The 114,067-nt window shown below is 41.8% G+C and overlaps 2 protein-coding genes and 1 non-coding gene across 3 annotated transcripts; 1 reads left to right on the top strand and 2 right to left on the bottom strand.

Moving 5' to 3' along the window:
• Window positions 1-5,451: 5,451 nt before the first annotated feature.
• Window positions 5,452-5,533, bottom strand: trnas-cga (transfer RNA serine (anticodon CGA)). The gene has a single exon. It is a non-coding gene; the product is annotated as a tRNA-Ser (tRNA).
• Window positions 5,534-26,699: 21,166 nt separating this feature from the next.
• Window positions 26,700-43,248, top strand: smox (spermine oxidase). The gene is made up of 7 exons (XM_004549456.5): window positions 26,700-26,859; window positions 33,783-34,017; window positions 35,878-36,104; window positions 38,359-38,532; window positions 39,710-40,430; window positions 41,761-41,921; window positions 42,706-43,248. The coding sequence occupies exons 2-7, from the start codon at window positions 33,810-33,812 to the stop codon at window positions 42,856-42,858; spliced, it is 1,644 nt and encodes a 547-aa protein (XP_004549513.3). The 5' UTR covers window positions 26,700-26,859; window positions 33,783-33,809; the 3' UTR covers window positions 42,859-43,248.
• Window positions 43,249-49,216: 5,968 nt separating this feature from the next.
• fbxo41 (F-box protein 41) lies at window positions 49,217-106,282 on the bottom strand. The gene is made up of 13 exons (XM_076884863.1): window positions 105,734-106,282; window positions 104,593-104,822; window positions 84,602-84,809; window positions 77,818-77,891; window positions 61,199-61,575; window positions 58,185-58,423; window positions 57,957-58,072; window positions 56,893-57,045; window positions 56,628-56,723; window positions 56,416-56,534; window positions 56,005-56,163; window positions 55,721-55,836; window positions 49,217-53,829 (listed from the first exon to the last, which is right to left on the bottom strand). The coding sequence occupies exons 1-13, from the start codon at window positions 106,280-106,282 to the stop codon at window positions 53,767-53,769; spliced, it is 2,499 nt and encodes an 832-aa protein (XP_076740978.1). The 3' UTR covers window positions 49,217-53,766.
• Between the last annotated feature and the right edge of the window lie 7,785 nt (window positions 106,283-114,067).

The following is a 114,067-nucleotide window of genomic DNA, read 5'->3' as shown; positions in this document are numbered from 1 at the left end:
AGGTTTTCATCCTGTTTTATTTCTTGAGGTTACAGGAATCTATCACAATCCACAAGTCCAGTCCAGGGCAGAGAAACATACCTTTGCTTGGTGTAACTTGTGACTGGTCCTCATGGCAGTCTTATTAATGCATATTTGCTTCCCTCCAGTGGAGATGATGGTGAATTACACAGGACCCAACATATTTCACATGTGAAGACGCTGTACATCCACTGCACAGAAAGACTGTCATGCTGACTGTACGTGAGAAAAATACAAACAGGAAAACACCAATTATTATCTGACATAATACCACCTTTCAGAAAGGGATCAAGACAAACTGTAAAAACACAGGCTAATTAAATTTCAAGGGTTTATCATATAGCATATATGATATATGATAAAAAAAAGACCGTTTAAAGTAAGGCAGCACTGGTTGATAGCGGATTAAAAGCAACAGTAAACAGATAAGCCGTAAGGCCCAGTTGTATCCCAGATACAGTGCATTAAAAACTTAATGTGTAGTTTTGACTCTTAGAGAAAGTAAGCAGACCCGTCCACATGTTATGCTTCATAACAGATCAGCACGATTGGTGCTGTGCTTTACTGTATAAACCAAAAACATTTAAGACATTTAAAGTCAATGTGAGAAAAGAATGGGGCAAACTAACTGTGTTAAATTAATAAAAAGCCAAAGTTCAGTATGATGTCACTTCATTGTGCTTTTATTCTTACCAGCAATTACAGTGCCAGTGACACTTTAACACAAGGGAAGCTGGGACTTTTACACAGAGAAAGTCATCTCAAACATACCAGAAGGAAGGTTAGAAAACATCAGTAGGAAACATGAAAGAAATGTTAAAGTTATTGGACGGATTTATCCACAGCAATGCTGAACTTTGCCTGTAGAGGGCAGAGTTGTGGTTTTTAGGCTGTGCTGCACTCAAAAAATGGGAAACCTGAAGGATTTAGTTTATGTTGGATCTAAAATATTTTTGAGAACATTAATGCAGTATTTCTATATTTCTGTGTTTGAGGACAGACCATATTTTCTGTCCTCAAACTGAAATACTAATAAAAAAAATATAATTTTTGTGTCCTAAAATGCTTCAGTTAAAACAGCCACGTGTTATATGTTACATACTGTTGCCCTTGCCCTCTGACATTATAACTTGCTGCATGTATCCTTTTAGAGGATGAAAGTGGGTGTGATGTATTCATTCAAAGGTGCTGCTGTCACTCCATGTTTACATTTCAGAGACAAGTTGTTCTTGTACTTGTGCAAGTACAGTTGCCCTGCCCGCTTGGGTGTGTTAGCACTATACAGTCTTGTCGTTTACATGCGTAGATATTAAAATGCAAAACTTAGAGCAGCAATAAAATAGTTAATTTATACATGCAGTTTAAAAAATGTGCAGAATATAAACAGATGCCTGTATTTATGTAGCATATTGTCCATGGTAGCAACAGGAAAATGAATGTTGCTGTATTTTAATCGGATATAGTCTCAAGATGTTAATAATAATACTTTGGTATTTCTTAAGCAAAACAAACATAATTCATTTGAACTCAGAATTTCACCAAAAAAAATTGCATTCCTGCTACTTTGATGTAAATAAATATGGTAAAAATTTGATATCTTCTTTCCATAAATGATTTATCTAGTGAAAATAGACGGTTTGTAGTTGTATTAAAGGTTTTCAGCAGTGTCAGTTGTGCTTTACCATCACTGGCATCATTGATAGTATACTGTATGTTAGTTGCTGGGCTGTCAGCTACCTCACAAAACAAGTGAATCGAGTCTCACCAGCTGTCATTAAGGATGCCTGAGGCTAGGGTGGGGGGATTCCCATTCCTGCCACTCCCCACTGGCCGTAAATAAATAAAATAGAAAAGATTAACAAGAGGAGCCCACAGAGAGTGTATAGTGCTCCTATTGGGAAAACCAATGTGTTTGGCACAGCAACGCATTTTGCTGTGCCAGCAAGCAGGACGGTGTTTAAAAAAATGAAATAAAATAAAGGATGCCTGGGGAGCAACTGAACTTAAACTATGATAGGATGAAAACTGTGCCTTCTTTTTCAGCATCCCAAACTTGCCCTAATGGACTGTGATTTGGTGACAGTGGAGGACATCTGAGTACTTATCATACTGGAAGCAGCCAGCAGAAGATGGGTAAACTGTGGTCCTGAAGGGATGGACGTGATCAGCTCCAAGCAGTTGACCATTCACATTTGACCTCTGGCATCGATGAGGCATTTTTACCCATTAGAACTGCGGCTCACTGGATAATTTCTATTTTTTTCCAGGCTATTCCGTGTAAACCATAGAGATGGTTGTGTGGGAAAATCCTAGTAGACCAGCAGTTTCTGAAATGGTGTGTTTACACCATACACCATGCCACATTCAAAGTCACTTAAATCACCTTTGTTTCTCATTCTCATGCTCAGTTTGAACATCAGCAGGTTGCCTTGACTACGTCTACATGGTCAAATGCATTGAGATGCCGCTATATAATCCTATTTTATATGAGGTTTTAAAATGTGTTGTGGCTCTTTAATAACGCTGTTATTGTCCAACTTTAACCTCTTAGGAGTCCACCTTCTTTTCATTAAAAGTTTGTGCTGCTGTGCAGATCACCCATGTTCAAGACTTTGTTTACAAAGCCGACGAGCTGTGATTAAAAACTTGAAGAACATGCAGCATGTGAGAGAGTCAGCATCTCCTGCAGTTTCTGTGACATTTAGAATCAGCAAGGTTGTTCAGCTGCAGTGCGTGTTTTGTAACAAGAGAGGCCTACAGTCAAATAACTCCCCCAGTGCTCCCAGTGGGATACACATAGCAGAGTGGCTTGTAACGAGGCAGCATATCCAGTGACAAACACAGCAAACACAGCCCAGATGAAAACAACAGTGTGTTTGTTGACCTCACGTGGATCAAAGAATGAAGGAGGGCGAGTACTAGCGATGCACAACTGTAGCTGTAATCCTTCTGTCCATTTTCTCTTGCTTAACCAATTCAGGCTCGGGAGGGGGGCTGAAGACTATCCCAGCTGTCATAGGACGAAAGACAGGGTACAGAACAGCCTGTAGCAGGGCTAACAGATAGAGACAGGCAATCATTCACACCTACGGCCAATTTAGAATTGCCAGTTAACTCATGCATGGATTGTGGGAGGGAGCCAGAAAGCCCAGAGAGAGCCCACACAGGCATGGAGAGAACATGCAGCCTCCACACAGAAAAGCCCCAGCTGGCCATGGATTCAAACGCAGCACCTTCTTGCTGTGAGGCGACAATGCTAACCGGCATTTGTAGCTATGAGTTAAATCTAATTCAGAGCCTGCAATCTATTTTTTGCATGGCTTCATTTTGAACATGTTAAAATACAATAACAACAACAATAATTACAATAATAAATTTAATAAGTTCAAAAAGGAGTAGGAAGCAACATGTGCTTATTTAATCCCACCAACTTTCTACAATTCAGTAACTACTAATCATTACATTTGTTTCCTTGTTTATGCCCTATCCTATCACAAATCCTTCTTTTCAATTTGTTACATTTATTTGGCTTTAATTCCAAGTAACATGCCAAGAGATAAACAAATATATAATCACATACAAAAGTATGCACACACATATACATACACATACATGTCCATACACACACATATGTCAGAACACTCAGTTTCCTCACTGAGCCTGTTCCTTGGCTTCATTTAACTTTTGAGTGTGGTAAATTTAATTCCCCCCTTAAATTGTATCCACCATCTCTTTTGGACAACAAAAGGATGACATTATGAGGAAGTAGGTTGTTTACTGTTCCATAAATAATTTGTGTCATAATTTTAGATGCAGCACATCATACCACTTTTTTAGGCTTTATAGCAATTGTTCTGTTTCACTGGATTCCAAATGCAGCAGGTCACTGCTTCTTCAGATAAACTCTACATTTAATCACTTCCAGTCAGAGACATGCTGGCAGGATGGAAAATGAAGACATTATTCTTCTAGACATTGTCGTAAGTTGAGCTGCAAAAAAGAAAAAATGAGTTAGTTAATTAGCTCTATACACTCTTGTCTTTTACATGGGTAGAGATATAGATATATTCAAAAGGTTAAACATGGAAGTTTTCCCCGCTACTGAGCATTGTAGGTTCACATATAGTTTATTACCTCGGTATTTTTCCATGACAGAGCACCAAAAATAACTGCTTTAAGGGGAAAAATACAGTAATTATATTTTAAATCCTTCTTATTTGTAATATACTGCCCTCCCAAACTTTTTGTCTGAGGTGTTGCTTCTGTTCTTAGCTGATTGGAAATGGGTTCACAGCTGCACTTCAGTGAAACACTGCATCTGGGTGTTGGTCACTCATCCTTTTCCTGGACTTCTAAAATAACCTCAACATGTGTACATGCCAGGTCAGCAGGTTACCGCTAGCTTCCCCCTGCCCTGTAGGAGCACCGGATGACTGACTGCAAAGAGCCTGGATGCTAATGTGATTATCATGCGTCATTTTTTTGTTCTTCAGGCTAAAGATAAAGCAGGAAATTGTATTCACTATCATTCCCATCACTCTACATGTCTATCTTTGTCTACTTCCTACCTCCTGAAACTCAACATCCATCTTAGTGCTTATTTTATCTTTATGTAGCGACCCATTGAAGTGATTGTATCAGGAACCGCTTTTTTCACCTTGATTTATGCTGTTTTTTTCTACTGATTAAGTAAACAAGAGCTATTGTTTTAATAAATTAATTTATAGAGGTGTTAGCAGAAGGATGCAGCAATAATCTTTGGACTACCTAGTGCCAGTTGCTTTATATTTAGAGTACAAATAAATTTGTACAACGTTACTCAAAAAGCAAGCCTTATAGCACGATCTTAGTTTCTTCAGTTTGCTGTATTTGCTATAATGTAGATGTTTTGATTTTATAAGCCATGCCAACTTCATAGGCTGCAAGCCCTGTTGTTTGACAACAGGGGTGTCAAACATAAAGCCCAGGGGCTAGAATCGGCCCAGCAAAAAGTCCAATCTGCCCCGCTGGGTGTCTTTGGAAATTGTGAAGGTACAGATTTTTTTACTTTTAACTGTATTTTGATAAATTTTACAGCTTTTCCTACTATTAAAGACCTCTCCTGTTATTCATACCACACCAAAGAAATTAGAAGTCTTTCTAGCATCTCTTCATTGGCACCCTGTTTAATTTAAATGTTGGGAGGAATTATTATATAGCATTTTTCTACTCTCCCAGAGGATTCAAAACATCATGTATATATTAACATTTTTCTATGCTTAAGAGCTTTTATCTAACAGTCACACCTGTTCATATTCCAATGGGTGTCAGTATCTTGCCCAAGGCATCCATACTGGAGCCAGGAATCAATCCACTACCTGATTAGTAGATGCTTTAGGTTAGGCTGACTGGTTTGTGAGAGCAATATGACAGCTGTGAAGTTGAGAACGACGCTGTGAGCAGGATTTGAACCTGCGCAGGGAACCCCCATTGGATTTCGAGTCCAACGCCTTAACCACTCGGCCATCACAGCTGCAAGCCAGCACCCTTCCCCTCACATACAAGGTCTTAAATAATGAGGTTTTAAATAATAAGGCCAAATCTTGTCTTGAAGCGCTCATAGTGCCATATCACTACAATAAAGTACTGTTGGGGCTTCCCATGATGCACCGAGTGTTTCCTGTTCACTCACCTTTTTTCATTCACTATGCGCTTACAAACCTCTTCATTTAATCAGTAGTTTTTATTTCTATCTGGCTCTCTTCCACAACATGTTTTTTGCCCTGTCTTTGCTCCCATCATCCCCATCTGCTTGCAGGTGGCTGCCCTGCCCCGAGCCTGGTTCTGATGGAGGTTTCTTCCTGTTAAGAGGGAGTTTTTCCTTTCCACGGCCGCCAAAGCTGTTTCTCAAAGGGGGTAATTTCATTGTTCAATTTATGTAGACTGTCTGGGTAATTTACAATACAAAATGTTGCAGAACATTTTCTGTAACTTTACATGTGTTTATTCGTAGATACAGCACCTGCTTTTCTTTTACTTTTTTTTTTTTTTCCCCCTGTCCCATACCCAATGGATTTACTTTGCCAAATGGATCATCGTGGCATTGCCGTATTGGTCCATTTGGTCGATCTTTGTTTTTATTATTTATTATATTTTATTTTCAGATGTTACAGACGGGACAGACATGAGTGAGGGATAGGAAAGGGAGAAAGAAAGAGGAAAGAAAGGAAAAACAGAAGGGGAGAGGGACAGTGAGAAAGTGGGGGAGAAAAAAAAATCTCCTGGATCACCTGTTGAGAGAAGAATAGAAAACAAGCAAAAAAAGACAAAAAAAAAACAAAGCAACATACTAAACACAACACCATCGCATTAATCTAGCTAAGTGTAAACAGCAGTAAATACTAAATATTCAATGTTGTTGTGCAGCACGCAGGACAGATGTGCTTCGAAGTAGCAGCCAAGAAAGGTGTAATTTGGGTCTGCGAGCAGTGAACACCCGTGTGCATACCTGTGTGGATCAGCGCGCTTGTATTCCAAAGGTTTCTCCATGTAACGATCTGCTAGGGAGTGTGGGGGGGCCACAGCCCCGTCCTCCAGGGTGTGAAGTGGGTATGGAGGAGATCAAAACTCCAGACATCCAGAGGCCCCCAGAACACAAGAGACCAAGGAAGACCAACAGAGGGGCAGCCGCGCCACTGTCCCAGTAAGAGCTGAGGAGAGTCCCAGATGAGGGCTCACTCAGCAGCCGCGGAGCAGAAGCCAGGGGGAGTTGCAGTGACGCGCCCATGAGCTCCGCCGGCAGCCAGCTGTGCCTGAGTGACCGAGCCCCAGGCCGAGAGGCCGGGGGCACCCCACCCCCGAAGGGGCCCGAGCGAGCCCCAGGCTCCAGGCCCCGATAAGCGGCCCCCAAGGAGTGAGCCGGTGTGTACCTGGACGCCCACCCCCAGACACAAAGAACCACCAACGCACCGACACCTGAGGGAGTCCGCCACCGGCAGGGGAAGTGGTGGTGGGTGGAGATAGGCCTCCAAACCTTGGAGGGCCTGAGGTGTCCCCAGAGAGGTGGCGTCTGATACCCAGCCTGACATATAGACACAGACATACAGGCACACACAGACACAAACATCCATTCCCACCCTCATGCTCTCATATGCACTTACTCCACACTCAACCAACGTGGAGACAGACATAAAGAGACGCTGTACACACGATCACACTCCCCAAGCGTACTCTACAAACCGGGTCTAGGTACCCTTGCCCCTGGAAGGGGGAACTGCACCCAGACCCAGGTGGTGTTACCCTTTTCCCTGCGGTGGGGAGAGGCAGACCACCCCGACTCCGTAGCAGCAGGGAAGCCCCAGACCGCAGTCGGACGGCCAACTCCACCCAGCCCTCCCACTCCAGCAGGCCGCAGAGAATGGGGGTGGGAGAAGACTCCAAACCTCCCTCCACCCGCTCATTGTAGTGTTGATGCATGTGTGTTCTAAGGTGCAATTAAAACCCAGGAGGGCTTGGAGCTACCTGCCAGAGAGCAGCAGGTAAGCGCATGGTCCCTCCTGCTAGCCCTCAATGTCTAAGTGTATTTAAAATTGAGAGGTGGGCAACGACGCCAGGGGTGAGGTGTACACCCTGATGGTAATTTGGACTCCGTGATTGTGCCCACCCCCAAGATCCTATATGTATGTGTAATGAGAGTGTGAATAATGTGAATGTCTAAGTTGTGGGATAAAATTGAGGCAGAGGCAGCCAGAAGGGGACAGAGGGGGGGGTAGCCTCCTCTGCACCCTGGTGACATACCCCTACTCCAAGGCCCTGCATGTGTGGGTGGTTGTGGTGGCTCCCCCGCTGACCCCAGTAGGCACTCCCACACTCCGCGACCCGCCAGGGAAAGGGGGCCCAGGCCCATCCAGACCGGGGCCCAGTGCAGCAGCGCCTTCCGGCCCCACAGAGCCCGGGACAGTCCACCCAACCCCACCACAGAGAAAACTGCACCCACCCCACCATCCACTCATCTTCCAGACTACATAAGACAGTAAACGCCCAGGCTGAGATCTTCCTCCACCTCTCCTGTATCTCCCCCTCCTGCTTTTCTTTTACTAACTGCAATTGAATGTGTAATTAAACATCTTTACACCACAGAAAGGGAGTTTCGCTGGTTGCGCCCACTTAGGTTTAGACGGGGTTTAATATGGCCCTCGATGTAAAATGAGTTTGACATCTCTGCTCTAGAATTTCTTTTTCAGAGATTCAAAGAGATAAAGAGTTACAGAAAGTTGTGGTTATAAGGTTAAGAAGCACAAAATAATAATTTTGTTCTTCACACTTCAGCAATTGCACCACCGGAACTCTTAAGGGATTTTACCTGCCAATACGTTGAGTAAGCTGCAGACATTTGAGTCCTTGCTGCCTAAAGGAGGGACTGGTCACCCTTATCATTCTGTCAAGCTGCTACGTGGGATCCCATAAAATCCTGCATAGACAGTCCAGTTGACTGAATAGTTCTTGCGTGGTTTAGATGTTTGCTTTGGGTCATTGGGTCAGTTATCAGGCTTTACTTTTGTCTCAAATCTTCTTTTTAGACAAATGCACCAAACTGTGACTGTTGTGAAAGCAACCCTGTTTTACCCTTCTTGTAAAGAAGACTTTTACAGCTCTGCAAAGAAGCAGCATCGTCTTTATTTCTAACATTGTCACCGGTGTGCTGCTATGGCTGTTATTAGGCTAATATTTGAGGAGCTCCAGAGTATTTGTTTCTCTATAGACTCTGACATATTGTCTCTGTTCTCAGATTTGTGCAGCACCTCCCACTTTACTTTCTATTCTGGTTCGAGCCAGTTTGTGCTGTCCTGTGAAGAGAGTAGTACAAACTGTTCAATGAAGTGGAAATTCCTGGGAAGTTTTATCTTCTTTTTTTTCCATTTCGTGATCACATTCAAGCACACACCGTCTCTGAAAGCTATATCTTCCTTAATCAGTACAGCAGCTTTTAGCTGGGTTAACATAAATGGAAAAGTGCCTTTTGATTGCTTAGTTGGAGTAAAAATGTGACAAAATCATCCTCCAGAATACAGGAGTGATGCTAAAAACGGTCCCATTCATTAGATGTTTTATTTTTTTAAATAATTAGGAATTTATGATAAATGTTCTGTTTTGGTTTTGGCTTTTTTCCATTCCTAAAGCTAAAAGGAAGACACAAAGAAAGAAATGAATTACATGACAGCAGTTGGAATAATGGGAATGTAAAGAGAAAAGATTTCCACTCACAAACAATCCATTATAGGCACAAACCGAATGAACCATTCTGTTGTTTCAGATGAATAAAAAACAAAAAGCTAGGCTGGATGTGTTCCTCTTCCCTCAGCATTTTCCTTTATCCTGTTTGCTTTTTAGTTTGGGTCAACAGACATCTTTAGCTTAAAAAATGCATCATTGCAGCATGTTCCGCTGATTCAGCTGGAGAAGTAAAAATGGGCCAAGGAATTGAATATGCTGAGTAGAAACAAACATCCAAGTGAACAGACACTGACAAAGTGAGCAGCTCAGTGTTACCACAGTGCACGATGTATTTAGAGAAATCCATCCATGCTTCTATGCTTGATTTTCTGGAGCGCAAAAACAGAAGCCTTTAAAAAAGCCACCAGCTGTTAGACTGGAACTACCAGATTAGACCAAAGAGAAACAAACAAACAAAAAATAGAGTGAGACAAACCACATACAACACTGTATAAGAGATTGCAGCTGTTCATTTGGTGCAAATCTCTGCTGGCATTATATCAAAAATGTCAAAAATATCCTTATGTAGATGTAGATTTTTTTCACTATGCAATTTTTAAAAAAACGAGTGGTATTGTTATTATTTTATTGTAGGGGTGCATATAAATACTAAAGTATTGTTGGTAAGAAACACAAAGTAGCCATAATATCTGATATAGATAAAAACCTTCAGGGATTTTGTTTGCTAAACTCCTGATCATGTAGGATGAAGTTTGAAATTTCCCCTCATAAGAGCCATTTAGTTTTGTCTCTTATATTTTTGTTACATGTGTGTTCCCTCACATGTAATATGACATTGTCACTTTTCAACAATGCTTTCCTCCAAAACTCCTTTTGTTTTAATTGCAGGGGAGATCATTACTGGTTCAGTGTAGACTCCTTCAATCCTGCAGCTTCATAGATTCATAGGCTCTTTGTAAATGTATAGTTTTTAGTATTGTCGCATATACTGTCTTTATTCTATAATCAAACCTGCAATAACCTGAAGCTGTGATTCAGAGATGTTCATGGCTGCCATGCCTTTGTTTGTTTTTGGCCATGGTTTTCTTTGCTTGACAGCGACTTAAAATGGGAACACCGTGGCCTCTAAAGCTAAATTAAATTAGCACATCGAGATCATGCGGAGAAAATAATCTTAGCACAGACGTAGTTCAGAAAAGCAAAGCGGTACATCTAATGGGAAGTCTTTATTTCCAAAAGCATGGATCTGGAGACAGCCACAAACCTGATGAAAACAGGTTAACTGTAGAAGAAATAAAAAGAAATAAAAGAAACTGAGAAATAACAAATAAGAATCTCCCACCCTTTCACTCATAGTTTAGCTGATGTTTAGAAGCCCTGATGTGCATTTATTGAAAACACAGTTCTAAATTGGGTAATTTAATCACCCCTTTCGGATTCATGTTCACTATAAAGACTTCTTTTAGTAACACGTCTTTCACTTCCTATATCCTACTAAGCACATGTCCTTGCTTTATGTTTTTCTTATGAAATAAAAAGTAAGAGGGAGGGAGGCCAGGATAGATTTTTACAGCTCTGGTATAATAGTCTAAACTGAGCTGTGTTATTCTTTTGGACCTTCTCAACAGGCAGTTTAATAGTTAACATGTTTGATATAAGGCAACTTGAGACTAGAGAGAGCTGAGGAGGAGGGAAGCATCAGTTTCAGCGAGCAGGGAAAGATTTGGCCGAAACACTTCGTCACAGGGCTCCTTGTTACACTACAACAACAGAAAACTCAGACCTCTGGCCAAGACCTGTTGCATAACCGGTGGTGTGATAGTATACACAAAAGGGAGAGTAAGGGGAAGCAGGGATGAAAGGATACAAAGGAAAATGGAGCTGACAGTGAAGTCTCTGGAGAATTAACGCCTGCCGTGATTAGCACTTAAAACTTATACATTCCCATAGATGCTTTAACATGCTGTGGTGTGATTATACGATATTACTTAACTCAGCCTAGTCATGACATGAAAAATATCTATCTAAAATCTTCAGATGTCACTTTAAGTTGTGTAAATGTATGCAAAGAGGGTCATTCATTGTGTGAACGTGTCTAATTTTATACTGTGGTAAGACACAGCGGATGCTCTGCTTTGTTCTTGGACCACTCGTAAATGCAGCGGAAGCATAATCTGTGCAGGCAGCGGTCCAGGTGGGAAATGTTGCTGAATGCTTCCAAACAGATGGGGCTACTTGGAGTCAGGTCACACCTCTGCAGATGTCATTTCAACTGATTTTTTCTGCCATTCTTGGCTCGGATGCAGGCCGATCTTGAATGCTGATATGATCTGACGCGATAACACAAATGAAATATCAATTAATTAGTAATTTGGAAATACTTACATTTACCAAAAAAAGGCACTTTATTGAGTGGCTCACATTAAATTACACCCTAATGTTCTGTGACATTCATATTGTTATATATCATGCAACATAACGTTACAAAACTACACCATGCTAAGTGCTCTTTCAGAGAGAAGAGGTTTTCTCCTGGCAGTCCTTCCAAATAATCTACACTTGTTCCATTCTTTTCTAATTGTACTTGAACTTTAATGTTTGACACGCTAACTGAGGTCTGTAGAGTCTGAGATGTAGCTTATGGGGTTTTTACAGTTTCTCTGAGCATTGCTCAGTCTGATCTTGGGGTGAATTTGCTGGGACCTCCACTGTCAGGAAGACTGTGGCAATGTGATGACACACACCTGAATGCTCCAGACCAGCAAACTGACCATTCTTGGTCTTTTACAGACACACACTTGCTGATGATTTGTTAATAAAGTCTATTTTAGTAAGATCAGCTGTTATTTAGCTTCTTAACTCCTAATGGAAGCAATGAGAATCAGAATACTTCATTAATCCCTAAGGAAAATATGTAAGCATTTTCTTGCAAGAAATGTGTTGTCAGAAGGGGGTTTTGAAGCCACACCTCTAGGGGAGACTGCAGGCTAAACGCAGCGCCTTAGACCTTGCAGCCAGAACTCTTTTAGGGGGCTTTAATAGCAAATGTGAGCTGGATATAGTGTCTTCAAGCTTATCTTACATATCTAATAAAAGCAACAGTAGTTGAGGTGGGTAGGGCTTGTGACAAGGTAAATTACAATTGGACCCGGAGAATCCTCAGCTACTGTCGTTATTACACTGTTGCCTATTAATGATCAATCTGAATGTTGAATTAAGTCTCCCAATGCTAATAAATGTGCTAATAAATAAAATACAGCTTTTATAAAGGCCGACTTTTCATTTATTCCAGAAAACATTCGGGCCTCTTACATAAGTAAGGAAACTTGCTTTTCAAAATGTTCTGCACTGAATGCCCCGAGACTCAGTAGCGAATGCTCGTTTGAACTCAAAGTAGACCTTGAAGTCTGACCAAAGAAAAGTTACACTACAGCAATAAAGCCTGCTAGTAAAGATTGCACTCTGATTGGTCTTTTGCACCCTGGTCACTGCTTCCTGGAGTCACTCTGTAGTGTTCATGCAAGTTGCTTGTTGCTGGGAAATGGCTCAAGATCATAAAAGGCAGTTGTAGCCAGCTGACTGGCTCCCCTCTTCATTGAGTTCCTGTGCATGCTCCAAGTTACCCATGAATGAAAAGCCACTTTCTTCCTCTTCTCTGGTGCGTGGCTACGCAGGAGAGAGAAAGGGAGGTGGAAAAGCAACGGACAATACAGTAACCCAGCGCTGGCCTGACACACAATGTGAGGTCTCTGTGCCCTGGTGGACCAACACACAGAGAGGCCTTTCTCGTGATCCAACTGCTTCTCCAATCCCACGCCAGCATTTCTGTGCACTTTAATTACGCAGCAAGCACATGCATATTCACGTGCTAATCACGTCACCTCAGCAGAGACACCCTGTAAAGTAATTAAGACAGCAGAGGAACATGTGATCAAAGTGGATCAGCACAAAGAAAGGACATTAATTGTTTGGCGCTTATATAATACTGTCAGTCAAAGCAGGCTGATTGTTCTGTGTTGATATGTTTTGCTGTGACCAAAGGGTTTCCTGCTGTGTCCTTCAATGAGCTAAAATAGCAAAACAGTGATCTCATCAGCCCCCGTATTCAAGAAAGTGTGCAACATAACGTCCATTTACCTAAACTGCTGTTTATTAAACTACAAATTATTTGCACTTTGCATTTATACTGTGAGTTTTGTGCGAAAAACCTAAATTTCAATAACGCTGGAAGATGCTGTACAGACAAATTAAGCAAAGGCTGCTTAGTATATTACACAGGAACATATGTATGCATGATACACACAGGGCATCCTTCCATATAATATTCCACTAGACTGATTTTCTTGCACAGGCTGCTATTTTCAGTAAAGTTAGAGGACAATTCAGTGAGATGCTTCTATTCTCCTTTCATACAATAGAATATAAAGCACCTTACTTTATAACTTAATGGTAAAACAGCTCATCATTGGTGTGGCATCTGTTAAGGTACTGCTTTTGAAGTTACTTGTGCCTGTGTGATCAGTGTAAGGATTTTTACAACAAATTAACCATTTAAAAACTTGGGCACCCATGAAACTTAAGACATACGTATGATCATTCTTCACTGTAACATAGAAATATGTTAAAATGATATAAATAAAAATTGAAGCACCGGTTTTGAAGTTTTGTTTGCCTTGATGTACAATAATTAGCCACAGAGAATAGATTATTGTCTGTAGGAACAGAAATTAACTTTTACTGCATCCCTCTGTCCAAGATGTTTGCTACATGACTGAAATAAATAATAACATAATAAAAATAAACGAACCCTTAGATTTGCTCATGCTCAAAAAACCCTGCTGGAACCCCAGCACACAGCAGCACAGAAAGGCTTGTTCAGCAGAAAAAGCAGAGTAGTGTTGTGGCTGATACTTGATCTTTTATTGGATTTTATTTTCTGGGCTCGCACCCAGTTAGAAAAACAAAGACAAAATGTTTTGTTAGCTTGATATTCTGCAGGATGACAGCATGAAGTAGCAACACTTTGCCCTGAAATTTAATAGTACCATTTATATGCAAAGCCTCTTAAATTGAAGGCATTCACACAGTGGAGCTCTTGAAGCTTTCTGCTTCACAAGTTTCTGAAGACTCAGCTGAGTTGCAGTGCTTTGTGGGAATATAGCTTTGATGGCACAAGCTGCATCATTCCAGTAGACTTCTAGTGGAAGAAATTGTTGCACAAGTTTTAATTTTGTAAAACTTCGGGGGGGGGGGGGGGGGGGGTTTCTCTTATCAACACAGGGTAAAAAAATATATGCCTATAATCCTATCTGCAAATATAAACATCCCCATTATTATTTGTTTTAATGTCCCTCAGAAAGTTGCACCTGAACCAGATGCTTCCTATAGGCATCAATGAGACTCCAGTATAATCGTGACTGGATATTTGAACACGCTTCTTGAAAGAATTTGTAAAGTTTCATTAAACTTGGTTGGCACAAACTCAGTCCTTAAGCATAGTCCACAAATTTTCAGTATTTTCAGGTCGGCGCTTTGGGAAGGCCATTCCAGAAGTTTGACGTTAGCCTGCTTTATCTTTCAAAAAGCAGTTTTGATTTTTTGTTTGGGATCATTTTGACCATCTGACCATTAAACCTTTCTCCAGAAGGCATTTGGCCTGTCCATGTGGACAACTCCGATTTTCAGTTGAGCTTGAAGATGTCGACTTTGGAGCAGGGGCTTCATTTTTGGGGCAGCTCTTGGTGGTTCCTGGGTCGTTCCTAACTCATGCCTTCTCAGGTGTCAGTCCGTTAGTACAATAACTTGTACTTATGTACATTTTTTGGAATCTGCAGTTGTTTAGAAATAGCTCCAAAAGACCTGAATTATAAATCTACACTTCTCCTTCTTAGATCTTCACTGAGTTCCTTGGACTTTCCCATTGCTCTGAGTATCGGTCAATCCAATGAGTGCTGGCACGAAAATTATTTTAATGCTATGAAAGAGAAAATACCAATTTCTACTAGTCAATCATGATCACCAATGAAATAAACAGGCCTCGACCTGGTTTAAAGATACTGTAAAACCTTCATCAGCGCTTATTTAAAGATTTAAGTCAGTGTATGCTTACACAATAACATTCATGCCCATGATGAGTGCATGTATATTTCCTTTATGACTTCACACTGTGACTGGTGAGCTATGCAGAGTTTTCTGAACTCTAACAGTTAAAGAGAGCACAGGTCATATACTCACACATTTAACACAGAACATTGTTTGAAATATGTGAACAACAGCAGAGTTTTATCAATTTTAGGTGTACAAGAGGGAACACACACAAACAGTTTTGTCATTGCTGCTTCAATGTAAACCTTCAGTGAAAGGCTAGGCTGGGGTCGGGTGGTTTCTGGCATGATTCAGTCATTTCAGTTCTTCAGAAAAAGGAAATACCTAAAAGAAACTAAGGCAAGACTGTTGGAGGTGCCTGCTGATAATTCCACAAAGCATCTAAACTGAAGGTTTCAAGGTGAGATTCAGGGAACAAAGTAAAGTAAAGCCTTAAACCTCAACAGGAAAGAGCAAGTAAACCAATTTAATGATTAGCGCACAACTCCAGTCAGACTAGTTACACTTTCACCAAACTGTCATTGTTTCACTGGCACAAAAAATATTGCTGGAAACATTTCTGAGTCTGTGTAATCCATTTCAGACTTGGTAACTTGGAGCATTGTTAAGAGAAATACCTCGCTGTCATGCACAGAGAAGCAGTTTCCATTTTTTCAGCAGCATGATCATGCTTTATAGTTTATTTATTGAGGTTCTACTGAGCCATTTACTAATGGTGATTTACACACAGGAATTAGTCATGTGGTGTTAAACTATGTCAGATTTATTTACCAACATATTTTTGAATTATATCTCCACTTGTTTCAATAATGTCCTAAGAGTCAGCTGATATTTTTTTGGACTGGGACAATGTGCCTGAAATACTAAATCAGCACATTATGAATAATCTGCTGATTATTCAAAAGATTCAAACTTCCGTCTTTCGACTAAGCACCGAAAAAGCACAGCACAGGAAGGGTGGCATCGTGCAAGATCAACGTCTAAAATTATCAGCCTGAGAACAAACGCCGAAGACATCCGAGAGGTGCACAACTGAATCATCAGGATAACTTCCTGTTGACTTTTGGGTTTGGACTTGTGGACAAAACAGTCAGGGGTAGTCTAGAAGTTAAACTAAGGGTCAATCCATTAAACAAACAGCTCCTGCTTCCCATGGAATTTCCTCCTCCACATGAAACAAGTCCACTGCGGGGACATTGATTTATATACTGTGTCTTGTCACGGAGAAGACAGTCTCCACTGTGTTTAACGGATGTCTGTAAACCTCTCTCTTCTCCCCCTTGTGTACGTACTGATAACAATTTGAGCGAAATTTTGGATTTATCACTCCATAACAAGTGTTTCTACTGATTTTCCACCCAGTTCTAGTGTAATTTGCTATACCTCAGCCTTTTCTCCCTGTTTCCTGTCCTTAAGAATGGCTTCTTGACAGCCAACCTTCCACTGAGACCATTTCTGATGAGGCTTCAGTGAACAGTAAATGGATCATCTGAAGGTTCAGATGCATCATCCAGGTCGTGTGTCAGGTCTTTGTTTGGATTTTTCCTATTTCTGAAGGACAGGACTTTCAGATACTGTTCATCTGCTGGATATAATTTTCTAGGCCTGCCACTTCTTTTTTTGTCCTGCACTTGTCCAGTTTCCTCAAATGTTTCTAAGGCCACGCTGTACACCACACACTGAGATATGCCAAATTTTGGTTATAGCTTATATTTCCACATCACTCTGATTGATACAAATACTTACTGACCTTGTATTGATTATTGACAAATACTACCCTGCTGCCCTTCAGTTCCTAAATTCTTTTTTGATCTCATCATTGTTTTATCACTGGTTCAATATTTCACCTCCCTACAAACAAGACGAACTGGTCCCTCTGTGGTATTTAAACCTCTGATATCTTTTAGTATTTACTCGTGGTAACTACAGTAAACTTCCCAGTTGTTATATAAACTTTGATTTTCTTTATGCAACTCAAACCCTGACCAAAATGGTTTTAGGTTCATTAAATCTTTCTTATGAAATGTAAGATGCTGTAGACTAGACTCAACCTGTGGGCATTGTGTAGATTTTTTAAAGGTTACATTAACCCCTTAACTGTGTTAAATCTGTTTGTTGTTTGATACTTTTTTCTTATTTTTAATGTTTTACATGCTCCTATTCACACCTTAAGAGGGAGTGCAATGGAAAAATGATGTTAAAGGGTAATAATGCACCTCTACTCTGCAGTTGTTTGTTTTGACTATTTTTATGACCAGTTCTTTGTGCACCACACATTATTGTGTACTTAATGATCCTGGTCCTATCAAAACAAATTAATCTATTTTAATTATAAAACCATGCTGGATAAACACCCTATTTATCTGTCTAATCTCCTATCATGTACCAACAGATGTTATAATTCACCCTCCTTAATAGCCACTTACCCTGGATTTACTCAGAACTATACAACATCTTTTTGTTTGCACACAGGTCAGGCAATAATCTTTAAAACACACACACACTGTAATGGAGGAGGTCACTGTAAGTGGGATGGACTTGACCTCCTGACTATGACTGATGTAGATGATAAGGTGCTGACTCTAAGAATCCACAATCTCAACAGGGTTGTCCGATAAGAACAGATGGCATATCCACAAAATCCACTGCCACTCAGGTATCTGTCGTTCACTCATTTATTTAGCAAGAATCCGAAGCACACATCCATAATGTGAGTGAGGGGATTTAACAGACTGTAAAATGCTATATGCCGTGTGATGAGTGATGGTGTGGTTTAGTCTCATGGACGCACACCGCTAACAGCATTAGAAGGAATGAAAATCCACACGGTGAGTAAACTCTGCTGACTCTTCCCACCTGCAGCTCCGACCGAACTCTCTGCGTCGACGTGTGCGTAGTGATGAGGTAGAATTGTGTCTTCTGATTGGCGAAGAGAATGGGTTGCCTCACCGCTCATTGGCTAAACGGCAGCAGTATGCTGATATCTTACTCCGCAGATGTGGCTCCGTTCATGAGTTCTGCGAACTGGCTGGCCTTTTGTACAGCCGCCCCCAACTTTGCGGAGCAAAGGTGCACTTCACTAGGAAGGTCAGGCAGTAGACTCCGGTGGAAGAGCTGGAAGTCTGATAAGTCGTGCCACTGATCGTGTATATGTCTTGTCTCCAACCTTTATCTGAACGGTTCGAACCCTGCCATCTGCTCCAGGGATTACTTGGCTGACCTTACCAACTGGCCATAGGGCACGAGGGAGCTGCTGGTCCACAATGAGAACGATAGTGCCAACAGTCAACTCATCTCTTTCCTGCTGCCATTTGTGCCGCATCTGGAGTGAAGGTAGATAATTCCGGATGTAGTGGATCCAGAATTGATCCGCCAAGGCTTGACATTGTCTCCACCTACGACGGCTCAGGAGTTCTGCTTCTGGGTAGACGACCTGTGGCATACCGGAATCAGGCCGCCCCATCAACAACATGTTGGGAGTGATCGGATCAATGTCTGCTACGTCTGAGGAGACATAACCTAGCGGCTTAGAGTTGATGATGCTCTCTACCTCGCTGAGTATCGTCTTAAAGACTTCCTCGGTGACATGCTGCGAGCCGAGAATAGTATGCAGCGCAGACTTGATGGAACGAATCTCCCGTTCCCAGGAACCACCGAAATGTGGAGCCTTTGGAGGGTTGAAACGAAAATGAATCTGCTGGCTGGCCAACTGTGACTTCAGAGCTGGGCCGAGTGCGTTGAAAGCCTCCTGGAGTTCAGAGCTACCACCTCTGAAGTTGGTACCTTGATCCGACAGCAGTTCGAAGGGCTTCCCATGTCTCGAGATGAAACGACGCAGTCCCATCAGGAATGAGTCAGTGTCCATGCTGGCAAGCAGATCAAGGTAGACTGCGTGGGTCGTTAGGCATTTGAAGATGATCCCCCACCTTTTCTCTGTACGCCGCCCCATCTTGACAAGGTATGGGCCAAAGCAATCCACCCCAGTTGAATAGAAGGCTGGGCGATGAAGTCTTAAACTGGATAATGGAAGGTCAGCCATCTTGGGAATGACCGGCTGGCTGCGCCACCTCCTGCATTCAGGACAGTTGTACTGGTGCTTCCGGACGGCCTCTCGTCCTCGAAGTATCCAGAATCTGCGCCGGAGCTCAGCAAAGACCCTCTCGGAGCCCGGGTGAGCAAGCTGGCGATCGCAATCCTGGACGATGAGCTTTGTGATAGGATGCTGAGGGTCAAGAACGACAGGATGCAAGATGTCTTGACTGAGGGTTTCACATCTGCGAAGCCGCCCCCCTACCCGAATCAGTTGAGCCTCTGGGTCATACTCAGGAGCTAAGGCAAGTAGGCGACTGCTGGCAGCTACCGGTTTGTGAGATGACAGCCGAACAAAATCTTCAGGGAAACTGTCTTCCTGTACCTTCCGGAGGAGTGCTAACTCCGCTTGCCTGTAATCCTCTGCCGTGGGTGTCGAGTCAGCAGCTGTCCCATGGACAGCTCGAACGTAAGCTTCCAGCAAGGTCTGGTAGCCACTGAAAGAACCAACATCAGGTAGATGTGGATCAGGTATTCTGGTGATGTTCCAACAGAAGCTCTCCTTCCGCAGCTCTGATGAATCATTAAGGGAAACGTGGTTCGGGAGCTCCGGGCAGTATGATGCCGCCTGCCAGAGAAAAGGTGGGCCCCGGCGCCACCGATGATGAGAGGTGAGCTGTGAGAGCCGTAATCCTCGAGTGATGTCGTCGGCAGGATTGTCGCCTGATCTGACATATCTCCACAGGCTCCCTTCAGTTAGCTCTTGAATATCTGCAACTCTAGAGCCCACAAAGATCTTGTAGCGGCAGGATTGGGACTGGAGCCAGTTCAGGACTGTAGTGGAGTCGGTCCAATAGACAATGCTTGAGATATGAAGGGTGAGTTCCCTCTTGAGGACGGCAGCAAGCTGGGCTCCCACATGAGCAGCACAGAGCTCCAACCTCGGAATGGACTGTTGACGGACGGGAGCAACTCGAGATCGGGCAGCTAGGAAGGCTACCTGGATTCCCCCCATATGATCTTCTGTCTGAAGGTAGGCTACAGCTCCATATGCCTTCTCAGATGCATCGGAGAAGATGTGGATGCTCTGCTTGCAAAGGGATGGGTCTGTCTCTGGCTGCACGTAACAACGTGGCAGGGAGACATCAGGGAGCTGAATCAATTCACTTTCCCATGCATGCCACAGCTGCAGCAGGTCGATTGGCAGATTTGGATCATCCCAGTCTCTCCTTTTCCTCCAGAGATGCTGCACCAGGATTTTGGCCCGAGTGGTGTAAGGAATGAGAAGGCCAAGCGGATCATACTGCTTGGCCAGAACCCGATAGATGTTGCGCATTGTGGGCTCCACCAACTGCTCAGTGTGCTGAATCTGATATCTGAGCTCGTCAGACTGACAGTGCCATTGCAGGCCCAGAGTCCGCTCTGGTACATCAGTCCCATCGGGGGAAAACCACAGTTCACTGCTCTGTGAGACTGATCCAGGTGGCATATGACTGATGAGTTCTGGGTAGTTGGAAGCCCACTGTCGTAATTCGAAGCCACCGGTGAGCAGCAACTGCTGGATTTTGTTAACCAGTTGCTGGGCTTCGGGAAATGATGCGAAGCTCTGGAGGAGATTGTCAACATAGAAACATTTCTCCACTGTGTGACGGGTATCCTCGCTGGGGCTGCTGTGATCCAGAACGTGCCGCTGCAGAGCATAGGTGGCACAGCAGGGACTGCATGTCGTCCCGAAAGGCAACACTTGCCATTCGTAAACCTCTGGTTGCCTCGTGCGATCCATATCTCTCCAGAGGAACCGGAGGAAGGGCTTGTCCTGAGTCAAGAGGCGGACCTGATGAAACATCCCCTTGATGTCACTGCTCACTGCAATGGGATACTCCCGGAAGCGAAGTAACACACCCAGGAGCGTCGAGCCCAGGGTAGGACCAGGTAGGAGATGCTGATTCAGGCTGTTACCATTGTGCACGAAAGAACAGTTGAAGACAACGCGATCCTTGCCATTATGCTGAACCATGTGGTGTGGTATGTACCAGGTGCTACCATCCATCTCCATGTCTGCGATGGTCAGTTTACTCACATAGCTTGCATCCACCAGCTTCTGAATTTCCTGGTTATAGGTGGCTGCTTGTACAGGCGTCTTCAGGAGGCGCTTCTCCGTAGCTCGCAGGTGACCCAAGACAGAGTCCTTAGTGGAATGAAGTGGGACTGGTTCCTCTTTCCACAGCAACGGAGTGGCATACCGGTTGATACCATCCACCTCCACTCTAATGGTCTTCTCCTCTAGCATCTTGACAGCCATGGTATCCTGTTTTGAACGTGTGGCCACCTTCTCATTCTGGTATGGGAGAACATCCATCTGCCAGAGCTTGGCTACATTACTGAGAAGTTCAGCACTGGGAGTCAGGGTGCTTGTGAGTAGACACTGAGGAGTGGAGGCTTGATGTAGAAGAACCTTGGCTGGACCCTGCAGAGTCCAACCCAGCCGTGTCTTGAGTGCAGCTGGTCCTCCCCGTGGACCCAGATGGACAGGCTCTATTGGAGTCAGGAGATGTGGGTAGTCAGAGCCAATCAGCAATAATGGTTGAGCTTGGTGGAACGAATGAAGTGGAAGACTTCGCAGGTGGCGGTAGGACCTTTGCAGTGCATCAGCTGGATGTGAGTGTTTGGCAAGCCCAAGCTCAGTGGCAGTGAATGCTCTTTGGATCCGGAACCGTCTCCGAGGGTCAGTGGCGGAGGCTATAGAGAAGGAAACGGAATGTCCTTCCACCGTTCTAATATCTTGTCGGATGGTTCGGAGCGCCAACTCCTCCCTCTTTCCCTGAAGGCCCAGCTCTTGGGCAGCACTGTGAAGAAGGATTGTGCGCTCTGACCCATCATCTAGGATGGCATATGTCTCTAGCTTCATTTTGCCATTATAGAGGCACACCCTGACCATTTTCAGTAGCACACAGCTGGTCCCCCATGTTGGATCAACGTAGTACGTGACGGGTTGGACAGCTTCCTCCGCCGGTCTGTCAGAACTAGTGGATCGCGATGCATTAATCTCATGGAGTGTCTCCAAATGCACCTGATTGCATTGCTGGCATCTAGCTTTCAGGTAGCATTGCGCCTCTGGATGGTCCCTTCCACATCTCCAGCACCGCTTGCCTGTCTGAATCCAAGACAACTTCTGCTCTATATTGAGCTTCTTGAAATCTGTGCACTGATTGAAATAGTGCTGAAGATTATTACAGAAGGGGCAGAATTTCTTTGGCTTCCCCAATTTGGAAACTGGACGTGATGCCTGTTTTGGAGGCTCTGGGCCTTTAGCAGGAGGGTCGTAGCCCAATAAGACGGTTGTGGTTGCCGCTGCAGATCTCTGCTTGGGTCTGGCACCCTTCCCACGATCCACACGTGGCTCTCGAGGTTGCTGATGATGATGGAAATACACATCATCATCTTGGATGCGGACTTCATATTCAAGCCACTCTGCCAAATCTGCTAAGGTTGGGATGGGTGTCTGAAGAGGATTGATGAACCGCTTAAACTGCGCTCGAAGACTGTGTGGCAGTTTGGACAGCAGTCTGGTGACGTGTGACCCACACTCTAGTTCTGCTCTCCCCTCTTTCCCAAGCTGTTCTAACATTCCCACAAGAGCCCTCACTTTCAGGGCGAAAAGACGGAACGCTCGGCTGTCACCACTTCGCACCGGAGACTCTGACAACACGTCAGTGATCCGCTGCAGGGCAAGTTTGTGAGGTTGACCATACAGCTCTATCAGGGATGACATGGTCTGGCTGTATGGATAGCGACTATTGCTGTAGGAATCGGCAATAAGGAGGGCGTCTTCCAACTTGAGGTGATCGACTAGGATCTGGTACTTGAAACGTTCAGTTGCATCGTGAGGCAGGATATTGTCAAGGGCCATTCGCAAACGAGCGAACTGGCTGGGGTCATCAGACGTGAAGTATGGAATGTGTGGTGTTGGTCCCCGGTACACGGTCTCTGTACTTGGTAGAGGTTCGTGCTGACCATATTTCCTCCAGGCTTTGGAATCAGTTGGCGGCCAGCGAGGCGGGTCCCCAGTCATCTCCCAGAAGCTTTCTGGTTGTTGGCGCTGAAAGGTGTATGGCTCTGCATATTCAGGGGTGACCTGCCTCTTCACACATGCTCCAGGCCCATACTCGTCCTTCACGTTAATTTTCCCGACCTGTTCAGTCACAGGAAGTTGACTGTACTGATAAGGTGACGTACATCTGAAAGGACCTGAGGCTGCTGCACTAGCAGGAATTTCTGATACCGGAGGTGGTGGAACAGGGAATGGCTCAGCACTCTGAGGATCAAGTGGAAGTGATGCCTCTGGCCAAGGTAAATCCTGTATGTCATCCTCTGGTATGTGAAAGGAACGTACCGTGTGTGGGTAGTGTCTGGAGGCATGGTCAGGATGAGGAGACTGAGGCATGGAATCAGTCCACAAGGACTGCCTCTGGTCCTGGGTACGGGGGCCTAATGCAGAAGGTTGGGGAGCTGGTGACGTCTGGAGGGCTGAGGACCGGAGAGAGAGGGCACCAAGCAGAGTCTGAACCTCTCGTCTGAGCTGATTATTATCTTCCTGCATTTCTCTCAGTACTGATAATACCACGTCTGAGGTGCCATGCTGAGAAGTCTGGTCAGCTGGAGTGGCTGAGGTGTTGGGATGTGCCCCATGGTCATCAGGGGACTGGTTGTGCGACACATGCACCTGTGGTAGTGATCTCCTCGGCAACTGCACCAAGAAGTCATCGAGGTAACGAGGCCGATGACCATCGCGACGAGGACGAGGAGTGGATGAGAAAGCCATCTTGCCTGTGAAACTGTAAATCCGGCTCGAAGGACCATGTAATGGAGGAGGTCACTGTAAGTGGGATGGACTTGACCTCCTGACTATGACTGATGTAGATGATAAGGTGCTGACTCTAAGAATCCACAATCTCAACAGGGTTGTCCGATAAGAACAGATGGCATATCCACAAAATCCACTGCCACTCAGGTATCTGTCGTTCACTCATTTATTTAGCAAGAATCCGAAGCACACATCCATAATGTGAGTGAGGGGATTTAACAGACTGTAAAATGCTATATGCCGTGTGGTGAGTGATGGTGTGGTTTAGTCTCATGGACGCACACCGCTAACAGCATTAGAAGGAACGAAAATCCACACGGTGAGTAAACTCTGCTGACTCTTCCCACCTGCAGCTCCGACCGAACTCTCTGCGTCGACGTGTGCGTAGTGATGAGGTAGAATTGTGTCTTCTGATTGGCGAAGAGAATGGGTTGCCTCACCGCTCATTGGCTAAACGGCAGCAGTATGCTGATATCTTACTCCGCAGATGTGGCTCCGTTCATGAGTTCTGCGAACTGGCTGGCCTATTGTACACACACGGTGCAAAATCTCAAATAAATTTTAAACTGCTATTCCTACTCTGGATTGTTCATTATGTACAATGAATCCAGCTCTGTGAAAAATATACAATATATTTAAAAAAAAAAGCCAAAGTTATGAACACTTACAGATAACAGTAAATTTTTACACTGAACCTTCAGGCCTGGTTCAACTAAAGGCCCAGACCTGAATACAAATTGAAAATTTGTACTGATGCTCTCAGCATTTTATTACATGGAGGGCACAAAATTAGTCTCAATAAACACATCCATCAAAGCCTCATCAGCCAAGCTGTGATTAAAACTACAAAAATAAAATAATTTTTCTATGAGTTAAAACTACAACAGCCTGGTTATGTCGATGGGCACATCCTTAAACTAATACTGTTGAAGTACTATTTCATTTTAATAGAGCATTCAGACTGTCTTCATTTAGCCACACTTGCCCACTCTCCCGTGTTAAAAGCGCTCCAGATCTGTCAGACTGTGAGGGCATCTCCTGTGCACAGCCCTCTTCTCACAGCCTCACAGATATTTCTACTGGATCCAGGTCTTGGTGTTAGCCTTGTTCTGGTGACGCCATTCTTTTCATGATTTGAAAGCATGCTTTGGATTGTTGTGCTGAAGGTCATTCAGCATCCTTTATGTAAGACTTCCCTCTTTACGAATAACTTTTTTAAAATTGCAGTTCAGCCAACATTTAAAAGATTTAGATAAAAAAAAAAATCACATGTAACACAGGTCATCAGACACATGGCGAAAGAAATCACATGTAACACAGCTGACGCGAGACAGACAATTGATCAGACACATGTGGATAAATACCACTGTTATGGTAGCTGTGTGGTGGCCTATGTCACTGTGTTCAGTCTCATGCCCCTCCAAAGTCCAACACACTGTGACTTGGTGCTCTGACCCCCATGAAGTTAACTCATATGTTTATGACAAAATTTCATCAACAGCAAAATGCAACAAATCTTGGTGTAGAACACCAAAACCAATTTTGGCTCAAATTTTCTCTGTCAGATTTGGATAGCCATCGGTTGTAACATCTACCCATTTGTCCCTGTCTGTTCAAGCATGCAGTTATCTCCAGGAACCTTTCAGTGAGTGCATTGGTGCCAACTCCATAATCTCAAACTCATTTGTTAACCCACATACAAATATGAGTAACTAAGGTGTCTAGGGTACAATAACCAAAGGGCTGGATGTGACCCAGGGGCCGTGCAAAGCCCAGGTCTGATTATGTGACTCTGGGGCAAACTGTTCATGTTTTAATGATTATTTTCACTGTTACACCATATTTTCTCCACTTTTAGACGACTGTCTTCACTATCTCACACAGTATACCGTATCTAATGCCTTAGAATATCATTTGCACCCTTCTCCTGACTGATACCATATCTTTCAGCAATGCTTTGTAAGCTCTTTGTAAGATGCAACCAAGTAAAGTCAGAAAAGTCTCAGGACAGCTGATCTTTGACTTTAATCAGCCACACTGGTGGCAGGTGTGTTCTGACTACTATTTAACATGAATTTGAATCTGATTGTTTATTTTGAACACAGTCATATCCTGACAGTATAGATAGATATTGGTGTCTTTTTTTACATCACAAAAAAACTTCCATTATAACAGGGCTGTGCAGATCCTGATGATTGAAATCATACACTATCCATCAGATGCATGTAAGTAAAATCTATTTATATAGCTCTCTTTAAGACAAGAAACCAATCACAACGTGATTTACGGAGGTCTTAGTAAAAAAGACGACTACTACACGGTCAAAAATAACACACATGAACCAAGTAAAATGACGCGGAACGCAACGTTACCCGAATGTCTGTCTGAATAGATGAGCATGTGTGTGCTGTCTGTACAGCCCACAGCTCTATGGGCACAGGCGGAGCGGGGGGCAGGTCTGTCGTCATCGCTCCTGCTGCATTATTAATGAGGAGGCAGCGCCACGGAAAAACTGGCTCCTTCTGGTTTCCAGGCATAAATACAAAGCGCAGCCGGTCTGAGGAAAAAACGGCACAAAGGAAAACGGAGCGCTCTGAGGTTTTACAGCTAAAGACCAAGAGAGTCAGGTAACCAGCTCTTCTACTAAAGGGAAAAAACTGACATATTTGACAAGTTATTATTCAGCAGTGGGACGGTAAAGAGGACCGCCGTGATTTTAATTGTTAACGTAAGGGGGTGGAAAGAGGCTCTGTTATCTGTGGAAACACTGTGACAGCTCAGGGGGTCCTGAAGGCAACCGTACACACAAAACGTGACCCACTTGTTTGTGTTGAGAAAATATGAACGGGCACTGCTGCCTGTGTTTAAGCTCGCCGGTGGACGAGCACATCAGATGTTAGTTGATGTATCGCAGGTCTTTCTCTCTCTCTCTCTCTCTGTGTGTGTGTGTGTGTGTGTGTGTGTGTGTGTGTGTGTGTGTGTGTCGGGACAAAGTGCTCAGGCTGGAATAAGGTGGGTTTTTGCTTCTCGCTAAATGTCCGCTTTGAGGTGCCTTCAGGTGTTGTATGTTTGTTGTTGTTCTCACCATCACGTGTTGTCTTTCATAGATAATTAGTTAAAGTAACGCAGTAACGGAGTTTGCTTTGTTTCAAACTGCTGCCACTTTGGCATCACAGCTGAGCTATACGTGGCAGGGGGAGGCTTGTACTCCAGCTGATCCAAGCAGGATATCCACCAGGGAATCAAACAGTCTGATTTCCACAGATTTTTTACCTTCTCTCTGCTCTGCTGCTTTTCTAATGATCTTTGAACTCGTTATCTTCAGTTTATCGGATTTTTTTCTAGACCTAATTAATTTTATTCTTAATCATTTACTTATTGATGAGTTCTATTTTATCAGCTTCTCACTTTCTCGTACTCCCCTTCTTTTTTTAAAAAAAAAATAATAAATTATCAATGAATCCATGAAAATGATTTAATAAATAAAGTTGTCCTTGCAGGTAAAAATGTTATATGTAAATCAAGGGGATTTTTACAGCTCGACAACCCCAAAAACAAAACCCGTTGTTAACCTCTGTCGTGATTTCCTACAAATATAGCTTAAAATACCTTTAATTGGTTTTCTCGCTTTACATGTTTTCTGATTTGTGAATTTTATGCTTTGACTCTATCAGTGGTCATTTGTATACCCTCTTTGTGCATCTCTAATTGATTTCGTTAATTATTGGATGCAGCAGCATCTTAGGGCACGGCTCTCCTCTTTATCTGCATTTGGAGAAGAACAGTGTGGTGTATAAAGGGGCACGTCGGTGGAGTGTTTATGTCTTTGTGAGCGGGGTGCCTCCGGTCCTTCCTCCCAGCTTGGGAAATGTAGAGATGGGAGAGAAGTGTGGAATGTCTGGCCTTTGGCAACACCCCCCGCCCGACTACCCTGCATTTTTCTTCCCCCATCTTTTTTCATGTAAGGATTTAGAAATGTCCATTTCCATGCTACTACTCGCATGGGACCAAAAGAGGAAATGCAGATGTGAGTGTGGACACAGCTGGAAAGGGCTGTGTTCACAATTAAAGCGGAGAGGAAAGCAGTAAAGATGAGAGCCACGAATGAGCTCAGACTCAGTGATTTAAGACATTCCAGCCCAAGACTCGCCCTGCAACTTGACAAGTCCACCAGCACGCACACTGTACTGTAAATTGCTATTTCTAGGTCAATGGTAGCCCTACCCCCTCCCCTCCCCGTCTATTCTCCTCACTCCACCCCACCCTCAGCCATCTATCTACCCAAGGCCAAGCCACACATTAATCTGCTCTAGTGGTGTAAAGCCTGGTGCGGTGACATGTGGCGAGTGTATTACCCAGCCATAGAATTACATGCTACCACGGAGTGATGCGCAATCTGTCAGTTCAGTGTGTGTGTGTGTGTGTGTGTGTGTGTGTGTGTGTGTGTGTGTGTGTGTGTGTGTGTGTGAGAGAGAGATTAAATGCTTTCCATCAATTAGATCATCATCCGTTCAGGTGAATTTTAACAGTGAAATAGGATTTCTTTTGTAGGTCAAGCCAGATTTCATCAGAGTTATTCTAGATGGGTATGTTGCACTTACATTTCAGCACAAAGAAGAAAATGAACCTTACATGATTTCCAACATGGCCTAAACCTGGTTTGGGATCTTGTTTTAGGCACAAGTTCCCCCACGTCTGAGTGTCTTAGTCCGAGTGTGTGGAGAAGTGGGGAGGGGGGAGACAATGCCTGTAAAGTCCCAGTTCTGGAATATAGAGGGTAGATAGAAAGCATTTCTGAAAAATTAACAACTGGGACTGTCACAATGTTGTCATATACAACATTGGAAAGTGCTGACACAAGGTCAGCGTGTTAATGTGCGTCTCCTCCAAAGTGGTGGTCAGAGAAGCTGAGGCATTTATCATAATGTAAACAGTAAGTACAAGTCACACATGAAGGTGGGTCTTTATTGGTTGCTGGAGATGATTCACGTAGTTACTTGTGTTTTCTGTGGACTGTGTCTGAGGAAACGCTTGCGTAATTCATCCGTAGAAACTAGTTTAACATCATACACATTTGCATCATGTGAAATAAAGAATTTAGCTTAAAAGGTTTTGCACATACATACATATGATCAGAGGCAATGGGCTGCAGGATATAAACCAAAAGGTACCCAACTAATAGCTCACCAGCATCCTTTTCTCTTTTCTGTTGTTGTCATTGTGTTTTGTTTTCTGCCACAAATCAGTTTCCTGTGTGATGTTCAAACTTAACAGCTGCAGAATTTAAAAAAAATCAAAATCACATAATGCCACAAAAACGCATTTGTACACCACATTCTTAAACAAACTGCCTTTGAAGCAGCAGAGCAAAGAGACATGGTAGTTCCCGACTGGGTTTTAAAAAACTGAAAAAACCAAAAAAAAAACATTTTTGAGTCCTTCATGAATATATTATTGTTCCAGAAATACATAGAGCAGACTAACACCAACCTCTTTTAAAGCCTGTGAATTAGTCCATTCATGTTGATGCTGAATTCATATTTCAATTTTAGATTCTGGGAATGTAACTGATGATTGGTGTCATTGTTAAAACTGTTTTCTTGTTGTTGTTGTTTCTGTGTGCAGAGAGTAAATGGAACATTTCTCAGCTCAAAGCATTCATGGCTGGGATTAGTTTCAGAGAAAAAGGCAAAACTGAAACTCATTTAATACTTACAAAGATGCGATTCAGTGTTTTAATTGGTAGCTTGTTCACAAGTGCTAATGGAGAATGGAGTCAGTCGAGCGTTGTGCATGGATTAACCGCTTAATATTCTTATATGTTAGTAATAATACAGTTTGAGAAAATCAATAGATTATGTGTCCATGGATACTAGGGCTGCCACAAACGATTATTTTGATAGTCGACTAGTCACCGATTATTTATGCGATTTAGTCGACTAATCAGATCATCATCCACTGGACGTAAAACTACAGCTTATTGCACCAGCAGCATCTGCTCTTATATAACTATCATTAGCTTACAGCTTTAAGCTTTTAAGGTGCTAACTAAAAATAAAGACAAGATGATAGTTTATTCAATTTTAATGAAATTTGCAGATTGTTTTGGTAAAGTTTAATAAACTCCTTGCTATCTAAAATATAACAGGACACCGGAGTATATTCTCCAGCATCTCACACTTCTGATGATCAGCTGTCTGCTTGACGTTTATTCAGCTGTGTAAAAACTATAACTTTAATCTCAGCCAAACCGATTTACTCAGGAACAAATAAAATACTAAAAAAAAAAAAAAAAAAAAAAAAAGCCAAACAACAACATTTTTAATTTATCTAAGTGACTCATATATATTTAACCTGAGTCGCGAAAGACGGCGGTGGGTTTGAAAACAATTTGCCGGGAGTCCGGTGTTCTCACGGTGCTAGTGACCTAGCCCCCGGCTAGCTATCGAGCTGGTGGGTAACAGACGTCTCCGAAAACGTCGGAGCGCTTTTGAAAATATGTGGTGTCCTGATAAACTGAGCCGATATTTGAGGTTTACACAGCTACATTCTCGCCTGAAAATATGTTAAACGTTTATTTTGTGACCCAGAAAGAATAATAAGAGTAATATTAAGACTAACTAGCTACCGCCATTGTTGGAAACTAAGCTGGGCCGCGCTATGAATTCTGGGACACAGCTGCTTCTTCTTCGGGGTTTAACGGCAGCTGGCATCCTTGTACATGCTGTGCTGCCATCTTCTGTTTCAGTCCGTTATTACACTCTTAAATCCTGCTATTATTCCTGCGTCTTTTGCGATCTTACAAAGCTTCAAACGACACGTCGACTATTAAATCAGTCGTCGACGATTTTGATAGTCGACGTAATCGTGACTAGTCGACAAATCGTGGCAGCCCTAATGGATACACAATATTGTTCCAGTTTACAGAGTGTATAGAAAAGATAGACATAGCTTCTTGGTCTGAAAAGTAAAACCAATGTAAATGTGCCTCGAACCTGCACTCGTCAGATTGGGAATTGTGAGTGTGACAATCATCTGATTTCAAAACACGTGAAAATCCCAAATCCTGTTTTTCTAACAGTACGTATTTCGATTGTTACCAGTGAACGACTGCAGAATTAAAGCACTTTGAAATCAGATGTTTCTTTTTGATACACCCTGTACTTTTCTAATTGCTTTATGGTCTCCAGCATCTCAAAGGACAATAAAGAAGCATAAGCGTTATGGCGAGCTTATCTTGTGATTTAGAAGTCGCTGTCATAAGATTGTGGGGTGTATCTCAGTTTGCTATGCCAATCACACCCATTTTCAAAAAAAAAAAAAAAAAACCCAGATAGCAGCGGGCAAAAGCTCAGCTTCTAGGCAGGACGGTGTCAGTGGGTGATGTCGTGGCAGCTGCATCCGTCTTTATATACAGTTTATAGTCTAAATCTGTAAATTCCAGCAAAACAAATAAACATCATCCACGGGGGAGAGGAAAATAAGAAGAAAATTATTTTATTCACAGTGTTGCTCCGTGATTTGAAACATTGCTGAAAAAAGAACCCCTCAAACATAGTAAATATTGGAAGAAGCCCCTGTTCTACAAATCCAGGAAGTCTGACCTGTATTCACGAGGAGGATCATGAAGTCAGGCCACATGTCATGTACTGACGGGCAGATTTGAGGGTTTAACGCACATCTGTTTCAGCCGTCGGATACGAGCGTTTCTCGTACAGATGTTCTGTCAAAGCTTGTGGTTTCCTCTCTGACAGCCTTTTTGTTCTTTGATCAGCTGATCTTGCAACTGAACTATCACTGCTCACAACTTTCTTACAACACAGTTCCTCAAAAAAACCCTCCAAAATCAAGTCAAAGTTTAATATCTGTGCAGAGGCCTATTGTGTGTCACAGTTATGTCTTTTTGCGGTCTGCAGAGTGCGTGTACGTCTTTCAGTTGGGTGGCCTCAAGCTAAACGAAACTCTGTCTATTTTCTAAACAGTATATTATGTACTGAACTCTCCCCGGTGTTGCTGTGGTAACAAATATATATGTGTGTGTGTGTGTGTGTGTGTGTGTGTGTGTGTGTGTGTGTGTGTGTGTGTGTGTGTGTGTGTGTGTGTGTGTGTGTGTGTGTGTGTGTGTGTGTGTGTGGGGGCAGGATATGGGTTACCTCAGAAGACATTATGCTGATGCTTGTACAAGTCAGGAGTAGGAAAACAGACCTAAACGTTATCATATAATGGTGATAACTTTTGACCGATATATCTCCCATAAGGAACTACAGTGTTAGTTTGTAGTGACGTTCAGGAATGTCCTCCGTGCTGTTTCCCACACTCATCCACAGCTGTCCATACATCGATAGCGAACAGCCTTGTGTGGCTGAACAACAAGGTCGTCTGTGTGTTATGTCTTCACAGTCACGGTGTCTCTGAGCAGTTTCAGTTAAATTAGAGGGACTCTGGCAAGAAATGAGCAAGGGTTTGCTTTTGTGCCTTTGTATAGTCTATTCTCTGATGGAAATAACAGGGTTGTCTCATCGCTTCTAATTTGGCCTTGTGCTTAATAATAAACAGACACACTATGGGAAGGCAGAACATTAGCCGCATGGCATTAAGTTAATCACAGGTATAAACACAGCTGTAAATGTTGGTTATATTCACAGGAATGCCAATAAGCAGGACTTACCAGTTGTAAAATAGGTTGTGTGTGGCTTTATTTTTGTGTTAAAACAAGAACATACTTAGACCAACAAGCAGAGCACCAAAGAGGCCCAGATTTGACTCTGGTTTGAGGTCTACTGGTCAAAAAGTTCTGGTTTGGTTGGGTAGTGTGAATAAATCATCGTCTTGTGTATGCTACATTCGCTGAACAAGATCATTTTATTATCTTATTTTCACCACGTCCTTGTTATTCTTGTTATTCTGTAGGTGAAACTGGTGAGAGAGAATTTAAATTCCATTCTTTTTATATGTCTTTTTTTATATTTATCATCAATTCCTCTCCAAGGTAACTGCCTTTAACAAACCCTGCCACTTTTTTCTGTCATCGTCCTGAGGGTGGTGAAGTCATGCCCAGGCAATACGTTTGTCAGGCAGCCAACAGCACAGATGTGCAGGGCACACCTGTAAATGTTTTGGGTTTCGAAAAGTCCTCAAACTGAAATCATCACATGGATAGTCGCCGCAGGCTCTAAAAACAGGGTTTTGGAAGCTAAGAGTTTGACAGACTTAAAGCTGATCTTTCTTGATGTAGAACCTCTGAGCAAATTGGCACTTTACGAACACACGCACGCACAGATATACACATGTTGTGTTGCTGTTACACTTGTTTTACATGTACATAGCAAATTTGAGTTAAATAGCTTTAGACTTTATTGTCCTCTTGGGTAGTTTTGCTCTAAAGGTTCCAGTGTCAAGTAAAAAATGCACTCTCAGTAGTTTCCCTAACCTTTCCTATACATAGCAAAACTACATAATGTGGAGTTTCTGAGTTTTACATGTGTATTTGTCACCCTCCTGTCAGTGTCATCATTTGTAACTTGGTTCTTGTTCTTTGCTCTGTCCCCAGCCTTCATTGCAGAGGAGTTTGGACGGCATGCAAAGTTGTGAAATTTCCTCAGACAGCACTGATGATCCTCTTAGTAGCGGCCTACGTATTCATCGGCAGCCTCGAATAGTAGTGATTGGAGCTGGCTTGGCTGGCCTGGCCGCAACTAAGATCCTACTGAAAAACGGCTTCACTGATGTCTCTGTCCTAGAGGCATCGGACCACATCGGCGGGAGAGTTCAGAGCGTTCAGCACGGTGGGAGGATTTTTCTGTCTTAACCCAAAAATTAGCATCACACACTAATTGGGTTAACGGGTAGAATGGAGATCTCCAGTTGATTAAATCATGAAGTTCTATGTCAAGTTATATTATACGATGGGGCAAAGTCTCTAGAAAACCATTGTGCTTACTGGCAATCATTTGAATGGATCATGGACGAGGTCACTGGTTAAGTCGTTTGGAAAGCTTCTCTGTTTTGATTTTGTTTGGTTAATAAGAAGTCACATTACCCACACGAGTGTGATTAAGAGTCTAAGTTGGCTGTTAAAGATATTGGAAAACAGCAATTTATCAGCCCCGAGAGTGTGATTGAATCAACTTTATCCACTCAAGACAACATTAGAAAGCTGGCTGTTTATCAGCATGAGCAACTAAATTAGCATTAGCTAACAGATCATTACAAACTGTTTTAATATATGAAAATTGCTACATGTTGCACTTTTAAATGGATTTCAGTTTTATCTGTTAGCTAAAATATGAGGGCATCTAGCTTAACTTCACATAAACGGTGAATAAAATAGTTGGGCGTAGCCACCATCTCGTCACTCACACGTAAATGAAGTCCTGTTATGGTGAGCTGAGCATTTTCGCTGCTGCCGTCTTATTGTTCACTAAATGCACACAGTCCTGACCCAAGAAGGCATTTAGAATGAAAATAATTTACAAAATGTTTTATTATATGTAATCTGAAGCTAGTAACTGAGCCAATAGCCAAACAGCCCCTGTAGTTACGCGGCTGTTTGCTCAAAGGTCCTTGCCTGATGACCGTGTAAATGCCATAAGGCACTTCAGCACTGACTTCACCTGTCATACCTGGAAGCTACGTCCATCTTTATGGATGAAGCCCAAAAGCTTAAAAAAAATTTGATGAATGAATAAAACACAAAAACTTGCAAAATGGTTTCTGTAGGTAGCTAGCTACTAGCTTTAGGAAGCCACTTCACTTCACTGTTAAACAAAATGTGCTAATTAGGTAAACTGACCTAGCCATGTTCGTCTTAGCAGCGTCTTATTGATCTTATTTTAAACATACAGACCTGCATAAGGCCCCTTATGAACCCAATAACTGTACAGAAAAGGTTTTGAATTTTATGCCAGAAAAACTAAGTTAATAATTTTGCCCTATTTAGGTAAAAAAAATTTCCAGGTAACAGTTTAAAATCTGCTGAGGTTTTCCCAAGAAGACAATATTTGACATATGGTCAGTTTTTAACTTTGATTGGTTAGTTTCAGTTAAACTGTGCTGTTAATCAGTCATACAGTCGCACAATCAGGATTTCCTGAATATGCCAAAAACCGCACTTCCTCAAATGTATTTCTACATATTTTAGTGACGTTGTTGTGATTATCTTACAAAATCAACTGAACTGTGAGTCTTAGGCAAGAAAAATTTAGCCTTCCACTGATTTCCACCATGATGAATTCTTCTAACTGGCAAGAACAAACGAGCGGTTAATAAAAAGAGCCTGGCTCTGTGCGCATAAAAGGAGCCACATGTAAAAAACATGCACGCATTCGGTTACACGTAAGTCTATATGTTAGGTGCTGTGTTTGTGTGCTTGAGTGCGTGTGGTTACTTCTGTCGTTTTATCAAAAAGTGAACGCATACAGTGGGTTTGATGCTATTATCCTCAGAAAAGAAAATTCATGGTATTCCACTGGGGCTTTAGCTTTGGTATTTTAATTGCGTTGACCTACTTTTGAACTCTATAATTACCCAAAACTCCAGAGTGATTGTGCTTGAGCCAAGAAGACCGTATATACTGCATCACTCAGGGGCACTTAGGAGACCCTGTGTTCTTTAAATTAATCTCTATTGATTTTTCTGTACTACAGGAAAAGCAACTTTGGAGCTTGGCGCTACCTGGATCCATGGTGCCAATGGGAACCCAGTATACCACCTGGCGGAGGACAACGGGCTGCTTGAACACACCACAGATGGGGAGAGGAGTGTGGGACGCATCAGCCTGTACACCAAGAACGGTGTGGCTCACTACCAGACCAATGTCGGGAAGAGGATCCCCAAGGACCTGGTGGAAGAGTTCAGTGACCTGTACAATGAGGTGAGGGGACACATTTGCGCACAATTGGATGCACACATCAGCATGCAAAAATGGAAGTGTGCACGAACAGAGATGCTGGATGTTCAACCTGCATAACAACTCAATATGCAAGTGAAATTTTGCCACATATTGTCGGCAGTAGCCAGATTATATAAGGTCAGCAGTAACCATTGAAAAAACTCACTGTGCAGGCTCACTTTGTTCTAGCTGTAATCCATGATTTTAAATCCAGAATATGTTAGGCTGGATTAATAAGAATGTGGATTAAGTGATGCACAAGAGCAACGCATTTGTGCAGACATGGAAAAACAGGCTGGAACAGCTTCAATAAATTATTGTAGTGAGCAAGGTGATTTTACTGTAGCAAGTCTTCTCACGCTCATTACTTTTTCTTTTTCTTTTTTTTTTTACTGTTGTGTAAGTTGTTGTTTAAGTAGGTCACATCTGGAAAAGCACTTACAGAGAGAAGGTATAGCAGCACACACACATTTTTCTTTTCAGCATCTGTGCAGTGACGAATCTGAATTTTACAGCTTCGCAGATATGAGCAGAAAAAAGAGCTTTACATTATTTTAAAACCTGAAGATTTGTGGTGAATTGTCCTCTTACAGTGAAATGAGTCTATGCTGTTCAAATCACTCCAGTTTTCCAGCTCTTGTGAATATAGTGCATGCTTTGATGCACATTTGATTGCACAAGCTCTCTTGGTATTTGTGATGCGTATAAAAAATTGGTTTGACTTTGAAAGGGAAGTGATCCTGTGCAACTTTGCGGCCCGCAAAGTTGCACAGGATCACTTCCCTTTTACCACACGGTGTACTGTGATATCATCCAGCCCAGGCTGAGGAGTGATGTGGACAGGGGTGAACACTCTGTCACCCTTAATGATTATGGTCCGTGTCATATGAAGGTTGCTTCTTATGCCCTGTGCTGGGTTTCTCCTTGAGGTTCAGCATTGGTTACTGTCCCTTTCACATGTGTAATATTGAGTTGTTTCCTTAATGAATAAAGTTGAATATGTTTAATATTTATGTGGTATAGTTTAATTATTCTCTCTCTATTAGCTGTTAGGTCTTATTCATTCACTTGTAATATATTTATGCAGCAATCTAAAAGGTTTTTTTTATTGTATATCAAGTTAAATCAACCTTCATTTTTCACTAGAAAATCACTATGAAATGTCAAAAATCAGAATTTAATAAAAGCCAAATTCAGATCAGTGCTCCTGTCAGTTTACACTCACAGCACCTGCAGCCAGCAAAAAAGAAAAATGTCACAAGCAATGAAAACAAAAATAACTTCAGTGATTTAAGGAGCTTGGAAAGAAAAGCGTCTGGACTTCTTTAGGTTGCTTGAAGATGTTTCACCTCTCATCCGAGAAGCTTCTTTAGTTCTAGGGTCAAATGGTGGAGAGTCCCAGATTTAAAGTTAGAGTCCCAGAGAGCAGCCATTTGGCTTTTCTACCTTTAAACCCTGTGGGAGTATCCCCCCCCCCCCCCCCCCCCAAAAAAAAAAAGAGGGACAAAAGGGACCCCCTGATGATCCTCTACCTAATCACATGAGCCAAGGTGTGAAAACGGGTGTGGTTCAGTGATTATTCCTTGAGCGAAACGAAAAGTAGTTTGTAACAGTCAGCAAATAGCTCAGCATTGTGCACATGCTGATTTAAAACAGAGCTGGGAGAGAGATCAGAGCTAAGAAAATGACCAACACACATGCAATCAAGCAAGAAACCATCAGGCACAAGGGGAATTTGGGGGTTGGGAAGGTGAGGTAGAGTCAGGAAGTCAGTTGGAACCATTTGTACTTAGGCCCAAGCGTAACATTCAACCTGAACTGTCTAAACTCCAGTACATGGGCTGCATTCGGAAAGTCAGGGATTCATTAACTGGAAGTCGAGACAACAGCTTTGCGCTGTTATGTTTTGACTCAATACATGTTGATGCATAACTGATGTGGTCCTTACTGGCTGTTCTTTCTAGGAAATGGTTCATAATCAACATTGTGGAAGCACATTTTGTCAGCACACCAGCATTTCTTCATAGTGTCCTTTACCGCTGTCTTTGTTCTGCTTTTTACCGGCCTGTAATGTGTTGTAACTTGTTCTGTCTGTAGTGTTTCGCCATGATGCCAGTGTTTAGTCCTGCAAGTACAGAAATCTGGCCTGGACTGAAATAAATTGGTTTCTTTTAGTTCCTCATTTCACAATGCCCTGCTTTCTTTACATCGTTCCTTGCCTTTTGCTCTCGTTTAGGTGTACGAGCTGACTCAGGAGTTCTTCAAGAACGGGAAACCCGTCTGTGCTGAGAGCCAGAACAGCGTTGGCGTTTTTACACGAGACGTGGTCCGCAAGAAGATCATGTTGGATCCTGATGACTCTGACAGCACCAAGAAAGTCAAACTGTCCATGCTACAGCAGTACCTCAAGGTGTGCGTTGTTTCGTTTGAAGACAAACATTTGTAAATTTGGAGTCCTAGAAAATAACTGATACTCATGAACCCCGAAGCTTTGGTTTGTTTCCTTATCGCTGCCTATAATCCATGTAGCTATCAATGGACAAATAAATATTATAAATTTAAAAAAAAAAAAGGCACAGTGAGCGGCGTAAGTACAACTTGCAGATAAATAAAAACAATCTTGCTAACATACGTCATTTACATGGGAATGGGGCATCTGTCTGGTATGATTGCCATAGCAACCCTAATCTTTCATTCATAAAGTAGGCTAACATTGCTGTGGTTAGCATTTAGCATGGGCTAGCTGCCTGTAATTCACTTTAATCAGTTAAATTGGGGTGACAAGTCACAGCAATGATCACATTTTCCAGTTTAATGTGAGCCTGCATAGTCCACCTCTCAGGATACTGCTTAGTGATCACCCTGGATTGTTTTAATTGGGCTGAGCGATTCATTTTCCTAGAGACTACATGAGAATCTGGGACTGTTACTTTAACCTGCTGCCATTAACGGTCGCATCGCAGTAGCAGATCCTCTGCCTCCATCTTCCTCTTTTGTTACCATCCTCTTCTGTCGCCAATTAGCTCATAAAGGGATGAAGTCAATAACATGGCATAACAGTCCCAGTGTGTCATGTGTCCCCTAGGGAGATTTACTTGACCACAACTAGATAGACAAATAGATCTTGATTGACTGTCGCCTCACATAGTTGTTGAAAACATTAATTTTCTATCAACCCTGCAAGTAGTACAAGCAAAGCTATGCTAACCTAGCTCATTAGTGGCCTAGGTACATCCTCATAGAACTGAAGTTATAGCCTGTATAACTTTATATTTCAAAGTGAATATAAAGTGAGTGCATGTGGAGAAACGCAGCAGGGAAGCAAATGGCAAACATTAGGTAACTGCTGCCATACTGGTTCACCAGCTAATGAGCCAGAAGCAGGTGTAGCTGTCCTCTAAACCCTGTGTATTCCCAGTATGTTTAAACTAGTTAATTCATGCTGATTTGTTGAGTGCAGTAGCTGCAGAGATGACTTGCTGACACGCAGTAAATACTTTAATGGCTGCAGAGGTTTGATTTTGAATGTTAGCATTGCTACTTTAGTGACACCCGATCCTCTATGTTGATGTTGCATCATGTTTCAGGTGGAAAGTTGTGAAAGCAGTTCTCCCAGTATGGACGAGGTGTCCCTGAGTGAGTTTGGTGAGTGGACGGAGATCCCCGGGGCACATTATGTCATCCCTGAAGGTTTTATGAAGATCATGGAGCTCCTGGCCCAGGACATCCCCTCCCACACCATCTGCCTTCGCAAGCCGGTGCGCTGCATCCACTGGAACTACTCAGCCCAGCATCAGGAGGTGATCACTAAGAGCAGCGACGACAACCACAATGAAAACAACCACAGCAGCCAGCCTGTGATGCGGGGTCACCCTGTCAGCGTGGAGTGCGAGGATGAGGAGTGGATCATGGCCGACCACGTGATCGTGACGACCTCTCTGGGCGTGCTGAAGCAAAACCACGAAGCCATGTTCTCGCCCTCTCTTCCCGAGGACAAGGTCCTCGCCATCGAGAAGTTGGGCATCAGCACCACCGACAAGATATTCTTGGAGTTTGAGGAGCCCTTCTGGAGCCCCGAGTGTAACAGCATCCAATTTGTGTGGGAGGACGAGGCCCAACTGGAGCAGCTGGCCTACCCCGAGGAGCTGTGGTACAAAAAAATCTGTAGCTTTGATGTCCTCTATCCACCTGAGCGCTACGGCTACATGCTGAGCGGCTGGATCTGTGGGCAGGAGGCGCTGTACATGGAGCGCTGCGATGACGAAACGGTGGCCGAGACCTGCACTGAGCTGCTGAGGCGCTTTACAGGTGAGGGCATGTAGACGCAGATGTATAGAGCTTGGACAGTTTTACGCTCATAACAAGATATGCTATTCTTATGACTTTTTAAAACTGCATTTAAAATAGGATCTAGTTTAACTAACAAAGAACTATTGAGGACAAATAAGAGATCTCTACTTTTATAATCTTCACTTCTGTGGATTTAATAAACCAGGCAAATTCAGCTGTAACCTCCTTCTTTAATTCTAGTGAAGCCTTCACTAAGAATCAGTCATCTAAAACTAACACGGTTCAGTCTGAGGCTGTGAGTTCAGTGACTCATTTGTACTATGATTAAGGTTGGGTCATTGTACTTCATAGAAAGGAAATGATGTCACCTTTCAGCTGTGATGTAAGCACCTTTTTTTTTTCTGCAAAGAAAGGCTGAGAGATAATACCGCTGAATGACTCTGGTGCCTTCTTTGTGTTCGGTGAACAGCAGCTTACCAGTCTCGTGTCACCGCTCAGAGAGCTGATGTTGCACAAGGCAGAGAGTCATTTATTGTCACTGGGATTTTTAACCATCCCTTCTTTTATACATACACAAACAATCCAGTACTTGCTGCTACCAGTTACATGATGCACGTCACATCTTGCGCAACTGGGGAAAAAACAGAAGGCTGACTAACTGCTTCAAAGTGACTGGAAGCTAAAATGTAACACGCACTACTGTTTGGCAACTTGCATAAGGTAAGAAGTGCAGAGAGGAAAGGTCTTGGATTATATTCTACCTCAGAAGTAGGTCACAGAGACACTTACTGTCACTTCATGATAAGGTCAGTGGACTGTAATTTGCACAGAGAAGCCAAACACATACAGTCACTCCTCATTTAGGTCAGCGTGGTTTAATCCCTTCAGCTGTTTGCTTAATTGCATCACTCACTGGTGCCTCTCTGCTCGCACACAGTCACAAGTTGATTTGTGTTGGCAGATTAAACATCCAAGTGTAAAAGCTAGTCCAGGTTAGCTGCTGGTCTTTCATATAATTTTACCATTTTAGAGGTATCTGAAAAACATCTCAACAACTTGGAGTTGCTTTGAAATTGTTGTACAGACATTTCTTTCTTTCACACCTGATGATGATGGTGGCTCATGAAATGTCAACCATCAGTTATTGTTCTCTGCTTTTGTTGTTTTAGGGATGGTTTTTAAATCTTAGCATCCTAACCCACTGACATGGTAGCTCCTAAACATGTTGGATCTGCCACAGTGAGAGCTGAGACGGATAATAAGAGCAGCTATTGTCGACTTGCTGACTGTCATTGTCTTTTTATCTCAGCTGACTCCTTTGTCTTTCCACCCTTTCGTCCATCTCCAGGGAACCCCGACATTCCAAAGCCCCGGCGCATCCTGCGCTCCTCATGGGGCAGCAACCCGTACATCCGAGGCTCCTACTCCTTCACCAGAGTCGGATCCAGTGGTGCGGACTGTGAAAAGCTGGCCATGCCACTACCTTATGCCAATAGCACCAAGGCTCCAGTAAGAACTGCTTACATTACAGTTGCTAGATATTTAGTTGTCATTTATTGATTAGTAGACATCCTTTTTTTTTTAATGCACTACACAAACTCTTTGAGTAGAACAGTGCCATGTAAGTGCCAGTCTATTGACCATTTTACCACTTTTATCCATATACTGTATGTTGACTTTACACTTTTTCTTTATAATTATTTCCACAGTTCCCTTTCTAGAAAATGTTTTACTGATTATTTTATAGTTTGAAATCTTATATTTTTTACTTAGAAGCTGAACTGTTCTGAGTGTAGACGTTTGGGATGGCAGTGTTTTTGCCCTCATGGTTTGTTTACAACCTTCGGCCACACTCAGAGATCATGTGCCCAGTGTGGCCGCGTCATCACATACATGTCAGAGCCCAGCTGGTGCAGAGCGAATACAGCTGGTGTCAGGAGGGTCCGAAGTGCTGATTGCAGGCCAAAAGTCTAGACCATGAAACTCGATGCATTCTGGGTGAAAGGGAGAAGGGGCTAGGAGTGTGGGGGTGGAGGATCCGTGTGTTCACTTGACACTGCTGAAGGAACGGCATGACCCCCTTCTGCTGAAGTGTACAACCCTGGCAAAGTGAAATCCCGAGCCCTCAGGAAAGTTTCTGTAGCCTCCTACATGTGGAGCACTAACAAGGGAGTGAAATAGGAGCGAGTGCCTCAGGAGAAACAGAAAAAACCAACATGATGACATTGATGGATCGTGATTGAATCTCATTTTTGTTCCCTCTCTGGTTTCCTCTCCTCCCCTCTTTGCTCAGCCCTTACAGGTCCTGTTTGCTGGAGAGGCCACCCACAGAAAATACTATTCCACTACCCATGGTGCTTTGCTATCAGGGCAGAGAGAGGCCACTCGCCTGATGGAGATTTACCAGGACTTGAACAGCGCGGAAACCACGAAGCCTAATATATAAAAATAAATGAACCTCTGACTAGTGAAAAAAATACAAACCTGTTGAGTTGAAGCTTTTCATCCTGATGATTAAGTTATACTTAAAAGCATAGCTCGGGCATTATTACACCTGTAACAAATGACTTTTGTTTCTATTGTACTGTAGATTTGAATCATGCTAAATTTTTATTTGAGATGTACTGTTCAGAAGTTGCCAATGGTGCTGTCATTTCATTTCTTTATCATTCTTTTTTTAATCAGTAATTTAATGTTTATAATAACAGCATCTGTAATTTAACTTGTTTTTGTAAGTGCCTTCTGTACGTAATGCTATGTTATTTCGAAAATAATGAAAATACTAAACAAAAAAAATCGAAGGTTTTAACAAAATAAAAGTTTTATCATCATTTAATACGGTTTTGTTTTGTTTTCTTGATTCATTAAATTTATTAAACACACCAGTGGATGTGCAGATGTTCTCATTATTTTGAGTGAGAGGGAGCACAAAGTGGTGCACGTGGAAAGAAGAGGAAAAAGGCTCCAAAGTGACAGATGGTGTTAGAACAGGCCTCAGCCCAGCCTCCACTTCTGTTGGACAACACTGTCAATCCTCTTAATCAGAGACGGAAAAGACCAGGGAAGGTTTCAATTAACAACAAATGAAAACGGGTTTTAAATTCTGTGTTTACGCCCCACCGATCATCATTTTCCAGAGTCAGGTGGTCGTATGAAAACAAGCCCTCTTTAACTACAAACCCTCACCGCTTGTTAACACACAAATCTAACCAGCTAATCGCATGACAGCAACTGCATGATTCAGGCATGGTAGGTCTGAATCTGTCGCGATTGTTGGTGCCAAATAGGCAGGTCTGAGTATTTTAGAAACTGATGAGCAGCTAGAATTTTACTCAAAAATTTAAGGGAACTACTTAAAAAAATGTTTTAAAGTATTACAAAGAATGCTCTGAAAAAGAAAATGTCCAGTGAGAGGCAGTTCTGAGGAAAGGTGCCTTATTAATGTAAGAGGAGAATGGCCAGACTGCTTTAATGTTAAGTGGGGGGTAATATTAACTCAAATAACTACTGGTTAGAACTGAGGTATGCAGCAGAGCATCTCAAGATGCACCACAAGCAGCAGAAGACCGATTCACACATGCTGACCAAAATTGGATATTAAAAGACTGAGAAATGGGATGTGTCAGCAACAAAAGTTTCATCACATCAGGAGAGCTAAAATGACTAAATTTTTCATTTAAAAAAAAGTTTTTTAACATTTAGGCTATTTTTCATTAGGGGAAAGAGTAAGTGGCTTTTCCAACACTGAATATGGGAAGCTTTAAGGGGAAAAGTTCACAACATTGACTTTCACCAATTTATGCTAGCCATGTCAACAAACACGCTAACTGTTGGACTTTATAGAGCATGGAAGAAAATAACTTATGTGGAGTCTGGCAGGCAGACGTCAGTTCAGTGCATTATTTGTTTCAGTTGCTTGTAGATTGTTCAGAATTAATCTCACAGAATTGATAAATGGTTCAGAAAAGTGTTTTATTTTATTAAAACATTCACATATAATTAGAGAACTCCAAGACCGGCACAAAAAATAACTGCAGAGGAAAGTAACTCAAAATTGCCCCTCTGTGCTTTAAGGATAAATCGGTGCACCCTGACAAGCACCATGTCACGAATGGTTACCCAGAATCCATTACTGATCACATGTTTGGTTGGAAGTTTCCAATTAAAATCTACTTAGGCTGCAGATCTGTAGTTGTGGTCAGCTTTATTTAAGCCACATTAAGGAAGCAGCCGAAAGAAGCCTACAGTACTACATATCAGTTCTGCACAGAGACTTTTACCTGATTTCCAAAGTATTGCAAACAGTATGTGTTTCAGATTTTTGCCTCAATGTCTCTTTTTCAACCCAGACACTTCTTTTTTATTTTCCTATATGCCCCAAAACTTCTTAGTCTCAAAAACTCACAGAAATCCATGCATCAAACATTTGGCATTACAGGGTTAAAGCACAGAGACGAGATAATTTGAGGGTTGCGAATCTGCACCCTACAGGCAGCTCGGCTCTTATGGGAAACAGCTGAAGCACAGACTGACGACCACATAAGCAGCAAGGACACAGATCCATCTTCGTGATGTAAACTTGCTGCCAGATATGAAAATCAAGCAGCGTCAGATGGTGAACGAGAAGGAGAATAGACTCAAGTTCAAACGTGAGAATGACGTGCATCCAAGAGTTTAACGTGTCAGTGCTGAGGGACACGGCGCGCCCCCCGAAGATGAACAGACGACCCGTGTAGGCTCTTTAATTTTGTGTTTAAACTGTTTGGGAACTAAAGCCTCTAAATGGTCACGGGCCACCCACACAGGTGTTTTCACTTTGTCTGATTAGACCTCGTCTCATTACTGTGTGGGCAAGTGCAGACAGAGCCTGACTGAAGTCGCTGTTATTGCTCCTTTCAAGGTGGAACAATTCGTACTGCCACACAGAAAAAAAAGGGAGCTTTAATTCACGACTGAGAAAAGATGTCTGTTCTCTAGCATGGGGTGCATTCTGTTCTCACTCAGTGCAATCCACAAAGACCATCACGCACACATTCAAAACAACATTTCAATGCATTCCCCAAATCTTGGAAAAATGTAAAAGCAGTAAAATTACAAAGTCGAAAGGCCCATATATAAAACTAGATAGTCGTAATTCCTGGTATCTAATAATAGTGTTGATATTTGTGCACGTTTGCTGCTTAAATGTATTTGAATTTGAACAAAGGTGACCTGCTGCTCAGCTGCAGTTCCCAGAACACGTTTCAGAAGTCATCAGCGGTTTGGCCTTCACAACAGACTTTCTGCTTGTAACTGCAGGAAAACCATTAAAAGCATTAACAATGACTCACTTCAATGCCTCTCTGTGAGCATGCAGGCACACAATGTCAGGACAATCCCTCAGAGAAAGGCAGTAATGGTTTATACATTATACACCTGTGTTTTTCTGCACTGAGCTCGAAGCGTCGCTTGTGAATGATGTCTGATGTATGTGCTGGATCGATGGATGGCTCGGTGTGAGAAAATGAGTTCCTCCTGTTCCTATCGTCTTTTAATTTGAGCAAGAGGCAGAATAAATATTCAACCTTGATCTTTTGTGAATTGGCACCAAGCCTCTGGGCAACTTTCAGCCCATCTAAGCAGAGGTGGAAAACCCCTGAGTGGGTTTGTAATTAAAAATGAGTGAAACCCTTCTTCCTTTTTCAATATTATGCAATTAACTGTATATTTACCTGTACGTGGGGCACTTAATAGATCAGCTAAAGCTAGGATTTGTAAGTAAATACATTTAAAGATTACCAATATATCTACTTTTTATCACCTGTTAGCTTAATTTATATTACATGCATGTATATTGTGCTTTCCTTCCTCCCTACTTGTGGAGCTGTTATGTGGTATTCTAGCTGACAGTTGGGAATGTGTGCCACAATAGCATGTAGAGACCAACACCTTATATTTGGGAAATACCGCTAAAATAGAAACACACTTCCTCATATTGAAAGGTTAGTTCATGCTTGTATTACTTCTAGGCTTGACTACTGTTATTCATTATTATATCACGTTGCTGTAAAAGCTCCCTGAAAAACATTCATCCAGAATGCTGTGGCAAAAGTAGACGTGCTCTCTGCTTTTAGGATTAGGCTTGAACGCTTATAGTTTGGGCTGGATCATCAGGCACTCTAGCAGAGACTAAACTTTTGAAAAACACATATGCCTGTGTCAACTCCACTGCCTGCTGCTCTCTGCTTCCCTTTGCAACAGGATGTTAGTAATTGCTTTCACTTCTTCCACTTAACAGAATTGAAACTAGAAGTACAATACATAAAGAGCAGCGCGGTGGTTAGCACTGCTGTCTCACAGCAAGAAAGAACAAGGTTCAAATTCACCATCTGGCCTGTGTGGAGTTTGCATGTTCTTCCTTTGTCTGCGTGGGTTCACTTCCAGCTTCCTCCCACAGTCCAAACACATGCAGTTAGTGGGGTTAGGTTCAGTGGTGATTCTAAACTGACCATAGGTGTAAATGCGAGTGTCTGCCTGTTAGCCCTGCAACAGACCTGGATCTGTCTAGGTTGTACCCCGCCTCTCGCCCTGCGGTAGCTGGGATAGGCTCCAGCTGCACCTCTGACCCTGATAAGGATAAGTGGAAGAAAATGGATGAAAATACACAAAGCATGAGCCGGGGGATTTTGTGTGTTTGTGTGTGGAGAAGGCTCGGAGAGCACTATGCTGATTGCTTCACTGATATGCTAACAGCTTTTACCGTGATGGAAAAGCAAGGCTCGTCATCATTGAAGCCAACCTCAATGCAGAGATATTGATGAGATTCTGCAACCAGCAGCAGTCCCATATCTCAACACACTATGACTGAACTCAGTCCACCGACATGACAATGCTCGCCCCACAGAGTGGGGTTTATCAGAGACTACGTTAAGTTTGGGAGTGGAGAAGACAGATGACTGCCTGCAGTCCTGATCTCAACCTCACTAACACTTGTTGGATTAGGGTGGGCATGCAGTTTGGGCTAGAGTTACCAGTACAACCACACTGGCTGACTTGCGGCAAATGGGGGAAGAAGAATGGGATCCCATCCCACAGCAGTGTGTGACCAAGGTGGTGACAAGGAGGTGGCAGACAGTTGTGTCTTCCACATGCTGTTGAGGCCTCTCTGTGTTAAATGAATAAACTGTTAAATTGCCAGTACCCTCTTGTTACTTTAGACTTCCAATCCTCCAATAAATACGGACACCAAGCATGAATAAGCTGTTCAGCATTGGCAGAGAAGATTTGGGGAGCTTTTCATGGGCTCAACCCACAAATGCATTTTGCTTACAAATGTGGTAACATTTAGTGGAAGTAAACAGGTTTTCCAACGGTATAGGATTTATTGCAAGAAGCTTTGGGACAACAAAGAAATAAAAACCAAACACAAATATCCTTAGTTTTTGTCCTCAGTTTGTTTACATAATGGTTTCTGTGGCAATTTTACTGTTATTGTGGTGTTCGAAGTTTTGATTTTCATGTTTGTTGACCTTTCAGTTTCTTGTTTTTATTATAGTAGATTGTGGTGTTTTTAAATTGTTTTTTACTAAAACAGGGGTTAAAAGAGAGATGTTTCGGGGCTCATGAGAGCATTAAAGCACCTGCGCTGCCATTTCAGTAAGCGTGGGAAATGCATGCAAGTCCCACACACACAAAGTTTCCTGCCACTGCTTTGCATGCTTCAATAACCTTTCAATAAGAAGTTGTGATTGTTCCATTTTCATTATTTTCTTTAAGAAATAATATATCATTATGATTTAGCTGTTGTAGGAACGGCTCCAGAATATTTGTACCATTTTCACTTTCAATAAAATATCCTTAAATTATTATTATTTGTTGTGTTTTTATGTTTTCCTTAACCTTCTGAAATATGAGATTATACCATACTATAGTAATAAAATCAAAAGCTAAAGAGAAAAAAGAAAAAAAGTCTGTGCTGGGAAATTGTTTGTGTGTAAGAGGCAGCAAAGCTGAAACTTTGTTCTCCGTGTGCAGCGTACTCAGCCTCCTCCTCCTTCATTCAGACTGTAAGAAAGCAGAGAGGAAACATGGGGACAAAGTTCTGGCAGGAGTCCCGGTCCAGCAGGGAACACGTGAGGCTGAAGAGAGAGAGGATTTAACCATTCAGCTACATCTTTCCAGGCCAAGGCTAAAGTGATCTGCTCTGCTGTTTTGAGTGGCTCATTACATGTGGGGACGGTGCTTTTATTTCATTTCTTTTTTTCTTTTCAAAAGTATGCACACGTTGACAAGTCACATCATCGGGTGTTCCTTATCAATTTAAGTCACAGATTTCTAATTTTACAATAATGAATGACATTTTTATAGAAAATAGATGGTAAAATTTGATTTTGGGGTGGATTTAATACAGTCACGTGCATCATGCCCAGAAATGTACCAACTGAGCATCATTTAAACACTACAGCCTATGAGAGTATTGCTGCTGATGTCCATCCCTTCATGACCACAGTGTAGTCATCTTCTGATAACACACCGTGTCACAAAGCTCAAATCATCTCAAACTGCGTTTTTTAACATGATGAAGAGTTCACAGTACTCAAATGGCCTCCACAGTCCCCACATCTCAATCCAACAGAGCACCTTTGGTTTCTAGCAAGGTGTAGATAATAAAGTGGCCTGTGAGTCTAGGTCTAGGTACTGTAAGGTCTTCCAACCGTGATCTTTCTGTTTTGAAGGATTTTCTACTACATAGTCATATCTTAAAATCTTACTAGGATATGATTTTATTCTAAAATGACAAAAAAATTATTTAAAAAATGAGCCAGTACAATTTAAAGCAGTTTTTATTGATGACAACAAAATGAGTGAAAATGAGCAGTAAAACATTTTTATCTATTGCAGTCATCAGAGAAGGCTGATCATGTTTTGGGAAAGTTATTTGGGTTTTTTGTTGTTGTTGTTTTTCCAGCAACAGAATTAATTTCGTCTCAAGCAAATCGGATGAAGTTCATGGATCAGCCGGCGGTCAAAAAATAAAAGGAAAACAAAGATTACAAAGACAAACGGCACACTTAATTGCCCAGTTAAGTGTTGAGGTAATGTGTAAAATACTGTTCAGATGAATGGGCAGAATACAATCAATCACACATAAAATATGTACAGAGAGGTACATGAACACTCAGACACCATTTCTCTATTGCACACTATGATAAACTGGGGTAACTGCAACAGAGGACACTTGATTTAAATAAAACAAACAAAACAAAAGTGAATGAGAAAGTACCTTCCATTTTCAAAACAATGAAAAAACTACAGGATCATAACTCGAACCAAAAGGAGTCACTGGAGCACGCTTGGCACCTCTAATCTGCAGGTTTAGAGGGCAACAAAAGGGCTCTGCAACAACCTCAGCAGGCCAACTTCAAAATAAAGCAACTGATGTACTGATGGGTGCGCGCGTGAAATCGGCAAATAAAAGCAAAACTAAAGCAAATCAATTAAAAACGTTTCAAAATAGATGAGCGTAAGGTCATATCGGTAACCTAAAAAACACTTGAATGTAGCTGAATCAGGGTCGATCTTTTCCCCTTCCCAACATGAAGAGGTATGACAGATGAGAAACCGTATGTCTGTTCACTTATAGAAGATCGTAAAAGTATCGCTTATCGTGTTTCCGAAATCACCTTCCCAATGAAACCGACACGTAAGCGAAGAGTTCCTTTTTAGTAGCCCATCAGAAGGCGCCGACGGGCAGGCCGACCGCCGTCGCTCCCGACACAACCGACGACCGGCCGGCCGATAAAAGGGGGGGAAAGTGCATCATATTTCTGTTAAAATACTGCGAGATAGCTGAACATTAAAAACAACACTCTTATAATAAACATCTGAAATATCTTCTTCTTTTTTTTAAATCCTGTTTTGTTTTTCACTAGTGCAACAACAGACGGGTTGAAATAAAGATTATTAACCTGCAGGCAATCAAAGCTCTTTAAACATCGAATAATTTTCTCGCCACAGTAGCAGAACAGTAAAGAAGGCAACTCAATGACTGATGCGTGAACACAAACATGCCAACAGTATTACACATCGCTCTTTTTTTATAGAAATAAATAGCTGATTATTAACTTTAACCTCTTCTTAAATAATTTCCATCTCTATATGACTCTGATGCACATTTAATATAAAGTATCTAGTACACAACTGCAATTTCAACACTACTGTTATACATAATATAATTCTCTCTGCTCGTCTGTCGTCAACCTTTGGAGAGAAAACGCTTACAGAGTGAACACCTGTAAACTTCAACTTTGCCACTCGTTAGTATGACCTTAATATTATATAACATCAAAGGTTGGTCATTTTTTAAGCAAACATTATGTACAGAGTAGCTGATGACCAAGGCAGGATTGTCTAAAACTGAAAAAAAAATCAACAAGTGCTTTTGTGTTTTCTCTATTGTGTCAGCAAACCTTTACATTTCCACATTTCCTTCACCTGCACCCAGCAAACATTCTGTGACCAGTGTGGGATAATAAATATGCGGTACTGGAAGAACACGGAGAAATGGACATCCACGACTGTTCCCGAATTGTCGTCACAACAATTTGCAGTTATACAAGTCTGCGTACGTATATCTGACTGTGAAGCAGAGCAGCTAAGAGCTTTGTTTATCTGGGAATTTTAAAGAGCTCACGTGACAGACACCCACACAGGGCTCCTTGAAAATGTCAACCTGCTCTGCTCTGCTGCTGTTCCGCCCACAAATGATGCAGCCTGGCGTGGCGAGGCAGGGCCGTCGGGCGAATAAGGTGTGTAAAGTGACAGAGTAGAAGAAGAAGTCATGTTCTGCACGTCTCTTGATTAATTTTGAAACTTGTTACAGAACTGTGCTCGTGATTTGTTTATAGCGAGGGACCTGCTATGCTTTCCTTTCATACTGCTCCTCATAATCGCTGTGAACCAAAAGCTAAGGCTTCAAACTAAACGTTTGGTTTCTGAAAGTTTATCAGGCTACAGAAGACATTTTTATGATGTCACCGAGAGAGCGGAAATCCTTGATACGGTCATCTGAGGCAGATAACTGTGAGCTCAGAATCTCCACCCACCTCTCACGTGACTTTCTGAATCTTTCTGAAGGCGTATTTTGCTTAGATTAAGCAAAATAAGGAGTTACTTTTGTCTGTGAATCATGCAAAGCTACCTAGTAGAGCCCAAGAATAAAAATATGGCGCTCTTTACCCTCAGCACCCAACCGGTGGCAGCAGATGGCTGCCCCTCCCTGAGCCTGGTTCTGCCAGAGGTTTCTTCCCTTTAAACGGGAGTTTTTCCTTCCCACTGTTGCCAGGTTCTTGCTCACTGGTAGGCGGGGGTGTCATATGATTGTTGGGGTTTCTTTCCAATATTGTGGTTTCTTCTTTACTCCACAACATTAAGCGCCTTGAGGCGAATGTTTTTGGGAATTTATATAAAAATTGAAATGAGCACAATAGGTCCCCTTTAAAACTGATTGTGAGCTCCGTTTAGAGATTTAGTATTGCACTTCCATAAAGTCAGGGAACTCATTAGAGAGACATTTAAAATTCAGTGCAGCAGAATTTTGGTCCATAGAATCATCAAGTTTCAAAAACTATAAAAAAAATAAAAAATAAAACAGTCCATTGCAGCACTCCGAAATACAGTTTTTTGGTAACCACCTACATCTTTTTACACCCACAGTTCAGATCCCAGGTTTTCTGTTAGAAATGTGAGATAACCACCAGATCACAATTTCTATTTTCTCAGACAGGACAACGCTCCTGCAGAGCCTCGGCATATATTAAGATACTGTTTTCACAGGCTGTGTTACTGTGTGTATCTCTGTGTGTATACGGGTGATCTGGCTGTATAAAAATCACTGGAGCTCCTCCCTTTTAAGCTATTTGCAGCACAGAAAGTGAACACAGTAAGTTTAACTACTGCAGGTATTGCTACTCATACTTCTTGAGGATTTCCAAAACATACGCTAAACTGTAGTCAGGTCGCTTTTCCAATTTTAAAGGTGACACCGAAGACCTGATCCCGTATGTCTGCAAAATAGTAAAAGGTGATCCTTGTTCCATGCTGCAAAGGGTACAAAGTGTCACGTAACGCCAGCTGCACGTCAGCGCTGCATCTGCATGGAATCACCAGCAGAGGGAGGCAGAGGACGTTAATGTTAAATGAATACAAATGAGGGATCACACAAGAGCTTTGGCCACGAGAAGCTCCGTGAACGGGAATGGCACTGATTCAGGTGGCAAACGAAGAAAGTCGGATGACGTCCAAACTCTACGACACCTGGAGACTTTGTCCCATATGAAACACAACGCCTTAAATTCACACACATTTAAATTAAACGTCAACACTGCTTTTGATTTTAGTGATCAAACACTTGGTCCCCCTTTCCCCCTCGTTAATGGCACATTGGAGAAAACGCTCACTGGAATGAGGACACTGTTACGAATGGCACCGGTAACGTCAGGTATTAAATCCTGCTGTCTGGGATGAAAAGGCCCAAATATTTAAAAACACAAGATTCGTGACCTTGTTTGTTTTTGTTTTTTTTAAAACATATGGAAACAGAGGATGTTAGAGAAGAGGAGGCAAAATGCATCACTGCCAGGCAGTGTTTAGAAGACTGCAGGTCTGTGTGTGTGTGTGTGTGTGTGTGTGTGTGTGGCTGTCCTTTGCGCTCTGTCCACAGAACCCGCAGCTGGTGCAGCATATTTCTGTTCTGGGTGGAAGCAGTAAGTGTTCAAAGTCATCCATTGTCCAGTTTCAATGTACAGGCTTGATCCAGTACTTTGTCACAATTTCCATTTATGTGTTTAAGTCATCCACGCAGACACAAACACAACGTGAACTTGAATAAGAGAAGTCACATTTGCCTGTGATCATGGTCTGCAGCCCGTCAGCTGTTGGTGTTAGTCTACATCGAGCACTGTGTGGATGCGGACAGCTAAAAAGTGCTGTCGTGTGGCTTCAAGGGTTGCAATAAAAGGGATCTGCTCTGTGCAATGACAGAAACCACTTTTTTGAATGGAAAAAGCAAAAAGGTTACTGCAAAGGAAAATTTAGAGTAAGCTGTTGCGTTTCTTGAGTTTGTCAGGTTTAAAACAAGCCCCCCTTTCTGATACATAGTGCCGCTGCAAGTCAAACTGGCTAACCGATATTAACGAGATAACTGTATCAAGTTTTTCTGTCTTAGATTTGTACTTTAGCAAAATGCACACTGAGCCCTCAATACTACTTCACGATGCTGCAGACGCATTCAACTCCAGGAACAGCTGGGTCTTTTTGATTGACTGGAGCCGTGATGGCACCCTCTCCAAGGCTTGAGGAACCTGCACAAAAGACGTTAGCAGAGACTGTCTGCTTTCACGTGGAGGATTTTGGAGAAGCCGGGTCTCTTCTTTAGAGCCTGAAAGTAAAAGAGAGTGCGATATCATAATCTCGTTTCCTGTAGAGACACACGGTGTGTATGACTTATCTCTAAATACCTGCAAGCCAAATAGTCTATCTTCTATAAATCTCCATCTCGTCATGCTCTTTTATTTTCGTACAGATGCACCTTTTTTGCCCTTTATGCTTCACCTTTACATGACTTGTTTGACAGAACAGATGATTCACTTTGATGTTTCTTTCTCCACAGCAATCGTGAGGAAGGAGGGATAAAAGTGAATCAGAGCTGTTTGCAACTTTTGGAGAGAAAAGAAAAAAATACCTCAAACTAAAAAAATCTCTTGATTCTACAGCTGTGTGTGTGTGTGTGTGTGTGTGTGTGTGTGTGTGTGTGTGTGTGTGTGTGTGTGTGTGTGTGTGTGTGTGTGTGTGTGTGTGTGTGTTAAGCTTCAACAACAGCCAGAGCATCTTGGCAGCATAGCAGCAGCACATCCACAACAAACCATCACTGGGGCTTTGAGGACTGAGTCATGGTCTAATGGTATGCAACTGTGATAAAGATAGATGCACTGTACCCACTTAACAACTATTGACCTAACTCTTAGTCATGTGTATACAGGACCTTTGTTACCAGATACAGTAACTACAATGTCAGACATTGACATTGCACAGTCGACCTTTGATGAATGAATGGCTGTTACTTTAGTAAAATAGTAACAGCTCATTCAGGAAGACTCATAACGGGGGCTGACAAAGAGTGGGGGGTGTATATAAGGAGTTATGTTTCCAAATTACAAATCATATTCACTCCTACATAAAAGTTACACTAACAAACAATAATACAAACTGATACTGTACAGTTATTTAAACAAAAACGTCTTTCTCTCATTGGCTAAACTCTTTTTATTTATTCTGGATGTTTGACAGAACAGCACTAAGTCAGCTGTGATAGTCAGCTTTGCCTGAGAGGAAAACGACAACAGCAGAAGAACACAGAGATGCAAAACAACAGCGAGATAAGGTGGCGCCATCTTGGCACATTTTCTGGTGCTCGTGGTTTGTTTGACAGTCACATTGTGTTTGGCTGCATGTTTTTAGAAGGAAATAACACAGAATAAAGTTTCCATCAGTAGCAGGCTCGACCTCCTTTGGCCTTCAAAACTGCCTTAATTCTTCAAGGTGCTGGTGTGATGATATGCCCATATTGACATGACACCATCACACAGCTGCTGCAGACTTGTCAGCTGCACGTCCATGATGTGAATCCCCTTTGCCACTGCATCCTAAAGTTCCTCTACTGGATTGAGATCTGCTGACTGTGGAGGTCATTTGACTACAGTGAACTCAATGTTACGTTCAAGAAACCAGTTTGAGATGGCACCCTGTGTGGTGTTCTGCTGTTGTAGTTGCGCTTCTGCATACCTCATGGTTGCCTTCCTATCAGCTCAAAGTAGTCCGGTCATTCTCCTCTAACCTCTGACATCAACAAGGTATCTTCACTGTAGGAGCTGCTGCTCACTGGATATTTCCTATTTTCCAGACCATCTCTGTAAACTGCAGAGATGGTTGTGTGGGGATGTTTGAGTAAAAAAAGCAGTTTCTGAAATACTCAGACCAGCTCGCCTGGCTCAAACAGCGATCAGCATCTAAAGTCACTAAAATCACCTCTGTGTGAACTTCCACAGGTCACCTCAATCATGCACTGCATTTTCTAAAAATGGGAAATTTAATTTTAACTGAGAGGTTAGCAGGCAGGTTTGGGTTTCTGTTGGTTTCCTCCTCTTGAGTAATGAATGCCTGTAACTTGATTTTGTCTGAACAGTACTGGATGTCTCATCAGTTGAAAAACTGGTGTATCAAACTATGTATGTGAAGTGTGGGTGGACTGTGAGACACAAAGGTGCTGTTACCTGGAGCTTGTTAACCATCTCATCAAACAGTTTTCTAGCTTCTGGGCTGTTCGGGTCCTCAAAGTAATCTTCTATACCGATCTGAACCACAATGGATTTGAGGTTGCGGCAAACACCTACATAAATGGAAGGAGCGTTAACACACATAAGTAACAACACCGGCAGTAATGTAACAGCAAAAACATGGCTCTGCTTAGAGTTCTGCTTTAATATTATTGACTACACAGCCACACTAGTTAACTGCAAAGCTACTTAGCCTGATCTATTTTTTTTTTCAAACTCACTGTTGAAGTGGAGCAGGGCTTTCGGGGTGACTGGTGTGGAGGTGAGCACCAGCATCTCGAGGCCCTTCAAGCCCTCTCTGCAAACCTCTGCTGCCACCTCCTGGTTGATTTCACTCACATGGTCCAACTCTAACACCTGCAGGCGCATGCAGTTCCTCGCTGCAGAGAGGGAGGATTTCAAAATAAAACACAGCAGAGGTTACTGCAGGACACAAAGACTCACTTATATTTATAGGAGCTGTAGCAGAAATGCAGGTCTTTTAAACTAAATAATGTCAGGACAACAAAGAATGGACAAGACTCATTTGGATAAAAACATCAAATACAAGAAAATACACAAAGTAATTACATCAGTTAAGCTCAAACTCTAATTTGTAATCGCTAAGGAGTGGAATTATTATTCTAGTTTACCCAATGAGGCCAGTCCCTGAATCCCACACCCAGCACCGCCCACACCAAGAGCACGGAGGTGCGGCCAGCATCTTCCAATGGTCTGCAGACATCGGTTACTGAAGCGAGCGGGTTGTTGGCTGAAGGGAAAAGACTGGGTTTGAAATGTTCATTCATTTGTTTGCAATCCCATATTTTAACAGAGTTTCTGGGTATGAGATGGAGTGTGTTACCATGGATGTAATGGCGCCACCTGTAGGGATATAATGTCTCTACATCCAGCTCCAAGGGCCCAGATAACCTCCTGACCAACTGGATCTGTGGCACTCCTGAAACAGAATAAATATGCACAAATAACCAAATTGCACGCAATATTATACAGATTAGAGCATGACTTCGGGATAAAAAGCAGGATAGTTTCTATCTGTTTTTATAGAGCGGTCTGAGTGTACGTTATTTCACAAAAGACAGGACCTGGATGTCAGTGTGAGAGTCTACCTGTATGTTACAGCCTGAAGGGCTCGGCAGTAGCAGCTGGCCAGCCAAAGGGAGCGATCAGTCAGCAGGTTGGGGCAGTGTGAAATCTTCAGTATCAGCAGGTTACTTCCTGTGGCCTTTAACAACGCCTCTAGACCCTCCTCCAGACAGCCACTTAGACAGAGATTTAAGGGAAGGTCAACAGAAAAAGACAGAAAGTGATGTTTTTTCCTTTTGACACTCCAAAAGTACCATTTATAGAAAATAACAAAAAAGGGTCCACTAACATTTGCAGCATATCCAAGTTGTATCAGCGTAACCTGGGAGCACCTACTTAACTCTAATTCGTTTCCTTCACTCCACGTTCCACTCGTCCACTCATATCAAATATCTGCTTTTCTACTTCCAGGAAATCATAACTGATCTTTTACATGCCGAGCATAATCAGGCAGCACGGAAATGTCAGTATTCATCAATTATCCTTCTCCTGGTGGCTTCCGCTTATCAATCACTCTTTGAGGAGTCATTTGGTATGTCACTTAGTTTGACAGTTTGCACAGCAATGCTTAATAAAGCCAAAACAACACACACTGCAGTACCAGGTGTGAATGAGCCACTAGGCAGGGATTTGAAAAGAGGAACTGAGCTTATCGGTCGAGCAGCGAGCTCCAGGGCTTTTTATCACATGGCCTGCTTGAGGTTGTCACCATGAGCTCTCATGTTAAACTGTCCAACAGTGAAAAATAAGCATACTAAAAGTCAGATTTTTGGTTTTTGTAGCTGAAGTTTTTTTTTAACAACTCATCCATTTTTGAGTTAAGATTTAAAGCTTTGAATTATTTTACCACGGACAGTTCAAGTCATTCAACTGCACCTCTCCACTGCGTCTCTGAGAGCTTTTCATACAGTCCATAGCTTGCTGACATTAGCTGATAGCTTAGCATTCCACCCTCTTGTCTGAAGGTGAAACTAAGTTAGCAACAACATCAAAACGCGAATCCACAAAGCAGTGGAAGACACTGTGGTGGGAGTGACCATATTTTACATGCAGTCTTTGGCAGCTATATGTTGGATGTGTGCCTCACCGTGTGCTTTTCAGGTAATCCTCCTTGGTTTCCTTCTTGCCCCGCTGTCTTGGTTTAAGGTTTTGCAGGATCAGAGAGTGCGTCTGAGTGCACCACTGAGACATTGTGCTAAGAAACTGAGAAAAAAAAATACATGTACATAAGAAAATACACCTTAAATAATAACAGTAAGCACATGGTTATCTTGACTGTTACATATATCACAATATCTTCATGTTCACTAAGCACCTTGGAAGAGATGCGAGCGTTCTCTAGCAGCACTCTGGTCCACACGGCTGGGTGGCGGGCCACAAACTTCCAATTGCGGCAGACCTCGGCAGCTCTCAGCAGGGTCTTAGTATCCAGGTAGGTGAAGATACAAAAGAGGGCTGCACGTATCTTCAGGATCTCTGGACTGATCACCTCATTGGATTTGGAAGGACTCTTTTCATGTCTGCATGGCTTGCTGTAGACGCCTTCAGACCGACCTGTGGGAATAGAAGAGTCTTTAATCCAGTTCCTAATCTAACTAGATTAACAAAATTATTGTGCAAATACAGTACTGTGCAAAAATCTTGAGCCAACACTCATTTCTTTATATTTTGCTTTGAAGGAGCCAGACTTTGTCTTTTTTTTTTTTTAAAGAAAGTAGTCTTAAACAATAGTTCAATAGCTTTCTAAACATCTGCTCGTTCACTCACTCTTTCAGAGGAATGTTTGGGGGGGGGGTTTGTGTGTTAAACCACTTAGCACTGACCTATGAATCAGTCAAGCATACGAAAGCACGCTAGTCAAGGGAGGAACCGTGCTGTGTTTGCAACTTAGTAAAGCACCCATTTCTTTAGTTGAATCTAAGAAAAATACCAAAGTTAACACTTTGACAAGCATCAAATATTATTTTTGCAACAACAAGGTGACTCCCAAAGATCTTTTAGCCAAAAGTTTGGAACATATTGGAATATGGTGTACTTTCAAAACATAATGAGGAAGCTGGACATGTGGAGGAAATAACTATTTAGCATAGATTAACAATTAACAGTATCTGAAAGTCAAATCCTTAAGATATAGGGAAGAAATCCAGCTGACAGTTCACTGAAGCATTGTCAGAAATCTTGTTTCAGGCTACATTTACACTGTGGGGTTTTGTCAGAACCGAGGGAATTATGAACACAGACAAGGAACCATTTTGATTTTTGACAATACTTTACCTTCAAAGAAGCGCTTTGAATGTCTTTTAAGAAGCCTGAAGAACTATTCCTAATTTTTTTAAACACTATTTCAACACAGCCTGAACCTTCTTAGGTTGAAAAATAAAGGCGGCCAGGTTAAACTCTGACTTTCAAGGTCAGTAAAGTTACACACACTGTGTTTTTGCCCTGCATGCTTATTTCCATGTATGTTTGCACATTTCAATAAATCACTGCAACTGTTTCCCATTTTTCTAGCAAAATGTAAAAGAAATGATGGGTGAGTTGAGACTCTTACAAAATACTTTAAATCCTCTTTAAAAAAGAAAAAAAACATTCTGTCACACGGTGGCGCCAACTTTCTGAAGGACACTAATTAACATTGCTCTTTTTTCACCTTCTCATCTTTTCATTCTGTGGATTTTTATCTATCGGCTGACATCATGTGTCCATTCCTCTTAGCAAGATTGCTCCGAGATGACTCATTTCGTCTTTGGCCTTGGAAGGTGTCCGCTCGAAACCAACAGGGCTACGAACCATTGCTTACACTCTCACTGTTCTTCGTTCACTCTCTCTTTGTCTCTCTCTCTCACACACACACACACACGCACGCACACACACACACGCACGCACACACACACACGCACGCACACACACACACACACACCACCTACGCTCAAGATTGCCAAGTGAACTAAAAAAAAGAAGCCAAACTGTGTGTTGCATGCTGGGAAAACAACTCTGTCTTTGCTTGTAGATACATAAACCTCCATCACAACCTGGCAGAGACTCTCCCGATAAGAGGGACTACGTCAGAGCAGAGGGATGCCAGTAACATGATGAGAGGAATCTTTTGTGTTAATGGGGCCGTTATAGCAGTTTACACGAATTCGTCAGAGATTTGGCCCAGTTTTGCTTCTTCGCAGACCGCCCCAGTCCAACTGGTATTTAAAATCCCAACAGCAGGTGGAAAAGATGGAGGGGCCACAGCAGTGAGTTCAAAGATCTTGGCATTACAAGAAGTTAAGAGAGAAATGCACAATCTGTGGTGGATTTAAGTTGTGCAGGAAAGACCAGCTGCCTAGCTTTGCTGAGCACAAAACCTAGTATGAGGACAGGAACTGAGACAATATGACAGACAAATATCGCAACGCACAAAGGCACACAGAGGAAGAACAGCAGAGTCACCTGCAGCAATGTTTGACTTGATTTTCTCAGCATCTACAACAGAAACGGTGGCAAAACATCTCATTAAAAAGGACTCGAGATTTTAAATTGTGTTGGATAACATTAGCCTGTGAGCCTGCTAGAAATATTTATAGACCCTAAACTTTGTGCGTTTTTCTTGTCCCTCGTTGCTTCATTTATTTTGTTTATCGGAAGCAAACGTAAAGAAGCTGCATTTAGCTCCAACACTGCAGATGGAGCCATCTTCCTGATGACCCCTGATGCACCGCAACTGAACTGAAGCTGTGTACCTGCACCGCAAACACAATAAGCATATGTGTGGTCCAATATTAGAATTTTTAATCATTTGTACCTATTTTCATGTTATTTATTGATTTAAATACAATTTCTTTAACTTTGTTTTCTCAGATGGTATAGATTTTTTCCTTGTCTTGCATGAATATCACACGAGACCTGCAGCAGATAAAAGGCCTCAGTGATAAACCCCAATCAGTTTGTAGAACGAGCTTCGGCCACTGATGCAGCTCCTGCAATATTACATTACAGCAAGCTGACCCAGATCTACATCTGTCATTTCTATTATGGGACTCATTTCAAGGCCTCGACTCTGAATCCTGGCTCCCAGATATTAAATTGTAGGGAGTGTCGGATTTACAGGATGGAGATTTCTACTAATTTTCCTGCACTTGACAAACAAGCACCAACACCTGGGACCTGAAAATCAAGCCAACAAAGTACTAAAAAATGCAGGTCCTACAGTGAGTTAATCCCCTTAGACTTTTAATGTAAAATATCTATCCGATCGAAATCGATGGGTGACCTGTCACCGTGGCTACGCCCATCTGTTACCCATCTGTTTACATTAACAACTTTCCAAAGAGCCCTTACCGGCGTTGGGGCGGTATGCTGCTCTGCTGTGAGAATAGGGCGCAGCAGACTGCTGGACTTCCGCCACAGCCCTCCTCTCTTGCTCCCACATCTCCACTTCAGACTCGGTGGTTCGGGAACCCACATCAGATACGTCTCCCTCCTCGCCTTCAGTGCTGTTCCTGTAAGGTCGCCGCTGCCAGTTCTGGATAGCCTGTTTACGAAGACCCCAGTTTCTCGAGCCGCATCCGGGTGAGCGTTCGTAACCCCCCTCATTCAACCGGCACTGCATGTGATAGTACTGAGCTTCAGGACAGTCCTCCATGGGATGCATCTCAACGCTATCACTGTCGTAACCTCCAGAGCCTTGCGAGACAGACTTGATCCTCCCTGATGCTCTGCAGAAAAAAAATACAAGGGAGGGTAATCTACATGAGTTTGTTTTTATTGAATTGTCTAACATATAGATGACCCATCTTACATCTAAAAACAAGACTTACTGTGGTAATAATTTTGAACAAAAATTATACATTAGAAAATAGCTTTGCTGGCTTTCATGCAGAGACCTAATTATCAAACCAATCTGTTAAAAATGAAGCTAGAGACCAATTGGTCCAAAAGTAACTAACAGTGTCTACAAAAAAAGCTTACACTTGAAATGCAACATAAATATGACAAGTTGTGGGAGTCTTTTGGTTGTTTTTTACGGGAGCTATTTGAAGGAGTAAGTTAGTTCAGTCTTAGTTTTTTTGCACATTTGTCACACATGTTTCAGATCATCAGACAAAAACTAAAGAAGTACAGTCCTCACTTGTCTCACTTAAGGTCAGAGTTCACGATTTAACAATAAGAAAGAGGCTGGGCAAAAATGGCATCCGTGCACTACTGACCAAAATGCCCGGCCATCAGGTCACACCGTGAAGCTCAAGAAACACTTGGGTTATGAAGCAGGACAATGATCCAAAACATACCAGCAGGTTCTGGAGCAGCCTCGCCGAAGTTTGGACTTAAATCTGATTGAGATGCTTTGGTATGACCTGAAACAGGCCGCTCATGTGCAAAAATGCTCCACTGTGGCTGAATTACAACAATTCTGCAAACAAGAGTGGGCCAAAATTCCTCCACAGCCGTGTGAAAGACTCATTGCCAGTTATCACAAACCCTTGATTGTAGTTCTTGCTGCCAAAGATGGCACAGCCAGTTATTTAGAAAGCAATGACCTTTTCAGACAGGTAGGCTTGGATAACATTTATTTCCCTAAATAAATGAAATCACAATCTAAAAACTGGATTTTGCATTCATTCAGGTTATCTTTGTATAATATTAAACTTTGCATGTAAGTGTAACACATTTCCAAAACAACTAAGATACCATGACAGCATAAATAGTAGGGGTGGTGGAAAAAATCGATACTGTGTAGTATCGTGATATTTTGTTTGCTAATAATGTATCGATACAGGGACAGCAGAAATTGATATTTTGTTACAAAAAAGGTTTTTGTGGACTGGAACTCTGACTTCAGAGCATCCTTTTTCTGAGCAAGAATCCTGACATTCCTTCACTGTCCAAATGTGTTTAACTTTTTTTTGGCAGCAATAAACATGACAGTTTACTTGTTTTAATTTAAGACATGTTTTATTTTAATTAAGGTTAAAACTTTTTATTTAATGTAAAATTATATTTTGTTTTACTTTACTTTCCAATTCTTCAGTTGCTGAATGGGCTGCATAGTTTTCATAAATTTCAAAGTTCAGAATAGCTATAATTGTACCAGATGGTTGCATTCAGTTAAGTTGGACTAGACTGTAATACAAACCGTTCAGTTTGTCAACAATAAAACTGACTGAAATGAGAGAAAGACTGAGTGCGAGACTTTGATATTAGAGAAAATGAATATTGATAAAGTTTACCTTGATGTACAGAATCTGAATATTGCAAAATATTTTAAAAAAAAATCGCAATAATATCGTATCGTGCGTTAAGTATTGTGGTAATATCGTATCGTGGGATGTATGGTGATTCCCACCTCTAAATAGTAAATAGCTGTTGAAACTGCGACCCCATTCAGGCCTTCCCCGTGCGGATGCTGGATTTAAGTCGACCAATTTAATGGCACATTCAAACATACAATTGCTACACACAAAAGTCTCAAATACACAAAAGACTTCACTGTTGTAGCTACTTTAAATTCATTAGCTACATGTTCATGTTCTTCTGATCAGTAAAGGCCTCAGGGCATTGCTAACAAAGACTAATATCCTCAGAGGTCCATTGAAGACAACATGAGTGCTGCTATAGAGTACGACAGAACAGGTAAGCTAGTGTCACCAACGAGGAAGAGCCGCACTTCAGGTTACTTATTGTCAAATCAGGGTGACTTTTGTGAATACGAGCTAATACAGTCCTTAAAATAACCACCCAGCTACCTCAAGCAATAAGCAGTTACAGTTATTAGCCTTTCAAAAGTAGGACATTTTTCTTTTTCTCTCTTTCTTCCATCTCAGTGCTTCTTTTTCTCAGCATAACAAGGAGAGCAAAAACGTCTCCATGCATCATTATAAGAATAAAAGTGTAAGAGAATCACAGGTAATACAGCAGATGACACTAACCAAAAATTCCAAGTCAGGATGCACCAAAGTAGAAATCCATAAAATGCCACAAACATCAACTTATATTCTCTAAAATTAAAATGATGATCTCACTTTATCGTTTAAACAACAAAACTGGGACAAACCTGGACTAAACTGCAGTCTAACAAGCTGTTTGTAAAGCTGCAACATCATCAACATGACAGACTGCACCAATATTAAAATCAATAAATACCTATAATGTGAAATGAATATATCTATCTATATATATAAAAAAACAAAAAAACAAACACCCAGCACGCCCCTGCGGGCGGTTTATCCTTCAAGCTCGGGTCCTCTACCAGAGGCCTGGGAGCTTGAGGGTCCTGCGCAGTATCTTAGCTGTTCCCAGGACTGCGCTCTTCTGGACAGAGATCTCCGATGTTGTTCCCGGGATCTGCTGGAGCCACTCGCCTAGCTTGGGAGTCACCGCACCTAGTGCTCCGATTACCACGGGGACCACCATTACCTTCACCCTCCACATCCTCTCGAGCTCTTCTCTGAGCCCTTGGTATTTCTCCAGCTTCTCGTGTTCCTTCTTCCTGATATTGCTGTCATTCGGAACCGCTACATCGATCACTACGGCCGTCTTCTTCTGTTTGTCTACCACCACTATGTCCGGTTGGTTAGCCACCACCATTTTGTCCGTCTGTATCTGGAAGTCCCACAGGATCTTAGCTCGGTCATTCTCCACCACCCTTGGGGGCATCTCCCATTTTGACCTCGGGACTTCCAGGTTATACTCGGCACAGATGTTCCTGTACACTATGCCGGCCACTTGGTTATGGCGTTCCATGTATGCCTTGCCTGCTAGCATCTTGCATCCTGCTGTTAGGTGCTGGATTGTCTCTGGGGCATCTTTACACAGCCTGCACCTGGGGTCTTGCCTTGCCATCCTTCCATGATGGTTCCTCGTCTCCCACCTCTTTCTTGGGTTTCTGCTGCCTGAGGTATTCACTGAGCACTCGGTCAGTTGGGGCCATCTTCCCAATGTATTCTTGGATGTTCCTTGTCTCATCCTGGACTGTGGTGCTGACACTCACCAGTCCCCGGCCCCCTTCCTTCCGCTTAGCGTACAGCCTCAGGGTGCTGGACTTGGGGTGAAACCCTCCATGCATGGTAAGGAGCTTTCTTGTCTTTATGTCAGTGGCTTCTATCTCCTCCTTTGGCCAGCCTATTACCCCAGCAGGGTACCTGATCACGGGCAGGGCGTACGTGTTGATGGCTCGGATCTTGTTCTTACCATTCAGCTGACTCCTCAGGACTTGCCTGACCCTCTGCAGGTACTTGGTGGTTGCAGCCTTTCTAGCGGCCTCTTCATGGTTCCCATTTGCCTGCGGGATCCCCAGGTACTTGTAACTGTCCTCTATGTCTGCAATGTTGCCTTCTGGTAGTTCAATCCCCTCAGTTCTGACTACCTTCCCTCTCTTTGATACCATCAGACTACACTTCTCCAGTCCGAACGACATTCCAATGTCATTGCTGTATAGCCTGGTAGTGTGGATCAGTGAATCGATGTCTCGTTCACTCTTGGCATACAGCTTGATGTCATCCATGTACAGGAGGTGGCTGACAACTGCTCCGTTCCGTAGTCGGTATCCGTAGCCAGTCTTGTTAATGATCTCACTGAGGGGGTTCAGGCCTATGCAGAACAGCAGTGGGGACAGAGCATCTCCTTGGTAGATCCCGCACTTGATGGTGACTTGTGCTATGGGCTTGGAGTTGGCCTCTAGTGTTGTACGCCACATCCCCATTGAGTTCCTGATGAAGGCTCTTAGGGTCCCATTGATCTTGTACAATTCTAGGCATTCCAGTATCCAGCTGTGGGGCATTGAGTCATAGGCCTTCTTGTAATCAATCCAGGCAGTGCACAGGTTGGTCAGTCTGGTCTTGCAGTCTCGGCTGATTGTTCTGTCTACCAGTAGCTGGTGTTTTGCGCCTCTGGTATTCTTGCCAATTCCTTTCTGTGTCCCGCTCATGTATTGACCCATGTGCCTGTTCATCTTAGCCGATATGATGCCTGACAGGAGCTTCCATGTAGTACTGAGGCAGGTTATTGGTCGGTAGTTGGAGGGGACCAGTCCCTTCTTGGGGTCCTTGGGGATCAGGACCGTCCGGCCTTCAGTTAGCCATTCCGGGTGTCTCTCGTTAACTAGCAGCTGGTTCATTTGTGCTGCCAGACGCTCGTGGAGTGCAGTCAGCTTCTTCAGCCAGTAGGCGTGAACCATGTTGGGCCCTGGTGCTGTCCAACTCTTCATACTGGAGACCCTTTCTTGGATATCTGCCACTGTGATGGTTACTGGACCCTGTTCAGGGAGGTCGCTGTGGTCTGCCCTCAGATCCTCTAGCCACTGAGCATTGCCGTTATGGGTTGCATCCTATTCATGTAGCCCCTTCCGCCGGGGTTACTTGCGTAGTAGCATTCCAACAACGCCCTGTTTTCGTCTCTTGCCCACCGATGCCTTCTTGTTCCAGTAGCCCACTTTTCGTCAGGGTGCCCTGGTTCCTCAACACCTGACGCGGACCTTGTTGATCCGGGCGACGTCCGAGCCGGCATGCCTTCATACATATATACACACATACACACATACACACACACACACACACACACACACACACACATACATACATATATATATATATACACACACACACACACACACACACACACAGATATATATATATATATATATATACACACACACACACACACACACAGATATATATATATATATATATACACACACACACACACACACAGATATATATATATATATATATATATATACACACACACACACACACAGATATATATATATATATACACACACACACACACACACACACACACACACACACACACAGATATATATATATATATATATATATATATATATATATATATATATATATATATATATATATATATATATATATATATATATATATATATATACACATATATATATATATATGGGGTGGGGGTGACCTTTACTAATAACACAGGCACTGTTTCTTACTTCTAAGCTGACAAAGAGTGTAAGCATGTTTTTGTTTTTATGCATCCTCAAGAAACCCAAAGTACGCCAATAAAATATCCAGCACACTATCACAAAACCAGCTGTCTGAAAAACTGATGCAAGTAAGGACGAATCCATGCTTTAAATGTTTGTACTACATTCAGACCCTACCATCCAAATAACACTCATCAGACCAACCAACATCTTTCCGATCTTCATGCTTCATCCTGTAACTTCGTCTTCATCACAATACATCAGGGTTTGAAGTGTTGTGTATTCAGAGATGCACCTAAACGTAGATGGGTTGTAGCAAAGCAGTCTGGCCATTCTCCTCTAACCTCTGGCATCATTAACTGAACTGGAGCGGCAAGAACTGATACTTACTGGATATTTTCTCTCAAACCATTAGCTACAATCCCAAGAGATAGCTGTGTGGGAAAAACACGGCAGATCAGCAGTTTCTGAAATACTCAGACCAGCCCGTCTCACACGGTGTTAAAACGATGTCATGCCCAAAGCCACTTAATTCACCTTTTTTCTGGTTAGTTTGAACTTCAGGAGACTGTCTTCACCATATCTACATGCCTAATGCACTGAGTTGCTTCTGTATGATCGGTTGATTAGGTGTGTGTCATGGCTGCCGTTTTCAGGTAACTTCCCATGTTTGAGTCCTGCGTTTGGGTCCTACATCCTGCCACACAGCCGAACTTTGACAGTATGTGATAATGTGTAGTTAAACAATGTACCTAATAAAGTGACCACCGTTTCTGTAATATTTCTGTTGAAACACAGACAGCTGTGATCAAGAACAAGCACATCAGCAGGTCCATTAGTCATTTCCCAAAATCCAGAATAACATTCAGCGACATCCTAAAGGCATTTCAGCGAAATTCAGGAAAATAAAATGTACCCGAGTCACATCGATGGGTGTAATTTTTCCAAAATTTCAAGGTTATTCTTGATGTTATGCAATAGGAAGAAAAATACATGAAAGTTCATTCATGAGGTTTCACAATGTTTTGTGTAAACTTTTGCAAACTGACGACTGGTGTCCTTTTCTTTTTCACTCTGGATTGATGTTTGTGCAGCAATGTCTATTTAAACAGTCTTAAAGGAAAACAGTGACCAGTGACTTTGGATTGGCAACTTTTTATTGCGTGTCTTTAGTAAATCTTGATTATAACTTTTAATGGGAGTTGTGCAAATTGAGTAATTTTGCCTGTAAAATGGCATCTGAATACAACCTTTATCCTTAAACAGCTAGGGATGGGTATCGAAAATCAGTTCTTGTTGAAAACCGGTTCCCACTGTTTCAATTCCTTGGAATTGTTTGCCATTTTTGCAAACGATTCCCTTATCGATTCCAGTCGCCCCTAATGACGTCACCACGTTGTGGAGCGTCATTTACCTGGCAGGAAACACGGCGGCTCAAACGCTAAAAAGTTTGGTCATACTTTACGAGAACGGATGACAACGGGGCAACTTGCAATACTTGCAAAGTAGATATTTCATTTAAGGGAGGAAACACTACGAATATGTAAAAGCATTTGCTCACAAAACACGCGATAACCTTAAATGAATGTCGTGTTTTTAATTCCGCTCCGGACTCGTGAATCTCAACCCAGCAGCAGCGGTAACGTTTGCACGTCCTCTCCCGTTAATACGGCAGATAAATAATCAACTAACAGTGCATATTATGTTTGAGTTATATTACAAAACCTGCCATTAGTGTGCATTTAGGTGACCATGATGAGAGAGACAAACAGAGTCTGGCTGGCGCTCGCTGGCAGTTGTCGCTGCAGTCTACCGGTAGCGTCTCCTTTCAGGCCAGGATAGACGAATGTCACCAAGCAGTGACTAAGTTTGTGGTCAAAGGCTGCCACAGCAGATACCCCCGATTTTCAGTAAGTGAATGTGTTTATTTGTAGGCAGGGACATTGCTACAGAATAATTTATGTTATACTTTGTTATTGCTACAGAAGAATATTTATTTTATTATTTTACATTTACAATTTTTTTCCCCGGGGACCCTGTGACCCCCCATTGAAGAGCCGTAGGCTGGATCTCTTAAGGATCTCTTAAGATCTCACTGTTGGGTTTGTAAGTCCATGCTACTCCTAAATTCTATCTTGTTCAAAGAGAAGATATAAAACAAAGTTCTAAGCTAATCGACCTTAGTGTTCTCCTTTTTTAAAAAGAATCGATAACAGAATCGATAAAGAATCGAATCGTTAAACAGAATTGAAAATGGAATCGGAATCGTGAAAATCTTATCAATGCCCATCCCTATAAACAGCTATTAATAACCGAAGGCAGAAGGCTCACACAGTTGTTCTCGGGCGTCTGTGCGTGTGTCGTGCCATCACTTATTTAATGGGGAAGGCCTGACAGGCTCTGTGTGACGTCAGAGAAGGGAACACATTCGCGCACCAACTGGGGATGACAGTTGGGTCGGTACATGATGGCACGCCATGTGTTTGAAATCTCCAGTGGAGACCCAGAAATACTTCAGTCACACCTCGTGTAGTGAGACGTCTGACCTGCGCCTCAGCGCTGCCACTGACTGAGAGCATCTGTGACATGTGGTTTGGATAGATTCAATTTTAAGTCAGTTTTCAACACTATAGATTTGATGTTCTCATTAGTAGTTGGCGACTACTGTGCTCACAAATCTTCACATTAGGACTCTGGATTAAACAGTCTACTCTCAATATTAAAAAAAATTTATTCACATTGGCTCAGTTGAGGCTTTGCAAACACATGATTACTGACCACATGACATTAACTTTTCGGCCATTCTGAACATATGACTATCGTGGTGACAATGCAGGATCCAGTGAATAAGACCCCAGTCATACAAGCCTACAGACTGCACCGCCACCATCTGGTAAATAGTAGTCATCACGGAAAACTGAGTATTTCCCAACCTGTTATGTGTCGTTGCTGGAGGTTGGTGGCAGTGACTGGGAACATGATCGCTAAATTGCTAGTCACAGAGGCCTACAGTCAGTGACCCCATGGCAACCAGCAGGTAAAAACACATATTCCCCCAAAACCTCTTTGTAAATGCTTCAGTTGCTAGCACATTGCTGCAGTCTTGTTTGAACGGATGTGTCGGCTTTTTCTACAAACATCAGTCGGCTCCTCTCTGTGCCATTTGAAACCTCTGAGACACAACTTTTACTTTGAGGCCAAACCTTCTACATGTCCAGCTTGCGTTGCACTTTCTCAAACTGTACGGATGCTTGGCTGATGTGAAAAAGTACAGGTTTATACTGGAATAAGCTAGCAAGGTTTGGGATTTAGCACTTTCTTTGCAAACAATTTCCCCAACCAGTTTCCATAACAACCACTGGTTGTATAACATACATATACATACATATATATATATACACACACACACACACACACACACACACACACACACACACACACACATATATATATAAAACAAAACAAAAAAAACACCCAGCACGCCCCTGCGGGCGGTTTATCCTTCAAGCTCGGGTCCTCTACCAGAGGCCTGGGAGCTTGAGGGTCCTGCGCAGTATCTTAGCTGTTCCCAGGACTGCGCTCTTCTGGACAGAGATCTCCGATGTTGTTCCCGGGATCTGCTGGAGCCACTCGCCTAGCTTGGGAGTCACCGCACCTAGTGCTCCAATTACCACGGGGACCACCGTTACCTTCACCCTCCACATCCTCTCGAGCTCTTCTCTGAGCCCTTGGTATTTCTCCAGCTTCTCGTGTTCCTTCTTCCTGATATTGCTGTCATTCGGAACCGCTACATCGATCACTACGGCCGTCTTCTTCTGTTTGTCTACCACCACTATGTCCGGTTGGTTAGCCACCACCATTTTGTCCGTCTGTATCTGGAAGTCCCACAGGATCTTAGCTCGGTCATTCTCCACCACCCTTGGGGGCATCTCCCATTTTGACCTCGGGACTTCCAGGTTATACTCGGCACAGATGTTCCTGTACACTATGCCGGCCACTTGGTTATGGCGTTCCATGTATGCCTTGCCTGCTAGCATCTTGCACCCTGCTGTTATGTGCTGGATTGTCTCTGGGGCATCTTTACACAGCCTGCACCTGGGGTCTTGCCTGGTGTGATAGACCCCAGCCTCTATGGATCTTGTGCTCAGAGCTTGTTCTTGTGCTGCCATGATTAGTGCCTCTGTGCTGTCTTTCAGTCCAGCTTTGTCCAGCCACTGGTAGGATTTCTGGATATCAGCCACCTCCTCTTCCTCTATCTGCCGGTGGTACATACCGTGCAGGGGCCTGTCCTTCCATGATGGTTCCTTGTCTCCCTCCTCTTTCTTGGGTTTCTGCTGCCTGAGGTATTCACTGAGCACTCGGTCAGTTGGGGCCATCTTCCCAATGTATTCTTGGATGTTCGTTGTCTCATCCTGGACTGTGGTGCTGACACTCACCAGTCCCCGGCCCCCTTCCTTCCGCTTAGCGTACAGCCTCAGGGTGCTGGACTTGGGGTGAAACCCTCCATGCATGGTAAGGAGCTTTCTTGTCTTTATGTCAGTGGCTTCTATCTCCTCCTTTGGCCAGCCTATTACCCCAGCAGGGTACCTGATCACGGGCAGGGCGTACGTGTTGATGGCCCGGATCTTGTTCTTACCATTCAGCTGACTCCTCAGGACTTGCTTGACCCTCTGCAGGTACTTGGTGGTTGCAGCTTTTCTAGCGGTCTCTTCATGGTTCCCATTCGCCTGCGGGATCCCCAGGTACTTGTAACTGTCCTCTATGTCTGCAATGTTGCCTTCTGGTAGTTCAATCCCCTCAGTTCTGACTACCTTCCCTCTCTTTGTTACCATCCGACTACACTTCTCCAGTCCGAACGACATTCCAATGTCATTGCTGTATAGCCTGGTAGTGTGGATCAGTGAATCGATGTCTCGTTCACTCTTGGCATACAGCTTGATGTCATCCATGTACAGGAGGTGGCTGACAACTGCTCCGTTCCGTAGTCGGTATCCGTAGCCAGCCTTGTTAATGATCTCACTGAGGGGGTTCAGGCCTATGCAGAACAGCAGTGGGGACAGAGCATCTCCTTGGTAGATCCCGCACTTGATGGTGACTTGTGCTATGGGCTTGGAGTTGGCCTCTAGTGTTGTACGCCACATCCCCATTGAGTTCCTGATGAAGGCTCTTAGGGTCCCATTGATCTTGTACAATTCTAGGCATTCCAGTATCCAGCTGTGGGGCACTGAGTCATAGGCCTTCTTGTAATCAATCCAGGCAGTGCACAGGTTGGTCAGTCTGGTCTTGCAGTCTCGGCTGACTGTTCTGTCTACCAGTAGCTGGTGTTTTGCGCCTCTGGTATTCTTGCCAATTCCTTTCTGTGTCCCGCTCATGTATTGACCCATGTGCCTGTTCATCTTAGCCAATATGATGCCTGACAGGAGCTTCCATGTAGTACTGAGGCAGGTTATTGGTCGGTAGTTGGAGGGGACCGGTCCCTTCTTGGGGTCCTTGGGGATCAGGACCGTCCGACCTTCGGTTAGCCATTCCGGGTGTCTCTCGTTAACTAGCAGCTGGTTCATTTGTGCTGCCAGACGCTCGTGGAGTGCAGTCAGCTTCTTTAGCCAGTAGGCGTGAACCATGTCGGGCCCTGGTGCTGTCCAACTCTTCATACTGGAGACCCTTTCTTGGATAGCTGCCACTGTGATGGTTACTGGACCCTGTTCAGGGAGGTCGCTGTGGTCTGCCCTCAGATCCACTAGCCACTGAGCATTGCCGTTATGGGTTGCGTCCTTCTCCCATATGCCCTTCCAGTATTGCTCCGTCTCCAGCCTTGGTGGTGCTGTTCTCTTATTGTTCCCTTGTCACTGAGAGTACACCTTTGCTGGTTCTGTGGAGAACAGCTGGTTTATTCTCCTGCCTTCTATCTCTCTGGTGTACCTCCTCAAGCGGCTGGCCAAGGCTGTGAGTCTTTGCTTGGCAGTTTCCAAGGCCTCAGGTATGGACAGCTTGCTGTATTTCTTATGCACCTTCTGTGTCGCACCTTTCTGCAACTCCGTTAGTTGGCTAACCTCCCTCCGTGCTACTTTGATCTTGTCCTCTAGCCTCCTTCTCCATGGAGGGTACTGCCCCTTGTGGCTGTTCAACTTGTAGCCAAGCATCTTACTGATCACTGCTGCCGTATTGTAGATCAGCTTGTTAGTGTCGGTAATCGTGGTTGTAGGTATTGTCCGTAGTGCTGCATTAACATCATCTAGCAGACCTTCTGAGGGTACTTCACGTAATCTTGGTAACCGGCTACGGGGGATCCAGGTTTCAAGCTTGGCCATGATCCTATTTTTCAGGTCAATTCCTCTCGCACTCAACGGTCCTTCTCCTATCGCACTTGGGGCTACGTACCCAATCTCGGGTGGGGGTGATGAAATCGCCCCCCTGACCTGGCGTCCTGACTCCTCCTTGCCGTAGCATTTGTGTTGTACCTCGTCAATCTCTAGCTGTGAGAGCAGTCCCTTCTTTCGAATGTTGGAACACTGAGCTACTAGTTGTTTCGCCGTCATTGTGGATGTTGGGTATCGAAGAATCCATAGGTCCCTCATCCGATTCATGTAGCCCCTGCCGCCGGGGTTATTTGCGTAGTAGCATTCCAACAACGCCCTGTTTTCGTCTCTTGCCCACCGATGCCTTCTTGTTTTATATATATATATATATATATATATATATATATATATATATATATATATATATATATGTGTGTGTGTGTGTGTGTATATATATATATATATGTGTATATATATATATTAGGGGTGCAACGATACACAAAATTCACGGTTCGGTTCGGTTCGATACTTTGGTGTCACGGTTCGATATTTTTTCGATACAAAAAAATGTTCATGCCTTTTTAATTTGTCATTTATTAAAATTATAAATATATATTTTAACTCAAAAGTACAGTTTTTAAATTTAACCCTAACCCTTGTGCGCGTTTTTTATTTTGACAGCGAATGCGCACCTGCGGACCACTTATGTGCAGCCCTGGTTATTTAGCTCGTCATATTGCAGCCACAGAAATTCTTTTGTCCATGAAACCATGAAGCTGCACTTTCTTTTTGCCTTATAGTCTGATTTGTCATAACTTCTCCGTTTTGTGGTAAGCTTTTCTTTGGCTGTCACTTCTTCACCCTGACCTGTCTTATTTGGCTCAGAAGAAATGAAATATATATCCTCCTGCTTTTACACACGCACTCACATAAGCTCAGCGATTCTCTGCGCGATCAACCTCTCACATGTTTAAGCTTGCTGCGGGAGATTTCACTTGTCATGTTTGCATAGTGAGCTAACGATTAATAAGACGATGTCAGAGGAATTGGTGCACAAATTTTCATCACTCACAGATCAGTGCTGTCACTCTCTATACACAGTTCGCGCGATTGCAAAGTGAAAGCAAAAAAACAAGCGCAAATTCAAACGCGATTTCAATATGTCACATATTGACAGTGGCTCACCAATGCCAATGACATAATTACCCAGCTACATTTCTGAAAGAATGCAAAAGCATTGACATATATTTTTCCTACAATAGCCCGACGGGCAGGGAAGAGATAGATTTTGGTAGCCCGACTGAAAAAAATCGCTAGCCCCAGGACGTCGGGCTAGCGATATTGCAAGCCCTGTATCTGATTGAGGAATCACTCATCTTTGGAAAAGAGAGTTTATTACAGAGAAATGTCTCTTTCCAAAATAAAAGCTATACTATCCGCTTCTTCTGGGCTATATTCTCAGCAGCATAAGGAGAATCATGTGCTAACAGCTGTCTAAATGACTCGGCTAAAGTTAGTAGCATGCTTGTTGTTTTTGTCTTTGCACTAGGATGATGTCGGCGTAAATGTGCAGTCATATTCGTTGTGTTCCCACTAGTGATTTCAGGTTAATCTCGTTGAAATGACCTTAACGCCACAACACGGCAAATCTCCGTTAACGAGCTACCGCTGATCGCCCCGTGCATGGGGCTAGACGGCCAACACGTTAACGAGCTAACTGCGCTAACACACTAGCTCCCACCCATGTAATTGAGCATTGCACGGCACATCCAACATACTGTTTTACTTTAGTCCATGACTCGCTTACCTTCAGGGTCATACGTCACATGAAAACCAAAATAATTCCAAACGCCAGATCTGGAGAGCTTAACTTCTGTCTTGCTAGCTTGCCCTGCGCTCTTCCTTCTGACTATGCTGTCTGTGTTGAGCACTCAGTGGATCTGTGCTCGACAGTGCAGCCTAGGCGGAGTAGTCGAACGCAGATTCACTGAGCGCTCAACACAGACAGCATCGTCAGAAGGAAAGTTGATAAAATAAATTACAAATGTTGTATTGTTCGATACATATGCGTACCGAACCGAAAGCACTGTATCGAACGGTTCAATATCGATACGAATATCGTTGCACCCCTAATAAATAAATATATATATATATATATATATATATATATATATATATATATATATATATATATATATATATATATACATACACACACATACACACATATATATACATATACATACATATACATATATGTGTGTGTGTATATATAATGTATATACACACATATATACACACACACTACTGTAATCTTTTGATTTTTTATATATTAACAAAAAAATAGAAAAAAACAAAAGAAGTCACAAAAATATTAATATTATACTATTGTTTTTTCAAACAATATTATGACAATTGCTGGGCATAGAAGTATTTATACACAATACTGAAAATGTTGAACCTCAAAAGGCAAAGACCAGCAAGCACAGCAGATAGCCGTTAAAAGCTCTGGGAATCCATTTCCAAGTAACTGACAGATTGTGTTTCACTACACAAGCTCTGAGCAGGTACAAAAGATGAAGTGAACTAAAAGCATTTAAAAGCCAACTATAAAATCTCCACCCTGACCGAAAAAACGCTCCCAAAAAACCCGTAAAATATGCACATTTCAGAGCTGCCTAATTATCTGGTGCGAGACATATAATAGTAATTATAACAATTTAAATAAGACAATTTAAAGCATGGATCACTGCGATTTCACTCAGCAGTAAAAGTACCATTAAACGAGAGACTACATTTGCTATCATGGTTTTAGGGTCTTGTATAGTATTTGCTGAGCTGTGGTTCCTGTTTTGATGTTAATGATTTCCTTTCTTTATTGTTATAATGTTTATATTTTTCCACTATTTCCTTGTCTTTGTCTTCATCTGTTTTTGTCCACTTCCTGTTTAATTTCAGCAAATCACTTTTCCTTGCATCCGTCTGGTTACCTGACTTGACTGTAGGGATGGGTACCGGTGTCCGGTTCTGACATAAACGGTAGTAACCAGACCGAAAAGCAGCGCACATTTCGGTGCTTTATTTCGGTGCTTTTTTTTCCTGAGCTGTGATACACTTTTAGCCAATCGTTTTACGTTTCCGAGGATAGTAGGCGGGGCCAGGTACGTACGTTCTGTTAGCGCAGAGCTACAGATTAAAAATGTCCAAGGCGAAGCGGTTAAAAGTCTGGCTGTACTTCACAGCAAAATATGCAAACTCAGCAGCAACAAGTGCTTTAAGCTGATACTGTGATACTGTCAAAGGAGGTAACACCTCGAATCTCATGAAACACCTGGCGACGCATAGCGTTTTTTTAAAAGCCGAGAAATGCGCCGTATTTGATGGCAGCAGCAGCCGTTCTTCTCTGCGTGAGTAGCTTAATGTTGTTCTTGTGTAATTTAGGTTGAGTAGGCTAACCACGTTATTACATTAATGCATGTAAGGTGAACTAGCAAACATCATCATAGCTACATGCGGCTGTCTTCTTGTTTGATGGCAGATACTCCCTTCACCCTGGCCAAAAAGGCTAAAATGACCAAAGAAGAAGTGGAAAACAGTTAAACATGAGAGGTTTTGGACAAAGTTTGTGTTTTTTCCATTGATTAAGCACTGCTTCCAGCCATGAGTGATACCATATATGCCCCATAGCTGCAGAAAAGGCTGACATTGTTATCTTTTTACAAAAAACAGCTGAACATGAGAGGTTTTTGGACAAAGTTTGTGTTCTCCATTCTTTAAGCACCGGTTTGAGCACCGTTTGGGCACCGGCACCGTTTCAAAAGTACCGATTTGGCACCGGTATCGGATAAAACCTAAACGATACCCATCCCTACTTGACTGTTTGAATTTTTATTCTTCATTTAGGAAGGTTTCTGAGTGAAGTGACCTGGAAGTGGCAGCCATTGAGATTTTCCAAACACAAAGGAAAGGAGCGCCACTGATTCCTTTATTAACTCTTTTAGCAGAGGATGCACTGGACCATCTTTTCTGAAAGCAGAGAAGATCATTTTAACTAATAATTCATGGTGATGCACCACCTGAGTAACGTCTATTGTTGTATTGCGAGCCTTTAGAATGATTATAAAATCATTTGTTATTTCGGGTTAGCTGTGAGTCATAAGTGATGGATGGCGGGGAATTTTACTTCAGCCATAGAAATCCTAACTAAGAAGTATCATTAATTTAAACCAAAATCATGGCATAAAATGAATGAATGAGAGAAAGGGGAAAAATGTGTTTTTGATAAAAGGTTAAACTCTTAAGTTTGTGTGGTCCTCAGGATTAAGGCTCGGGTGGAGTGCAGGATTTATACAGAGAATAAACATCTGGACATTTGACATCTGCGTGTAACACTGTGTAGAAGAACACAAGACATTATTTACCATCAGAACCCGAGCGGTCAGTATGTTATTGAAAATGCATTTAGTGAAAGTGCACATTGCTGTTTTTTGAGGGTTTTTTTCCCCAGCAGTCACACATTGTAACATTCGGGGGTCAAAAAATGAAGGCTTGCTTTTTGGATGTATTGCCTTCCTCAGCATCCTGCTTTTGCATCCCGTTTCCAATGTACATCAACATGTGTTTCATAAAGCTCTTCATGGTACAATGGTACTATGAATGGATAACTCATGTGTCGAATGTACAGCAGTGTGTTGCTGACCCACCCTGTGCTGGGAGAGGAACGTCGCTCTGACACTTGGTACATTCCCCTCGTGCTCCCAGAGATGCTCGAGTTTCTCTGGAGAGAGAGAGAGAAACACAAAGAAAACAAAGAGTCGGATCAAACGTGTTATTAATAAAATGTCCTGTTTCCCCATCATTCTCAAACATTATTTTACAGGCTGATCTTTTTTTTTTTATGATGGAGAAATGCGAGCATACATATTTTACCAAAACACAAAGTACAACAAGACATTTAATTGAAGGACAAGATACTGTATGTATTACTAACAAACAGCTGTCACAGTAAATTAGAACTGCTACAAAAATAAATTGAGTACAGAAGCCTGCTTAAAAAAAATCTCACTGGAAGTGGAATGAAATCATAGAAAATGAAACCGCCGCCTATTTTGCAGTTATCTGGGGAAGGTTTTCTAAACGTATCTCAAACAGGCTCCGTTACTTCTGATTTTTGTCAAACAGAATACAATCATGACTAGAATGATTAACAAAAGTGGTTTTCTGATTAAAGGTAATTGTGTGCGGTTCAGTGACGTGTTTTCATCACATTTCATTTTCTTGATTTGTACTGTACACACGAGCAAGGCATTGGAACAGGATCATTGTCGTGAATAGGTGTGAGTGTAACATGATCATTTGTCTGTATTAGCCACACGACAGACTGGTAACCTGTCCAGCTGGCACAAACTCCTGCAGCCCTGAATTGGATAACCCAAAGAAAATGGATGGAAAGTAGTCAAAATATCTTTTTCTAGAGCAAAATGCTGGATGGACCTGACTGACTGAGCAATCAATACTTCTATCTATCCACTGTACTCACTGCAGAGAGAACCCTGTAATCTAAAATATTTGGTTGCAGCTCTGAGAGCAGGTTTTTAAAATGCATTTGCTTGTAAGTGTGCAATCTGACTCTCTGTGTTTGCCAGCGCAAAATCTTCCTTGTCGCTTTTTCACACCGTTCTCAAAGCTGCATGTGCACTGAAGTGTGCGTGTGTGAAGCCATGCCAGGTGGAACTCTGTGTACCAAACCGGCGACGTGCCACAGAGGGAAAATGTGCGCAAACACAGACAGTCTCCCTCCCTCTCTGCTCCCTCTCTTTTTCTCTGCTTCACTCACACAGCTTGTTTGTGGGCCACTGCCAGTGAAAATGGACCGTGGAGGAAACAGGCGAGTATCATCCATGCCTTTCATTCCTGGACAGACTGCAGTGAAGGCAGAGCAGGAGCACATCTCCAAGAAATGGGTTTAATCAAATGCATTCATCGGGAGGTATAACTCAATTTGGGTGACTTAAATTCGAGCCAAACGTCAGCATTTGTCTATTTCTACCTCTTCTGCTCTCTGTTACAAACCCAAAACATAATAAAGAATCACAGTCAGATTAAAGCTGCTGTATATTCCTCTCATTCTTTGTGAAAATTATATTACAGTCAGCCTGGAAAGAACAACAGAGTGAGCAGATAAACCATCCCTTCTCTCACCACCAGTCCTAAAATACCCCTGTCACTCTAAAACCTGTCTCGTAGGAAGATGAGGGCGACCTTTCTCAGGCCATATAGAGAGGTGGAGACACCCTTGACAGTATAACAAGGTGCCAACCAGTTAGTGCCTCCACACTTGTACTTGTCATGCTGATTACTCATAGTCCTACAGTGCACAAGCATGGAGACAAGAAACTGACTAAATGTAGGTAGTTTCAGGTCATTCACAGGTCATGTGGTTCTCTAATATTTCAAATCACAACAACAATCACCTTGAGATACTTTATATTGCAAGTTAAAGATCCTACAATAATACAGAGAAGCCCTAACTGTCAAACAACCTTTTATGAGCAACCACATGGCGAAAATGGGAATGAAAACTCCCTTTTAACAGGAAGGAAAGGACCTCTGGCAAAAGCATTTAACTTAGTGCAGATTTAGGGATTTCGTATTTAGTCACACTAAAGTACAAAAAGGAAGGCAACCTCCTTGCAACTAGTAAATAAAAAATAAGTATATAAATATCATATATAAAATAACCGATTGCAAGTAGTTGCAGCTACCAACTGGTCACCAAGTGTTTAAACATGCAACAGTATCAATCAGTTTCCATCATGAGGCGACTGCACATTTCACCTGATGGGAGGCAACCTTTCTCCAAACAATCACAGTCCAACTCAGACTGACTGAACTCTCAGACAGATTGGATAACCAACTGGTTTGCAAGCAACCGACATGTCATTTATAAACAAATTCAAACTGCCGGCACATTGCAATCAGTCTGAGTCAGTCTGCACTGACGAATGCAACACATCTACAGCATGTCTCCTTGTAACAGGGGCCTACATTGGTTATATTCTGGTTATGTTCCCATGTGAAATCGAGGTTGTTTATTTCCTATTTCATTTTGCAGTTAAATCTCCATCCTGCAGTAACTATGTCACCATCTGAACAGGAATTTCTGTGTGTATGAGGCTCTGGGTGAACTCTAAATGCGAGCAGTTAATGTGAATTTCTGTGCATCTTGCTGTCATCTGTTGCAACAGATTTACAACAGATGACAGCAGACTTGCAATTTTTACCATTTTATGACAGTTAATCGCCCATTAACCACACAGACTCTATGCCAATGCCAACTTCACCTCAATCAATCACAAACTGATTGCAGACTGGCTCTTGCAAAAAAAGAAGTCACTTTGAAAATGGAAACTGACTGCGAGTACTGTTGTTTCCCATCTTTAAAGGAACAAGATCGCAAGTTCGTTGCAACTATTGCAATAATCGTGATTATGGCACTGTCTCCAATCAGTGTTTCCGCTACAGTGTGACTGTAGCAGGCTTTTTGCCTGGTAAGTTGATAGTGGTTTATGGTGTTAATGTTTTTATAACCTCTTCTGAGACTGTTGTGTTCCTTGATACCTGCTGGATTTGTCAGTGTTAGAAAGGTTTGTGAGCTATGATGACTACAGCAGAAGAAGTTGAAGAGAAATACTTGTTTTCTCCTGTTCTGTCAGAGTCTGCCATGAACTCGGATGAATGAAATGTGCATTAGTGCATTCTTATCCTCATCATGTTCGTGGGCTGCATAAAATGTTACCAAGAGCCACACTTTAAAAGCCCTGACCTTAGAAAGAAGGATCACTCTGAATCAATACATTCACTCTTCTGAATCACCCCCTTTGTCTGCCCTGATGCCCTGAAAGGTTCACTCGAGGATGAAAATGAGTTGAATCATATGCTACGGCCAGATCTCAACCCAAGTGAAGAGCTACTGGAGAATTTGGACTGATTGGTCAGATAACATCCAATAATGGAATATCATTTGGAAAACATGTGGCCACAGTGGCCCAACTCCTTAGTAAAACACTTTATTTTGAAGATTTGTCTATAATTGGTCACCTGACTATAAAGCGATAACCCGAGGACGCCGACATCATCTGTGCACTCAGAGACGGTAATCCTAGGACATGATTCCTCTCAGGCAGCTCTGCACCACATCACATCTGATTAAAAAATCATGCTGAAATCTTGAGCGAGAGCAAGAACTGTTTCCATGGCAGCATACACATTAGTGCATTGTGAAACAGGTGACCCCTTTTTTTTTTCCATAAGTGTCGTACAGTAATTTGAATACGTGACATTAAGAACAGACTCTGTGTGCTTTTATAGCTTTTTTTAATCATTGTGTAATACGGCAAAACAAAAGGAGCAAGGAGGCATGGTTCAAGCACCGAGCCTGGAGATGAAGAGCTGCATTCCAGTTTTCTTTTTTAATAGGAGCACACTTTCTGATCAGGATGTACCGAGCTGCACAGCTTCACTGTTCCAACAGCTTTGATGCTGAATGCTGTAACAACTGTAAAACTGTACCTACTGTAATAATCCCTTGATGAAGGAAGATCACACTGATAGAGTATAAAATAAAATGCTTTGTATATTATCAGTTCAATATATACAGCTAGGCTTACCCCCATATCTTTGAAGAAAGGAATTTGTTTAATCAGTTTTATTTTAATTGAAAGCACTTTGGTTATAAATGTGCAATATTAATAAAATGCACTTGCATATATAGAGCACATGGTTATTAACAAAATCTAATCTATAGAAAACATTATCTCTTGTACAACGATATAAGGACTCACTTTATATCCAAACAATATAACCTTAAATAAAAACATCTGCACATTTAAACATATGGGGGGAAAGAATATGGGGATTCTAAATATGACTAAACATAGCTTGCATCCAAATATCACGTCACGTTTGACCTCTGATCTCACTTTTAATTTTCACATCTGCCTTTCTAACAAGTTGACCGTAAAACATGTTAGATATTTATAAGAGAGTATTGCCAAAGGAAAGAGACTGAGCTGTCTAGTTATCTAGAAATATCCCGTAGTATAATATGATATAGTATGCACAGGTTGTTCGTGTCCAGTTATTTACAAATCAATACCTATTTCCATGATCTACTCCTACATAAAGTTTACAATACTATTAAAATATAATGCAGTACTATTCCCTTAAAAGTAAATACTGCCCAGCAATGTTCCCTCTAAGCTGTGCACGTGCGCAATTGCGCACTGCTGCCACGGTCTCTGCGCACAGAAAATCTGTGTTGCGCACAAAATAAATCTAACCTGCATTGAAATTAAAATTAATACTTTAACAATTCTGTTTTGCAGTGTTAGTCAGTGAGTGACTGTCTGCGCCCGTATGGGATTAGAACGATGCCACCTTATCCCATAGTCCAGCCAATAATGCGATTCACATTCGTATATACGCAGCTAATCAACGTCGTTGACAGGCTATGACAGCGTCCTTACGTGCCGACACCGGTGTTTTAGCTAACAAAGCGGCGTGGCTGATGTGAAGTGAAGCCACATTAATGACAACGTGGACAACCATTGGAGATGTGAGCAGGACAGACGGAACAACTGACAGAAAAAGTGTGGACTTTATACCAGCGTTTAAATCGTGTTGATAGGCCACGTAAAACCAGAGTTATGATAAAAATATCTGCAATGTTTGGTTTCCTTGCTGAATACTATCGTTGTTTATATTTACTGCGGGAAGAAACTGTAAAAACGGCGTTTTATAAGAAAAAGGCTTGAAAGCGCTCTCCGCCTGTGAGCAAAAACAAACTCCACCCCCCTCTCCCTTTCCTATTCGTCCAAAAAAGTACCATGTCGACCAATCAAAAAACTGATATGGCAACGTGACATCTAGTTGTTAAGAAACGGGGGGAAGTTTTAGGAGTGACGGCGGTGCTTTGAGATGTGAGAGATTTGAGACGTTTAGCGCAAATCTTATGTAGTTAGTGTGTAGTGTAGTTTTGTTGTGTGTGTCAGAACAATGAGGCGACTGCTGAATGTTACACGTGTTACAGCAGTGATACATCTCCTGTTGTCAGGCCTGCAGGTACCAGGCTGTTGTTCTCCTTTATCTCATAGTGGACAGAAATTATTTTTTGAAGTGGCACAAATAATTTGTGTGGCATCAGATTTGATGCAGAACAGCTGATTGTTCTGTAAATAGTTTGAAATGTTTATTTAAAACTGCCTTGGCTGCATTTAAAAAAAACATAGCTGCAAAAATCTTTGTTGTTTGCCAAACTGAGTAACCTTTTTGAAGAAGTAGCTATATAATTAATTGCCCAGCATTGGTCATTATATACTATAGAGAGCTACAGGACTCTCTCCCAGACCACAGACTCATAATACAAGTCAGAGCTTTTTTTTAAAAAGAAAGAAACTTGTGTTTTCAAAATTGGAGTTCAAGTTATTTGTACTTCCAATAGTGTTAACATACTGCACAGGTGAATGACTAGATTTTTTTTACATTTTCATTGTAAGTGGGCTAAAGCAGTTAATTAAAAGTAGTCTAACATAAATGTAAATGCTGTAATTTGATTATTTTAATAAACCATGTAACTTGGATGGATTAGATGCCGGCGTGACCACAGTGCACACGTCTGATGTCGCTCACAGTGGTCCAAGGGACCGCGCTCAGGGAGTTTGTGTGTTCGCTCAGACACGTGAAAAATTAGAGGGAACATTGTTGCCCAGAGAGTGACGTGCCGGCAGAGGTTTGTCTTGTTTTGTTTCTTATGTTTTCACAGAAGGGGTAATAATTGCTCCGAATAAGCAAACCAAATAAAAATATCAGAATTTGGTGCATCACTAATCCAGAATAATATCTTATTTAATTTCAACTGCTCATATGTGAAAAACAGGCAGCGACTACCCTTCAGTTCAGTAAAACACAGTAGACTTGCTGTCTCAGGCATCTTGAAGTCTATTACCGGTTCGAGCTGTGGTGCATTACAGAGGCATAAATCAATACAATCTATGGTTATGTACTTTTCATCAGCAACAAGCTGCTCTGTTAATGACTGCCAGAATGCTGGAAGTGGAGTTTCCTGCAGTTTAAGGAGTCTTTAAGAGTCTCTGGAAGTGAAAAAAGTCACTACTAAATGTTAATGAAACATTACTTATTTGCAATAAAACTAAGAATGTTACTTACTTTTGCCAGTTAAAATAATATGCCAGTTAAAATGTGCTACAAAATTACATAGAAAAAGTTCATCGGAAAATCAACCAACGACAATCGGTGTGATAAGGAGCAGTTAAATATTTAAAAACCAATTTGTACATCAGGTGTTGTTACGTATGGCACAAAATATGTTATATATTATATGCATTATATTTTTTTTTTTCTTTTGACAGGAACTATCACACGTTTCATAGTGTGAACCTACAGCAACGTGTATTCAAAAATCCTAACCTGGCGTCCGTTGCCCTTCGAGGCCTGCAGGCTGCAGCGTCCCAGGCTGCCGTTCGGCGTGGTGCCACAGCTGCTGATGATCTGCAGCTGTTTTTCGGCCCGGTCGGCTCGGTCCAGAAGCTCCTCAATGAACTGCTGCAAGCGTACCTTAGCGTTTGCTTCACGGGCCGCCGTCTCCTGAAGGAACTGGTCAATCTGGGCGACCTCCCTGTGGGCACAAGGGGAAGAGGTGTGAACCTTTCCTTCTTGCTGGAAGCTAGGATTCATGAAATAAGATATTTGGAGGGCTGTGGGGAAAATTAGAGATCTCCTAAACCTCCTTCATTCAGAAACATTCATGTCCTGATGACAACACAAGTTTATTAATGCATGTGGGTACAGATTCTGCCTTCAAAAGCCTCTCTCACGCATCCACCAGCTGTACCGCCCTTTTCTGAAAACAGACACCGAGGGTTGATGACACAGATAAATAAACAATACAACCACAAAAGCAGAGAGAGTAGAGGGTGAGAGAGCAGCTGGATACTTGCACTGCAAACACAGCAGGGCAAATTCCTGTCATTTCAAGGGACAGTGTGTGACCCAGACAGCCTTGGTCTTAATTTCAGGGCAGTTTAATAGTCTCAGATGCATTTTGCATTCAATTATAGTTGCACTAGTTTCTGTAATAGCTTCCTCTGTTGGCACCATATGTGTGTGAGGGGAGTAGGAACTGGTAGAAGAGAAGACAGCTTACTGAAATCAATGACAACTTGTTAGTCAGCTGCAAAAGCTTCAGAACAAAAGCTTCTCATCAAGGGATATCAATAAACTTATCTAAAACTAATGATGGACAGTTTCCGACCCTAAATGTCTCTAAGAGTGAAGTGACCCAGAAGTATCTGTGTGGCAGCCATAATAAGAGCTGCTCTAGATACTGAGGAAAGGTGCTCTAGTGCTTCCTTTATTGCCTCCTTTAGGAGAGGACACACTGGACCATCCTTTATCCAAGTAAAAGAGGTCATTCATAGCAATTTAACCAATCATAAAAACAATAACATAACTGCTAATTCAATGTTAGTTAAGAATGTGTTTTTGCATTTCATGCCATGACCTGCAGGTATGATTTGACTTTTGACACCAACCCACAGTTCCTAAATTACTTACATCAAAGTTAGTTTGAACTTGATTAGGTTTCACTGTAGTTCCATTTGTATTTGGTTTTTTTTAAGCACAGTCAGATTCACCTTTCCTTCATACTGTGATACTGATTTGAAAGTGATTCGGAAAAAGAGAAAGGAGGTAAATTTGTCTGCACTATTCAAATGTACCGTAAGTCAGATGAGAGAGAAGCTGATCCTACTGACTTAGAGCTGAATAAAGGCATAAAGATAATAACAGATGAATAAACAGGTAAACAAAAAAAATGCAATGAAAATATATCAGTAAATGAATGAAAGTAAAATACAATAAAAAGGAAAGTCTTGCGTTTGCTTTTAAAAATCTCAACAGTCTGAGCAGCCACCAGGTCATCAGGTAGACTGCTCCATAAACATGGAGCACAATAACTAAACGATATCTTTGTGACTGGGAACCTTAAACCAGCAGAGACCTTACAATTGGTGTAATGTGGCCTCCCTCTCTGGTCCTTGCCAATACGTGCAGCAGAGTTTTGAAGTTAACGCAGTGGCCAAGATTTCTCTGGAAGAGTATTGATCTGATCGATTAATCCTGTAAGTGTGACTCTGTGTCTCTGCATTAGCTTAAAAAAGACACGGTCGGACTCTTGCAATGTGCTTGAAATAATAAAACACAGTAACTTATTGTGGGCAGAAGAGACAAAGCTTTAGCTTTTTAGCTGAAAAATAATAACAGCTTGAGTAGATGGTATTAAACAACAAGCAGGTCTGAACACATCATAAGTCGGACGAGAGCAAGTTCCACAATTTAGGACCCACAGTCCTTTGGTCTTTTGAAAAGTTTTCCCTTGTTGCCTGATACAAACTAAAAATCTGTACTTTACTCATTTCCAAATCTACAAAAATATGTGAATATAATATTTAATGCTCATCAATCCAAATGTCTACAGCTTCCAAGGTCTTTTTCCTTTATTGGTCTCTGACTGTATCCATACAAACATCCCAGTGTTTACCGTCTAAACAATGTCAGAGAGGAGAGCTTATTAAACTATCTGACCTTCAGGAAGCAAAAGAAAAGTTCAGAGGATTCCTGCAGACATGGAATGGAGACATATAACCCGTGCCACTTCAATTTAAATGGATTTGTGGTCATGAAACAAGCAAAGCCACTTATTTCATGTCAAATTAATGTCAAACATCCGCTGTTGCTAAACCATCATACGATGCAGAATCCAAAACAGCAACAACACGCACAACTTCCTGAAATGGGGACAAGCTGAGATAAAAATAGCTTCGAGCCTGGCACAGATAACTTTTCTTATCTTCAGGCAAAGATTATAAAAAGAAAACGACTCCAGAATTAGTCAAGGTAGCAAACTGTAGGCCAGCAATAAATGTGCTTTAACATCAGTGAGTAAATAATCAGCGAGTCTGGAAATTATGTCAGAATCAAACGGCTTCTCTCCACGATGAAATGTGATCGACTGTGATTAGAGCTCGGAGTCACTTAGTAATTGCTCACAACTTTAGATAGCATGATTTTTATCAAGTGCTCACTAACCGAATTGTATAAAGTTGAGTGTACATTGATTAAGAGGCCTGCTACTGTACACTATCTACACTACTCGAGATAAAAATCTTTGTGTTTATGTACACAGAAAACATTAAGCATGTGTGTCTTGTTGTAAACTGTCTTATCTCACCATCACCACACTGTTAATTCCCAACGATGCATCTCATTATGTTTAGTTTTGCAAAAGGAAAAAGAGGAAAATCCAGCCCAACACATTTAGGTGATTTGATGACCGGGGACAAACTGAACATGTGAGGATCTGGTTTTAGCCAACATGAAGATAAACTGTTCAGCAGAGAACAACATTCTCCAGAGGACTTTAAGTCTTTAGATATATTTAAATGAGTGCTGTCACCGTTAATCTCATTACAATGACGTTAACGCCATAACTGCAGTAACGCGGCAAATCTCCGTTAGCGAGTTAACGCGGCCTCAACACGTTAGCGCGGTTAGCTCGTTAACGCGTTAGGGACGATCCGCGTTAATGCGGTTATGACATTAACGTCATTTTAACAAGATTAATGCTGACGGCATTAATTTAAATCCAAATTTTAATGTTATGTTTACACAGCTTGTCTTTTTCCTGTCTTTCTCCGTTCACCCCAACAACTCTGTATGCTAGTTGAAGGGCACATGACCCACATGATGACTACGAATTCTGAATTCTGTATGTCAAGTTTGGATTCAACTCCTGATCATTTAGGACTGACAGAGATTTTGTGAATTTTAGTGTGACGTATATCACACGTGTGTGCTACACGGTGGGTAGCACTGTTGCCTCATGGCAAGAAGGTCCTGAGTTCAATTTCACCATCAGGCCGGTGCCTTTCTGTGTGGAGTTTGCATGTTCTCTCTGGGCAGTCTGGCTTCCTCCCACAGTCCAAAGACATGCAGTTAATGGGGATAGGTTAATCGGTAACTCTAAATTGCCCATAGGTGTGAGTGCGAATGGTTGTCTGTGTCTATGTGTTAGCCCTGCAGCAGACTGGTGACCTGTCTAGAGTGTACCCTGCCTCTCGCCAGCGCTCCAGCCCCCCAGCGACTCTGAAAAAGGATAAGTGGAAGAGAATGGATGGATGGTATAGCTCAGGACTGGTCTTAATTGTCTTTCTGTGTAAAATCCACTTTACAAATAAAATTGCTCCGCCTCAAGGAAAAGAAGGGATAAACAATAACAGAAGAACCAGTGATAAGAGTAGTTTCCTCTCCTCTTTGTGCAATCTAGATGAGCTTTCATAGATAATAAGGTTTACACAGAACAGTCTCCAGTCAAATTAACCATTTTAGTGAATGATTGTAGTTCTTAAGGCTGGTGACTACTGCCCTCTTCAAAAACCATATGGCAAATGATGGTTGGAGGAGTCCTAAAGTCATAATGACGTAAATAAGCAAACAGCTTCTGCAGATTATATCATTAAATCATCCTACACTAAACATGCATCTCATTATGTTTAATGACTTCAAGAACTATTTACTTTGATTTAATAATTAGATCTGTACATAATGAGATGTCTCATTAGAAAACCTGAAGCTGACGTTTTGTTCTCATTATTCGGTTTAATAAACAGAGGACACAACGACTGAGTATTGTTTTAAGTTCAGCCTCCAGAAAAGTAGCAAATATCCATTTGAGAAAATCCTGGAATAGACATTATTGAGCTTGGTTAGTATGCACTCAAAATTAGGGCGCATGTGATTCAGGATCTAAATTTTCATGCATCTTTAATTTGTCTTAATTAATTATTCAGCTGTATCAGGAGATGGATACACCAACCCCGTGATGGACGCCACACAGGAACACTTTTCCCATCCTTCCCCAATGCTGCCTGACAGCCTAACAGACGCTTTACTCGGTCTTATGCTAACGAAGAAGGAAGGAAATGAGGCGAGAGAACAAAAGAACACGATTGATGGTAAAGGATGGTCAGAAAGGAAGAAAAGGAAAAATAAATATTTCTGTCAGTTTTTGGTAAGATCTAAATTCAATAAAAAAGACAGACAAGGAGACGAGAAATAGGGAGCTGAAGCTGAAGAGGAAGGAAGGGCCACAACGACTGTGAGGAAAAAAAAAAAAAAAAAAAAATAACACACTGCAGAAGCTAAAAGATCAGACAGCAAACAGAAAGCTGCAGTCATGTGGAAGAAGAAAGCACAGGAGGTTTAAGGAGAGGAGGGAAATGGGATGTAGCTGCTTCCTGTTGTCAATCCCAATTTTTTACACACGCTGACATATTCACAACACCTCACTCTCACACCTCCGAAAAAATACCTCAAGGTGATAAACATGCCTGGGTGTTTACCTGGAAAAGAAGAAATCCCATCTTTTCAGGCTATTCCAGGTGAACGTTAGCCAATGGTGACATAGAATTTTGTCCTTTCATGCACTTTTCAGTGATCTTCATAGTAAACGACACAGCATACATCTTATTTTCACACTATTTTCTATAACTTTGAGAAATAATTGAGACTTTGTAATACCAAAAAAAAAACAGCTGAGAGTTTAGTGAGAAGATGAAAGTTTCTCTGACATTGGTAAGCTGATGGTTAGCTTACTTAACAAAAAGACTGCAAACAGTGGGAAAACAGTCTGCTAAGATTTGTCCAAATTTCACAAATAAAAACAATTTACAACATTCATCCAACTGGTCCTATTTTTTTTTTTTAACTTTCGATGGAAATGTCAAAAGAACTGAGCATCCTTTAAATGCCGTAGTCTACCTGAGTGTCATTGCTGACCATGTTCATCCCTTTATGACCACAGTGTACACATCTACTGATAGCTGCTTCCAGCACGATAATGCGCCGTGTCACAAACCTCAAATAATCTCAGACTGGTTTCTTAAACGTGATGAGTTCACTGTACTGGACTCCACAGTCACCAGCTTTCGATCTAATTTGGTTTGTGGTGGAACAGGCGATTCACATCATCAATGTGCAACCGACAAATCTGCAGCAACTGTGAGATGCTAACATGTTAATATGGAACACAACCTCAGAGGAATGTTTCCAACCCCTTGATGAAGAAGTTAAAGCAGCTGTGAAGGTAAACAGGCTCCAACCAAGTATTAGTATTATGAAACCAAATGTTTTAAGACAAGAATCAGGAACTTTTGTTTTGGAGCAACTGGAACACCGCCGCCGATTTTTCCAAGAACCACAGGGCAAGTTGCATCTGCGTCCATTTCATTCAAGAGAAAGGCACACGTCTCCACAGCCAACATCTCTGAAGCTACACACAAACACCCACAAGATAAAAAAAAATGTATGCATGTGCATTTGATTTTGCACTTAACTGAAAATTTGAGAGCCATCTGGACACTACCTGCTCGGCACCAAACAGCAGACAGCTGGTGACTGTATGAAGCACTAAGAAGCAACGACTCCAAAAACAAATGTAAACACTTCAGCTTAGAAAAGACACGGATAATAAGACGTGTTCAGCTGAAGGGTTTTGTCTAAATGTTCATTACAGTGACTGGTCAACCTCCTGTCACAGCTGTCATCATCTGTGGCCATTAATTTAAAATTATGCTTTATTAATATTTAAGAGCAGAGATGATTGACTAAAAGGCCTGGATAAAGACGACGAGGCTTTCTCTCCTTTAACAAAGGACAGCTGCTCGCATGTCGTTCTGTTTTGACACCTGGATTTTTTATTCTTGTTTCTGATGGTTTGTTTTCTGGGGTTTTTTTGGTTTACATTGTGTTATCATGTCATAGTGTCACACATTTGTATGCATTACACAGAAGCACACAGTGAGGTAGGCAGCATGAAGAGCGTGGCGACATGAGAGGAGATGTGAGACGGACGAGGATGAAAGGCTGTGAGAAAGGGGATGATAAAAGAGTTGCAGGCTAAAATGTGCTGCTTTTTCACAGAAAACCTGGTTTCCCAAGAAACCGCTAATCCTGGTCTTTGCTGCCTCCGATCAATCGGGAGAAAATAAACATTTTACTGCGGGTGGACCAGCTCTCTGGAAATCTCAATTCCCATTACAAACAGACAGATGGCTGAGTAACCCTGAGATACAAAAGCAAGGTGACGATCTGCAGCATTTCAGATGCATGAAAGAACGAATTCATTACATGGGAAAGGTCAACAAAAATTCAGGTGTCTTTAGAAACAGAATAGATATGTCCTGAAAAGCATGTTCGCAACGATGAGGTTTTGTATATCTGCATCCAATCTTTCAGAAAGCGGAAGTGCAAGTTAAACAAAAATGTGGGAGAAGACAACCAATCTACAATAATGATGGTATGAATGAGTAGTAGATGTCTTCAAAACTGCTTATTTAATCAAACACCCTGTGAACCGCAAATATAGCAATTAAGCTATATTTGCTACTGCTTAATTAATTAAGCAGTAGCAGGTTTTCTATTTGGGATTTTAAACAGATGATAAAAATGGGTCCATGAAGTCATTTTTGTGTTGCAAGGGAGACAAACATTTTAACATATACAGTACTGTGTAGTCCAGAGTCGTCCACCATTTCTTTATTTAGTTAGAAAAAGGGGAAACAGATGCAACAATTTTTGAAATGTGCAAACACACATGGAAGTACACTATATAAGGCAAAAGCAGTTTGTACAATTCTAACAAGCTTGAAAGTCATTATCTGGTATGACCACCTTAGTGATTCAACATAGCCTGAACTCTCTTAAGCAGATTTCTTCTAATTTATTTAAGTAGTCTTCAGGAATAGTTCTCCAGGCTTCTTGAAGGACATTCAAAGCCTTTTCTTCTGATCTCTGTCAAAATGATCCCACAGTAAAGTTGAGGTCCAGGCTCTGGGGAGGCCAATCCATGACTGATAGTGTTGCATTGCATGTTTTTCTATCCATGTATGCTGTTACTGTACTGCAAAAACACTCATATGTCAAGTTAAATTTGATGCCCATTTAATGTCAAACTGTCAAAAACAGTCTAAACAGTCTAGAGATGGACCGATCCGATATTACATATCGGTCCAATACTGACCTAAATTACTGGATCGGATATCGGAGAGAAATAAAAAAATATAATCCGATCCATTAAATATTAAAAAAAGCACCTCACAAAACTTGCGACATGGCGTAACTCGGCTCATAACTGTAGCACATCGGAGCAGTATGCATCAGGTGATAGAGCGGCTGTGGCGCGAGACCTGTCGGTGGTCTGGTTGAGCATTTGGATCCTCGCTACCAAACCGGCATTTCATCTCCGAGAAAGTTATCCCAGAGAGAAGTAAAGCAAGTGTGTAAGTTCATCTCTGAATGTTTGTAAAGCATTCCAGCGTTAAGCTTAACAACCGATATATGGAGCGACTGCCTCTCTCTCTCTCCCTCCCTCTCCTGTTGCTACTTCAATCATGAAACTGATCAATGATCAGCTGATCGGCTTTTCTCTCTTGTTTGTTTATCGCCCACTTCGCGCCAGAAAGAGGAAACCAGCGGCTGAACAACAGCAGCACGTTTAAGCTTGATAATCTGATGTTAGAATGTATTTAATATTACTTTCTACACCAGGATCTTTTTCTACGCAGCTGACGGCTGGTAACTGTGCAGGGGCGGATCTAGCAAAGTTTAGCCAGGGGGGCCGATAGGGCATGAACAGGGAAAAGGGGGCACAAAGACATACTTTTCTTTCTTATTCTCATTTAAAATGTCTAGCTTTTAATAAATAATTATCCGAATCTTACACCCAAAGTTTTAATCTGATGTAAAATATATAGAAGTCCATTACTGTATATAGTAACTATTAAGTCTAATATATCTTAGTAAGCTATAGTACTTTTTCCTTTGGGAAGGTACCATCTGTGCAGTCTGCAATTCTGTTGAAGAAAGATGCTGAATCTATTTAAATATTGTAGAAAAATAATTGATTTCTGTGCATTTTTTTTCACACTGCATCAAATTAAAGTTCATTACATCGATTAAGCATCATGAGGTGGGGGGTGGTTCTCTTAGCCCTATTAGTTAGGTTGCATACTCTTTAAAATACCAGAATAGGGAGGATGGAGTAGGTTTAAGTTTATTAGATTGATCTGTGTTGCTGAACTATGAAATATTTTGGGTGCAGTGCATTTTTTGCATACAGGTATAACAGAATAGCTTCAGTCTCTTGTTTTTTAAAACTTGTGTATGAACCTATACAAAATGCAGCAAAATATGAAAAGTTTTATTGATTAAAAAACACACTATATCGGATTCATATCGGTATCGGCCGATATCCAAATTTATGATATCGGTATCGGTACCGGACATAAAAAAGTGGTATCGTGCCATCTCTAAAACAGTCTAAAGGCATTCTTCAGATCTAAACAGTTCTTCAATAATGAGTCGTACTTTAAATGCTGTTTAGCTGTGTGCCACCTTCCACTGTGAACCTTGCATTTATAAAACAGACAGAGAAGAAGAAGGAGGAAATAAAAATCACTTCAAATAAACGTGTTAAATATGATATGAAAATACGTTACAACAAAACTGAAAAAAAAGTTCCGATATTGTTAAAATATAACAAATTAACACCCAAAAAACTGATAAATTTCAACTGAATAATAAAAATTGTTCAACAATTCGTGACAACTATCTCTATAAAAGTTCAAAGCTAAAATGACAACAAAATAATAATCACCTGTCGATCCATTTCTTCCCCTGGGTCACGCAGGCAACAGCCTAAGCAGAGAAGCCCGGACCTCCCTCTCTCCAACCAACTCCTACAGCTCAACAGGGGGAAACACCAAGGCGTTCCCAGGCCAGCCGAGAGATGCAATCTCCCCAGGATGTGCTCAGTCACAACACCTCGACCCAAGAGGCTACCACCTCAGCTGGCTCCTTTCAATATGGAGGAGTAGAGGCTCCACTCATCTACAGGAGGAAGCTAATTTCTGCCGCTTGTATCGAGAATCTCATACTTTCACCTTCAAAAAAAACTAACAAAAAGAACCACAATACTTGACAGGATCAGGCTTTTTCTCCAGCGATGTCAGGGCTGCTGTTCCCTCTGGTGGCAGATGGCTGAATAAAATGTGGGACACAACAATTTTCCAGCACTAGCCATCAATTAAAATGTAAAACAATTAAATTAAACTAGTACATCTGGTACTGACAACTGTGCTTTACAGATGGCTGTTTTAAATATGGATTCATCACTCCATAAGACCTGTTGCCACTGATTTTCAGTTCAGATCGTGTTTAATTTGGCATACCTCAGCTTTTTCAGCCCCATCAGAGGCATTTCTATGATGGGGGTGTTTAGCAGATCATAACTGCAGCTTTTAAAATTGCCACATTGTACTGTACAACATAAACTGTGAGAATGTGACTAAAAGCAACTACAGACATTTAAAGTCAGCGTGGTGAACACATGGGGCTGAAGTCATGTGATTGTGTTCATGCATATCCTAAAACTTGGACAACTTGCAAAACTTTTGGAGATTGCATTAAAAACATTTAAAGAGATGTGTAAATCTAAATGTAATCCACTTTCCTTTCCAAATACCCAAAAAGCAGATAGAAAATCTCACTTTTGTTGCCTCACTTCAAGAAAATCCAGGGTTCAAAACCACCATGTGGGGCCTTTTTGTGCGGCGCTAGAATCCCTTAGTTATCCCTGTGCCTATGTGGAGTTTCTCTGGCTTCCTCTAAGACCAAAGACACAAAGTTAGTGGGGTTAATTTAATGAGTGACTCTAAATTGTCTATGGGTGTGACTATGTTGTCTGTTTCTGTGTGTTAGCTCTGCGACAGACTGGGAATCTGTCCAGGGTGTACCTCTACGGCAGCAGGGATAAGCTTCATCCCCCAAGATGGATGGATGGATGACTTAAGTTTTTATTTGGAGCCCTAAGTAAACTTCTTCTTGATGTGTTTATGGTCTCAGTCACTTGTTCCAAGCCTTCAAAATTGCAATTCACAAACCAGCAGGTGAAGCCAGAGCGGCTACATCAATGTCTTTCCGAAACATTTTGACTTTTTTGCTAGGACATCTGTTTTTAGACATAACAACTTGAAAACATCCGAGACAACATTGTCTCAATATAAGGTTTTCTGATGAAAAACAGCCCCCGACACACACTGACAAATATCTACCCTTGATGGATTCTTCAAGTACCTTACACTTGACCACACCATTCATCTTATTGCACAATTGTTAGTCCAACCTTTCGTGTCAGTCTCAACATAATGAGAGGAGAGATGTGTCTACTGAAAGACCGGTTGCATCATCCTTCCTGATTCCCTTCTCCTGCCCTCATGAAATAATTTCACCCAAACTCAAGGACACTCATGTCAGTCTCCTACATCTAATGGCAGACATGAAAATCCTGCCCTAACTGAAATCGAATGCACTAGTCTTGATTATTTATCATGTGGAACGATTTCTTGTTAGAAGCCACTTCATCTTCATCTCACTACAGGAAACCTGAAGCAGTGTCTACACACACATGCACTGATTTGTTCTAAGGTTGGATTACCACAACTCTTTTGTGCATTACAGCCCTGATAAATCCAACTGCAGACATTCAGTCCAATTAAATGGGCTTTGTAAGCACGTACCAGTGCAGAACTTCATGTTATTGTTCTTGTTAATGAACAAATTCCCTGAAATTAAAAAAAAGAAAAGATCTCTACAGCACAGTATGTGCATGCATTTTTTATGACATAAAAGTGCTTGGAAACAGCACCAGCGTGTTTTCTGTCATTCAAACAATTTGCCTGTTTAAATGACACCCATTCCTCCAGAGTTTGATCAAATATTTCTCGACTGCCTTCAGACATATGTTGCACCGATACTTCAACAATTCAAAAATGTGTTTGTTTATAAAAATCAAAACTACCTTCGACTTTGATTTTTCATCTTCACAGCAGATGCCCAACTTCTTTATTATTATTCAAATATTCCATCCTCCTAGCTATTGTGCGTGTCCTGTTCCCTTTCTGATTCTTTGTCATTAGGGAGCCTTTGGAAGTCTTGCCATGTTTCTTTCTCCGAGACACTGCTACTAATGAGATGAGTTCTCTTTTTGCCCTGACAGCTTCACTTTGCAGTCGAGATTTCCTGCTCAGTGAAATAGGCTTGTTTTCTGAAGAAGACATGGTGACAGCACATAGCGGGACTCTTCTGTATTTTGTGCTTCCTTCAGAGCCTCTGGGTTTTGAATTCAGCACAGACCAATGTTACTTTATCAAAGCTGGTTGTAGGAATAAATCAAGCCTGCAGGGTTAAGGCCTACTGCAGCAGGCGCGTGTGTGTGTGCTGAATATGATATGAAAACCTGGCAGCTCTCAGAGCTCTCTTTTGCTTTTCTATGCAGAGGGTGGACAGAATATTTTGAACACCTACACAGACATTAAAAATGCATCACTGCCTCCCCCCGCTGTTTGTACAGTATGTAAGATAAGTATGATTATGGATGAATGATACATTGGGTCGGTACAAACCAGTTAAGAAGTGACGAAACGCAGATAGTCTATCTACAACACAGCCTAATAACATAAACACTACTGTCCAGGCACAAATTTACCATAATAGTAGTACTTTTCTGACACATTCTCAACACTATAGTGTTTCAGATTAATGGATGAATGGTCTAGCCTACATGGGATTATATGAGGTCAGGAGAAGATTTACTTCTGCCTTAACCTCCTAGGACCTGATATCCACTTACGAGGACATTATATTGCCACTGTTCTATCAAAATTTTAAATGAATATCCTTATATGTGGCTCACATTTTTCTTAGAAACAAAAAATCTGGTAATTCTTTGTTTTTACATTCATCGGGCCCCAATATGGCCACATATCAAAGAGAAATTAAAAATGCATGCCGTGGAAGAGTTCGAGTGTTAGGAGGTTCATTACGACTCAAAATGCAAAAACAAAACATACTTCATTTCTTGTTCTGATTCCTTCACATAACATGACAAAGCCAGTCCTGTTTCCTTCTTCTGCCTCTACATCTTCAAAATTCTTTGTTCAGTATATCCACTATCCCTCATCTGCACCTGTCCAAACCATCTCAGCCTTGATTCTGTAACTTTGTCTCCAAACGGTGTAACCTGAGCTGTTCCTTTGTTAAAGTCATTACTTGTCTTGTCCATTTCTGGTCACTCCCAGTGAAAACCTCAGGACCTTCAGGTCAACCTCCTCTCAACTTCTTTGTCAGTGCCACCATTTTCAAACCATACATACATAGGAATATAAATACCAGGTCTCACTACCATCTTGAAAACCTTCTTTTTCATTCCTGCTGTCAGCCTTTTGTCACAAATCACGTCTGACATTTGTCTCCAACCGCTCGACCCTGCATGCACACTCTTCTTCTTCATCTGTTGCTTTGGATGGCTGAACCCAGACATTTAATCTCATCCCGCTTCAATATATCTACTCCTTGCATCTTAACTATCACACCTGTTTCCCTCTCACTGACACACATCTATTATTTTTGCTTCTACTGACTTTCATTTGTCTCTCCAGTGCATACCTCTACCTCTCCAGGCTCTCTTCCACCTGATCACTAATCTCACCATAGAAAGAAACGTCATCTGCAAACATCAAAGTCCACGCAAAAAAGTTGACTCTGTTCATCTGGATGTAGCGTTTCCAGTGGGAGAAACATATCGCCACTCATCCAAGTGACTTCCTCAGTCTCTGAAGAAGTCACTTGGTCAGTAAGAATTTGGGCAATAATACAGTTTTTTGTAATTCTGCCGCTGTAAAATCCCCAAAGTGGTTTTTTAATCAATCAACAACAGACTTTTAGACTGAGTGAGTCTCAAATGTAATTGGGCAAACTAACATTTCTGGACAGTTTTTAACAAATTTGGATAAAAATATGTGCAGACTATGGCTGATTCAAGTCTAGGACCCATGGACATCAGCAACTGAAGCTTAAAGATGAAGTTCAATAAGTAAGATCTGGATTCACTCGTCTGCCTGCATTCTTGGGTGTTTCAGCTGCTGGTCTGTTCTTTACATCACTTTTATTTTCCCACGGTGTCAAATTCAATTCAGTCATCATCACTCTGGTCCAGTCTTTTTGTTGACTGCTTTCTGTGAACCAATGACAAAAAAGTGTCTAGAAACTGGGGTGGGGGTAATATTTAACACAGGACATTGCTGAGGTCCTGTCCTACTTCTTATCTTCATTGGAGTCAACTCTGCTAAATAATCCTGCTAAGCTTATTAGTCACACTCTGCATTTCAATAAATCATGTTTACTTTCTCCAAAGGATCACTCCTCATTGTAATGCTGCTTTTTCTCCTTTGAGATGCTCTGAAAGGCTTTCGCTGCAGCTGCCTACAGCTACTGTTTGTGTGATCCACTGTGGAGGTGTACACATGCATAATTACAAAACCTGTGGCACTGTCCAAGCACTTACGGACTTACCTGGATATATGAGAGACAACAAGGAAAAGCACTTCAGGTTCCCTTTTAACCTAAGTTGAGCACTGGACTGTAATATTGCACAGGTCTAATTAATACTGCATTCAGCCCCTTAAGCTCTCGGCAAAATGCTGCGACTGAAGCATACAGTGTTCGAGAGGCAGGCCATCACATACTTGGCTGTGCATGATCACCATGTATTACAGTCCATTATTAAATATTACAGAAACGTTTGCTCCAAATACCTCTTTAAAACCCATCTACTGTAATCATAACAAGATCATTATCATAGCAATGAAATAAACCCACATCATTAAGCAATCACAGATAGTTGGAAAAACTCCAATGATATTTCTGAGACAGACACAAAATGGAGCAGTTTTCTCATTTGAGTGATTCTGTAACAGCTGAAATGATGGAGATAACCGTCCCATTATTTTTCATTTCTCCTCGGGCTCCAGTTTCTGCTGATTACAGCTGCTCTCGTTTATTCCAGCTGCTATTAAACCACTTAACAGGCACGCTTCATTCAGCTCTGACCGCTACAGGCTAGCATGCGGCGGGGGGTTTTTTCGCTCGTATTGTTTGTGAATGAATTATTTCACATGCTGAGTAATAAAGTCTAAGCTGAAAGGAACAACTGCACCTGAGGCGTTCTGCACACTTTTTTTCTAATTACAGGGATATTAAGTGCAGGAGGAATTATCAAGGTCATATTTTTATGCACGACACTGCTAGAAGCAAAAGAAGGCTCGTAGGAGTTTCTTCTGGTCGCTTAGCAACCTTCGGTTAGGTGACTCGCATTTTTCAGCATTTGACACAGCTGATGTAAAAGCACGATCTCACACATCTCCTTAAAGGGCTTTCACAGAGCCTTTAAAGTCACTGGATTCTTTTAGAATTAAACTAAAAATCATCTAATAGGCTGTTAGGGAGACATACATGAGCCAATAAGTCGCTTTGTATCTGTTGACTACGGCTTTCACGTCCACCCTGCTGAACATTCACAGACTGTGATGCTCTTTTTCCACCTCAGACCTGCTCTGTATTTTAGACTCTGAATGAGCTTACTGTTTCACTGCCAGCTTCTCCTCTGAGAGGCAGAAAGGCACAAGAATTGTGTGTGAGTGTGAGAAAGAGGGAGAGGCTAAGCTGCTGACATAAGTAGGTGGTATTCACACAGCCCAGGCAAGGATTTTAAGCCCACAGCATGACCTTCCCTGTCTGATGTTGCCAGGTTTGAGATACGTGACCACAGCTACTGTAACCTTTACAATAGACGAGCAGAAGTGAGTAAAAGAACAGGACATCTTGTGGGCGTTTTTTTGTACATTAAACCAGATGAACGCTCAAGATCAGCCACATCTGAAAACAAAGCCGTTTGGGTAATAAGACTAACTAGTCAAAAACCTACGATGTTTGCATTTACCACTAGAGCACTGCAAAATGAAAGCCAAACAAGGCGATTTTAACAGGTTTCGGTGTGGTGGATATCTTCAGCGGACAAATTGAGTATGCTGAAGGCATTATCTTGGACACAAGGAAACTGTCAGTACTGACATTTTAAAGATCAAAGATTTCTTTGAAATTATTTTTAAAAGAATTCAACAGATTAATGAATAATGAGTAGTTGAAGTGAATAAATGTAGCTGAAAGCAGCAATGAGGGAGGGCAAACAGTTCATGAGGTCAAATTCAAATTCAATTCAAATTTTTATTTGTCACACACACACACACACACACACACACACACACACACACACACACACACACAACCATACACAGTATGACATGGGGGTGAAATGCTTGTAGCTGTACAATGCCCGACCATTAAATGACAGAAAAAAAGTTTTACAATATTTACAATTTACAGGTTACTACAAAATTTACAAATTAACTTAGGAATTTACAGTAAAGAATGTGCAAATAGCAGAAGAGATTATAAAGGTTATAAATTATTGGAATTATAGGATTATAGGAAATGTGTGGTGGTGCGTGTGGTGATGTGTGTGTGGGAGAGTCCAGTCCTACACCTGGTTCAGGGCCCGAATAGCCTGGTGGAAGAAGCTCCTCCTCATTCTCTCCGTTTTGGCCTTAAGGGAGCGGAAGCGCTTCCCAGACCTCAACAGTGAGAAGAGTCCATTGTTGGGATGGGAGAGGTCCATCATAATCTTCCTAGCTTTGGACTTGCACCGCTTGGTGTAGATGGACAGCAGGTCAGGGAGCTCTGATTGAATGATGCGTTCGGCTGAGCGCACCACTCTTTGCAGATCTCGTCTGTCCTGCTTGGTGCTGTTCCCAAACCAGGTGCAGATGTTTGCCGTCAGGAAGCTCTCGATGGTGCAGGAGTAAAAGTTCTTGAGCACCTTCAGTGGCAGATGGAAGTCTCTAAGTCTTCTGAGGAAGAAGAGACGCTGACGGGCTTTCTTGACCAGGTGGACAGGTTTGAAAATCTGAGATCTATCCGGTGACTTTTGCAAGGTTGAATTTTAGTGACCACTGAAAAAAAATGTTCTGCCTGTTTTTAAAAAAAGAAAACTTTTTCATTAAAGCCAACATTTAATTTTTTTTTCCAATAGAGCTTATGGTTCTGCTTTAGTTCCATTAGTGGTACTTCAGTGTTCAAAGTAAAGCAGTCAGTAAAATTGTATTTTTATTTTCACTGCTTAAAGTGAAGAGGTTGTTTTCGTAGTTACTAGTGCCACAAACGGATCTAAATCAAGTGGACAGAAACTACAGTTTAACACTGTAGATCAAAAAATCCAAGCAATATTTCAACTACATGTTCTTATGTACTTATTCTGTTTGCAGAGCCTTTTTTCCCCTTTCTAATGCTATAATCCATCCAATCCTCCTTTGTTAACATTTGCAAATATTAAAAAGGAAACTAGATGGCATGCATCCTATAAAAGATTTTAGTTTGACAGCTTCTAGTGTGTCAAACTAAAAACAGCACAAATTTTTGGAGTGCACAATAATTCATCCTGGGACTCATTTCAATAAAAGCTCTAAAAATCTGAAAATTAAGCTTTGAGCCATGCTGCGGAAGAGCTCCAAATCATCCTCATCTATCTTCATAAAGCTGTGATTGGCATCCAAGAACTTAGTCTATTTACAGCAGCCGCACTTTAACTAGTTCAAGAAACAGCATGGCAGCTTTATTGAGGGACTGGCAGGATGCTGTAATCTCTACTGCCAATCCAGCTGCTCCCATCCAGCCCTCCATTCAACATGAGCAGCTGACCAGCCCTGGAGGACACTGGTAAATCGCGACAACAGTGGGACAGATGCAGAACACATCTGGTGGTGGTGGTGGGGGGGGGGGGTATGATGGCAAATAACATTATCAACACAGAGGGAGAGGTGAAGGAAGAGGATGATAATGCGCTGCCGTGTGCAGTCCAATGTCACTTTCCAACTCAGCACTAATCAGAGCGCCTCAGACCATTTCAGAAATTAAACTAATACTCTGACACTGATGAGCGGTTAAACTAAACACAAGATCTTCATCCAAAATGCAGCACACAAACAAGGAGACTTCGTATTAAAGCAACCTTTCGTTATGCGTTTAGCTGGAGGGAAGACAGCTGCAGCACAGTACTGCAGAAATTGCTGACAGGTAGTAAAATGCAATCATGGAATCACGGGACAATGTTTTTCCAAGGACTGCTGCAGGTACTTCAACACCAACTGTTTTTGTTCCTCATGCAGAGCTTCAAGGAACAGATGAGGCACGTGCCCACATAGACCCCAGGTCAGAGGTCAGCAACCTTTAACACCGAAAAAGCCATTTGGACCCGGTTTCCACGCAAAAGAAAACAGTGGGAGCCGCAAATACTTTTTGACATCTAAAATGACGATAACACTGTATATATTGTTTTTTACCTTTATGCTGTGTGTGAACAACTAAGGTGTGTTGCTTATGAAATCCTTGAAGTGCTACAGAGAAAATTACATTTTATTTATGTAATTGACACATTTTGAACTCTTAATGAAATATAGCAAAAGGAAAGACACCCAGCTGAACTAAAGTGATCCATGTAGCAAACAAAAACTGTTGTGAGCCGCCACCCTTATATCGCCTTTGGGCTTTTGGAGCCTTGACCTGACTTTTAAAAAATAATTGGGAAAAAAAGGACTATGCTGCTAAAAAATGACAAATAGATAATTGCAAAATTCTGCCTAAATATGTATTTTACCTGGTTAATGTGTGTGGCGTGGCGTGGTCTGCAGCGCCGCTGCAGGGGAGGCGACGCACCTGAGCGGCACCTGCAATCACGCCTCGCCGCCTTTACGTCTCTGCTCTCTATGCTGTTGTGTTGGTATGTGTCGGGCTGTGAGCTGAAAAGCTACAGCCGGCTGTATGTGTACAGCAACCGTGTGTGAAAAGTGGTCAATAAAGAGATGCTGAAAAGCGTGTTCATGGAAACATCGTCGGGTCTGCCGTGATATGTTTACAATGGGACTTCTGCTCCTGAACCTCTGCGTACAGCGTCTGCAAATCGGGGCTGTACAAGTCACTTTCATCTTTACGCAGGACTGTAAGCTGTCAGCTGTGAGGCGTGAGCGGTGTTTGTCTTTAACATAGTTCACGGTGGAGAATGGCTGGATCCAAAGATCCATAATTGGCCTACCTGGGGTTGAAAGTCTTGATAAATGCACGGCGTTTCGGCGGGTATATCGGTTTCCGCGAGTTTGACTCTTATTTTGAGCGATGAAAAAAATAATAGAATATAAATTTATTTTTATATTTATAGAACTACAAGGTAAAAAAGAACTAACATAAAAATAAAAAAAATAAAAATACACGTCAGCTAAATACTTCTAATTTATTTTCCCAAACCACGCGGAGCCGCACTGTAAGGACTAAAGAGCCGCATGCGGCTCCGGAGCCGCAGGTTGCCGACCCCTGCCCCAGGTAGTGCTCAGGCACCTGTGCTTTTAACTTCTTACTTGATAAGTCCCCTTTTTGCAGGTTACTTTTTTTCTATCATCTATTTCACAATTTCGTATGACATTAATGTCAAATTAGAAGCATATGAAGGCCAACAATTATATTTTTATAATTCTGCTAGATCACACAAGCCACATATCCTCTTTTGATTTTTGCTGTCAGCCATATGCCTGAATGCCATCAGAGCACCCTGAGGAACAGCATGATGTCTCTGACCTGCTATTACCCTGCGAAAGCAAGGTTATGATAGCGTTTGGCCAGCAAATATTCAGATGTCAGAAACACCTGCTCGGCATATCCATCTAGAGTCATTCATATCAACTTGCATGGAAGTGACGTTAATCTTACAGATTTGTCATCGTATTTATTGGTTATAGGTGCAGTCAAAAGAGGTCAAAGTTTGTGTGCGAGTCCGTGCGACATCAGTACCAGTATGTTGTGTGTGTGTGTGTCAGACCTGCTACAGAGGGAAAAAGTAGCGTGTATAATTATTTCTCAAATACTTTGCACATTTAGTTAGCTCCAAGAGTGTTTGCCTTAAATATTATTTTAATACATATCTAATCCTTAATTATGATGTGTAATATTTATTTAATATGTAGCACAACAGCAAGAAAGAACAGGTTAAGAAAACAGAAATAAAGATAACTACAGCAGGGCAGCAGCTCTCTTCTGTCCTGGATCAGACCATGCAGCAGTGAAGTCGATGAGGGAGATCAATAAATAAGTATGTAAGCAGGTAAAACCTGTGCTATTGTGTGCAGATTTGTTTTAATATACAAATTCTTATGTGACCTGTTTTTGGCTTTAGCACTTCCACACTCTTTAAAATGTTTTTTTTCCAAATTTTTGGATGGACTGCTGTTTTTCCTTAGCAGGATGTTTAAGGGCACTTAATTGCACTTTTGTATACACCAACCCATTCAGATGTGTTATAAAACTGGAATGTGTTAAACAGCAGAGAACCAGTATATTTCACTTACTGCTGTTTGTGGTTCAGCTCTGCCTCCTTGTTCACCAGGTCCTGCTTGAGATTGGCTAGCATCTCCACGGAGACGTCCACCTGCCGAGAAAGCTCCGAGGCCTTGTCCTCCAGGTCTTGTTTCTCCTGGCTCAGCCGTTCACTCTCCAGCTTGGCCCGCTCCAACTCTGAGCTCTTCCTCTCCAGCTCCGCCTGAAGACGGCCTACACGGGCCGCTATTTTCTGCTCCACCTACAGTTGAGGAGAAAATTTTACCCCCCTGTGTAAAATTTAAAGTGTTTTTTTTTCCAAGAATTTCTAAGCATACTAGTTTTCTTTAGAAAATCAGATCAGAGAACGAAATCATGAAAAAGCATGCCAAAAACAAAAGAAGTCCGTTTACACTGGAGAAAAAAACTTGTTGCAAGAGATGGATATACAAAGTTATCGCAGTGTACCAAAATGTCAATAATTGGAGTGAGAATTATCAAGAGTTACACAGTACAGAACAAGCATTGCAGAGGTAGAAAGTGAAAGAGTTTGAAGACTGGTTAAAAAAAAAATACAGTGTCTAAAGACCCCAGATCAACTTCCATAACACTAGTGAATGACTTAGCCAAGTCAGGAATTATAGTCTCAAAGAAGGCAATCACTAGAACCCTGCACAGGAATGGACTGTGAGGTTGCAGACCAAGAAAAACTTCACTTCTGCAGAAGAGACACTTTCAAGCCAGACAGAAATATACTAATTACATACTACTTATGCATATTGGAAGTGCATCCTCTGGTCAGAAGAAAAGAAACTAAAGCTCTTTGGCCGGGGAGATGCTGCTTATGTTTGGAGAAAGAAGGGAGAGGCGTGCAACCCGAAGAACACTGTCCCCTCAGTGAAGCACGGTGGTGGGAGTATAATGCTGTGGGGATGCTCAAGCTCATCAAGGTAAGAGGAATCATGAAGAAAGAAGGAAATGTGAAGAAGTAGACTATTAGAAAATTAGTGAAAAAACAGCTAATGTCCAAGGACCACTTAAAAAATTCCAAGAAAGTCTGGCTCCTTGGAAGCAAAATATAGAGAAATGAGAGGTGAGTTGTTGCACAGGACTGTTTATGGACACAATTTCCTGATAAAGTTTATTCTGACTCTGTTAGCTTAGTGTATTTACCTCTTCAGACAGCTTCTCCAGCCTCTCATCCAGCTCCAGCCGTTCAAACGCCCGCGCCTTCAGCCTGGCCAGGCCTTCCTCATACGCTGCTTCGACTGCACTGGCTGCTACATTAGCTGCCACCGCTACAGCTGTGCTGGGGTTTCCATGGGGACCCGGATCTGTGGATGTCATGGCTTTTTTCATAAAAATCTCCCCCAGGGGAAACTCCACATTGGGAATATACCGGGCTGCAGTGTTGGAGTTGGCTGGGGTCAAACTCAGGTCGTCTGCACAAGGAAGCTCACGGCAAGGAAAGCGCCGCTCCTTTAAAGCTGAAGGCCGAAGTGGCTCAAAGGGGTCGTTGTTATTGGCGGGTGCGAGCAGAGCTCCCTCAGCCACTAGGGGCAGCAGAGCAGCAGCGTCACATACACTGTTGGATTTGGAGAGGACGTAAAGGGTCTCGTACGTGTGGTTGTACTCCAGGTGGGCACGCAACGACGACAGGCTTCGGAAGCGCTTGTGCTCCCCGCAGCGAGGACAGCGGTATGGCAGGTCCAAAGATGCCATTCCGTGCAGTAACTGCCGGAGGAGGGGGGGGCGCTCACGCAGCACAACGGTAGCGCCAGTCTGAGGGCACTGAGCTCGAGCACCTGACAGATCCTCTCATGGTGAGAACAGGGCAACTACTGGACATCAGCAGGAGAGAAGAGCCAGGTCAGTCACATGACCGCACTGGGTGGCAACATTCAGCTGGTCGTCTCATTTCATCTGCCATGGTTGCCTTTCCTAAGGTCCTAAAGAGAGGACGAAAATACAAGTTAAAGTTTGTTGGTTTCATACAAGTATAATTCTAACATATACTGAGATAAAGTCACTCAAAGGCAAAAATCAAGTCAACTAAATAGATGCCAAGAAGCAGAGGACAAAGCTAAAGCTAAACCACCTGCCAAAATATACAAGGGAAAAAAAACAACGTGCCTTTTCCAGCAACACTACACGGCTTTTCCCTGCGACAGGGCCACATAAAACTCCCATTTGACAAAAAAAAAACCAACATTTTATTTACAATAGAGAAATGAACACAAATCAGTTGTTTAATCTGAGACATGAAAAATACTGGCTCATTTTGAATTTGATGATAGCAACACATCTCTAGGAAGACAGGGATGGGGTAACAAAAGTAGGTGACGCTAAAAAGAAACAGCTGGAGGAAAATTTTGCAAGTAATTAGGTTAACTGGCAACAGGTCAGTAACATGACAGAGCATCTTTTCTCAGCAGCAGAAGTGGGCTGAGATATAAAATACTATGTCTATATGAAGAAGAATTTTAATATCTCATCATCTACAGTACGTAATACAAACAACAGACTGAGAGAATCTGGAGAAATCTCTGTGCACAAAGCAGGCTTGAAAATCAAATATTGGATGTCTGTGATCTTTGGGCCCTCACGTGGCACTGCATTAACAATACGCATGATTCTGTCATGGAAATCATTGCATGGGATGAGCAAGACTTCCAGAAGCCACCATCTGTGAACACAGTTCACTGTGCCACTCACAAACGCAGGCAAAATCAAAGAAGAAGCTATGTGTGAACATGATTTATCTTCTGCGTTTAAAGCAGGCAAAGTGGAAACGTTTTCTGTGGTCAGACAATTCAAAACCTCAAATTCTTTTTTGGAAAACATGGATGCTATGTCCTCCAGACCAAAGAAGACAGAGATCATCTAGTTAACAGTGCTCAGTTCAAAAGCATCTCTGGAGATATGAGGAGCATCGGTGTTTATGAAATTGGCAGCCTAAACATCTGGAAAGGTGCCATCAGTGCTTTAAGGTATACACAGGTTTTACAGCAACATACACTCCCATCCAGACAACATCACTTTCAGGGAAGGCCTTGTATATTTTAGAGAGAAGATGTTAAACTACATACTGCATCTATTACAACAGCATGACTTTATAATAGAAGAACCCGGGTGCTGAAATGGCCTGCCTGCAGTCCAGATCTTTCACTGAAAGCAGAAAACATTTGGAGAATCTTAAAATTTAAAGAAAATACCACAAAGAAGACCCAGGACTGTTGAGCAGCTAGATTTTAATGTCCTAATGTGAATAAAATATGGGGTTATGAGATCTGCAAAACATTACATTCTGTTTTTATTTATATTTTACCCAACTTCTCTGGAATTGGGGTTGAAAATCCTGGTTATTGTTACATTTAGCTAATCTTTATTACAATATTAGAGAACAGTTTTCCTAATGTCCTCACCACAGGCCTCTCAATATTTACTACTCCAGCTGTCTGATCACTGAAGAAATCAAAGCCTGTCTCTCTCAGCTGGACTCATAATCCATGAGTTTAGCCGTCAAGAAACCTGAAACCTTTACTTCACCAAGGATTAAAAAGCAAGCTCTTGCACTTGTACTCGGGGAATGGTGGGGAAATGGAAATGGAAATGGATCCATTAGTGAGAGTGCTTATTAGTGCCAAGGTCATTTTCCAGTCTTAGTCTAAGAGGTCAGACTGGATAAGGCTAAATCCTTTACAAAGGGATCTGGTAACCCACAGTAGTAAAGAAAAAAACCCTGATATCTGTTTTCAGAGTAACGGCCCTCATAGATAATGAAGACAAGAAGAGAACATGTAAATGCATAGCAAAACTTTTCCTTGGATGCATTTCTGGGTAAAAAAACCCAAAAAAAAAACAAAACAAAAAACAAACACAGTTGCATTCAGAAACTGAAGTTAACTTAAGATATTCAAAATTATTTTTTGATTACTTTTTCCCATTTGCTATTCAGATGCAGAGCTGTGTGGGTCACTGCAAGAACAGTGAATTAGTTTGTTTTTTTTATTCAATTACCCAGAACTTGAAGCCCCTGATGAAATAAAAATTCAGCACACCATCCTTTTCTGGTTTCCCTGAATCAGCTTCTCTAATTACTGTAAAGCTCAGTGTTCTGCTCAAGTCTTAGACACAAGTGCACTGACAAACAATACTGAGTTCTTCACTCTGAGCCTACACAGCTACTAAATAATATCTGTAGCAAGGTCTCATTTAGAGTCAAGTCCTGCTGTGATTCATTGTCTTAATAAGAAATTCAGTAAACTCATGTTCTTGGATGTATTTGTTTGCTACATTTTATTTTATAAAACTTGTTTAAAAAAAACAGTGCTTAAGACTTCAGTCACATAGAGCCTAGCAACCACCAGTTGCTAGGAAAAAATTAATATTCCCTGAGCAGTTGGTGAGTAGCTGCTGAAGGTTGCCAACAGTCACTGCGGTTGCTAAAGTCAGGCCAGGGATCCCCTGGTAACCACCGGTTAACTTCCACTCTTTGATTTGCTGCTTTCTGTTGCTAGGTGAAACTCCTCACAAAGAGGTATGCAGTGTTGTACTAAAAACCTCCTCACGACTGCAGACTGCCACAATCACCCACAAATATGCACAGAAATCAGCAACTTGAAAAAGTGCGACAGAAAACCAGAAACAGACCGTTTGCAATCAAAGTCAAAGGTGCACCTTTTAAAACATGGGCGAGGGAACTCCAGGCCTCGAGGGCCAGTTTCCTGCAGGTTTTAGACGTATCCTTGATCCAACACAGCTGATTCAAATTGCTAAATTACCTCCTCAACATGTCTTGAAGTTCTCAAGAGACCTGGTAATGAACTAATTGATTCAGGTGTGTTGGCTCAGGGTGATATCTAAAGCCTGCAGGACACTGGCCCTTGAGGCCTGGAGTTGCCCACCCCTGTTTTAAAACATGTCAGTTTCACCAGTATGGCACACCCTTTACTTTGACAGCAATCACTTCTTATTTTGCTAAGTTTTACAATCGCTATATGGTTAGTCAGTGAGCATTTGCAGACAAGCTGGCGTCTTCCATGCAAATCACAGGCAAACACAACAACCTACGAGCAAGCAAAGCAATCAAAAGGTTTTTTTGATCCCTCTCTGTGATCAATTTACAACTGCCAGTAGCCACTCGTCAACCAGTCAGAAATACATTTTTTCCTAGCAACCAGAGATAACCAGGGTCTCTAGACCCCTGTGACTGAAGCCTAAGCCTGATGCTTCCTTACATATAAAAGAATTATTCCCAGCTTTTTCAATTTAAGACTGTTTAAAAGGATCTGTATCAGACTGCTGCATCCCATTTGCTGCTGCACTGAACGCCACTCCCCTCAGCCACACAAAGCCCACTGGAGACACGGCGGTAGGCGATGCATTTTTCGGTCACACTTTCCAAATCATTACCAATCTGTAAATTTGCAGTCTAGAAATAAACCAGTCATAGTTCCAATCCCAATCATTACAGAGCATATCTTTATTAGGAGTTGTGCTCATCCAAAGGTGAACATTTCCAGGCAGACTGCGATTTATAAATATTATATTGTCTATTGTGTGTTGGTGTTTTTGGCTTTAGTGTGTACTCATGTGTGTACTTTTAGTAACGATCCTGAGGAATCTCCATAAATCACACCCAAGGGTATTTTTTAGGAAATGTTTCCCTATTGACAAGAAAATCAAACTAGCATCATTACATGTGGAATTTCTTAATGGTATCAGTTTAAATACTGGGTAGTGTATTATCTGCATTTTCAACATAGCACAAGCTACTTTCTACTATAAGGCAAGAACCATTTTACAATGACTGTAGAGTAGTGTTTCAAAGCCATAGAAAGCTCATGCTTGAAGCAGGGATTGTTTTACCAGGTAGTTCCCACCAAACCAGCCTGTTCTCATTCCCAGGAGTCACGTACTTCCAGTCTGTCAAAGGCAGTGGGGTCTCACAGATTTGACAATGTGTCCTCTGGGACTGGTGCCATAACACAGTCGTTATGCATCAAGAGGCACATTTTAACCCAAACCACAATCTTTTCCTAAACCTTGCCAAGTAGTTTTTAGCTCCTAAATCTAACTAACAAGTGAGAGTAAAAACCAACACTGGCACTTGAACTGGAACCAACTCTCAGAGATCTCCTATCTCTCAGAAACTTCTACAACAGCTATTAATGAGTGAAGCAGCAGGCACTGGAAGCACAATCACAAATCCCAGATGCAGACCATTCTTCACAGTGGGCTCATACACTGGAAATCCCCAGAAGTCGCACAGACTGTTATTAGACGTCTGGTAAGGCTGGATCAGGGAGTGTACTGGCAACGCGTCCCCATTTATTAAAGGAGGAGGATTTCACAGACACAGTCACTGCACTGCAGTGAGCAGGCATTCCCATCTGCTTAAAATTACTCAGTGAGGTATTTAAACAGGCAGGAAAAGGAAGGAAGCGAAGCTGCTTTTAGCCACATGTCACATCCTGTCAGTGGAGCTCAGCTGAAACATTGAAAAGAAATGCATTTAATTTTCTTTATTGTGGAGTACTGAATAGCAGACATTAGAAATACAAAATAGAAACTATTGGGAAGATAATGTATGATTTACTTTACTTCATATGCACAGAAAGCATATTCAGGCCTCAATAAATGGACATCATTGAAGAAACACAGTCGCCTTATGACATCAAACAGAGTAAAGATATAAAAATGTATTTGTTTGCTTTAAAGTAGGTGGTAGCAGTTCAGATTTTAACTCATCAGCTCCACTTCAGTGACCATCAGTAACAACAAAAAGCCATCGGTCCCATCAGATCAGCTATCCCATCTGCCTCAAACATTTTGCAACCTTTAACTGCCAACTGAAAGGCTGTGTGGCCAAACACAGATCAGCTTTACAAGCTGTCCTTTAAAAGTAGAAGCACTAGAAATGTTAGGGAACGCTTTATGATAGCTTACGTTCTCGTAACTGCACTGATCACATCTGCAAAAACCTCAAAGCTACAATTGTATTTCAGTACTATTTTGGGATTCGAGCATATTCAGAATGGCTCCATAATAATGATCCCACAGAGAAGCCACGCAGAGAGTGCATTACTCAGCATCAAGCAGCACAGTAACCTTGTGTACGGTATTTACAACAATCATATTTACAGTCATACTTTCACAAAATCTTTGGTTTTACCCTCACAAAGGGTAGAGAGACACAGACAGATCACACATCCTAAACAGCAATTAATTCCTAATAAAAGTTAATAATGTAGAAATTTTTTTTTAAATACCTGCCGATATGTAAATGTGGTTAAATTCATCTTATTATTGTGCATTTAGACAGTTCATTAAACAGTTGAGTTAAAAGCAAAGGCTCCAAGCCTAAACGTACTTCCAGAAGGGTTAGTTTTCACAACTATATTACCGGCCGCTTCATTAGTTATTGATAGTTATGGTCACTGATAGCTCAGGCACAGTGCGGTGGCCTGCTGCTGTGTCCCATCTGCTTCAAGGTTTGACAGATTGTGCATTCAGAAATGCTACATACCTTGAGTAGAATGGCACTATACCAAGTCCAGTCCATTTACCATTTATATTATAAATATATATTTCGATTCAACAGTCACTTCAAGGCACTTTATACTGTAAGGCCTTGAGACTACAATAAACAGAGAGAAAACCCCAAAAGTCAGACAATGATCAATCACTTGGTGACAGTGGGAAGGAAAAACTCCTTTTTTTTTTTACAGGAGAAACCTCTGGCAGAACTAAGCCAATTTTAATTTAGCGAGGCATCATTTCCACAAGCTTATGCAGCGTCACAACATTTGAGAGAGTCGCTCAATTTTTATAAATTAAATTCTTTGAGTTGGTGACTTTTCTTTTGGCCAGGCATTGTATTTACAGTTTACTTAGTCAAATATAATAAGTTCTAATTAGAACTCACAGTTATTCCATATTTACAGTACATAATAATGTACAAATATCAGTAAAAAAATCAATTCAAGTTACAACCAACACTGGTGCGATGGGACCACAAATATACCCTTTACTGGCAGTTTTGCATTTCTTTATTGAGTAATTCAAATGAAGAGATTTAATGAAAAGCTACTTTTTAAAGGGCTTTTTGCTGGGAAACAGTAACAATCTCATTGTTAAACCCACAGAAGCTTTCAGACAGTCAAACAAGACGCAAAATAAGTCCAGTCAACAATCTATAAACCTATGACCTATTTGAGTGTAAGAGGGAGGACTTCATTTTGTGGTCCTGTACAACAAGGTCAAAGACTGAAAGTTATGGTATTAGGCATAAATAACTCTTTATTCATTGCTGTTTGCATTGGGGTGGTAATCTGAAGTCAGGGTTTGTTTAAAAGTGAAACGTGGTCTACCCTCCCACGGGGATTCTGCACATCAAGCAAGATGTCAAAGGTGAAAAGAGTCCAATTCAAAGAGAAGATAGAGATAGATATAAAGATATAGAAAAGTAATAATAAAGAATAAGAAATCTATCAGGACACACAGAGGTGTGAGGGTGAGTGAGAACAGGGCAGATAGAGGGAGTGAAAGTGTTTCTCAGCAGAAGAGGCGATAACAGGTTTTAATACTGAACTAATCTGCAGACTAGAGAGAAAAGCAACCGGGAGGTGTCAGTTTTGAGCTTTGTCAATCATTTCTTATGTTCCTGTAATGCTTAACCAGCCGGTATATTCAAGTTCTTTGATCAAAACGGGATATTTTGAATATTATTTTGTTATCCATGAATTTTCAAATTCATATTTTACACGAAAAGAAAAAAATATTAAAGCAGAACATCATTTTTTTGATAAAAATGTCAAATTAAATTTATTTAATTAAATTCCTGAATACAAAATAAAATGCATTAGTGGCTGAATGTTATCCTTGATTCATTTCTGACCACTGTGCTCAAATTTGGATATAAAACCATGAATTCAACTGTTATTTTCCTAATAAATAAAACAATTATTTTTAGTTTTAAACACATTTTCAGTATAAATTTTTACGTGACATAAAAATGTCATATCGTGATATTATTGCTATAGCAACACCAGGTGTTTACATCCTATAGTGCACACAAGCTCGGGCATGTCTGAGAGAGCTGCAAGAGCCACGTGTCAGCCTTGTGTGACAATTTAGTATCTAAGAATAGAGCTGCTTTAACAACCTCCAACCAGACAAAGTACTTTGCAAGAAAACTTGCTGTTAAAGGTGGAAACAACAAACCTGTTTCACCACTTGAGGCAAAGAATACATCATCAAGTATAACCAGGCTAAAAAGGAGAAGATAACATCTCAGGTATCATTATTGCAGGTTTTCTTGAAATATCGAGATATAATTTTGAGGCTATGTTGTCCATACTTATTCCAATGTGTTTTCATATTATCCTTTACTTGAATGATCTTCTTTTAACTATCTATCATGCTTTAAGTGGGTTCCATGTGGCTAATTAACATATCATTACATAAGCAAATTTTTATAATGATGATGATTATGATAAGCGA

This window comes from Maylandia zebra, linkage group LG6 (genome assembly GCF_041146795.1).
Source record: "Maylandia zebra isolate NMK-2024a linkage group LG6, Mzebra_GT3a, whole genome shotgun sequence".
Classification (NCBI taxonomy): domain Eukaryota; kingdom Metazoa; phylum Chordata; class Actinopteri; order Cichliformes; family Cichlidae; genus Maylandia; species Maylandia zebra.
This window is presented reverse-complemented; position numbering and strand designations above follow the sequence as displayed.

Bases quoted from the DNA above. Each gene is read 5' to 3' on its own strand.
- smox (XM_004549456.5), top strand. From the start codon at position 33,810: ATGCAAAGTTGTGAAATTTCCTCAGACAGCACTGATGATCCTCTTAGT. The intron at 34,018-35,877 runs GTGGGAGGATTT...TCTGTACTACAG, and splicing joins AGTTCAGAGCGTTCAGCACG to GAAAAGCAACTTTGGAGCTT. The intron at 41,922-42,705 runs GTAAGAACTGCT...CTCTTTGCTCAG, and splicing joins CCAATAGCACCAAGGCTCCA to CCCTTACAGGTCCTGTTTGC.
- fbxo41 (XM_076884863.1), bottom strand. From the start codon at position 106,282: ATGGCATCTTTGGACCTGCCATACCGCTGTCCTCGCTGCGGGGAGCAC. The intron at 84,810-104,592 runs GTAAGTGAAATA...TTGTGCCCACAG, and splicing joins GAGCTGAACCACAAACAGCA to GGAGGTCGCCCAGATTGACC. The intron at 56,164-56,415 runs GTAAACTAGAAT...CCCTCTCTGCAG, and splicing joins TCAGGGACTGGCCTCATTGG to CGAGGAACTGCATGCGCCTG.